The sequence below is a fragment of the Sciurus vulgaris genome (genome assembly GCF_902686455.1).
Source record: "Sciurus vulgaris genome assembly, chromosome: X".
In the NCBI taxonomy this organism is placed as follows: domain Eukaryota; kingdom Metazoa; phylum Chordata; class Mammalia; order Rodentia; family Sciuridae; genus Sciurus; species Sciurus vulgaris.
The window spans coordinates 97,655,928-97,800,106 of record NC_136471.1 but is presented as its reverse complement, the minus strand read 5'-3'; the positions used below and the strand labels follow the sequence as shown (position 1 = coordinate 97,800,106).

The 144,179-nt window shown below is 38.8% G+C and overlaps 1 long non-coding RNA gene and 1 pseudogene across 5 annotated transcripts; one reads left to right on the top strand and one right to left on the bottom strand.

Moving 5' to 3' along the window:
* Positions 1 to 12,759: 12,759 nt before the first annotated feature.
* On the top strand, positions 12,760 to 13,608 carry LOC306651035 (mitochondrial fission factor-like; annotated as a pseudogene). Its single transcript has 2 exons — positions 12,760 to 13,173; positions 13,284 to 13,608. The product of its transcript is annotated as a mitochondrial fission factor-like (transcript).
* A 9,643-nt stretch (positions 13,609 to 23,251) lies between these two features.
* Positions 23,252 to 122,634, bottom strand: LOC306651005. Of its 4 annotated transcripts, XR_013761077.1 has the most exons (7): positions 122,513 to 122,634; positions 122,098 to 122,239; positions 119,898 to 120,003; positions 80,636 to 80,711; positions 74,782 to 74,913; positions 46,382 to 46,536; positions 23,252 to 24,738 (listed from the first exon to the last, which is right to left on the bottom strand). It is a non-coding gene; the product is annotated as an uncharacterized lncRNA (long non-coding RNA). The 4 variants fall into 4 exon arrangements; XR_013761078.1 differs by lacking the exon at positions 122,513 to 122,634 and having other exon boundaries at positions 80,636 to 80,715; positions 122,098 to 122,310; XR_013761079.1 differs by lacking the exon at positions 122,513 to 122,634 and having other exon boundaries at positions 122,098 to 122,310.
* Between the last annotated feature and the right edge of the window lie 21,545 nt (positions 122,635 to 144,179).

The following is a 144,179-nucleotide window of genomic DNA, read 5'->3' as shown; positions in this document are numbered from 1 at the left end:
TTGAGGTTCAATTTCCTGCAAGGACTCTCCACCATAGAAACTCTAGACTTATTGGTACTAAAAACCAATCCAAATTCTATTCAGTACCAGGAATGCCTTTTGTCTCCATCTCAGCTAGTGAAATGACATCCACCAATTTTCTCAAATTGGAAAGCCAAGAGACATTTATCCTCAAGTCTCCCTCTCATTCATTCTTAGCATGCAATTGGTCACTATACAATGCTGTTTCTATTGCAAAAATGTCTCATGGATTAGTTTTCATCCTCCCTGTCTGAGTTTGGGGATTCACATCCTTTCTTGGATGACTTCAACAGTCTCCTGCAAAGCCTCCTTGCCACCTGCCTCCCCTAGGGAGTCCGGAACCCACATCCGATCCTGTCATTTCCATACTCTGAAACCTCAGACTGTTGGAACATTATAATCCAGACTGCCTGACTTGGCACTCACAGTTCTTAGCCTGACCCTAAATATCCTACAACCTAATTTCCTGCCATGTCATTCTCCAATCTTTAAGACCCCAGCCATAGTCAGCTTTTCACGGGTCCAGAAATAGGACTGGCCTTTTTCCCACACTTACCTGGCCTAACTCATTTTCTCTCTCCCTCTCTCTCTCTCCTTCCCATCTCTGCCTAACCAAATGTTACTCATTCTTCAATAGCCAATTCGAAATGTGTCCTCCTGGGAGAAATCTTCCTTGATCTGTTCCCCAGCCCTGCCCCAAGTTGATGACTCTGCCCTCCACAACACCTCAGTATTTTATTCAGACCTTTAAATCAATAAAACTCCCACCCACCATATGTGAGCACTTTCCAGGAAATTTCCTGACTTTTTTAAAAATAGTTTTTTATTTTTAATTGGCACATAGTAATCATACATATTTATATGGCACAGTGTGACATTTCAACACATGTACACAATGTGTAATTATCAGATCAGGGTAATTGATATATCCTCAGACATTTATCACTTATTTGTGTTAGAAACATCTTCACTGCTTTATAATTGATTTTAGCCCTGGAACTTGGTAACACTGATAAATGGATTAGTGAATGGGTAGCTGGCTGGTTGGCTGGCAGGATGGTTGGAGTGGTAAAGTTTAAACTTACAAGAGTGGGCCAACATTGGAGAGCAAACACAATAGCAAAATGGAGAAAAGGGTAAAGAAATTGGAAATCATTCCTCTTCATTTATTTACTTCTAATTTATTTAATTAATTCACTTTCCTTCAAACATAATTATAATGGAAATTGGTCCTATTAATATTCTCATGCCCCTGCATTTAAGAAGGTGGGATTTTAAATCTGTCTTCTAAATCTGCTTACTGAACTTAGAGAAAACATTTTCCTACAGTTTATTTGTGGAAATTTTATTGCCTTTTAAAAATTTTATAGCAAACAAAAGTACTGTGAGCAACTTCCTCTTTCATCCAAGATGGAGTAACAGGAAAAAGATTTATCCTTCCATCTTAAAGAACAAAAGAACTGGACAAACTATACAAAACAAGGGTGTTTAAGACACTGGATAGCAGCCAAATAGATAGTGATTCCTGCAAGGCAGGAAACAAAGGCAAGGCCTAATTGCCTAGTTTACTGCCTAGAGAGGGTGTCCAGGTCACAGTGCAGGGAGTGGGAGCTCAGGGGACCCAGAAGACTCCCTGCATTGAAGAACTGGAGTTAATAATGTGGGGAACTGGGCATGGTGGTGCACGTCTGTAATTTGAGCGACTTGGGAGGCTGAGGCAGGAGGACTATAAGTTCAAGACCAGCCTCAGCAGTTTGGCATGACCCTGTCTCAAAATAAAAAGGGCTGAAGGTGTGACTCAGTGGTTAAGCACCCGTGGGTTCAATTCCCAATACAGAAAAAAAAAAAATTCTGGGGAGACCAAGGCAGCTAGAGTTCACTGAGTAGAAAAAAGACCAAAAAAATTCAGGATCACTATGGATAATTGAATAGAGTACTGATCAGCATGTGCATGTGAGGAAACTATGCAAGGCTAGGGAAAGAACCACCAAAAAAGGTTTATAAGCAATGCGATTCAGTACTCAGAGGGAGCCAAGAATAATAAATAGCATCTGCCCCTGTCAGCCTGGGGATGAGCAGGAAGGAGGGTGGCAGGGTAGGAGGGCTTATAAAAGGGTAGGAAGAGGAACGGGAGTTGTAGCTACTGATAGAGCACCTGCCTAGAATATGTGGGGCACTGGGTTCCATCCTCAGCACCATATAAAAGTAAATAAATAAAATTTTTTGAAAGGGTAAGAAGAACCTTTGGGAGGTGATGAATCTGTTCATTATCTTTTTTTTTTTTCCTGTGGTCCTGGGTATTGAACCCAGGGCCTATGTGCATGTGAGGCAAGCATTCTACCACCTGAGCTACATCCCCAGCCCATGTTCATTATTTTGATTGTGGCTATACATATGTGAAAACTTATCAAATTGTACAGTGAAAAACATGTACAACACATTTTATCAGTTACACCTCAATAAAGCTATTAAAATACAGTGATTGTATGGTAGTAGTTTCTTTTGGAGGGGGTACCAGGGATTGAACCCAGGGGCACTTAATCACTGAGCCACATCCGCAGCCCTTTTTATTTTTTGAGACAGGGTCTTGCTGAGTTGCTTAGGGTCTCACAAGTTGCTGAGGCTGGCTTTCAATTCAAAATCCTTCTGCCTCAGCCTCCCAAGCCACTGGGATTACAGGCGTATGCCACCATGCCTGGTTCATAAACTGAATGACTTATAAAAAGCAGAAATAGACTTCTCAGTTTTCCAGGCTGGGAAGTTCAAGATCAAGGCACTGGCAAATTCAGTGTTTGCTAAGGATACCCTTCTTTATAGATGGTACTTTCTTGCTGTATCCTCATATGGTAAAAGTGGCTAGCTAGCTTTCTGGGGTCTCTTTTGTAAGGGTTCTAATCTCAATAATAACCTAATCACCTCCCAAAGATCCCAACCCCTAATACCATCACCTTGGGAGCTAGGACTTCAATATATGAATCTGGGGGAGACGAAAGCATTCAGTCCATTGCAGGCAATTAGAAAATAATAATCTGGAAGGGGGATGGAAGGTAGGCTATTTCTGACCCAGAGAGAATCTTGTGGTTCTCCACAAACTCCTTTCAGCCTGTGGGAATGAGAGAGGCCTAAAATCTGACCCAAACTGTATTATCTCTGAAAGAAAATCTCAGCATTTTATACCAATTTTCTTTTTTTATGTGAAATGGATAGCTCAATTTTATAGACGAGCAGATTGAGAAGTTTAGCTAATTCCCCAAATCACAAGTAAGGTTGAGAAAAGAGAGAAATTAAGACTACATGAATATCCAATTTGATTGGGTGGGTAATATACTTGAACTCATCTAAAGCTGCCTTGCCTTAGAATGATTGGGTGGTACTCACCAGAGTGAGAAGGGTCAGTGAACATATCTAAGGTACAAAAACTGAATCAGAATTATCAGTGAGTATATAGACATGCATTTTTCAGCTGAAGGGGTCATGAGGCAGCACTGGAATCAAGCAGAGCAGAGCTGAAATGGTGGCAATTTTCCTAATGGCATCAACATATTCTACAGTCATTTCAGACTGAAGGAGGGGGTCAGAGGGATATGTGTGGTTGGGCAATACTATGCAAGTCTTTTTTTCTTTCATTTTCTTGCACAGTGTTTTCTCATTTTATAATGTAGGGTTCCATTCCTTTATATTTTTCAAAGGAATTTGCATTTTCCAGGTATAAAAAGTTTTGACCCTGATTCTTCCTGTTCCTTTATTCAGTACCCACTAAGTATTTGGCCTTCTGTGGGCTCCTCTTAGAAGCCTAACCACAGGTATAGATACCAGATAAAGGATAGTGTTTGCCTGTGAGAAACAGTATGGCAAGAAATGAAGAATAGTTTTCAAGAATTTTCTAGGGGACTTCGATGTTATTTTGTTTGCTTTCTTCTCTTGAATAATAATCAGAATGATAATCATAAATAACTCTCTGTTCGGTCAGATCATAAAGAAAAAGGTCGAACAAAATTGGGAATGGTCAATTTGAATCAACATTTACTGAAACCAGATACATACAAGGCTGTGCTTGGCACCATCAGAGATATACAGGTGGATAAGAAAGACCCAGGCCTTGCTTTGGAGAAGTCAGTAGCCTGTTAGCAAAGAAATGAATTTGTTAGCTAGCAAATAAATGGCTCGGATGCAAAACAGACTAAAGACCTAAGATTGGATCAACAGATTTAAGCTGGAGAATAATTCTGGGTTCTCCCTAACTCTTACAGGCTACAGTCAAATTACCTTATAATGAACACAAGGACCACTATTACAGAAAGCTCCAATCAAAAAACAACTTCAAGCAGTGTATGTGGAAGAACAAAGGTCAGGCTGAGTTTCTGGGATTCTGCTGATAAGAGGCTGTGGTACATTATTTAAAATGTCCTTCTATACCTGGTGTGGTGCTGTGTACCTGTAATCCTAATGACTTGGGAGACTGAGGCAGGAGAATTGCAAGTTCAAGGCCAGCCTCAGCAACTTAATGACACCCTGTCTCAAAACAATAAATAATAAATAAAGGGCTGGGGATGTGGTTCAGTGGTTAAGCACTTTTGTGTTAAATCCCCAGTAACCTCCCCACAAAAATGTTCTTCCATGAATCATGCCTTCCTGTATCCATGCCCCATGATAATGGGGTTTTCCTCCTTCTCCTATCAAGAGGTAATATTTCTTTCCCCTCTTGAATATGGGCTGATTTATGACTTGTATGATCAATGGAATCATCAAATTTACATACCAGGAGCAGGGCTTATTCAACATGAGTACTTTCTGAATCCAGAAAAAAAAAAAAAAAAAAAAAAAAACCTGCTCAAGGGGTGGGAATGTAGTTCAGTGGTCCAGCACTTACTTAATATGTGCAAGGTCCTGGGTTCCTCAGCCCCACAAAAGAAAGTGCTCAGTTCTTCCATCCCTTTAAGGTATTACTTCCTCTGCTACCACTTCACTGTCAAATATTTGCTGTCTCTCTTTCATCTAGGTGGGGCCTTGTAATTAGTCTCATTTCTGGAAATGTGAAGTGATGTTTCACTTTTCGGTTGAGCAATTAAGAGGTGTGGGATTTCTCTGCATTCTCTCCACCCACCCCCTGTCTGTGAGTGGCCGACCCAAGGTGACTATGAAGCCATGTGAATATAGTGGAACCCATAATGAAAGGAGTTTGATCCCTGAATTAATGGCTGAAGCAGAGCTTCCCTCACAGATGATATTGTACTTTGCTATAAGGGAATATTAGAATTTATTGTATCAAGACACTGAGAGGGGCTAGGATTGTGGCTGAGTAGTAGAGTGCTTGCCTAGCATGTGTGAGGTACTGGGTTCAATTCTCATCACCGCATATAAGTAAATAAAATAAAGGTCCATTGACAAATGAAAAATTATTTTAAAAAAGACACTGAGGCACTGGGCTTGGACGAAACAGCATCCCATAGAACCAGTTATGTGCACCTAAATATTGAACACCACATGAAACAAAACACAAAACCCCGATTTACAGTGTTTGTTGATTTCTGTGGTATTTCAAACTACCAAAATGATGTCTCTGAAATTGAAGTTGAGAAAAGATGCTAACTAACCATTGACTTGTGAGCCTGTACAAACCAACTCCAGTACATCAATGTGTATAACTTGCTGTGACTAATTTCCTCTGCCATCTTCATCACTGGCTGGGTTTGGTGAGAATCCAGCTAGTCTGTCACATGGAACCAAAGACTGGATAAAGCCTGGATCACCCACATCCTGCTGACTACACTGGACTGTGACTTAAGTGTTTAGTTTCTGAGATTTGGGGATTGTTTGTTAACGGAAATTCAATACTTCCTTAGCACCTGGCACTGTTTCTTGCATTAATAAATATCTGCAAATTTGAATTCTCAAAGATGGTTCTTAATAAAATTTGGGTAGCATTCAAGACTTATATCCATTTTGTGTTTACTCTTAAGATTATAGACAATGTGCAGAATACAAAGAGTAATAATATCCTCCTCTGAAATGTGAATATATCATCAATCAGTATTTGAGCTGGGGGAGAGAATTATTTCCAGGACCCCTGTGAATACCAAAATCAGTGGATGCTTAAGTCCCTTATATAAAATGGTATATAGACATGAACTTGCATAGGACCTATGCACATCATCCTGTATACTTTACATTTTTTATCTAAATTATAATACCTAATAAAATATAAGTACTGCATAAATAATTGTTATACTCTATTGTCTACAGAATGATGAGACTGTACACGTTCAGTACAGATGCAATATTTTTTGCATATTTTCAACATGTGGTTGGTTGAATCCACAGATGCAGAACCCATGGATTTGGAGGGTCAAGTGCATACACATTTTTTTCTGTTCTTCACATTTATTGTAAGGCAACAAATAATTCAAAATGAGGTATATAGCCTTATTAGTTTGATACATATGTGCTGTTGGTTTGCCAAAAGTAGACATTCATCTTGGCTTACTAGCTACAAATCAGTGTCCTGCCCTGTAAAATGAGGGTGATGATCTCTATCTGTAAATTGCTGTCATTCCTGAACCAATAAGAACTGAAGAAGGAAAAAAATGTTTAAAAATGACTATATATTCTGCTCTAGGCTTAATTTTCTATTTTGCTTCCTCCCAGTTATGAAGTTGTTTTGGAAATGGGACCTTAAAATAAACAGAGAAACTAACAAAACTGGGTCCTTGGAATACTGAAAAGAAGCCCAAAGACATTAAACATATCCTAACATGCACAATGCAGAACAGAACACAAATTGATTGTGAAATTCCTGGAGAAGAATATTTTTTAAGAGATAAATCTTCCAGCAAACAGCATCAGGATTTGGATTTTAAAAAACACTCACTTTTGCCTTTTTATTCAAGTCTTTTTCTAAATGTGTTATACAATTTTAGAAATGCACACCATCAACTGAAATATCTATGTTACAGGTTAAATTTTTTTCTTTAGTTCTGTGTTTAGTCTTGTAAGTAATTAAAATGTGAATACTTATGAATCACAGGTTATGTGTGGATTCAGTCATTAAAGAGGGGGGCATTTCTACAAAAGATCAAGGACAAACCTGGATGGTAACTTTGACAAGAGGCCATGTATGCCACATAACAGGCATAAGAAGTTACAAGAAATCCTACAAAGCAGCAGAAAAATGTAGTTTGTACAGTTTGTTCAAAACTGTCACCTTAAAATTTGAGTCTGGGATTGTTCTCTTTAAAGTGTTTGAAAAAACATGGCCTTGAGAGTTGTTTTTTTTTTTTTTTTTTTTTCACATTTCTGAATCAGACTCCTAAAACATATATTAATAGTTGTTAAAGAAAAAATATTAACTTAGCAACAGCCATCCAGTAGGAAAGAATAACATGGGAATGAACTTTGCTTATTCCTTAATATGAGAGCAGAGAATTACACCAAACTACTTCCATCTGAGCTAAGAGTTCAAATGAGAAAAATCCAATTTGCCAAAAGGACTAAACACCTCAAAAACTCATAATATTGCTGATTATTTAACTTTGATTCAACTTCTAAGCATGCAAGGTACATAAACTTGCTAAAAGGAATTTCAGGGCAAGGGATAAAGTTTGGGGCATGTGAGCTCAGCATTTCTTGGCTCATGGGCAAAATCCTTTCATAATGGCTATGAGACTGTCATGGTGGCACATGCCTATAATCCCAGTGATGTAGGAGGCCGAGGCAGGAGAATCCCAAGTTCAAGGCCAACCTCAGCAACCTAGTGAGACCATGTCTCAAAATAAAAATAAAAATGTTGGGGATGTAGCTCCGTGGTAAGTCACCCCTGGAATCAATCCCCAGTATGGAAAAAAACCCAAACAAACAACAACAACAACAAAAATATAAGGGTATGGCTCACCAAACTCTTTTGGGGCAAAATTTTCTGGGTTTATCATCTGTATACCAAAGGGGCATGAAAGTTTTTATTTAAGTAGCAATTTGAAGTTACAATTTTTTTTAAATGGAGAACATTCAGCTTAATCTTTAGGTCGCATTTATTATGCTTCATTTTCTGAGTGGATATGAATTATTTAGCTATTTATACCTTAATAACACACTCTCACATTGTTTCTAATTTTGAATCTTTTTGAACTCACTTATGTTTTCCATTTGGGTGTTAAAAGCATTCTCTGCACACATCATGATTGTCCTTGAAGCACTGTTCATAAGTTCACATGAAGATCTTGAGCATTTTATAAAATTAGTTGAATTTCTCATAACTGAACAAATCCAGACTAAATAGAGTCCTACCATGCATCATTTCATAAAGCCAAAATATATTCCTTGAAAAAAAACCATTTGGCAGTATGCGAATTCAAAGAACAAACTCTTTAAAATTGCATGTTCCTATATTAGTTACATGGGTCAATAATTGCACAGGACTAAAAAAAGTGTGACAACACTAGCAATATTAATGGCTATAGAACAACAAATGGCTTCTAAAATAAAATTCATTTGAACATCAACATTATCATATTCCACCAATACTAAAGTCACACATTTGGAAAAGAGTTTTAAAATGTAATGTTAGATGATCTTTTGAACAAACAGAATTAGAGCTGTCCCAGCAAAAAGGTATTACATTAAAGCTTATGGACAGACTAACAGGAAGATAAGCTTTCCAGATCATTGAAAAATGGGTACAGAGAATGTTCAAGGTCACCTGTGCCCTTGCTCTGTTTTATCCTTTCCATACACATGAGACCTTGATGATGCTGAGCTCAGCTCATCACTTGTCTATCAAGCTTGTCTGTAATGTTGCAAGATGTCTCTAAATATTTCCTTCTAAGGTGATACATTATTTGTGTAAATGTCTCCCCAGTGGTACTGTGGCATAGTTATCAAATGGATTTCTCAGGCACAGTGGCACATACCTGGAATCCCAGTGACCTGGGAGGCTAAGGCAGAAGAATTGCAAGTTTGAAACCAGCCTGGGCAACTTATAATGAGACCTGTCTCAAAATTCAAAAAATCAAATAAAACATAAAAGGGACCGAAAAATGAACTTCTCAGATCAAAACAAGATAAAACAAAACCCAATCTTGCATTTCATGACATTGGCAGCTTTGAAGAGATGCTGGGGCAATGGGTGGAAAAGTAGTCTTCTTTCTCCGAGAAATTTTTATGTTCTTGCCTAAATAAAGTAGGCGTTCAATCTAGTGTGTGCATGTGTGTGTGTGTGTGTGTGTGTTTGTGCACACTTATGCAGGTACACACCCTCACCCACATATGCATTCTTCCTACAGTTGCACTGAAATTGATAACTGTCATTCAGAACATTATGTGGGCATTATGAATGAAGTTTAACATTTGAACATATGGTTAAATTGAGGTGCAAGAGAGTAGAAGCTATGGGAGGAAATAAATGTATCAAAAACACATAAATATTATAATAAACTTAAGTTAAAGAGAAGGCTCTGTTCTAGATAATGAAGACCCGAACACATACATTTACTTCTTCCAAGGAGTCACAAGAACAAAGGGAAGAGAGAGAAAACAACAATAATAAAATTATGGAAGTAGAAAACAGATGGATAGTTGGTAACTGACTTAAGAGGCTCAACTCTACTGAACCTAAAGCTGGCATCAGAAAAGCTAAGAAACGACCCAGTTTGCACCTCAGAAAGTCCTTAGAGGCTGGGTGTGGTGGTGCACACCTGTAATCCCAGTGACTTGGGAGGCTGAAGCAGGAGGATTGCAAGTTTGAGGCCAGCCTCAGTAACTTAGCAAGGCCTCAAGCAACATAGTGAGACTGTTTCAAAATTTACAAATAAAAAAGGGTGAGCATGTGGCTCAGTTGTTAAGCGCCCCTGAGTTTAGTCCAAGGAAGGAAGGAAGGAAGGAAGGAAGGAAGGAAGGAAGGAAGGAAGGAAGGAAGGAAGGAAGGAAGGAAGGAAGGAAGGAAGGAAGGAAGGAAGGAAGGAAGGAAGGAAGGAAGGAAGGAAGGAAGGAAGGAAGGAAGGAAGGAAGGAAGGAAGGAAGGAAGGAAGGAAGGAAGGAAGGAAGGAAGGAAGGAAGGGAAAAGAAAAGAAAGGGAAGGAAGGAAGGAAGGAAGAAAAATAAAGAAAAGAAAAGAAAAGAAAAGAAAAGAAAAGAAAGGGAAGGAAGGAAGGAAGGAAGGAAGGAAGGAAGGAAGGAAGGAAGGAAGGAAGGAAGGAAGGGAAAAGAAAAGAAAAAGAAATTCCCTGGGGTTGAGGAATTTGTGGCAGCTATAAAAATGATGGTTTAGGTATGGTTAAAAACAGGAGGTTTCATTGAAAATCTTTTTAAAAAGAAGTTGCATTTTGAAATAACTCCTCCACTCTAATCAAGAGGCTGATCCTACCTAGCAAAAATACTGAAGGTTTAATCATTGTGGGGAACAAAAAGGATATGTTTCTTAACTGGGTGGCAACAAGTATAGCTGATGGCAGAGTTACATAATGAACATAAAGAGAATAAAGGAGGGCTGGGGTGTGTGGCTCAGTGATAGAGCACTTACCTAGCACATGTGAGGCCCTGGGTTCGATCCTCAGCACCACATGTAAATAAATAAATAAGGGTATTGTGTCCATCTACAACTAAATTTTTTTTTTAAAAAGAGAATAAGGGAAATTTTACACATTAATTGTTGACACAGTTTTCATGCTCTACTCAGCTTCCCAAAAGCTCACAAGAAAGTGTAAAGGTCTGCTCTTGAGAATCAGATCAGTTCAAGGGAGAAAAAGGAGACTGGATATTTCCTAATAAAATAGATCAAGTCAATTACATTATAGCACCTCCCATGGTTGAAAAACCCGACTCATGCACACGAAGCTGCATAATGTATTCAGATGGACAAGGGTCATCAAACAGGAGTGACATGAAATAAAGTAAACAAAACAACGAAACAAGAAAAAAAAAAAAAAAGCCAGAAATAGACTTTCCAGAGGAAGAAAAAATTTTAAAGTCCTCAGAGAAATAAGATATTGTATCTGTGAATCAAGAACAAGATGGTATAGGAAAAGAACATTCAGAATACACAGAGTTGAAGAGTCAAAGGAAAGAAAATCAAAATTTAATAGACACTGAGAAAATATCTCATAAAACAGAAAAGAAGACAAAAAGAAAAGGGTCAATTCAGAGAACCAAATCTGAATGATGTTAATTTTGTAGAAAGAAGCTGAAGTATGTTAAATCATATGTTGAGATATTCTGATGAAGTCTTAAGTTATACAAATTGTTCCTTTTTAAAAAGTCTTAGTTGTTTTCTTATTTGCAGTTTGGTTTTCTTAAAGTTGTAGGGAAATACAAATAATTTAAGAGATAAATAGGTCATTAAGATTTATGGGAAAGAGCAACTGCTGTCCCACTCTCCCATTCCTATGTTCTCCAAACACAGAGTGGGGGAAACCAGAAGGAAAGACATCATCAACAAAATAATTCCAGAACTTTTCTCAAAATTGAAAAACTGAAATCTCTAGTTTGAAAGTTCTCATCACAAAGGAAGAAAAACGATTCATACCAAGGCAAAATTTTAAATCACTTGGAACAAAGAAAAAAATCTTTTCAGAAAGAGGTGGAAAAAAACAACATCAAGAACCAACAGATTTTTATATAAAGAACTATGGATTATTGTGATATTTTATTTTCCCAGGTAATATTTTCAAAACAATGGAACAATGACATTAAAGGAAAAATAATTTCCAACCTAGAATTCAGCATCCAGGGACACTATGAATTAAGTATCAGGGCAAAATAAAGATACATATAATGTAAAATCTTACCTCCTGTGTGCTCTTGGGAAATGTTTGAATGATATGGTCACCAAAAAAGATAGTGAATCAAGAAAAAAGAAAACATAACAAAATAGGAAAATCAAATCAAGAAGAAGGCAAAATAAAACCTAAGACGGTGATGGAGGGAGTTTCTAGGATGATGGTGTTCAATAGGTCTATGGAGCAAGTTGTCCATATTTAAACAGATCAGAAATCATGGGAGAGATTTCTCTGAAAATAAAAGGAAGATTATCTAATGTATTCAAATGAGATATTCATGAGAGATGGAAAAGAATTGTGGGCGTGAAATATTTGTAGGTACATAGAAAACCAAGCAGAAAAAAGAAGAAGAAAATTATTCCAGGGGAAACAAAAATTTATGCAGTACAGAAAGAGTAGTCATAGTGAGTAAAGTGGGAGAGAAGGATGGCATCCAAATATTCATAGATTCTATGTAATCTCAATCAAAACTTCACTAGGTTGTTTTATAGAAATAAAAAGGCTGGTTCTAAAATTTATATGAAAATGCAAAGGATCTAAAGGAACTGAATGTAATTCTCCTTGTGTCAGATTTAAGAAGATCAAGTCACCTAATATTTCATGATCACCAATGCAAATTAAATTAATTCCTGACATTTCAGCAGTTTATCCAATATGTGTGCAATATATGTGTTCTTGTTTTCACTTAGGTTTTTCAGCAAGCTCCTACCTTGCTGCAGGCCAACTGGGCAGGTACTTTGCCCCAGCACCTTTCTATGCTCAACCAGTAACCTTTGAGAATACCCAGCCCCATCCTAGAAGCCCTCACTAGGGACCCTAGGGGCACAAAATGTCTCCAAATCCAACACATGCAACCTGAAGCAAATTAAAGAATTTAATAGGAAGTACAAGAGCTGATAGTGGCAAATAGCAAACAGTAGCCGGAAGACATTTGGTAAGCAGGGCAGCCTTTTCTTCTTTCACTGCTGCCAAGATGGCTGAAATTAGTCAAATTCAGTACAAAATGGAAAACACCAAGGTTATTAGTCAGCAAATGAGGGTCTTAGAAAAATTAAAGGTAACACTATCAAAGGCTGACCTGGAACAAGAATTCCAAGGAGTTCCAAATACTAGTGTTCCAGAGAACGTTGTCATGGCAGGAAACCATGAGGACATTCCGTTTTCAAGACCAGCAGATCCTGACCTTGTTCAGTCAACTACCTTTAAACCTCTGGCACTACAACTACACCTCATGTTATGTTAAGTGAAAGATCACTAGATTTCTGGATTTAGAAAGACCTCTAACTCCTCAAAATGAAGACGTCCATGCAGTTAGTGAACTAAAAGGAGAGCCCTCTATGACTGAATATGCTGTTCATAGAAATGAACAGTTAGAAATCATTCCACTGTGACACCATCAGCATAACAGGCTCCCATCTGTCCTGTCCAGATGCTACCTGAAGATACAGCTAATCTTGGTTCTGCTCCTGGCATTTTTTCACTTATCCAGTCTTCTAGTCATAGGACTTACAACCATATCTTCGATGTGCTAGATCAAAGTCGCAGACCCATGTTGGGTGGTGGGTCTCCTGCTGCCACTTCTAATCCTCCTTATGTCAACATCAGGAATGACATTTCAAATATAGACACAGCAATTGAAGGAACACCAGATGACATGACTACTGTAGATGCAGTTTCATTAAGACGACAGATAATCAAACTAAATAGACGACTGCAACTTCTAGAAGAGGAGAACAAAGAACGTGCCAAAAGAGAAATGGTCATGTATTCAATTACTGTAGCATTCTGGCTGCTTAACAGCTGGCTTTGGTTTCGTCGTTAGAGGTGACCTCAGCTCTCAAAAATAATGTCTTGACAGCTAGAAATACAGAGTTTGCAAACTTTTTTTGTTTCTGTCTTTGCTTTGTAGCCATTTTATAGTCTATGCCCTAATAATGCATTTCTCCCAGAAAGTCGTGAGAAAGGACCATATATTCTTGTTACTCAGCTGTATCCACTTTTAATCCTTTCTCTAGAAATACATAAAATTTTCGTTTTGTATTTTTTATAATAGGCCTCAGTCTTTTCTTTAAAAAGGAATGAATTTCTTTTCTTTTTCTTTTCATTTTTATCCTCATCAGCTTGCAAAACTAATTCTCTGAACAGGAGAGAGTGTGCAGAGAGAATGAATTTAGAAAAATATCTGTGAAAGAGAAACAATTTTTTGTTCTATTTTTCAAACACTATTAGACTAAATCATTTTGTTAATAGATGTTTTTGGAAACCTATTGCAACATTAACACTTTTGAAGTCCTGATCTGGTGTCGGATTTAAGAAAATCAAGTCACATAATTTTCATGATTACATCACCTCAATTAAGCACCTGTTCAGATTAAATTAAAATAGTTCCTAATATTCTGTAGTTTATCTGTTAACTCTAAGAACAATGTATGTTTTCTTATTTTTACTTTATCTTTGCAAATGGTTTCTATAAAGTACATATTTACTAATTCCACTTAAGAATAACTTAAAAACCCACAGAATATGTTACAAATGTAGCATATTTAATAAACTGTCAACCAAAACAAAATATTAATAAGTTTTGAAAGAGAAGAATAAAGTTAAAAGACTTAAACTACAAATTTCATGTCTTATCATAAAGTTTCAGCAATCAAGACAATGTGGTATTGGTTTGAAGAGAGACCTATCTATCCATAGGACATAATACAAAGCATAGAAGTAGACCATGCACATAGTTAATTGACTTTTTAAAAAGAGAACAAGGTAATTAAGTAGGGGTAGGAAGATAGACTTTTTAGGAGATGGTGTTCAAAAAATTTGACGGTCTACATGGAGCCTTATTTTATATCCCATTAAAAATTAATTAGAGATGGATAATAAATCTTAGAGTTATAAATAGTCTGTAAAGAAACACAAAAAAGATTTATTTAATTGGACATAAAAGATATGATAATCTTAAAAATGGATGAATAATGAAAATGTGGCATAAATGCACAATGGAATAATGTCCATCCCCCCCCCCCCTTTTTTTTGTACTTGGGATTGAATCCAGGAAAAAAAAACCCAGGTTAGCCACTGAGTCACATACCCAGCCCTTTTTAAAATATTTTATTTAGAGACAGTGTCTCACTGAGTTGGTTAGGGCCCCACTAAGTTGCTGAAGCTGGCTTTGAACTCGAGATACTCTGCCCTCAGCCTCTGGAGCTGGTGGGAAGTATTCAGCCCTTAAAGGTGGGAAATCCTATGATTTCCAACAACATAGATGAACGTGGAGGACATTATGCTAAGTGAAATAAGGTAAGCACAGACAAGCAAATACACAAATACTGCTTGATCTCACTCATGTGGAATCTGAAAAAATGAATTCATAGAAGTAGAAAGTAGAATGATAATACTGGAGGCTGGAGGAGGAGTAGATGGGGAAAAGGGAGGTTTTGGTCAAAGGGTACAAAGCTTGTCTGATAAGAGGAATGAGGTTTAGTGATCTATTACACATAATAGTATCTAAATTAAATAATAATGCATAGTATATTTCAAAATCACTAAAAGTAGATTTTAAATGTTTTCACCACCAAAAAGAGTTATGATTTGTTAATGAACCTGATTTAATCACTCCACATTATAAACATAAATCAAAATATCACATTGTACCCTATAAATATATACAATTATTGTTTGTCAGTTAAAAACAAAACTTAGAAATCTAAAGAATAAAAAGAAAACTGGATAAATTGAATATCAAAATTAAAAACTTCTGCTCTTTGAACATTACTGTCAAGAAAAACAAAAGGAATACAAGAAACTGGGAGAAAGTATTAGAAAAACACTTATCTAATAAAGAATCTGTGTCAAGAATGTATGAAAAATTCTTAAAACCCAGTAATGAGAAGATAAACAATCCAGTTAGAAATGGGCAAAAGATATGAAGACATATTTATATACATATGCATGTATAGAAGTATATATAAATGGCAGATGAACACCCCAAAGAAAATATGTTTAGTCATTAGTGAAGTGTAATTTAAAATCACTGTGAGATTCTACTACTCTTATCCATTAGTGCAATTAAAATTAAAAAGGACTGGGCTTGGGGTATAACTCAGTTGGTAGAGTGCTTGCCTCGCAAGCACAAGGCCCTGGGTTGGGTTCAATCCCCAGCACCACCAAAAAAAAAAAAAAAAAAGAAAGAAAGAAAAAAGGACTGCCAGTGAAGAGTCACCAAGAATGTAAAGCAAATGAATTGCTCATAAATTGTAGGTGAGAACATAAAGTAATATAATCATTTTGGAAAAATTTAGCAGTTTCTTCTAAAATTAAAAATATACCTGCCTATGACTCATAGGTATTTTCCCAAAAGAAAAGAAAGTATATGTCCACACAAAGATTGAATGCTCATGAAAGCTTTATTCTTAACAGTCAAAACTTAAAACAAGCTGAATGTCTACTGAAAGAGGATGAATAAACAAACTGTGGTAGACTCATATGATACTAATCAGCAATAAGAAATGGCAAAGTATTGACACACATGATATGGATGAATCTTGAAAGCATTATGCCAAGTGAAAGAAGCCTGACTCAAAAAGCTACATATTGTATAACTGCATTTACATAAAACTCAAGAAAAGGCAACTTAATCTATAGCAACAGAAAGCAGATTAGTGTGTGCTTTGTGTGAGTGGTAGGGAGGAAGGAGTGGGAATTTACCTAAAAGAGGCACAAGGGAGGATTATGGGGTAACAGAATGTTTAATATCTTGATTGTGATGATTGTTTATCAAAATTCCTCAAATTATATATATAAAATGTATGCATTTTAACATGTCAATTATACCTCATTAAAATTGATTTTAAAAAACCATGTAATTCACTGTGCTAACTGAACAAAGACAAAAAACCAAAAGGATCATCTCAATAAATGCAGAAAAACATTAAGCAAAATTCACTATTGATTCATGATAAAAATTCTTGACCTCAGAAAAGAGGTAAACTGCATTTAAAGTTCCATTTTACAAAAAACCTAGAGCAAACATCCTACCTACTGGTAACATGTTGAAAGTCCTCCCTTCCTTTTGAAACTAAGACAAGAATGCCAGAATGCTACTCTCTAGTCACTCTTTTATTTAACTGAATATCCTAGTCAGTATAATCAGTAAGTCAATACAATGAAGTGTAAAGGTTAGAAAGGAAGAAAAACTTATTCATAGACATATTTGTGTTCATAGAAAAGTTCAGAAGAATCTATAGTTAATCTTAGAATTAACACATAAGTTTAGCAAAGTGGCTTGATATGAAGTTTAAAAAAACTGCATTTTCATATACCAGAAAAAATCCATTACAAAGTTAAATATTAAGAAAATGTCATTTATAGTAGCATCACAAAAGATCAGATACCTGAGAATTAATCTAATTTATGATATGCAAGATCTGTACCCAGAAAACCAATATAAACCAATGAAGAGATCTGAACATTCACATATCAGAAGATTCAGTAAAACATACTAATTTGCCCCAAATTGATTATTGCAATTACTATTAAAATCCCAACTTTTATTTGAAACTGACAATGGATTCTAAATTTTATAACACAAATGCAAAGAGCCTAAAATATCCAAAGCAATATCAAAGAACACCACCTCTAGTGGGGTCAAAACTTACCTGGCTATGGTAATAAAGACAATGTGATATTAGCACAAGAATACTCAAATAGACCAACACAATGAAATAGATAGCCCCGAAATAGATACAAACATCTGAAGACATGTGTTTTATTATAAAAGTTGCATTGCAAAATAGAGGGGAGTCTTTTCAACAAATACTACTGGATAAATTGTAAATCCCTATTAAAAGATTAAACTTGAGCCAGACATGGTGGCACACTCCTGTAATACAGCTACTCATGAGGCTGAGGTAGGAGGATCACAAGTTCAAGACCATCCTCAGCAACTTAGCGACCCTGTCTCAAACCCCCAGAATAATCAAAAAAACTAACAAACCAACAAAAACACAGGAAAACCAGGAGCAGGGAGGGAGTACTGGGGTATAGCTCAGTGGTAGAGTACTTGCTAATTAAGTGTGAGTCCTTGGGTTCACTCCCCAGCACTACAAGTGAAAAGCACATTAAATTTGATGTCTAACACACCCCATTTACAAAATTCCATTCTAGGAAAACGGTAGATTTAAATGTGAAAAGCAAAACAATAAAACTTTTGCAATAGGAAAAGACTAGTAGGGCACACAAAAATTTGCACGTATTGTTAAAGAAAAGATCATATTCAAATAAAGAATTTTTGATCACTGAAACTGTTGAGAAATTGAAAGAAATCATAGAGTAAAACACATTTGTGATAAAAAACAAAAGGCTTCCAAGCAAAATACATGAAGACTTCTTACATGACCATAAATAATCCTACCCAATAGAAAATGAGCAACAGTCGAATAAACATATCACAAAAGTGGTTACCTAAATGGCTAATAAGCATATAAAAGGTGCTCAATATTAGTCATCAAATTAAACGCACTATGAGATACCACTGTACATGTATATGTATAGCAGGGTGGTTAAAAGACTTGCAATACTGTTGGAAAGGATGTGGGACAACAGGAATTATCTTACAGAGCTGGTGGTAGTATAACAAGCAACATGTAACACTGCTTGGCATTATCTATTAAAGAAGACTTGTCCGTATGCTATGACCTAAAATGCTCCTATGTATAAACCCAACAGAAGGGGTGCACATGCACCATCAGGTTACAAGTGAAAGAACAGTCATAGTAAGATTTTTTTTTTTTTTTTTTTTTTTTTTTGGCAGTGCTGGGGAATCAAACCCTGGGCCTTGTGCATGCTAGGCAAGCACTCTACCAACTGAGCTATATCCCCAGTAAGATTATTTATAAAACTATACAACTGAAAACACAACTGTGAACTAACATGGGGCTGGGGGTACAGCTCAGCGGTAGAACACTTTTCTAGCATGTGGCAAGGCCCTGGATTTGATCCCCAGCATGGCAAGAAAAGAAAAATTTACTAACATGGATTAAAATGCAGGAATAAAAATGAACAAACTACACCTGTGCACATCAAGGATAAATCTCACATGTATCTTTGAGAAAAAAATAAACCAAATATGAAAAAGATCATGCGACTAACTGCACTCACAGAAACTTCATTAACAAGCAGAACTAAGGTATGATGTTATAATTTAGGATGGCAGTTACCTGTGGGGAGGGAGGAGGGACAGTTAGTGAGAGTGTGCATGGGGGCCAAGTGTGAGATGCTGACAATGTTCCATTTCTTGACCTAGGTAGCAGTTACACAAATGTATTCAGTAAGTTGCTCATTCATTTATCTTATATGCATTTTCTCATGAGTGTGTTGTACTTTTAAAAGCATACTTTAAAATTTAAAGGTGTGGGCCAGCTGTGGTGGTGGTGGTGTAATCCCAGAGGCTCAGGAGGCCGAGATAGGAGGATCAAGAGCTCAAAGCCAGCCTCAGGAAAAGCGAGGCATTAAGCAACTCAGTGAGACTCTGTCTCTAAATAAAATAAAAAATAGGGCTGGGGATGTGGCTCAGTGGTTGAGTGCTCCTGAGTTCAATCCCTGGTGCCCCCCACCCAAAATTTAAAAATGGGTGGGGCAGGAAGCATGAACAGGAAAGTTGCAAACAGAAAAGCTGAAACATGAAAAAAGATGTTCCTATAATTAGTAACCAGAGAAATACAAATTATCACAATATCACATACCTTTTTGACTGGCAGAAACAGCTTCATTAAATTATTAGCAGAGTGGTGCATAGGAAACATTCACAGATGTTGGGAACATGCACTGATCAGGCCATTCTAAGTGTGTGGGGGAAAAAATCTCCTATGAGCCAACAACTTCATTCCTCCCTATATATTCCAAATAATTTCCTACACAGATCCATAAGGAGATGCATATTAAAATGTTCACTACAATATTGTTTATGTAGGTAGGAATTGGATCCCATTTGGGGTCCAACACTAGAAATGGCATAGGTCAAATGTAGTTGTACTCTATGGGGTAAAATGCAGAATTAGAAGCAACATGGACCGCAAGAACAGTGCTTAATTTTTTAAAAAACATGTAAGAAATTGGATGAGTTCTAACGTGGTGTCACTCATGTAAATGAAATGTACCTAGACACCAAATCAATGAACATTTTTCAAGAACAAATAGAAACTAAATCATACATATTAAACAGTTGACTATGTGTTGGGAGTGAAGAAAAATGGAAATAGAGAATGATGGTAAAAGGAAGTTTTTATAAACAAGAAAGTATGCATAGCCAGGATCAGACATCAACTTAAGCAAACCATCAAAGTTAATATCACCAGTAGTGGGACAAATAAACATAATGTGCTTCCTGATATGATGCACTGAGAAGGACACAATGTTACTTCTGTAGTATTCTTGCCAAACATGTGTGACCCAAATTTAAGCAGAAGGAATCATCTGAGAAATCCAAATTGTGGGACATTTTACAAAATAACTGGCCTGTGCTATTCCAAAATGTCAAAGTCAAGAAAGATAAAAGGCTGAGAAACTGCTAGACACATGATAATCCAAAGTGGGAACTTAGGGGCTAGGAATATAGCTCAATTGGTAGAATGCTTGCCTCTCAAGCACAAGGCCCTGAGTTCAGTCTCCAGCACCACAAAAAAAGAAAAAAAAAAGTGGGAACTTAGATTGCATTTTAAACCAGAAGACAATAGTGAGACCAATGGTGAAATCCGAGTTATGTAGGTCATAGTATATTAATGTTAATTTACATTATAAATGCACATTAAACATATAATAAATGTATTACAATGCATTTCATAATGTATATACTAACATCCAGCAATTCATAGTATGTGGGCACTGTCCATATTATCATTTTCCATATATCATGAAATCCAACCGCTTTCAAAGTATAAAACTCAGTGTTCTCCAGTATATCCAAAAAGTTGCACAACCATCACCATAACATCAATTCTGTAAAATTTCCATCACCCCAAAGATAAGTTCTGTACCCATGAGGGGTCGGTCACTCCTCAACCCCAGGTCCTGGCTGACCTACTGTCTCTGAAGAGTTGTCTACTGTAGACATTTCGTATAATGTAGTATGTGGCCTTTTGGGCCTATTTTCAAGTTCATCCACATTATAGCATAAATCAGTGCTTTATACCTTTTATGGCTGTGTAAACATTTCATTGTATAATATTTATCATCCATGAGTTGATGGGCATTAGGGTTCTTTCCACTTTTTGGAATTGTGGATAGGAATTGTGAATAGGAATTGGCATTTCTATGAATATATATGGACATGTATTTGGCTTTGTTTTTAATTATTTGGGGTATATAAATATGAGTGAAATTTCTTGTCCACATGGCAATTTCCTTTGAAGAATTGCTAAACTTTTCAAAAGCAACTACATCATTTCCCATTCGTGGGAATTTTAAGTTCCAACAGTGAGAAAAAAAAATGAGTAAAGGTGAGAAACCAAGTCTCTGGTCATTTGCACCCTCGTCCTGTTTTCACTCACACTTCTGACGCCAAATGTGTAGGGTTTTGATGACACCAGCAGGGAGTCTACAATTAAGAGTCAATTTTACCTGGAGTTACTGTCAGATTACCAGTTATAGGCTCAAGACTGCCCCTATTTCAGATGCCAATTGCAATTTCTGGGCCATTTATACTTCCGATCAGTTATAAAACAGGAGATACCAAGAACATCTTATGTTTAATAATTTGCTAGAACAGCTTACAAAACTTAAGGAAAGTTAATTTTGTGACTGGCTTATTTCAAGTCAGGATCCACCAAACGGAAGAGGTGCACAGGGCAAGGTAAGCGGGAAGGGGTGCTGGGCTTCCAGGCTCTCTCCACGTCATGCCAGTCTCCCAACATGGAGGCTATTTGAACCTCAAAGTTTGTGGTGTTTTACAAAAGTTTCATTACATACACACGACTGATTAAATCATTAGCTGTTTAATGACTGCTGTGATCCGAATGGCCCCCGAAATTTAAATGTTGAAACAACTGCAAATGTTAATAGTTTTAAGAGGCACAGCCTTTAAAGAAGTAATTAGATTTAGATGAGACAACATTTAGAGTTGCTGCAACAAGAACTTGTGGCTATTGGGATAGAATGAACATATTCCATGTGAGGACATGAATTTGGAGGTCAATAATGGAATGCCATATTCTGAAGTTGTCCTTAGTTAAACCTTATCACCAATGTCATCTCCTTTAGGAGATGATTAAGTTATGTGGGTGAGGCCCTCATGGATGGGACCGACCTGCTTGGTATTTTTTTTTTTTTTTTTTTTTTTGGTGGGGATTGACTAATAAAAGGGTTCGAGGAAAGGAGTTTTCTATTACACTCTTCCACTATGTAAGGACACAAGATTCCACTCCTTTTTCCCTTCTACCAAGGGAGTTCACACCAAGATGACCCTCATATGTTTCCAGTCTCCAGAACCGTGGGAAAACTGTTCTTATATAAGTTACCCAGTCTCGGGTACTTTGTTTCAGTAGCATTTATAAATGGACTAAGATAGTGATTAATGGGCAGGGGATATAGCTCAGTGGTACAGCATTTGCCTAGCATATATGAGGCCCTGGTTCCATGCCAGCACTGGAATTTTAAAAACAATAGTAACTACCCAGTCTGTAGAGGTCAGGGAATGGACTGGAAGTTCCAACCCTCTAATCACATCTTGGTCTTTGTTGTGCAACCCCCTTCTGGAAGCTAAATAAGGGCCCCCAGTCATCAGTCACCTCATTAACATACAAAAGATTAGCTCATCACAGGTTCCAGGAGTCTTAGACAATTGTGTATCAGGAACTAGGGAATAAGACTAAATATTAGAATGAGATATTCCCTTAACACTTTGAGGATTTTAGGAGCTTTATACCAGGAACTGGGAAGAAAGCCTGAATATGTATTGTGTCACAATCCTCAACCTTGTGATGGGGGTCAATCCAATACTGGTACATGAGACCCAAGAGGGAAATAAAAACTTGACCATGGATGTAGGAAGCTCTTTTCACCTGGCATCAATGTCAGCATTTTGTTTCATGATAGGCAAAGGGATTTGCAGAACTTCAGGAGGGAAGTGGAGACGGGAGAAAGGAAACACAGACCCTTTGATAATTATGACATTGATATAACCAGGCTGCACCAAGCCATAATCACTCTTCAAAGGTTGTCAGACAACTCAAATTGAATGATCTTCTTTTTCCAGGATATGCAGGCCAGTGACTCCAGTACATGACAGATGAGGGAATGGATTGGTAGGTAGGAACCAAAAGACACACACACACAGAAAAAAGTCCATGTTGTTAGCTTTATTTTTATTGAATTCAACATAGGGTGACAAAAACGAATTTTATCAATACACATGACTTACATGCAAACACTGATGTTTCCATTTCTTTTCTATTTTAATCCATATTAACTTAAAATACATGGTTTCTTACTAATAATCTCCAGATCATAAACCAAGATTTAATAAATTCCAGTAAAGTTCTTTTATTATTGAGAATTTTACAGTCTACATGGACAGTTTCTTAAAACATGTTTTAGAACTAAATTTCTTCACCAAAGGCAGGCAAATAAAACATTGTAACACTTGTATTTTCCAGAAGTTACTTTCATTCTCTTCAGTGTGTTTTTAACTCTAGACATTGTTTCAGAAGACAGTGAAGAGTTTTAAACAGTCCACATTATTTAAACTCCAGAATTCACTCTCAGGGAATAAATGGGTGTCAGGGGAGAGTGAAAGATTCGGATCTGGGTGAGACAGAGGATCATACAAGTTAAAGGGCAAGGGCAAATGAAGAACAAAAGCAAAGGAGGCTCCTGCAGCAGGTCAGTGAGAAGCTAAAGTGGGAGTTACAATGAAGTTGTAGGGGAGTGTGATTAGGACTATGGCTTGTTACACGTTCTGATAGCAATTACAAATAAAAATCAAATAATAATTCATAGTAACATTTAAGTGACCAATCACTGAGAGTTGAAGCAGGATAAAGAAAGTTTGTGATAAGAAACTGGTAAGGCTATTATGGGTAAACCATAATGAAACCATTATGTACTAAGGTGATCAGCTTCCATGGGGCCCTTTCTCTATACTCGGCCAATGATAAACCCCACTGATTTATGCCTCCTAGAAGTTTTTCAGCAATATTAAAGGTGAACACCGATGAGAGAGCCAATGGAGAACATGTTTCCAGGTAGCCTGAAACCCAGCAGACAATGTAGCTGTTGCCGAATAAACACAGAAATCTACATTGTATGCCAGGTTCATGCCACAGACCTGGATATTTAGCTCATGAGTTGTCTGCACAAACTGTTTCAAAACAATTGCCTGCTGCATTCAAGATGTCAAGTTATGTGTCTTCTCTACCACAGAGGAAAAGGCAACCAAAAGTCAGAAGTTTTGGGACTCACCTACTACAAATCAAATTACCTGAAACTATCAGATCAATTTATCCTTATTTAATCTAATCATCCTGTTATTTTGAAAACACCCTTTACAAGTCAAGAGATGAATGTATGGCAGGTGAGTGGGCGGATGGGTAGATGGTATTAACTAATGCAGATTGTTACGATATCCAGATTCTACCCACATGTGATATCAAGAGCCAATGACCTCATCATTCAGAAAGCCTCAACAGTTTCCTAAACCCAACTAATAATGGAGGACTTCTCAAAACTCTGTGTATGCGCACACATGTGCACATGTAACACAATACAAAGTCTTCATTATTAAAGACTGCACAAATGATCTTGCTCATGGCACTGTAACAGGAGCTAGAAGATGCCATCAGAGACCCAGTAGCCAGATGTAGCTGCTGATTACAAATGACAGGATCTACACTGGCTACTGAGCCATCAAGGGCACCTATACCTTCCAGCAATTTGACGATCTGCAGCCATCTCAGGAGGGATGCTGTGGAAGGAAAGAAAATATGTCAATACTGTAAACTAATGAGAAAACAATTTCAAGATTTAATTTGCATATTTTTTCTGGGTTATGAATGGATATTTTGAAAATAACTGCATTTATGCAGTTTCAAACCACCTTTAGATTCAATTACTTATTCAATAAATCCTGATTGAATGATTTTAAGTGTCAGATATTCTCTCAGGTGCTAGAGATTCAGCAGCAAACAAAAAAGATGAACTTCTGAAGCACACATACTTGATTATTGGGATGTTTTTCAGTTAAGATGTAAATATGTATAAAGGAAAAGCAACCCAATCCACAATTTTATTGTGACCTTGGAGCATCTTTGATGCTTTATGTTACTTTAAGATGGGTAATCTAGCTATGATGGACAGATGTAAATTATATTTTTTTAAAAAATGATTTCCTACTATAAATGGAAAATGACAGTTATTTCTACCAATGTCTAAAACATCAAAGAAAACTGCAGAAATGTTATCTGCAAAATATGCAAGCACCAGCTCACTGGTTTAGTTCCAAGCTTTCCTCCCATAATACAATACAGTCATAAAATAAGTTACAGGATTGGTGCCCTTGCCATTGACCCATTTACTCATTTATCCATCCAGAAATACTCACTAAGTCCCTTCTCTGTATTTTATTCCAGGCATTGGGGATGCAACACTTAACAAAGTCCCTCTACTCGTGGAACAGAGAATGTAAGATTTACCATGAAGACAGGAAAATAGTTATAAATAGTCATTTCAAAGGGTAAGCAACAGTAAGGGGGAATGCTGTTTGTGGTTTTTTTTTTTTTTTTTTTTTTTTTTTAAGGTAGTCAAGCAAGTCTCGCTAAAGGCCTGACATTTGATTAGCTAGGAGGAGGAGGAGGAGGAGGAGAATCATACCCACATCTGTGGAGGAAAAGAATAACCCCAGGAAGGAAAGAAAGAAAGAAGGCCCAGCAATCTGTTATTATTTTCTACTTTTAGGATTATTCTTGAATGTAAATGACTAGGCAACTTTGCTCCAAGTACACACATCTTAGAATCTAACATTCTTATGAATTTAATATGTCTTAGTAATCACTTTAAAAAGATTAGGAGTATTATGATCAATTGGAAGAAATTTCTTAAAGTCTTAAAGCTTTAAATTAGCACAAATTTGATTGGCCATGCAGTTGGACCTTAGAATGACAGTCAAATACCTACTGTCAAGAGAAGTGGCTCCCTTCTTTTTTTAATGTTAGCTGTAAGAAAAGATTACCAGCTTTCTGGGAGCTCTAAGTATATACATTATCTAGTGACTGATTTAATTATTTAATCATAGATGCCTAATTTTAAGAGGCAACTCATTTGCCAAGTTATAATAATAGTGCTTTGCTGGCATGGTCAGCTCTTCAGGGGAGGATAAGGGTGGAATTTAAAAGGTGACATGGGTTTTTGTTTGATTGCTGGTTTTTAAAAAAATGATTTAAAATAAATCTCATCTATGAAGTATAGTTGGGCATTACCTACAAACCAAAGCATACATACTGAAATGGGAAAAAGACTACAGTGCAGGTCTGGCTGAATCTCACTTTCAATATAGAATAAAGCATTTATACAACACACAAAATTTTTTCAAAAGCAACTAAAATCATTCATAACTCAACTTTTATAAGAAAGACTAACAATTAAATTGAGGTTTGGGTTTAATTTGGTTAGTTCCAAAGACAAAATCCAAAGGACTGTCTTTTATGTATCTTGGTCTATCTTCAGATTAGAAAAAAATGGAATTTTTGAATTCTAAGTCAGCCTTATCTAGCCTCCTAATCTTATTAAATGGGCTTAAAAGAACGCAGTTAAAATGGCCTTTCCCCCCTCATTTCAAATTTAACTAGGTTACATAATAGGAAAGACTGTAAATAAAATTTTATTGAAGATTTTTCTCCTAGTGTCAACCACTAACCAATACAATAGCATATATTTTTAAAGTTTATTAAAAACAAAGTATACAAAATACAATGAACATGGGATACTCACCAACAAGTCAAAGAAAGAGGATTAAAAATAGAAGTATTGGGCTACATAATCCTATTAACTAATGATTAAGAAGACAATTTATTTCCAGTATGTGAAACAAAATTGGAACCAAGGAACTCTGCCTAAGTCTTAGTCACAGTGCAAACCAACAAAACAAAAATGACAACAAACCAAAAACTCCATCCATTCTGGCTAAAGACCATTTGCCTAAGGTGGGGAAAGAGCTTCAAGGGAGGAAAGCACTGATTAAAAGTTAAGCCTGCCACCTGCTGTTGGAAAGCCGACTCTGAACTGGATAAAGTGCATTACTTGAAGTTATCCTATAATTTGAAGAGCTTACATTCAAGTTAGAGCAGGGGCAACCTATATGCCAAAGTGACAAGTGAAGAACCCCACTGACATTCAAAGTCAAGCTGCCAGATAGAAAATGACATTCATATCAAAGTTTCCCGAAAAATCAAAAAAAAGCCATTTCATGGGTCATTCAACTAAACAGAGTAGAATTCCCCAGTCTTTTAAAAGGAATTACCCAGGCCTTTCTGTTTTGCCTTTTGCCTTCACAAAGCACTCCTAACAATAGAAATTGTAGCTTCTGGAAAGAAATTCCAATCCCAAGGGCTGTATATGGAAGTAAAGGAAGAGGGATGAACAATTTCACAGTACTGCCAGAATGCTAATTTTCCTAAGTCGAACTTGTCAAAATGACTCTTCAAAAGTGAAACAATCTATCTTTTTGTAAATATGAAAACTTCCAAATGCCTTCTAGTTCCACAATTTTCTATAGTCCCATGAAGTTTGGTTTCACATGTTCTCCAACCCCCATTGATGACATTTCACATATTTCAGTGCATGTGCCAGTAACCTTCTGTTAACTAAAGAGGAACACAGTCAACTTCTATTTATGGATTTGGAAGAGCTTGAGCCAGTCCACTATTCTAATAGTTTACTTTAAAAGTGAACAAAAATTGCCTCTCACCAGGCAGGTTTCATGTTAAGTGTTCTTAAAACACACACAACAAAGGGACACAAGGAAATTTTGGGAGAAATGTCTATGATCTTCATTGTTGTGATGATATCACAGATGTTTGCACGGTCTAAACTCAAATTGTCCACATGAAATATATGCAAGTTCTCTGTTCATCAAATTATACTTCAATAAAACTGTCTTTTTTCAACTGCCTCTCACATGGTTAAGAACAAAAAGTCTAATTAATTCTAACTGTAGACCAGGAAAGAAATGCACCGAAGTACACACAGTGTGCCACAGGGTGAAATTATGCTACAGCAGAAACCAGCCTTTTAAATACAGGTGTCTAATTAAAGTACATTCCTGTGAACTTGGATTCCTTCTGTGTTACGTTACAGCACTTGAACCAGGGTATCACCATAACCAGGCACGTGATTGCAGCCCATCCACCTCCTGCATACCTGAGATCCTGTGACTACAATGACCAACAACATTTATACCAGCTGATGGTCACTTGATCCTCACATCTCTCTATTTAGTAAATTACTCTGCAAGTCAAATTCAAGACTGAGGTGAACATTTTCTGGGACGTTCCTGCTTGAGACACTTTATAAGACATTCTCTGCCAAATAATTCTAGTCTAAACAGGCCTGGGAAGGGACTGGGTTGGCACACAATCCTAAAACAAGCTTCTAAGGGCGAAACCACTCATAGCCCATAAAGACAGACTCAGACTAGTTTTTTAAAAATAATATTTAGCAATTAGGAGCACGGTTTTAATCCCTCTGAATGAAAATCAATTTTTAAAAAACGACCATTAGATGAAAACATGAGTCATTTTACTCATCAAAAACACTCAGATAAAAAGGATAGGTTTAACCTAAATAATAGCCTTTTTCTGGACAGATTCCAGAAATTAATTGACCTAAGTCCATGTGCATGTCTCTGTCTCTCTCTTCCATCCATGGAAGAAATCCTTAAAGCATTTCTCTTTATACAATGTCAGTAGTGTGCAAAACAATGAAGAATTCTTGTCATTAGAAAAGTTAAATAATTAACATTCCATCAATAAGTTAAAAAATACTATCAAATAACTATTTTCCAACCTTATAAATTTTAGAAAGTCAGTTGATTCCCAAGAACTCACGAGACTTTCATTTACACTAAATGAACCTAATACTATTCTACACTATTACTGTGGTCTTCCTACATTTATACCCACTTTTAAGCCTTGAGCTATTTTTTAGAGATATCAAGTTTCTGGTACTTCAGGCTTCCTTTACAATCAAATCTCCACCAAGGCTGTTTATGACTTTGTTCGGACTCTTTTGGTCATCTAAATATCTTCTTGTTTTGGTCTTCTGCAACTCTTTCCAGCAAGTTGCACTCAGCTCAGATGGGCTGAAGGAGGAACAAATATTTAGTCTCTACTCAATGCCTGCCCAGCTCCTCCTCTCACTGCTGGGCCTGGTTCAAAGAGACTTAAGATGATAGGGGGTTTTGCTGGACCCTTGCAAAGTTAGCTACATAATACTCAGGGCAGGCTCCCAGATCACTCAGTCTATATCTCCTGCAGAAACACAAGTCACATTTGCTCTCCAATTATTTGTTTAGAAATATATCTCCCCATGAGAATGTGGTCTCTCTGGGGGTTAAAAAAAAAAAAAAAAAAAAAACTGTGTCCCATTCTTTTTCTGAGATTTCCTACATACCAGCAGAGCACCCTAGTACAAAGTAATCTTTTAGTTAAGTATTTGTCGACTAAAGTAATCTGAGTCAATTAGACTATAAAATGTCCTGGCACCTGTACTGATGCACTTCAAAAACAGTGGGAGAATATCTCCATTTCAGGAAAACTCTTTTATTTCTTGAGCCTGAAAGTATTTCTAGCCTTTCATCTTAGCTTTATGGAACCTTACAACAGACTTGTAGAACTGAGTCATCTTTAGGGATCATGAAAGCTATCCTAAACTCCCTTCAAGTCATTGGATAAGGAAACACTACCTACTCCAGTGAGACAACTGAACAGGTACTTGGGGAGAAATGAGGCATCCATATATGAAATTTCTTTTGCTTATGATGGTTAAAAAATTTAATTATAGTAGACTTACACAAGGCCTCTTCCAAAAACCACAGAAGTCTACCAGAAATTGAACCACACTAGGCATCAGTTGTCATGAGTTCTATGGTAGTAAGTCAAGTTATTAAATAGGTGGCTTTATAAAAATGGATCACAGCACAAAGAAAAGACACACTAACAGAGGAAATGTGAAGATATGGAAGGTGTAAGAACCCAGAAACAACTCCAGACACAGGAACTTATATAAGAGGGTTTATTAAGCAAACAGAGTGTCTCCCTGCAGGATAAGAGAGAAAATGAGAGGAAAAGAGAGCGCACAAGATAGAGTGAAAAGCCAAGAGGAGAGAGCATGAAAAAATGGCGGGGGAGCTATTCTTAAGCAATCGTATTCCACAGGCTAAAGGGACCAATAACGAAGAAGGATACTTGCAAGCTGACTGATGAACCAATAGATAGCTAGGATGTTCACAGACTGACAAGCTAGGTTGTAAGTTGGGAGGCAGGGAAATGACTGCAGTGTAAAGGGCAGGGGAGCAGCTTTATATTATATTATATTCCCCCATTTCTGTTTTTATAAGGAGATCTTTTGTTCTCCAGTTCTTTCCCCCCTTATCTCTGCTTCCTGCCTGAGACTAGGCCTGGTTTTGCAGGTGAGATGTAATAAGTCCATTCTCCCAGAGACAGTATCCAACTTCCAGACTTCCAGAGACAGATGGCTTTCATGGACTTCATTTCTTCAATTTGACTGACTTCTACACTAACTGCCTATCCCCAATTCTGGCTTCATCCCCCCCCCCCTGTAGTTTTAGGAACTCCTTACTGCTGTAGGGAAAGGGGGGTGACAACCACTCTGGCTTCTTCGACCTGGAATGGGACAAGGAGTGTGGAGATAAGCCTTGACTAAGATCTGAAAGGAGCTGAGCTAACAGGATCTAGCAGAAACTTGATGCCTAGGGCATTTTAACCCTTTTTCCTGGTTAGTAATCAATTGAGGTTTGGATGCAGAAAATTGTGAATCATTATCTCCAACTACTTGTGAGGAATGGGGCTGCTGTATCATACTCCTTACTGTGATATGCCACCGACTGTTGGGCTGGTTACTCCCTCCACACCAGTCACCTCCCATAGGAGGGGACTAGAACATGTATGCGGGACCTCATGGCAGGAGGAATAGGTGGAATGGGCAGGGGAATGGAATCAGAAACAGAACGGGGCAAAGGAGATGTAGAAGCAGGGGCCGGAGGGGCCTCTGTCACAGTGGACGGGTATCAAGGTGGTTTGTTAGCTGAGTCGAAGTTGGAGGAGGAGGAGGGATTAAGAGGGGGAGAAGAAGCCAAAAGAAGGTGTTCGAGTTTGCAAGAGGAGCAAAGAAGCAAAAGAAAAGAAAAGACTTGAAGATAAGGAATCCCTTTCCTTCTGGCTGTGTGCTCACAGAAGCTGTGTGTCATTACGTGGGCATTTTGGATTGATTATCTAAAGGGTACACAGACGAATAAGCTTTGATGGCTTTAAGTTGGGGGTCAGGCGAAGGGTTCCCAGGGGTGAATCTGCCAGAATGGAGGACCCAGATCCCATGGTGGAGACTGATACAGCCGAGTTAGTGGCCAGGGCGTCCCAAGGTCAGAGTAGTTGGCTGGAGACGAGGAGGCAGCACATCGATGGTGTTGTCACACAATCAGTCTGGGTGCCGGGCAAAAGCCGACAGAGTTGAGGACCTGACGTCAGAGTTTGAGAGCAAGAGTGAGAGTGAAGAGGGGCCTCAAGCCTGAGAGAGAATCTCCACCATAAAATCAGGAAGCCACCTGGCAGACAAGACCGACTAAGGGGGCCAGCTGTAACTATTAGAAGTCGTGACTGGGGGTACCCCCACCCCTCAGCCACCTTGAGGGCCCCGGACACTCAACAGACACTTCTCAGGTCAGTAGAGGCCTAGGGGAACCCGCCTAGGGAACTCACCAATCTGAAGTCCGGTGATGGATGCAGAGCAGAGTGTCCGGGCAAATGGAAGGTGAGACTGTGTCCGGGGGCAGTCACAGCACGATTGTAAGAACCCAGAAACCACTCCAGACACGGGAACTCACATAAGAGTGTTTATTAAGCAAACAGAGTATCTCCCTGCAGGGTAAGAGAGAAAATGAGAGGAAAAGAGAGAGAACGAGAGCAAGAGAGACAGTAAAAAGCGAGGAGAGAGAAAGAGTGAAAGTAAGGAGGAGAGAGAAAATGGTAGGGAGCTATTCTTAAGCAGTTGAATTCCGCGGGCTAACCAGACCAATAAGGGAGAAGGATACTTGCAAGCTGACTGATGAACCAATAGCTAGCTAGGATGTTCACAGATTGACAAGTGGTTGGGAGGCGGGGAAATAGCTGCAGTGGAAAGGGTGGGGGAGCAGCTTTACAGAAGGACTAATACAAATGGTTTGAAAATGATTAGGGATAAATGTATATACCATACCTATAGAGACCACACGATAACCTACGAGCTACAGCACCAACATTCAACAAAGAGGAACAGGAGGAAAGCATGGATTCTACTTGTGTAATAGAAAATGGGAAAGCTAGTGAGGTTAAGGAAAGACTGGTTTGAAATGTGCTAAATGAGGTAAACAGCGGAGGGTTTTTGACAGGGTGTGAGTATAAGCATTTAGAGAAATACTATTGATTCAATTCAATCCAAAAATCAAACGCAGAAATAAGACTCCCAAAAATGACAAAGAAGAAAACACCTGAAGATCACATGCTCAGCTTGCAAAAGGAGATGGTCTACGATGACATAGTCAGAAATATGAAGAGTGATACTGAAGACAAAGGTTGAGAAGGGAAGGAGACAGGGGTACCAAACTCTTCAGAGTAATGTTTTTGTTTTTGTTTTTGTTTTTAAAGTTAGAAAAGGTGAGTCCACCAAGAAAGGGAAGATTATTCATAGGCCTGGGCAAAAGCAAGAGATGAAGGAAGGAAGTCTTTCTTCCTGTGCAGGGAGTGCGGAGCAGCAGTGGTCAACTTTATCACTAGGTTGAAAGGGGAAATAACAGAAACAAAATTATTGTTTATATTGATGGTAAGTAACGGGAAATCTGGTTCCTCTTTCTAGGAGTGGAGAGAGTTCAGGAGAGATATGCTTTGGAAGGACCAACTCGTGTGTGTGTGTGTGTGTGTGTGTGTGTGTGTGAGAGAGAGAGAGAGAGAGAGAGAGAGAGAGAGTGAGTGTGTGTGTGTGTGTGTGTGTAGGGGGAACTTGGGGAGTATAAATGGCAATTCAGTCAAAAAGGAACATCTTGACTTGAAACTTGGCTCATGGTACAGTGCTGCCCTGATGAAAGCCAAGACAGACCAAAGAATTAGGAATGGAATAAATGGAGATACAAGGCCCTGGGTTCCAGCCCTACCTAGTACCACCCTGCACATACCTAAAATAAAAGGAATAGCAAAACCCTCTTGTGTAGAGAAAATGGCAGGGCATAAGGGGCTCATAAATTAAGAATAATCTTCAACTTCTAATTCTTAAATATAATTGGCAGTGCTAAGTGTACCTAGGTCTGCGATTGCCTCATTTCCTCTCTGCCTCCATGTCCCCCATCCCCGGGTTTCTTCTCCTGCTTCCCATTCCTAGCTAGTACAAAGGGGCACCAAGCCTATTCAAATTATTCAAAGAAATGACTACTCACTTTGATGTCATCTCTCGTATGAGTCTTATTCTGATTATTAAATTCTCTTGAGGAACAAACTGGGGGAAAAAACAATTCCTGGGATGATCATTCTTTTCATGCTTAAAGGTAAAACTCACCCTACTACTGGGTTCAACAGTAAATGTAAACCCTTCCCTTGTACATCACCACTTTTCTTCCACAGCTGCCCTGATGAAAGCCAAGATGGACCACAGAAATAGGGATGGAACAAATGGAGATGCTTTAAAGAGCAGAATTGGAGGCTTTGGTCAAAAGAAAAGAAAAACATAGGGTTTCTTCTGACTGAGTTCCATCCTCAGATAAAACCTTACATTCTTTGTGCTTTCATATTATTATATCCCCTAATTTTTAAAGGTTTAAATACACCTGGATGAGTTTTTGAGCCCATGAATTAAAAAAGTCTAGAAACTGAAAATCTCAAGAATGAATCAGAAAAAAAACAAGTAATGTTTTGTTTTAGACATGCCAGTGGGGATGGATAGAAAGACTTTAGGAAAATTGTCATTTTACCAGTACATCAAATAACAAGTTGTAAAACAGGCATTACCAAAGTTTGTTCTCTGGAGGACTCAACCAGGAGATGATCCATGAAAACCAGTTCTTTGAATCTATTAAATCTGAGAAATGTACATGTACCCATGAACCATATGTTCTTCTTAAAAATTTGCTACAAATACAAAAGGTTCTGAGAAATTCTTCAAGAAAGAAACCTAGTTGATGTGGTTCCACTCAAGCTTTTCCTGAACTTACTTGACCACAGAACTTTTTCTGCCTCCTAAAAATGTGTTTTGTGAAATGCCATCTAAAGGTTAAAAAGGTTCTAACTGGTCCCCATGCAGTTTATTGCATTCACTGGAAAGCAGTTTGAGTGGCAAAGCATTTTGTAGCTCTATGACCCAGCCACAATACTAGGAAGCTGGTGGTTGTTACTGATTTACAGATGGGGAAACTGAGAACTGGAGGGGATCACTGACTTGAATACTTTATTATACAAATACAAGGGACTCTGATACCTGTCTGACAAACTGATGAGCCATGATTCTTGGCCAAAAACTCAATGACTGAGTTTGGGGAACAAGCAAGTAGTAGTAGGGAGAATGGTAAGCTTTCTCCCTAGACAAAGGGTGATGGAGGATCTGTGATCAGGTGAGCTTTGCTTCTCTGGGTCTGTTTGTCCCTCAAGCAAATAGGAATTATAAGGACCCTAACTATAAAAGGATCACAGAGAGGATCACATGAAACGAGGTTTATGCAAGTACTTTATAGTTAATAATTCTGTATTGTATGCCTAAAATTTGTCAAGAGTAGATCTTAAACTGACAACTATGTGGGGTGATGCGTGTGCTAATGAGCCTAACTGTAATCACTTCATAATTCAACCACACATGGAGACATCATAAGTACACCATAAGTAGATAAAATTCTTATTATCAATTATATCTCAATCAGGCTCAAAAATATGATAAAGTTTCTACTCTCCAAATATGAGATTATTTCTGTAACAATGGTAGAGTCTAAAGGTGGGCATTTTTGTGACTTGTCTTTGCCATCTGAGGTCAGCTTCATATGTCACAAATTGCACAATGTAACAGTGGTATATAAAGTACAATTTTTTTTTAAATAAATCAGGTAGGTAGCTGGCCCCATTATGCTAGAAAAGATATTTCCTGAACCACTTGTACAAATGTCTTATAAGCAGCAAGAAAAGATACTGCATTGTGCTGTTTAACTTTGACTGCTTATCTGTACTAGGAAAAAGCTATGTATTTCTATCCCCAAACCATTAAAATTCTAATCAAGTTTTTTCCCCCAAGAGATGCTAATTTTTATTCTGTCAAAAAAAGGGCATTTAAAAACCTTCCATCTCCTATAACAATGATTTCTTAGGTACTCTGGTGCCTTTAATTGAGGTATAAATGACATATAATAAACCACATGTATTTTTCAGGGATACTAGAGAGTGAACCCAAGGATGGTTAACCCAGGGGCACTAAACCACTGAGCCACATTCCCAGTCCTTTTCATTTTAATTCAGAGAGCCTCGATAAATTGCTGAGAGTTGCTGGGATTACAGGCATGCACCACCACACCTAGATAAACTGCACATATTTAAAGTGCACAATATGGTTAGGTTTAACAAATTATACACCTGTGAAACCATCACCATAATCAAGACAGTGAAATTATCCTCTAGCCCCAGGGTCTTCTTGTACCCTTGCGAAATCCTCCCTCTTGCCACCTCTACTTCCCCAACACCAGGCAATCACTGATCTGTTGTTGTATACTTCTATGAATTTTTTGAAGTCTTATATAAATGGAATGGGACAGTATAAATTTTCATAGATTAGGGTAATCCAAGTTACTGAAAGTAGCAATACTTTACTTCTTTTTATTATTGAATGGTATCCATCATGTGGATGCACTATAATTTGTTTATCCATTTACCTGTCAATGGACATCACAGCTGTTTCCAGCTCTTATTCATATCTAATTAAATGAGCATTCATGTACACCTGTTTTCTTTCCTGTGAGTGGAAGAGCTCAATTATATGATAAGTGTATATTTAACTTTTTTGAGAAAATGCCGAATTGTCTTCCAAAATGTGCCATTTCACATCTCTGCCTCACTGTATGAGAATTCTAAATCCTGCACATCCTTGCCCACACCTGATATGGTCAGTCTTTTCAACTGAGGCCATTTCAGTAAGTATACAGTCATTTCATTGTTTTGATTTCCATTTCCCTAATGACAGATGATGTCAAACACCTATTTATGGGCTTATCTGTCATTTGGGTATCTTTGGTGATACATGTGTTCAGACTGTCCATTTTTCAGTTTTGTCATTTTTTTTCATACTATTCAAAATGCCGGAAGTAGTGTAAGACTTCTCAGTACAAACTCAATCAAAATTTTACACAATCCATGGTGCCCAAGAGGATAAAAAACTCATAAGAGCTGGATGCAGTGGTACACAGCTGTAGTCCCAGCTACATAGGAGGCTGAAGCGGAAGGATCACAAGCCCCAGGCCAGACTGGGTAACTAAACAAAGCATGTCTCAAAATAAAATTAAAATCAGGGTTGGGGGTGTGACTCAGTGGTAGAACACCCCTAGATTCAATTCCCAGTACTGAAAGAAGGGCAGGAAGTAAGCCCCACAAAATTCACATATCATTTCTAAATCCTATGCTGAACTAAATATTCTCTAAATGTTATGACAAACTTAAAAGGATTTATATTAGTATCACTACTCTATATAGATTCATAACAATTAGTGAACAAAATAATTGTGTCAATGTATTTCAGTAGTACTTGAACCACGTTAGTTACTCCTTGGTATGTTAGTGAAATCACCACAGTTTCTGTCCCTAAGCCACATTTCAAACCTCATACTAATCATACTCTAATCCCACATATTATTTTATGAAAATAATTTCTTACATCAAACTTGGGCCCACATTTAAGTAAGGTGCAGTGGTACATGCCTGTAATTGCAAAGTCTCGGGAGGCTGAGGCAGGAAGGTCCAAAGTTCAAAGCCAGCCTCAGCAACTTAGAGAGGCCCTAAAAAACTTAGCAAGACACTGTCTCAAAGTTTAAAAATTTAAAAAAGGGCTGGGGAAGTGGCTCAGTGGTTAATCTTCTCTGGGTTCGATGCAAAAGAGGTGATACAAAAGAGGTGGGGGTTAACTTTGAGGTCAAAATCTCTATCTCTGAACTTGGAGAGACAAGTATTGCATGTTTTATCTCACGTAGAATCTAGTGAGGAAAAAGATGACATGGAAATTGAAACAGGATCATTGGCAAAGGGGAGTAAGAGGGTAATAGGAAAGATGGATATGCTCAAAAGCATGCAACATTATATATATATATATAAATATATATATATATATCACAAAGAAACACTACTTTGTACAATTAATGCACACCAATAATTATAATGCAACAAGACAAAAAAAACTTCCATCTCATTGTGCAAGCAGTAGCAGATAAAACATGATTTGCAAATATGAGGATCAATTCCCCTGTAAGATCTGTATTGAAGGCTTGGAATAGAGGGCAGCTACAGGCTTTGCTTTGAGGAAAAGCAGGCCTGGTTCTGTTGGATAGAGCCATCTGTTATACACAGCCATTGGTTTGAAGCTCAATTGTTACAGTTGATGTGGGTTTCCTTTTAGATGCCTGGAAAATGACTCTGCTGACCACATCCACATTCTGAAATACTTTTTGAGAACTTGTAACCAAACTGCAGGAACTGACTCATTTTGCTGTGCCCAGCCACCACACAATCGTTTCAAAAGAGATTCAAGTCAAAGGCAGAAATATCAAGGGCTAAGAACACAGACAGCAAGTTGTCTATACTTCCATGGGGGAGTAAAGGGGGAAATCCCGGGGCACAGGGGGACAAAACGGCTCAAGGCCTAGAAGACCAAGACTGTGGTTGGCCTTAGAGAAAGAATCCAGAGTATGCTATTTCATGCACAACACACATGTTGCCCTCAGGCAAAGAAGTCAGAAGTTGGTGGCAAGGAAACCTTAATGTCTCTCTCTTTATATTACACCTTGAAAGTAGATTTGATATAGAGAGGTGTGCACAAAAGGGTTTGCGGAAGATGGTGTCTTCAAAGTCCATTCCTGAATTTCTTGTCCTCCCTCATAACTCAGTGAAGGGATGCTCGGAAAGTCACAAACATGACCTCTGTCTTCCAAGAAGATAAGCAGGAATGGACAATATGTCCTAGACACCTGAGATCAGGACTAGACATTAGCCTTGACTTCCCTGGGGCTCCCTTGTCCATTTTCTACATCTTTCTCTCTCTACTCCCAATGTGACTCGTCCAAGGTGGTTAATTTCCTTGTAATGTCACCACTCTGTTACTCTAAGCAGAGTTCATGCCTTACCGGAGGGTGTAAAGAAGCCAACTCGGTCTTCCTCCACATCACATTCTCTGTTCCTGAAGCCCTCATTTCTCCTCCCCACAAGTGAAACTGATTCAGTCAGTCAGTTTCAGCCAGAGGCTGTGAGGAAATCCGGTCCAGTTGAACTAAACTTATAAACAACAAAACCAGTAACTCTTCTGCAGGTGGGTGCCTTGCTTAAAAAGACTATGAGGGTTAATCCAAATGGACCACTAAGGAGTAAAAACATCAGGACAGATGATAAGTAAGTAGGTCTAAAGGCTCAGGGGGTATTAAGACCTGTATAACACAAATAGGTATAGAGCCCCATATGTGGTCAGGCCAGGTCATGGGGTCCCAGATGTTGATACGATGGTATACTTTATGTCTATTCTTTCCCCATGACAGAAACCACATGTCCCTAACACAAAAATATAGCACTTTTAGTATCAGATTATGAAAATAAGACAGTGAAAAGGAGCTGTAATCACTTTATGACAATCAACTCTACCTTTAAGAAAATGCAAATGTTTTTAACAAGGCTTTAAAAGAAACAGCATATATATAATCCCATGCTTCCCAACTGGCCAAGTGTTTTTATTGTTCCATGGTCCCTTTCTGCCTCCAACTACAAAATACAAGCCGTTCAAAAATTCTAAACAGTTTATGACTGCATGCAAACCGGCAAACTTATGCCCCACGGAAGACAAACTTTTAGCAAATAAAAATCTAATCAAAGCACTCTTACCACTAGCTACTTCAGGTACCTAACATCTGAGCAGATGTGGTAGAAAGAATTACCCACTTTGAGCTCCTTACCTATATTATATGTGTGCTTTGAACAGCTCAACTTTATCTTTCTTCACCAAGGTTTTCTTATCATAATTTAAATCACCAAAGTAAAGTTTTACCAAAAGAAAACCAAACCCAACTCACATGCACTTTGGTTACGAGGTACAAGGGGTCCAACTCTCTAGGACTCTTACACAAATCACCTACACCCTCGGATTACCATACTCCTTCTTTCTAATTCTCATTTCCTACCTTCCAGCAGCTTCTCACTATGTTCAACAGGGTCCCACATCATCTGCCTGCTATGCCTGCAGGTAGGTGTTGAAGGAGTTATATGAAAATATAGATGAATGAAACAAGTGAACAATAAGTGGAATAATGAATGTAGGCAGGATTGGAATATCCTCTTATTGGCAGACTTAGCTCAGGGATTTTTTCCAGAGATTTCCAAGCATTTTGAATCTATGGGCTACTTTCACCTTCCAAGTCAAAATCTCAATCTATACTTAAGATTAGGAGGAAACTGTCAATGGGAAACCGTTTCCCATATTCTGAAAATTAACTACTTAACCACAAAGTTTTATGGGCACAGATATAAGTTTTGCACTTATAGAAAGCACTCAGAAGTAGATGAAGACAAGGAAGAAAAATATCAGTAGATACACATTTTTACTCATTTTTCTTTCTACAAATTAAACCTATACCAGATAGAAAAAGGAATCTCCAAAAAGGTTGATCAAAGTGCATCCCTAGGGCCCAAATGCTCACATATTCTTCCCTTCCACCCCCATTTTCAAGTGAAAACTTCAGAGGAAAAAAACAGGGGAAGTTACATGAGTAAATTTGCTAGTGCATGAGATCAACTGAAAACAAGGAATTCCCCTCCTGGACTTGGGTGACCTAATTAAAACTCATAAAGCACAAATGACTAAGACTGCTCCCATTTATTTGTAAAATAAGAAGCAGAAAAAGTCAATTTTGTATTTCAATATTAAGGGGGCCAGGCCTGGAAGATGTGACACTTTATAAGACTAGAAACCAGAAAGCCATTGCTGAGATGTTTGGGTTCAATAATTTTTACTCTACCTTTCTGCCCAAAGTACTTACTATTTGAACTGTCAATAGCCTGTTTGGATTTAGATACTGTTTCTATAACTTCCCTAAGGAAGTGACATTCCTTTACCTTTATGATCCTCAGTGTCCTCATCTATAAAATGGGCATGATAATTGTTATCAGTAGGCTGCCTTGAGGATTAAATGGGTCAATGCAGATGGAGTATAAACAACAGTGCCTACCGAGAACACAGGAAGGATGCAACATATGGCAGCTACCATCTTTGTTGCTATCATGCTCAATCTGATATGGAAAAGGTTGTGTAATTTACCATGGATCCATAGGCCTTGGGACTAAACTGAAAGGATTTGGGAAAGAAACACAAGTGTATTAAACCCCAGGTTCTGCAACATGTTTTACACAACCATACTATGCACTAGTTCTGAAGCTCCATACTATGGGGCTTAGGAAAACAAATGGACTCACTCATCAGCTACCAAGGGGCAAAGTGAACTTAAGGTACAAGTGTTCTGGTGTGCTAAGCCTGCACCTCTTAAGGAATAGACACTTCCATGGATTCTGTGAACAGGCACCTTTTATGGGGGCTATGGGACCAATGCCACATGCTTGATACTCACTGGAAAATGTCTAGAGGTATTTTTTTTCCCTAGGCAATCGAAACTGTGAAAGCTCCCTGTAAAGTTTTTCTGGGCCTACAAAAGTTCACTCCATCTCTCTCCATTTTAAGAACTCAGTATACGTATATGTCTATGTGTGTCACACATGCAAAAATCATCATCAAGAAAAATCAATGTGTTTTCATTTTTAAAAATCTTTTATCCATCTCTTTTTAGGAAAGGTAGGAGAACTCTGATACCACCACCAGCAATAGCCTTTCAGCACAACAGGCACACCTCAGAAAAATTACTCTCTCATGACACAATGGGGAGAGCCTTTAAAATAAATTTAAAAAACCTCTGCTTGCTCTTCATAATCAGTGACTCTCATCCTCCACCTTAAAATAACTACTTCCACTGCTTATTTTAAAAAGCAAGCTTTTGCTTTATTAACCATTTCAAAGAGTTTATTTTGTTATTTACTACAGCTAAGAAAAACAGTGACTCAATTTTTATACTGACTTATAAAAGCATATTAAATTCAACTTTTATATGTATGTAAACTGCTCCTTTACAAAAGCATTTAAAGAAAGGAAATTAACTACAATGATAATTTACATAACCACATTGTTTACAGTTAATAATGTGTGTTTTATGTTTTAGATTATCCTAAATAGTTTGGAATGTATAAATTAGAATAAATACAGCATTGAAAGATAATAAGTTACAGTTGAGAATTTTAAGAACATGAGCCAAGAAATGTAGAAGATTAAATCACTTACATTCTTTAATATTATATTTTGAACAATTGTTTTATATTGATCTTTTTCCAAAAAAAGGGAAGTATGCCAATTTAAGATGTTTTTCCTGAAATAAATTATATAATCTAGCTTCCTATATCTATCTAAAATGAAGGTCATTCATAAAATCTAAATTTTTACCTTGCCTGTTCTTCAGTAAGTTAAAATCTTCCTTATGTGAATAAAACAATACTAATGAGCTCATTTCTGATTTTTAAAATACCCAAATACATTCAAATTTAACTCTATCCCCTCCTAAATATAGCTATCCAGTCTCGTAATTCTGGCTGTACAATCTAAACACTCAGAAAAATAAGTTTTCAAAGCTATAAACATAAAATATCAGCAAGAAAAATCCACTGGGCAGAAAAATTTTCATTATTTATAGCAGTCTGAAACTGATAGGAGGGAATGAGTTTGAAAATAGAGATCAAAGAAGTACACCGAGGACCTTTCAATTTGTTCAAAGATAACAATGCTACTAGAATTTGACTAAAATGTCAAACAAATAAGTAAAATACACAATGTCAGAAAGACAAAAGAGACAAAAAGAAAAATTAAGCAGGGAAGATGGATAGGGAAATAGGGGGTAAATCTAGGCGGCAGCCATGCATTTGGATTTTATATTTGTGGGGACTACAGAGACACTTTCCTTTTTTCCAAGAAGTAATGTTAAAAGTATCCTTTTGTGGATTCAGAAACTCACGAAGCTAAATTTTCACAGGATGCCTGATTTCCTCCAAGGATCCTTGCTATCTCCCAGTGTAAATCCCCTCCAAGGCAACAATGCCCTCACCAGAGACTAGACCACCTGCTTGAGAAAGGGCCAAGATATTGTCTACAAAGACACTTAACTATGCAAGAAAATTTCATTGGGGTTAGTTAAGGAAAGAGTTACTTCCTAGGTCTTCATTTTTGAAGCTAAAGAAGTCAGGCTGATTCACTAAAGGAGATTAGATCCCTAGAACTCCCACACTCCCGCCCAGCAGGACCTGTTCTAAGCATTCCACATAGGACCCTGGTAATAACCAGTGATGATACCATCAATTTCGGATGACACCAGGCATCGTGTGACCAGGAATAAAGGAAACAGCTGAAAAACACCCCTCTGACTCAGTCAAGGGTTCCAGTGCCACGGCTTCAGAACTCTCTCAACCAGCAGAATGCAGACTGCTTGTTTCAAACCTTGGAGCTCCATTACTTCCTGCCTGTGTTACTTTGAGCAATTTACTTCCCTTCTCTGTTTATTGGTTTCTCCATGTAAAATTGGACTACCAATCATGTTAGGGATATGTGGGGTTTTTTAATTAAATAAATTAGTACATATTGAGCATTTTACACCAAAACATATCTACTAAGTACCTGCTATGTGCCAGGCACCGTTCCAGAAAACAGTGATACATTTAGAACAGAGCATGACACATAATATGAACTGAATGTACATTAGTAGTCAGAGGGGTAACAAACCCTTATCTGGGGATCTGATATAGTATTATGTTCAAACACATCAATATTTCTATGACAAAACAGATGAAGATTCATATTTACTTAACTACGTAAAGACTACAACTAGCTCTGCTAAGATTAGGTCAGCATTTGCTACCCACCCCCCTTTTTTAATTTTCAGAACTTTTTGGAATTCAGAAAAAATGGTGGACTCATATTTATTAAAGGCAAAACCCACTGAAATCTTTTCCTTGCTAACTTCTGGTGCTGGTGATGAAATAAATTGCCAAAACCATTTTAGGAGCAGAAAATGGGAAGTTCTTCAGGCATGAAAATCCACCACTGCATAATTAATCTATGCTGCATATTGGCCTTAACAATCCCTCTCCTCAAATACAGTATTCACATATCTTCAGTCAACCAACTCATTTCCACAAATAAAAGGTCTCATAGAATCTTTCAAGGACTTCTTTACAGAAGTAATTTTTGAAAAGGATAAAACATTTTTAATAGTACAACCTTGTCTTTCCCACAGAAAAAAAGACAAAGGCTATTAGATGACAAATGAGCAACTGGTTTAAAAACATGTGTCTTGCAAGAACACAGTGCCCTCTTGTAGTCATCCTAGGGGAGGTGAATAAATGTTATGCCAAAGTGGCAAACCATCCTGCTGCTACCAAAGGAATTTTCTCCGCATTTTAAGGAAGTATTTTCAGCTCTTGAAGAGCTATACAATAACTGGTTCAAGATGTTCTCACTGCTGGTCAGTACTGGATAAAAGATTTGCACAAACCCATGGAAGCTGACTTCTGTCGCCTCTTTATTGCCCCCATATGTTGTTATTTATCTTCCCCAACTTTTCTGACCCCTTTCCATTGATTTTTGTACTGAAGTATTGCTTTGTTCCAGAACTATGTTTACCACTCCCATGGCGATCTGGTACACAAAGGCAAGTCGGGAAGACATGAAACGAATGGAGATACTTATGTTGCTTCATGGTTTTTCCCCTTCTCATTATCCTCCTACTCAATGAGACTGTAGTGGGAGGTCTCAATGACATTTCCAAACCGAGAACTTAAAGCTACATTTCAACACCCATCTACTCAGTTGTCATAGGAACAACACTGCGAGGCTTATCTGGGTTCCAACAAACAGCCACTTGTTTCACTGGTGATTAAAGCTCCCCCTTTAAATAAAAAAACAAAATCTACATAGAGATATACACACACACCTTAAAAGAAGAATTTAATTGGGCAAAACTATATATCACCTTAACACATTTTTTTAAAAAAAGCCCAAAGGAAAAGGATTTTTATTACTGAATGTGCAAGTATCAGAGACTATTTGAAAGAAATTATTTTGAAGCCTGTCGTTTAACACAATTTCCTTTAGTTTGTTTTACATACCCACAACAACATATGTGGGCCATTAGTGGGGGGGGTGGGGGAATATTAAGGGCAATGCTATGTTGTTCATTTTACATGTACTTTTTAAAATTAAAAAATGAGAACAGAGAATGGCAAATAAAATTCAAAAGATGAAGCTTTCAAATAATTCTTCTGGGATACCTACCCTTTACAACCCAGTGAACTTCCATCACATTTCTTTTAGAACTCAAGACAATTGGCTTCTAAATGGATGAGGAAAACCTACAATTTATATAGTGGCTCCCCGCCCCCCATCAAGCAGAGCAATATTTAGCCAGATTCTTAAATCGCCATGTATGTACATCAAATGCAAAATTGAAAATAATTATGAGTCACTAAACACATGTTAGCAATAGAATATAAATTATCTGGGAAAATTTTCATAGTTTGTCATCATTTTTCTGTCTTAAAGATTCTAAAACCTATAAATCCATGTGTTTTAGGGAAAGCAGGGCCACGCCTTAATCACAAGTATTAATCACTGGTATTCACAAGTTTGCATCACCAATTCCCTGATTCACTGGGGGACCTGCCCTTCACAGGCATGCTTATCTTGTCTTTTTATCTCTGTTGAAAATAAATACATAAATAGAAGGTTTGACAGCTATTAGGCTGAGAAAAATGATCTTCAAATTCCTCAAAGTATGTTAAAGGAAAAAAATGGCAGGGAATAGATTCCACTAGATTCATCTTTCTCTCTTCCACCTTCGTTCCACTTCACTGCCGACAGAAACTGTTGCCCTACTTTATTATGTACTTTTCCCTTTCAATTTAAGAAATAACAGAATGGAAACTAAAAGTCAAAAATGGTGTATCAACTTTGAATTTCGCATGAAGTACTTAAAAATAAATAAATACTATATGTCCTAGATAATCCAAAACATAACTCTGTAATTTTAATTATATGTATTCAAAATAATAAACTACCATAATTGTGTATGTAACTGCTAGTTAAAAGACCAGATATTTTTCCCATTTAAATCTATGTAAGTAGACATCACATGATTACTTCTATTGACCAATAAGAAACTGGTAAAATCAGGTGGCGCCCACCATTTTAACGTTCTTTTCTTATTCACTTCAACCTTTTCGGCACAATCATTCTTAAGAAGACAAATCAAGCAATCAGACATGCCTAACATAAAATCCTGCTACCTTACAGTTCATGAACAAGAACCTATTTTATAAACACATTCAAAGCTTTATTTATTATATTTTTCTGTAAACCTAAAACATAGAAGCAGCTCATATTCAAGATTAGAACATACAGAAAAATAACCATCCTTTGCTATACTAATATAATCAAACAGAACAATCTTAAAATCTATGACATGAATGCAAAAAGAAAAAAGAAAACCACCAACCCTGTTACCATCGTAATCTGCCCTTCACAATCAGATGTTTCTGATGCATTACTTCAACTTTGAATTTGTAAAGTTCTAAGGAAATAAATACTGGATAGCCCCGGAGTAGAAAAGGAGGGCAGTTCTGAAAGCATTCCTTCAAATACCATATGTACTATTCAGAGTAAATGGAAATCTATATCCATGGAAATTAATGCCACAACTCAAACAGCCCATTTTGATTTTATGCTTCTCCCCTAAAAGGGGGCAAATTAAGCAAAATCTAGTTGCATTATATATGCCTGCCCAAACTGGGAACGCTCGGCTTGTTTTTGTTAATTACCTGGCTTTTTCTGAGCCTTTATGCTATATTGCTGGGCTGCTGCTTTTTAAAACTCCTCATTCTGTTTATGTGTGCTCTGCTCTACATAGTTGTTAGGGGTCTGTGAACAATTTTGCAATTCCCCCCCACACACCATATGAGATCTATTAGGGAGCAATGCCACTTTTCACTTACCAATTCTGGATAAAGCAGTGTTTCCTGGTGACAGAATGCTGCAGCTTCCGTTCGTGAAAACTCCCTCTTTGCATCTTGATAAATACGATTATAAAATGTCTTTGTTCCAGATCACACGAGGCACTTTTCTTACAAAAGTTTTCTACATTTCACTCCTGTGACAAAACAAATCAGAACCGGGGTGGGGGGACAGGGAGTAAGTCTACACAAGTTCCTGGCAAAGATTTTCAGCAGCATTTTTCTGAGTTTAATCAGTAAGCTATATTAAAGTGACAGTTACCAGTTCAGGAAGCGAGTTTGATCAAGTTAGTCACGACCAGTTTGAGTGTCTTCCACTGGTGTGTGGACCCCAAGGAAGCAGTCACTTGGTCATCTATCACATGTGGCTGAATCACTGGACAGACCCCACCCCCCACTCCGCCCCTGTTGAGCAGCATCCCAGGCTGGAGAGCAGCCGGTGGCCAGACCCGGGACCTCTTATAGGGACCCGCCAATTAGCTGCTGACCAATCGCAGTCAGCACCTAGTACCTAAGTCACATGACAGGGCAGTCCCTTTGACTGCAGGATTTCTGAATTACTGGGGTTACACAAAGGACACTCATTCAGGAAAAGGAAAAAAAAAAAAAAAAAAAAGGCATAAGCCGAAACAGAAAACGCCCCGGCTGCGACAACTCCGGCTTTAAAACAAGGAACACCCCAGCCTCATACAGACAGAGAAAGAGCCACAACCAACCCAGGATGAAAATCAGAAAAATGTTTGGCATGTACTAAAAAATAAGCCCAAAGCAGAGGATGAGTTTACAAACCCACTTCAGCTACTCCTTGTTCCCCTTCCTCTTTAGTCTCTGGACAATTTTACATTCTGAACTTCATTTTTAAAAGTTCCAGTGAGCCCCCTGCAAAGTTGATGTAGGAAAACGTGTGAACCTTTCTTCCCATCCTCTCAAAAGAAACCTAAAGGAGACTCGAATTTGCCACAAAAAGGTCCCCAAATGAAAGGCATGTATTTTAAAATAGTTGGATAAATTAAGCAAAATTAAACATTGCCAGGACAAATTTAATGATAACTACCAAATTATTCATACATACCTATCTCTCATATAATTGTTTAGACAGTCCACATCGAGATATTCTCGTTAAGTGCATGAGCCCACTTAATGAACTAACTGCCAATTTACTTTTATTTTAATAACCTGAATTTATCTGCTAAATACCTCTTACATCCCAGGAAGAAATTCCACAGTAACCACCCCTACCATTCCTTGAACCTCCAAAAATGGTACTTACAAATGTTCCGTGTTTGGATCTGTCCGTTTCTTCTCCACCCCCACTCCCCTCCACCACCCCACATCTTAAGTCAAAATATGGGCTCAGCTTCTTCCTTCAAACCTAGAGGCCTTATTTTATCATGCCAGACTGCAACAGCTCCTTCTCTGAGGCAAGCCCGGAACACTGTGCTGCTTGCCATTCCCAATTTATGGAAGGAAGCGTATGTCAAACAAACCAGGTGATGACTCAGACTGCCTCCCCCGGCCACGTTCTCCCTAGAATGGGAGGGTAGCGTAAGTGCAGCCCATTTGGATGTGACTCAGTTTTATTAGACTGGTGGTTGTAGTTGATCTGACAAGCTCACATTTTTCTTTTATATCTTGTACATTTAAGGATCAGAATGCACGTTTCTAATTGGTTTCAAAGATCGGGATCACGTAAACAGGAAAGTTGCAAGATTATTTTTTAAGGTTCGGCAAGGCTCTGGTCCCATTCACGAATGTGTAATGTTTCAGAACTCTGCACTGGAAATTTTACAACTGGGGCAACCAAACATTTGATTTTATGCAACCCTGGTAAACAGGTTTAATATAGTTAACTTGGCCTGCCATCTTTACCGGGGGACTCAGACTCAATTCTGAGGAGCCGAGTTAAAGTCTTAATTCTGGGGCCCACGTGGCAGGTTCTTCAGGAAGTGGTCAGGAACATGAAAGCTGTGTTGCAGCTTTCACTTTTGCATTTACTGCAATTCACACTTAACCTGACCTACTCATATTCATGCACAATGCAATACCAACACACTGCAATGAAAATATGTACGACTTTTAATCCCAACCTGCCTAGAAGCTGAGAGATGAAAACGTGAATATTACCAAAAGGTATTTGTGAAGATTCCAATTAAATAATTGACATGACTCAAAATGTCTTCCTCTTCAGTAAAGAGTTTACTACTGAGATGAGCGGACACTACATAGAGTAAATTGTTGCCAGGTATTACGCAGACAAGAAGAATGCAGTAATAAGAAATGCAATTCTCCACATGAAAAATCTGGAAGGCTCAGACTGAGCAGTTTAACTACAGTTATCGTTTTTCTGCATACTTCCTTTAACCTTGAGCAAAGTCAGCAACTGCTCTGACCAAGGCCTGGCATTTACTGTTGATTACGCCTTGATGGACAGCTAGTTATGTTATAATGTACATCATACATTCTATTTTTGTAACATAGAAAAATGTTCAAATGTCTAATTTTCAAAATCACAGATAAGGGCAGAAAAAAGTTACAAACACCGAGACAGTATGAAACAGTTAATTCAGGAGTTGACTATTCACTTTACAAAAAGATTCCCGGTAGGGTTTTACTGGAATAAATGCCACATTAAATTTACATATAGAATTGGTTTTCAGAAATTAAACTCACAAAACAATTTAGAAGTGTTTCCAAATTACACTTTTGAAGTCTTTTTATTTTAACTATGTGCACACATTTCTCACCCAGTTATTAAAACTTATTCATACTTCAACAGGGATGCATTAATCTAAGACACTGACTTTTCCTGAGTAAAGTTTTATTGGCTTAAAGACAGTTACCTTCCTATGATACACAGAGAACATAAAATGTATAATTATATGGCTTTCAATGGAAATAAACACAGGCTACGAAAACAGAATGTTAATAAAAATCAAACAACTAAAACTCTGGCATCTAAAAGGACCTATAATATCTTTTAAAAGTCTGGCTTCTGAAATCAGACTTGCTGGGATTTGAATCCTGTTTCTGCCATCCGCAGCTGTGGCACCTAGATTTAAAAGGTCCTATGTGTAAAAGCTAAGAACAGTGCCTGACGGATTAACTCAGGAGTTATACACTGCTCTGTGAATGTCATTTCTGAATAAAAAAAATACAGCTATCACTTTAAAACGGCATACAAGAATCCCCCTTCCAGTTGGCCCAGATGGGTCAAGACACTGGAACTATAGTCAGGGAAGAAGGCAAATGGATCAAAAACGGGTGGGGGTGTCACTACAGCCCTGATAGAAGCAGAGCATTCCCTCTGATGTCAACAGGGGCCCCAATCAGAGGCACTGAGGAGGGGGAAAAAGCACCATAGGTCCATTGTGTCTTCTCTCCACAGGGTCATGACTTAAACCCCACCACATTTCCCCCAAGAGTTGGGTGGGGAACCTCAGTATACATTCTCTTCTACACTGTCTTTCATTAAAAAATTTCACTTCTTAAAGGGGCAAACAGCCCAGGTTTCCATCTGAAAGCTATATGAAGCAGTTCAGTTCAAGCATCCCACAAACCCTTGGGTAACAAAAGCTAATAGTTTCCAGTCAGCATATAACATATTTGAAGAATGATAAAAAGGACAGCAACCAGACATTTCTGAGGTGCAGGCAAGCTTTATAAATACGCAACTCCTCAAATATGGTGCTCGGCAGTGTTCTGGGGGAGAAGAGTGTTTTGTTTGAGGGCGAGCAACTGCTCCAACTTGTCTTTATCCAGGCAGTGTTTCAGAGACAGATGGTAACATAATGGGGGGAAAGCCAACAAAATGGAGAGAGGGTGGGTGGGATTACAAATGAGTGTTGGGGGAAGGCCCAATGCTCATCCCCTCTGTGTGGGAGCTTGGTTCAAAGACCTGATTCAACAGCTCAGTGAGAGGCTGCTTTGGAGCTCCAGCACAGGCTTCCTCTCCATAGGCAATCGCTAACCCATGATCCCACTGTGTCAGGTTCCCAGAAACCAAAACTACTGGTTAAGGTCAGCCAGCCTGGGTCCCTATTCTAGTTCTAGGACTATTACCTGTGAGTACCTCGGAGACTCACTTCGTAGAGAGTGGGAATCAATGAGAAAATACAAGGAATCCCTGCCTCAATAATGTTTGCTACTGTCAACAGCTCACTAAGGGTGAGAGCAGCCACTCCTAGTGCTAATCTTTCAATTCCCAGGGGAGGGGGACAATCTGAGGCTTCCAAGTCACACTGTTCATTTGAAGGAAAATAAAGAGACTTTATCACTTATGTTTTATATGATCAAAAATCCCTGAAGAGCTGCTATATTCACTTTTTTTTTTTAAATTATACCAAAGTTCCCTACTTTGGGAAACAGATTAGCTTATATATAGTGGATGGAAAATTTCCAGCATTAGAATCTTTTCACAGAAACCCGCTGCCATGGCTCCATGTACACCTTTACAGACACACACACAAACTATGTCTAGGTTTATATAAGACACTGGGAACGTTTCTTTATGAGGACCAGCCTCTATTCCAAGCTTTTCATGTTATATAAGGAGCCGCTCTGCCTTGTCTTCCTGCAATAATTTCAGATCTAAGCTGTATACTTCACTCAGGAGTTTTTATTAGTTGTCTTCTTTCCCCACCCATTTTAAAGAACGAACTGACTCAGTTTTTTTTTTCTTTTTTTTTTTTTTTTGATGGCAACATCACTGGGTGGGAGTGAATATGGGAGTGGGCAGGGTGGGAGAAAGGGAGGAGGAGGAGGAGGAGGAGGAGGAGGAGGAGGAGGAGGAGGAAGAGGAGGAGGAGGAGGAGGAGGAGGAGGAGGAGGAGGTGGGAGCCAAGAGCTGAATCACAGCCATGTGAGTAATCTTGGGCTTTTTTTTTTTTTCTTCCTAAGGGTATGAATCAAATTAAGCTTGTTTTGCTGTGGGTGAAGGAAGGGGAATATAATAATAGCGTGAATCAGAGCAATTATCAAATATGCAGCACTCACTAAAAATTAATTACAACCACTGATTTCTCTCGCCAAGTCTGCCAAAAGATGCCAGAGAGCTTTTGTTAATCACTATAATCCTTGACAAAAATTCTTAAGGGTTTGAACTCGATTATCACCCTCTTCCCTTTAAAAATTTCCTTTTACATGTGAACTTCAGAAACAGGAATAATTTTGGAGCTTCTGTGAGATAATCTTTGGCCCTTGGAGATAAGTGTGAAAACTAGGATAATGCTGGGTAGAGACTAGATTACGTACTATGTAGCCATGAGCACTGCTAGCAAAATACTAAATTTATGAAAACAATTGCTCAAATAAAGTTGTCCTAGGAAAATTTTGAACTGCCTTAGGCTTAAATAAATAAATCCTTATCAATTTAAGAATTTACTAGGAATAACATAAGAAAAAGATGGATCAAGAGATATAAAAATCAGTCTGGGGAAATTTGTATATAGATACAACTAGAGGAAAAATTGACTAAGAAGAAAGGTTAGAACAATCTATTAATGTTTTCTACCCCTGTGCAAGCTATGCATTAGGAAATCAAGAGAGCTTTTAATTTTCTATCATTGAGTCACATCCACAGACTAAAAGGGCATATTTTGAATTCTTCTGAGACTTTGTAACATTTAATTACATCAACAAGCTAAACTGCACTGTCTTATTGGTTACCTGACTATGATTTTCTTGTCTTTTAAACCTAAGTATGCATATTCTATAGGTAGGCAAATGTTCTCTGTGAATTTAATGCCCTTTCAAAATGGTCTGCATACAGGAGCTCAAACAAAACAATGCTTTTATTACATTGTTAGGTTTTCTAAAGTTCATTTATGTTTATAGAAGAATGAATGTCATGGTACCTTCACTTGAGTCTCCAAATAAATTATTTTAAGACTACTCTGAGTAAGTCAAGGTTTTTAAACTTCTTGATTTCTATACATTTCTCAGTTTGGAAATATTAATCTGTAATGATGGGCTCTTTGGGGATGACAATCTGTATGCACAAGTTTGCATATCTCTGAAATCCTGCCCCATGTAACATTAACATTTGGAAATCTTAAGATGTATTTACAAAATCCTCAGATATTAATCAGTATTGGGTTCATATAAGATAGATCAGAACAGTTTTTAGACTGGGTAAATTGGCTATCTCTACCCCACCACACCTTCAAGTTCACTACCACCTCATCTCAGTTAATATATTACAGCATTTAACTACTTTTAAAGGCAGTATTCTCCCAGCTTAGAATCTCTAAGTTCCTAGGCAGTAAAAACAATATTCTCATGCCAAATTTTGTCACATCCTGCTCTGTGTCTCTTATAAAGAGCTAAAAGAAATTTCCAATTCATATTTGTCTTCTCTCTCGCTCTCCCCCTCTTTTTAAAAAAAAAAGTTCTAAATAGTAATCATAAGGGAAGACACTGAAAAATAGCTCTCATCAATTCTCAGGAGTTTGAGTCCTCTGAAGATTAGAGTGCTTGAACAGTCTGTATGGGTTTTTCCTGCTTCCTAGTACACCAAATGTTTGAGGCTGGGGATGGTGGTGGGTGGGAAGGCTGCCATTTTGATGGATTAAATGGGGAGAACCAGGGGAGAACCAGAAGTCTCAAAGGCATCATTAATGCCAAGTGGAAATGAATTTAAGACTGTTTATAATCAGTCACTTAAGTATGCTGATGTTACCTGGTTTTCATCCAACAATGACAGGATTTCAAAAAAAAAAAAACAGCATCAAGGACAACTTCAGGAGCAGTTAGTTACCTGAGCAAAGACAGGGTAGAGATGAACGGAAAGGTGGTAAGTGATCTTGGCTGGGAGGTGATGAAGACAGACAGAAAACAAGTAGTATTCAGACTGGGAAGGTAAGAAGATCAGGGCCCCTCATAATCTAGACTACACTCTAGAAGTTGGGCCTCCAGGACAGATGACAATACAGAGTGTACAAAAGTGCAAGTGAAAGGGAATAAATAACAGAAATGAAAAAGAAAACAAGAAAAGGAAGGTACTATCTCATTTGAAGAATTTGATTTTAATAATGAGCATCGGCTTCCAATCTTATGCCTATCAAGTTCCTGCTTTCATAGTTTTCCCAGAACAAACCTCTCAATTTACTCCCGAATTTATAGGATCCATCATTATCCTCTCTCCCAAGATATGGCCAAGTCATCAAAAACCATGCAGCCTATGGGAAGGTAATAAGCAGAACTGGGGTGGTGGTAACTGAAAATGGTAAAGAAAAAGCACAGAGGTTGCTTGATGTACAGATAAGAAAAAGTCCTATCATGTGGAAACTGGACTGGAGCCCTAGGCTGACGAAGGGCGTGAGAAAGAGCTGGGCCAGGGACCTGGCGGGAAAATGGGGTGGGGGCTACCCAATGAGTCGCTACCCTTACATTCCTTCCAACTACAATTCTAGAAATCTCAGTTGATCTATTTCAAGTTTTTCAAAGAGCATTTTAAATCATGCAAAAATGATTTCTTCAAAAAAAAAAAAAGTAATGCTAAAGCAAAACCAAGTCCATGAAAGAGTTCCTCTGTTGGAGAGTTTGAGGCCACAAATGAATTTTTTTTTTTTTTTTTTTTTTTTGCGGTGCTGGGGATTGAACCCAGGGCCTTGTGCTTGTGAGGCAAGCACTCTACCAACTGAGCTATCTCCCCAGCCCCACAAATGAATTTTTGAAGATGTTTTAACCTAACATGATTTATTTCTTCCATGTCCTGACAATCAACATATAAGTCCCTCTATAGCACCTGTGCCTCTGATCTGGTGTCTTGTGTCCAGGAACCCCAACCCCTCACGTGAGGTGACTGACTTTATATGATAAAACTACCTTTTCTCTCTATTCCTGTAAGATGTATTAAAAACTGCAGAGTCACTATAGTTGTACAAGATGTCATCACAGGAAGAAACTTGGGTGATGGACACCGGAGACCTGTTTACTATTTTAATAACTTCTAAGGAGCCTATAGTCATTTCAAAAATAAACAAATAAAAAGCAAAACCTGCAAACTGTCTGAAAAAGTTATCGTCAAACTGATTACACAAAAATGAGAAGTCAAATTTCAGAACTACATAATTAGTCCCAATCCTGCCAGTTCTCCACTGAACACTGTAGAAAGACATTCCTTAGTGAAACTAAGTCTAACACAAATGTCTAGCCAAGTCTCTTTGTTCCTTGTTTAATTCATAAGGAAGAGTGATATTCATTATCTTAGAAACGAAAATGTAAACTAGTAACTCTAAATGAGAAAATTATTAATTAGTCTTCTAAGATCAAGAAAATAACACCATACTATTCCATCCCAGCTGAAACACTATTGATCTTAAGACTCTCCATTACTTTAGAAACCACTAGGAAAGAAGCAAATTTAGTCAATTAACTGACTCAATGTCTTAAAAACAGTCTTGGGCCATAGTCCAAGTAGATTGGCAAAGTTTGTTCTGGGGTATTTTGGCAATTTCTTCTGCCTTCAGTTGCACTGCTTGTCATGCAAAACGTAACACAGCTTTAGCTACTTCTTTCTAGTTGTTGCTTTGAAGGTAGAATTTCAGTCACTTCCCCAACAACAAACATTTGCTTCACTAATGCCAATTTTACCCCTTTGCTGTTGCCATGCCTTTCTGTATACACAACGACACTGTTACAATGTCAATAAACATGCACTTCAAAGAGTAATTTTATTGAGAGCATAACAAATGGCAGGTACACTCTGTATGTAGAACCAACAATACAAACAACTCAAACCGTTCACCTTGTGAACACCTATGGCCAACTTTGTGGATGTGTGGACAACAGCAACTGTATCATGACTATTGCTGGGCAGATGGCAACTGAGAGACCCAAACCATTCAGATGTGCATCCCAATTTTAGAAATGATCAAATACCAGGGGGATGGGCAAAATGAGTGTCTTAGGATACATGATATATCATAAATACTGTAAGTTCTCTTCCAGCCTGAGCAAATCCTCATTCCCTGTAATCTATTTCTGACCACTCTGCCCAAGAAATTCATTCACTCACTCAAAAACTTCTTATTAAGTATTTACCAACTATGCTAGGTCCAGGAATACTAAAATGAACAAGAGATAAAGTCCCTGCTGTAATGGAGTTTCCAGTTGGGCAGGGAAGGAAATAGAATCAAATAAATGCAATGAGGACTCAAACAGAATAGAGAAGGAGGCAATGCCAGGGTACAAGTGAGGGTAGTGGTGAGGGAGTTTTTTTTTTTTTTTTTTTTTTTTTTTTTTTTTTTTTTTTTTTTAACGTTGATCAGTGAAGGATGATCTCTATCATCAAGTAGACACAGAAGTGGTTCCATAAATGTACAGCAAACAAATGTGGGTGGCAAGGCAGAAGAAAGACCTGTGCAGGCACACTGAGGTGAGAATATGCCTGACTGAATGCAGGGACAGTCAAAAGGCTGGTGTCACCACAGCAGAACAAGCAAGGAAGAAAGAAGAAAGAAATGAGACAGATTAGGCTGGGAAGTAATTGGGGAGCCGATCACATGCATTTTCCCTGTCCATATGAGACTTCTGATCATCTGAGAAATAAAAGACCATGAGGTTTCTGATCAGGGAGTAGAATGATCTAAAGAACTTTGGAGGGCAGGATAGACAGCTGTAACAAAACACCTGACATAATCAACTTAGAGAAAATTTATTTCTGGCTCACAGTTTTGGAGGCTTCAGTTCCTGTTGATTGGTTGATCCCTCTGCTTCAGGCCTATGGTAGCACAACATTGCAGAAACTGTAGTAGAGTAAAATCACTCACCTCAAGGTCAGGAAGTGACAGAGAATGTAAGAAAAAGAAAAGGGGAGTCCACAATCTCCTTCAAGGGATCAGTGACCCCAAGATTCCCACTAGACCCCACTTCGTTAAGTTTCTACTACCCCCTAAAACTGACACAAGCTGGGAACAAAGCCTCTAACACATGGGCTTTGGGAGACATCCAAATTCAAACTACATCAGAGGGTGACTCCAAAAGCTGGATCAAACAGGGCACCCAGTTGATTAATCTGGATGAGGAATGACAGTGGCCTGGACTAGATGGCAGAAGTGGAGATAATACATAACTAGGTCAGGTAGGGTGTGGCAGGGGCATAAAGATGCATAAAGGGGAATGAGGAGACAGGCATGCTAGGTTTGAGATGCCAGTTAGGCAAGCGAAGATGCTGAAAAGGCAGCTGAAATTGAGCAAAGTTTCGGGATGAAATCATCAGCATCAGTGTTCAAGTGGCATTTCCAAGTCGAGACTCCACATTGAAATGACACCAGGAAGATCACCAAGGAGTCTGACAAGGAACACCCTCCCAGTAGGCAGAACACCAAATGTGGCATCAGGAGACCAAGTAAAGAAAATGCTTTAAAGAGGACATGATTGGACTGGATGACTTTGTTCTTTGCTTGTGTTTTTATTTTTCCTATAATGCACACATTAACATTTAAAAAATAAATGCTATTTAAAAAAAAAAAAAAGAGGACATGATTGCCTGGGTCAGATCTTGCTGGCAGGACTGGGGACTTCACACTGAATTTGGAAATGTAGAGCTCCTGGACTCTCTTGCCAGGGCTGTTTTGTGGTGAGAACGGGAACACAAACCTTCAGTGGACTGAAGCCTACAGAGCATGGGAGGAGAGGTATGGAAGGCACTCTACAGAGATAACTCTCTCCAAGAGAAATGGCACAGTAGCTGGAAGGGGGTGTGGGTGGGAGAACAGATGACCTCAGGAAACACAAAGACAACTGCAGAAGCCTTACTGGCAGACAAATGATGGCATCCAGTGCACCATGGAGAGGCTGTCCTCCAGTGGGACAGCATAAGAAAAGAAAAAAAAACTTAACGAGCACTCACAAAGGATACCAGTAGGCCCACAATTAGGACCATGAGGACGTTTTCTTCAAATCGTGCCTAATTTCTACATCATGTGTCTGTTTAAACCTTCCCTTAGGACATGGGTTATTTTGTTCTCTATGACATTTTATTATTGCTGCTACCACACTGTATATACTAAGCCTACAGCCTCAATCCAACTTTGTAAAAGTAACTAAGAAACAGAAACACTTTCTTGTTTATGTTACCCAGAGTGACCTGTGGCTGTAAACTCAAATATCTGGCAAATGGGAAACCACAAGCATCAACAGTTATGAGTGATAAATGGTGCTTGCTTTTTGTTTGCACAGCTAAGAAACAACAATGCACTCTAAGCAAAGTGCATCAATATAGCCAGGCACAGTGGTGTGCCTCGGTAATCCCAGCAACTTGGGAGGCTCAGGCAGGAGGATCAAAAATTCAAGGCCAGCCTGGGCAACTGAACTAGACCATGTCTCACAATAAAAAATTAAAAGTCACTACAACAGTTAGAGTGTCTGTTGTGTATCTTAGTCACATTGTTTGAAAACATCCAACTACATGGCTTCTGCAGATCTATCACCTGGAATTACAAGACAAGTTTCAGACCGAGTATTTCTGTTGGTGATGCCAATAGATCCAATTAGCATACCTCTTAGAAAACAGCAAGTCTATCTGTGACCACAACAATAGAGGCTAACTTAAGTTCTTGGTGACTGAGGACACAAGACCCTATCACAGAGCAACGATAGCCCTCAATAAATTACCTACACAAGAAATTATCATTCATTGCAAAAATGTTGTGTGCCAGGTTATTGCTCATGAAAAGCAGCACCAAGATTCTTAGATTGTTATCAATGTCGAAAAAAAGGGGGAAAAATTAATTAGCGTACTTGAATTAGTTTATCCTATAGGCAGGACAGTAGAGTGGAGTGAATAATATAGACTGCCTGGAGTCAAATTCCAGGTGCACCATTTACAAACTGTGTACTGTTGAGAAAATGATTGACCCTCTGCTGCTTTCTGTCTCTACAATGAACGTGGTCAATAATACCTATTGCATAAGGATGTGATAGATCCTTGAGGCACCAACTGTATTATAAAATTTGAGAATAGATAATTTTCCTGAGTAAATATTTAAATTGTTCTAATATGTAAACACAGCTAGAGTCAAAATAATACAAAATTCACATTTTAGGATAAAGGAGAAACTAGAAATAAATTGTATGTTTGCCTTGAGGTTCTTTCATCTCTAAGGTGGTTTCCTGTTCTCTTATGCAACTTCAGAGGGTCATTGGCATAAAAACATCATCCACTAAGTCACAGAGAAAATTCCAACCTACAGAGTAATTGTGTTGTGAGCAATCTCCTATATGGAATCCCTAAAACTAAAAGAGATCTAGAAACCTTGCCTGTTAATTAAACCTTGCCTTGCCTAAGATGAAGCAGCAAGAAATGGGCCAGCCATCTCTTCACCTCACTCTGAGATTTGAAGTCCCCCAAATGGTATTTTTCTACCCAAAGAGAGATGCCATGTTAAAAGTATTTCTCTTTTCTTTTCTTTTCTCTCTTTGGTGGAACCCAGGGCCTTGCAAATGCCAGGCAAGTACTCTACCACTAAGCTGTATGTACCACTAAGCTACCACTATTAAGTACCATTTCTTAACTGAAGAGTCCGGGTGTTTCTGAAAGGACTGTGTTCTCCACCCTAAACCTTGTCAAAACACCCAGCCCTCCATATGGGGTGACTCAGGAGTTCCTAGGGATGCTCCAGCCAGGTTTGCCCCCATCTATCCTGTACTTTCAGCCTCATACTTAAGAGAGGTGAAAGGAACCCAATAGATGAACAAAACAAAGACAAGATGGTATGGACAGCTCCCATTTTCAGAACTACACATATTTTAGACCATGGGATAGATGTACCCTCAAAAGGGGTATGAAAATTTAAAATGTGTCACCTATAAACTCTGTATTATCTAAAATTAGTAAATGAAACATTAATTTGCTCTTGCAAAATATATTTCCAACTTGTGGTATACAGTGCCATGGCTAATCTAGTAACAGTGGAGATACATGTGATAGAGACTTTGCCCTCCAAGAATTAGTGATGTAATTATAGAGAATAAGTATGAAGATGAAGAAAGATTGGGAGTGTAGTTCAGTGTCCAGCAAGTGCTGGGCCCTGGGTTCTACCTCCACCACCATGAAAAAGAAAAGGGAAGGGAAGGGAAATAAATAAAGCTAGGAAGATAATGAATGATCTAAGGCAACATGTGGCCTCCAAAATCAGTGGTATGAACAATACCTTAAGCTTTGTGATACTTTCTTTCTTCAAATGAAATTTATGACAAAGTCTCACAAGCATTTTGGTAGAAGCTGGAAGAGGCCCCGAAGGCAGCTCTGTTCTCTGCTATCCACCCCTAGCCTCAAAACCCCACAGTGCCCACAGAGCATTCAAGTAGGGGAGGTGGGGTGTGCTCTCCAAACTGAGCAGGAAGGAAAGGGCCCACATGGCAAAAGGGCCCTAGTGGAGGGAGGAATGATGCCCCAGGTATATTCCAGAAACTGAAAAAGGACACAAGAGTCACAGATGAAAAGTCCAAGGATGGAAAAGTGAGAAAAAGCAGGTGCCACAACCTCCCCTTTAGGAGTGGAAGACTGAATCCTAAAGAAAACACAAAAGCAGCTTATATTACAAAAGCAGCTACAGCAAAGTGAGCAGTGCAGCAGTGGCCTGTAAAGGGCTGAATAAAGGGCACTACTCCTAAGTGTCACCCACTGGCAGGGAGAGCAGTAGGGAGCCCCACTTCCCATTCCAACCTGGCTTCTTCCCCTGCTCTCACCCAAGGATTATCTCATCCCACAGAATGATCCCTATAAAGAGAAGCATGTGAAATGGGGGCGAGGGGGGTCCTAAATACTGCCAAGTACCAATACTAAATAGAGGAAGGCCAGGGCAAGTTATAGAACATGGGCACCTGTTTGCCACAGCAAACACTTCTCAGCATCCCTTCTCCCCATCCTGCCTTTCTCGCTGTGATTTGGATGTACTTCCAGGGAGCTGAATCTTCCAGTTTTTTAAGAAGAAGAAACATTACAATGTTTATAACTGTGACACAGATACGTGCTCAATACAGAACTCTTCAGTTAGTATATCAGGACCAGGCATTAGGTTACAGAGTAAATTATAAGCCAACTTCTTTTGTCCCTCCTCCATTACAAAACTGCACTTTAGGAGAGATACAGAGTAGCAGGTTCCAAGTAAAGAGAAACCTGCTTCCAAATTACTCACCAACTCACTATTAACAGTGCTACCCTCCACATGGCAATTTCTCAAGCTCTTTAGTTGTGCTATTATGTCTACATTGACCTCAATCTAATCCTTTCTGTCCTCTTTTCCCTTTCACCTTCTTTAAAAACCTTACTCGGGATTTCATCAAGAAAAAGGAAAATCAAAATCACAAGGTCAGAGGTCCAGATGTAACTCAGTGGTAGAGCACTTGCTTAGCATACTGGGTTCTATCGCCAGCACTGCAAACAACAACTAAACAGCAATATACTTTGACACAGGAATTCCAAAGATACTCTTAGCAACCCCAGAGAGTAAGCAGAGAAATTCTTTCCAGTTCTTTGGCAAGAACCAGTGTTCTGAAAGGCAGAAACCTCAAGTCCAGGTCTTGGTGCCCTATTGAGGCTGGACAGATGTAGCACTCCCTACCACCCCTGCATGGGACTATGCCAACTTTTAGAGAGGGGAAAAATGTTGCTGAAGGGGATGAGCAGGGGACAGGCTGTATAGGAAAAGCTCCTTCACTAGAGCGTTCAGGAAAGCCAGGTCTAGGTGGATCAGGACTCACTACCACTAAGGAACTTCTATGTGTGTCCCTCCTCAAACACTCATATCTGCTCCCTTCATCTTCCACTCAAAGAACACTAACATTTGTTCTAGTACAGAATGTTACGTTTATCTATTTCTGCTACCTCTTTAAAAAATACATTTACGATGAAATTTCTGAAGCATAAACAAAAATAGAAAAGGAATCCCATATGAACCTTTCATTGACTTCAAAAGTCACCTTTACTTTGCTAATCTTGCTTCCTTTATGCCTTCTCACACTGGCTTTACCCCCCTCATTTAAAAGTTAATAAGGGCTGGGGAGACAGATCAGTCGGTAGAGTGCTTGCCTTGCAAGCACAAGGCCCTGGGTTCGATCCCCAGCACCGCAAAAAAATAAATAAATAAATAAAAGTTAATAAAATTGGTATTAAGAGGTAAAGTGCCTCACTCAGGGCCAACCCTTCAGAAAGCAGATAGATTACAATTTCGGCCAGGTCAAAGAAAGTTGTGTAAAACTAGGGGTGTTTATTTTGGGGGAAGGCAGGGTAGATGCTGGGGGTTGAACTCAGGGCTTTATGCATGAGAGGCAAGTGCTTTGCCACAGAGCTGTGTCCAAACTCAAGGTGGGTATGTTATATGGTCAACACAACTGTGCTGCACACTTGAAGTTAAAAATATCAGTAGTTGGAAAATAGATTAGCAATTGATATGTAAATTTTTTACATGCTGATAGACCTTTATTTTATTCTATGTGGTGCTGAGGATCAAACCCTGTGCCTCACAGAGGCTAGGCAAGTGCTCTACCACTGAGCCACAAGCCCAGTCCCTTGATATGTAAATCTTTTCCAAACCAAGAGTTGATTTTTAAAGCTATTTTATTTAATGGATAATTTTCTGTAGAATTTAAACAGTTAATGGGTAGGGTAAAGTTCATTATTTAATAAACCATAACAAAAATCTGTGCCAATGTTCTACCATTTAAAAATACAAATTATGGAGAAAAACTGAATTTTGAAATATTAAACATCAATGCCTATCACTGATAGGCCAGTTAGTGCGATTTTATACCCTTTTATACTTTGGGGGAAGGTAAATGATCAAGAAGGCACAGATAACCTCCCTTGTAGTTAACTGAAACACACATCATGGCTACGACTGAGACATACACCCATATAGTCTTCTCCCAAGACGGGGATAAAATGTTTGATTTTATAAAATGAGCAGCCAAGATTGAAATATTTGTTGTTCCCTCTACATCTCATCCCTTTTCTCATCTGAAATATCACCTGCCTCAAAATTCCTACAAGAATTTTACCCTGCCACAATCACAACTTTATATCCTTCATTCACCTGTCACAATCAGTTATAGTCCTCCCTCAGAATTCCAGGAGGATTGGTTACAGAGACCATATAGATAACAAAATCCTAGGGTGGTCAAGTTCCCTACATAAAATGGCATTATATCTGCATATAAACTATATACACCCTCCTGTATACTTTAAATCATCTCTAAATGACAAGTAATACCCATAATATAAATACGGATTGCACTGTATTTTTACAGAATAACAAGATTTTTAAAATGTGTTCACATTTAGTACAGATGCAATTTTCTTTTTCAAATATTTTTTAATCTTGATTAGTTGAACCTATGGATGTAGAACCCATGGATATGGAGAGCTAACTGTATTCTGTCTGCTGATGCTTCCTCCAGCTTGAATAAGTCCAATATAAGGGCATGATCCTTGCCTATCTTGCTCTGCTGTATCCCCAGTGCCTAAAGCACTCTCACATGATAGGTGCTCAAAAGTATTTCTGGCACACAGAACTAACCACAGTTGGTTTGTTTTAAAATCTTTCCTCCTTGCCATTCTTCATAAACCTCATCTTTCTCTGCTCTCTAGGCTTCTCTCCTACCAGCTCTGCTACCTCTTCATTGGTTTTGGTGTTCTGACATTTAAAATGGTGATAAGTCTTTCAAAATGTCTAAGGAATGATATATTACACCAGATGTCATGGTTAGGTTCCTTTTTACAGATCTGTGGCCACTTGGAATGCTGTAAAAGGGAAACAGTTGGGGTGGCAGATCTAAATTGCTAAGGTCTTGCAACTTAAAAGTGAGTCTTGAGGCACTGGCTTCAATCCTCAGCACTGCATAAAAACAAATGAATAAAATAGGTATTGTGAATATCTACAACTAAAAATCTAAAAAAACAGAACTTTGAATATTCTGTTAGCAAGAACCCCATATTAATGCTATAGCATTAATACAAAGCAATATCATTATGGTACATTATATTTGGTCCCTGCCACTTCATCATCTTTTACACTCAGTAACAATCTAAAAATTGTGAACATAGCACTCCTGAACTTGAAGTTTAAAGCGCAGGGGGAATTTAATATGGGCTTCCATATACCTTGAACAAAGTATACGTTATACAGAATGGCCACCAGCTAACTATTACCTCCATGACAGAGAGCTCTAGTGGACATGGAATAAGATGAAATATCATCATGGGAAATTTGGGAAATATACCCTAAAAATGAAAACTTAAAAAAATGAAAAGACCCCTGAAATCACATATAAATCCACTGTTTGTAAATTATAGTCCCTATTTCTTAAGATGTCTACAAATAATGTATAGGCATAGCTAACTTGTAGGAATGGGAAAAAGCAGGCTAAAATTTTTTCACTTGGGCTGGGGATATATAGCTCAGTTAGTAGAGTGCTTTTCCTCGCATGCACAAGGCCCTGGGTTCAATCCCCAGCACCACGAGAAAAATTTTTCATTCACCTATGTCACAGAGGAAAGGGAAGACCTTGGTTTTAATTTCTTTTCTGTTAATTTTATCATCAGTGCTAGGTGTCACCACTGATTCCATTTGGGACCAGAACATTCATTGTTGGAGAATAGGGAAGTTGTCTTGGGCATTATTATATTTTCAGTAGCATCCCTGTCTTCTACCCACTAGATGGTAGTAGCATCTCCACTCTCTAATCACAATAACCAAAATCATCTTCCCAAATGTATCCCAGAGGACAATGTTGCCCCTCATTGGGACCAGCTGTTTTAAAGTTCCCAAACACTGCCAGGTGCAGGGACACACACCTAATAAACCCAGCAGGCTCACAAGACTGAGACAGGAGGACTGCAAGTTCAAAGCCAGGCTCAACAACTTTGTGAGACCCTAAGCAACTTAGGGAGACCCTGTCTCAAAGTAAAAAATAAAAGTGTTGGGAATGTGGCTCAGTGGTTAAGCACCCCTGGTTCAATCTCTGGCCCCACTCAAAAAAAAAAAAAAAAAAAAAGGACCAAAACATACCCATCTATGCACCCTTTCCTCTTTCTTATCATTCTCCACCAACAAGTAAAGCCTAACTCACCAACTTAAAAATAACCCGTCTTTCAAATCTATAAATCAACATCAATGAAGTTATGAAAATTAAAAGTAACCATGAGCACTTAAGGAAATGTTGGTTCCCACTCTCCATTTCTGTTAAGGAATGTCCCTTCCAGGCACCTTATTTCCAAGGTAAACTCACATATTTCAAACTATGAGATAACATTCAAAATAACAGAATGAAAGATCATGATTCCTTCTAGATTCTCTCTCCATAGGAGGAATGTCATTCTTCATTTTTAGAAAGAACACCTGAACTAAATAACACTTAGCCCATTTAAAGGAAATTCTTTATATACTTCAATGAATCCTTGTTAGGCATAAGTCTTAAAAACACAGTGCTTTCAACAATGACATCTAATAACAACAGCTCCTATACCCCACAGTACTTACAGCCTCCCACCCCAGTTTCTATGGTGATTTCCATCCCATCTCCTCATTCCTTCAAACATTGTTATAATGAGTTGGGGGAGGGAAAATACTAAGAGACTTAATAGTTTTCACAATGAAATTCTCCTTTCTAAATTAAGAACCTAAAAAATTTTTGCCAGAGACCTTCTCAAATCCTAAATGGATTAAGGATGAGAATTCTAGAGCCATTTTCTAAGACTTAGATTTTGACAATCAGGAAATACTAGAAATTGTTCAAGTTGAGGCAGAGTTTAAGCATGCCATGTAGTTGAAAAATCATCAGCAAAATATTAATCACAGCTGAAACCTGACATACCCTCTCCCATGTTCCTTTAGTACAATACATTCCAATTTTACATTCCATTTCCTGTAAGTGCAAATTCAATCTGTCAAACTGGATGACAACACCATAAAGCTGCTGAAATTCTGAAATCCAACCTGCTAAACATCCTGAACAGCCCTTCTTAAAAGAAATGTAATGTATCCTGAAACATCTGAAAATTACATAAGGATTTCAAAATCAACCCCTAATAAGCTGAATATGAACAGCACCACAAATTCCCAATCTAATTTTAACTCTCCATATTTGTTGTAAATGGCACCCAAAGAAAAATCGTCCCTGTGTTCCTAAGAACACTAAAGGGTTTAAGATCTACTGCAAGATCCCTCTAAGCAGACATTGGCATAAACCCTTGAAAATCGTGGGTTGTATCTTTAAAAGGTGTCAAAGGAAAAGCAGATGAAATGCTGTAATCTCCACCCACTGTCACTTAAGACTTACTGCCCACGCACAGCATAGACCCAGCCAGCATCCTGCATCCACCCTTTCTTTCAAGCCCACTACATTAGACCATGGAAACTCAGGATGTGTGGCCAGAGAGGCCCCTGCTCTGGATCCAGCTGGCCCACCACGTGGCGTGGCCCTGACCTTAGTCACACTTCCCCCTGACATCCTGTGAGTGGGCTCAAGCTGGAGCCAGACCTTCCCACCGTGCAGCCCGCCCTGCTCCTGGAAATGACAAACCCCCACTCCCTAAAACATTCCATTCTCTGCTTAGACCAACAGAGCTTCCTGCTCCCCACCCCTCCTGAACAACAGGTCTTTGAATATCATTCACCACCCTGGGAACACCTTTAACCATTTAGCTGATTCCCTAGTTAAGGCAGGCATTTACAACTTCACTTTATAGAGTCTACAGAAGTGTCTTCTCTGGTTTTCCCTAACCTATTTTAACTATTATCACAATAATCAATTTGATGGGAATTACAAGCACATTCGACATTCAAAATCCAAAATGTGGCACTGCAAAATTTGCACAAAAAGGCTCTTTTCATTAAAGAAGTACCTCTTCATTTAGTAAAGAGGGCATCTGCTGGATTCTGGTTTACATAAGCATTATCTCCATGTCATTTTTTAAGTTGGACTAATAGGATTTTAGAAATCTTTGACTTATATGCCTAAGTCTTATCTTTGAAACAGCCCTTTCTTGTTTTAATTTTGATTTTTGAGGAACCGAGGATTTTACACATGCTAGGCAAGTGCTCTACCACTCAGCTGCACCCCCAACCCCCACATTTTAATAGATAGGTTAATGAGAATAAAGAAAAACTTCCTGATTTACTTCTAGCTGTCAAGGAAGAATTGAGTTTTGGTTTCTTCAGCCAGTGGAGTTAGTGCTATTCATTGGCTGTAGTAACCCCATCTTCCTCTAAAATATGTATGTGGGTCCTAAGGATGATTTTCTCAAGGCAAGATGTCAAGATGGGGAGAGGGCCACTAAAGAGACAGTTAATGCACCCATTGTTTAGCCTCAAACTTTTCCACATTCACAATCAGACATAGAGGTTTTAGTTCTGCATAGGATGGAGTCAGCTCAGTCTACCACGTCTTTCCCAGCACCCACAACTATAAAAACCTCGAGCAGCTATGTGAGGAAAAAGAAACCAGTAGCAGACACATGAGGAAAGACAATCAAATTGTGCAGGAGAAGAACTTTCCTCTGGGTTCAGTGGAGCTGAAGTTCCAAGAAACTGGCCCACTATGTTTCAGTGTCTCTGTCATCTATCTGCTTGGTTCTGGGGTCATGGACAAAGTAGTGGAAATATACAACATAGCCAAATACCTAAAGAACAAATTTTCTGGCTAAGTGACCAAAAAGGGAAATCTCATAAACCTCATGGATTTGGAAAGTACTAGATAGATGATGGAAGGGAAGGAGCTTTGAAAGGAGACTGTACCCTCCCCACCAAGTATTTATGAATAGCCAGGCTCACCTCACCCCAGGTTTGCATGTACGGATCTCATTCTAAATAGCCTATCAAATACTTTGAGGACTAATGTGCTCAGGTTCCAGATTGGGCAGTGTGGGGTATGTGCACACACAATTCAAGTGGTATTGGTAATATCTGACATTGGTACCAATACTCACAAGTAAGTTGGCACTTGCTCACTGAACCCAACCAGTCAAATGCCTGCACAAATAAAAAATACAATATTCTCAGTAGGATTTAAAAAAGATCTGGAGTCTCATAACACAATATTCAAAATATTCAGGGCAGAATCCAAAATTCCTCAGCATGGGGAAAAAGACAATCAGCAAATGCCAGTACCTAAATGACATAGAGGTCTGAATTATATGACAAAGACTTCAAAGAAAGCAATCTTGAAATCAATGAAAGAGAAAATCTGAGCAAGGAAAATAAAAAGAAGTACTATTGAAGATTTTAGAGCTGAATAACAAAATAACCAAAATAAAAAAAACCTTTGAAGATAGACTGTTTCTACCTGTTCATAGAAATTAGCCAATCTGAATAACAAAGATTTCAAACAAAACAAAATAGAGCCTCAGAGGCCCTGGGGACAGTAATAGAAGGTCTGTCACTTCTGTAATGGAAGAGAGGACAATAGAATGTTGTGAAGTTCAGGGAAAGTATTTGATGAAATACCAGTTGAAAACTTTTTGTATATTTCACAAGCCATGTAAACTTACAAATTTGAAAAGCAGAGTGAACCTCACCTAGGATAAACCCAAAGAAAACCATGCTTGCATAAAACTAGAGATGAAGCAAATAATCCTGAAAACAGTGAGAGAAAATGACACATTACCTCTAAGGACACAAAAATTCAGACAGCTTTGTGAAGTTTTCACTACAGACCATGGAGGGAAAAAAAATGGCAGAACATTTTTAAAGTATTGAAGGAAAAGAAATGTAATACAGAATTCTATAGTAAGAGTCTTTAGAAATGAAGATAAAATACAGATATCCTCAGATGAAGGAAAAACAAAATAACTCATTGGCAGCTGACTTCCTCTAAAGTTGTAGCCAAACAAAACTTTAGACAAAAGGGAAATGATACAAGAAAACTAAGACCATCGGGAACAAAGAAAGAACAATGGAAATGGTAGATCTCTGCCAGGTACAGTAGTGCACATCTGTAATGCCAATGGCTTGGGAGGCTGAGACAGGAGGATCTCAAGTGCATAGTCAGTCTCAGCAACTTAGTGAGTCCATGTTTCTAAATAAAATAAAATATAAAAAGGGCTGGGGATGTGGCTCAGAGGTTAAGAGCCTCTGGGTTCAGTCCTTGGTGACCAAAAAAACAAAAAGTAGGTATCTGGGTAAATATAAAGCTCCATACCATACATCACTTACAATGAGATCCATTGTGAAAAATGTGTGATTAGTCAATTTCATCATCGTGTAAACATAAGCATATACTTAAAACTGGGATGGCTACATGTCACTGGGCAATATAATCTTATGGAACCATTGTCATGCATGTGGTCTATCATTACTAAAACATTATAAAGATGACAACTGTCCTTCTCTTGAGCTCTTCACTGAAAGCAGAAACTATTATCATCTATGAGGTTCTCAATGTATAAAGAGGTAACACAAAAACTAACTGTAAAAAAGAGGACAACAAAGGGATTTACACGGTGGTAAGGTTGTTACAGCTTGCTTAAACTGTAAATGCTAAGTGAGTCTAAATCAATTATGGAGTTAAGTACATCATTAATTCATGTAGCACACAACAAAACAAAATACAGATACACAAGAGATAAACTAAAATATTATGAAATATTCAAGGAACTCAAAGAAGGGAAAATATGAGAAACACGAACAAAATTCTCTAGAGGTAATAAAAGGCCCTAAAAATGACATTAAACTTAATTTGACTAACAATTAGAGAAGGGTAGAGACTATAGGAATGAATACAAAATATGAGCCAACCATATGCAGTCTAAGAAAAACTAAATTGAAATATAATTATAGGTTGGTGGGTTAAAAGAAAATGGATGGGGGGGCAGAGGTTATAGTGCTTGCCTCGCACATGTGGGGCGCTGGGTTTGATCCTCAGCACCACATGAAAATGAATAAAGCTATTGTGTCCATGTACAACTACAATTTTTTTTTAAAGTAACTAGATGGACGATACCTCAGTTGGTAGAGTGCTTGCCTTGCACTGGCTTTGATCCCCAGCACCACAAAAAAAAAAGAAAAAAGAAGTAGTATGTCATGGAAACACTAGTTTGATTATGTGTGGCCAAGCCCTTCAGAGCACACCTGTAACCCCAAAACCCAGAAGGCTGAGGCAGGAGAGCTGCTAGCTTAAAGCCACTCTTGGCAACTTAGTAAAGTCCTTTCTCAAAATAAAAGATTAAAAAAAGGTGTGGGGATGGAGCTTGGTGGTAAAGTGCCCTGGGTTCACTCCCTATATCTAAGAAAACAAAGGTTGTGTGTTCATTTGTATTACATAAAGATAAAACAAAGACAAATGTCAAAGATATCACATAATAATAAAAAGGTCAATATTCCAGGAAGACACAACAACCTAAAATGCATATGCACCCAAAAACAGAGAAATAGGTAAAAATCATAATATTAGAGGCTTCAACACTCCCCTCAGTAATATACAGGAAAAGAAAACATCAACTCATGGAATCTAACACTTATAAGACATTCTAACCAAAGAAATCAGATTATGCATTCTTTTAAAGTATACATGAAACATAATCAAGATGGAACATACTGTGAGTGCACTAAATGAATTCAGAAGAGTCCAAATAACACAAAGGAAGTTTTCTGGTCATGTTGAAATTAAACCAGAAATCAACAGAAAGAGAAAAGGAAAATGTCCAAATAATTGGAATTATACACTTCTAAATAATCTATGGGTCAAAGAAAAGTCTCAAGTAAGAATATTTTGAATAGAACAAAATAAAAAACATATCAAAATGTGTGTGATACAGCTAAGAATGGTGCCTATGGGAAAATGTATAACACTACATGTTTATATCTGAAACAAAAGATGTCTAACAGATGATCCAACCTCCACCTGAAAAGCTGGAAAACAAAGAGCAAAATACACTCAAAGGAATAAGGAAGGGAATACTAAAGATAAGAACAGAGAATAATGAAATTGAAGATACAGAAGCAATAGGAAAGAAAAAAAATTAATGAAACCAAACACTGAGCCTCTGAAGTATCAATACAACTGTTAAGTCCCCAGAAAAAAATATTTTTTAAAAAGGCAGAAAATACAATTTACTAACAGCAGGAAAGAAAGGTAGAATATCGTTATCTATCCCACAGACATCAATAAAAATAAGGGAAAACTCTTAAATGTTCGTACTTACCGGTAGAACCATCTAGGTCTGGGGTATCCTTTTTCAAGAGGTTTTAACTATGAACTATGAACACAGTTTTATTAAGGGAAACAGCCTATTCCAGTTATCTTTTTCATCTTAGGTGAGTTCGGGTTGGTTGTGGTTTTATCAGGATTTGGAGATATAAGCAGTTTTTATTTGATTCTGTGACTTCATTTCCCTGGCTTCAAGAAGAGACCCTCTGATCTAGGGTCTTTCAGACTGTCACAAAGAGGTTTCCAATCTTCTTAGCAGCAGAATTATGGTGGGTTTAAGGGAGGATACGGAGAAGGTAAATTTCAGACTTCCAGTTTCAAAGACTGGGCACCATTGTGGTAGCGAAAAAAGCAGAAAAAAAAATCTAAAAAAATTGCCTTTAACTGGTCAGGACAGAGGATTTTGAAATTTTCTACGAAGTGAGCTGAAAAATGTGAGGATAAAGGTGGGGCCTAAGCTAGGTGTAGGGGTGGGGTGGAGGAGAGGTCAAATCTAATAGTAAAGATGGCCAGGGAAGGCCAAGTATTTCTCTCTATTCCCTCTACAACCACACCAACTACCTTCTGAACCACCTTCCAAGATTCTACCTTCCATCTTATATGCAGTACTATCCTGGCACAGGCCAAGCACTGACTTGACTTCTGCCCACACATAAATCAGTCTGCTTTAATTCTTTATTCTTTTGAAGGGAATTCTGTTGCTACAGAGTAAGTTTGAAAAACACTGCCCCCAGATGTCCCAAAGGAGGTGACTAGAGATTCTGGCATGGGATCCTCAGGAAAGCAACTGGTCAGTCATTCCCAACCCAAGGCAGGGCACTTCTGGGGTTTGGAAACAAAGTTGTGGCATCTGACTGACTGGCCATAATTCTTCCCCCATTTAGTCAGTCACAAACTGAGACTCATAAAGCTGAAAGCAACCTCATAAATCTCCCTGCCCATGTCCTTATTTCACAGCTGAGGGGACTGTAGTCTATATACAGGAAGTAACTGACCTAAGGTCACATGCTTTGTTGAAGCAAAAATGGGATTGGGTTCAAGTTCCAGGGTCCCAGCACAGTGATCTTTACAGCCCAGATAAAAACATTGATTGGACAGCAACCATATACAAAGCAAAGTGCCATCAGTTCGCCAGTCATGGTGATGCCAATGGGAAAACCACCTTGGGAATTAGGGACCATGTGATCTTTTGGTGATTAAGTAAAATTTCATACTGGTTAAATCTGTAATCTAGAAAGTGATTTTGTCCTATATCTGCAACCAGATAGGCACGCGAAGGAGAATGTTACATTAGCTTACTAAGGACCTAGACAAAAACTGGGCATTGAAAGAAGTAATGATTATAGCCACGGGTACTCTGTAGGACCAAGACAAAGAAGCCACGATGAGAAGACAAGCCAAGCATGACCCAAATAGCCTTGAAAAGAGTCCTGGCAACCAGCATGACATACTCCAAGAAGCAGGAGCTTTCTACTCAGTAAAGCAGGTGGTGCTGCAGAGCAGGGAATGAATGAATGAACCTATGATGCTGTGTTTCAATGCCATACAGCAAACAAAGGACATGAGGATGTATGCATGGAGAATACTTCTGGTTTTATCTGAGAACCTGATTATAAATAACACTCTGATGGGAAATTTCTATACAGGTTTGACAAGTTATTCTTCTAGGAGAGGTTTCCTCCCCCACTGGCATTCTCAAGATGGGAAGCTAAATTTAGAGCATCTCTGATGTTCCCCTATATTTTCAAGGAATAAATACATCATGGAATCTGAAACCCGAGGTATATGTGGCAACTATTTAAGCTTTGGAGGTGGCACATTCCCACATTGGGAAGGCTTAATAAAACTAAATTCCACTCTGTAGTCACCCAACTGATAATTCTGTTAAAAGAGGAGGCCAAACTCTATTAACCATATGGTCAAATGGTGAACAAAAACCCAGTATGCAATTCCCTATGAAGCATAGAACTTTCTGGAAGAAACAACCAAACCAAGTCACCTATAAGGTAACTACAAGAAGAGGTGTTCCCAGAAGCTATAGAACACATTGCAAACTAGGGTCAAATGACCTATCATTGGAACAGAAAAGAAGGGAAATGGTCAGGCATTGTAACCACAGTGGGTAGGATTCAGGCCATACCAGTACCACATAGGTATGTGACCACCTGCCTCAGCTCTTTGCTCCTCATTTCTTAACCTCTTTAGGTTCACATTTTCATTAAAAGCATACAATTAAAGATTTCTAAAATGTTTTTCATGCATTCAGTTTTAAAATCACATGTACTCCAGCCAATTCTAGACACAGAAATAATTTATCATCATCACAACAGGTTATAAGCAGCCAAAGCAAGCAGTGGCTACTGCAAAGGCTTAATGCAATCTCCCCCCTAGCAAATTATCAATAGAAGAATGGTTTGGGTTGGCATTTCCCACAGACCCTCAGGAGCTGGCTAAGTAACCTCAGAAGTACCCTGCTAGTTCAGTAATTCTGTGAATCAATGGAAAAATGACAGCAATCAATCTTGGGTTCTGTTTCAAAGTCTTGCTACTGAAGGAAGGACATGAAATAAGTGCATACGAAGCATAGACTTTTAACTCCAAAGTTTGATAAAAAAAAAATAACCCCAATGCTTATATCTGTTCACTGCTATATACCTAGAATAGGGTTTGGCACACAGTGGGACCTGCAAAATTGTTTTTTTTCCCCCTAATATACATTAGGTCTCATCATTAGACAAAAATTCTGCAAAACTAAAAATATGTACCTAGCTGAACTGAGTGGCACACGTCAGTACCAACAACTCGGGAGGTTGAGTCTGGGAGTGCCGGGCCAGCTTGGGCAACACACTAAGACTGCATCTCTTTTTGAAAATATAGAGGGCTAGCTTCAGCAGCACATATACTAAAACTGAAATAATACAAGGAAGAATAGCATGGCCCCTGTGCAAGGATACAGTGTTCCACATTTTTTGCCATACAGGGCAGTGCACATATACAATCCCAGTGGCTCAGGAGGCTAAAGGAGGAGGATCACAAGTTCAAAGCCAGCCTCAGCAACTTAGGCTCTCAGCAACTTAGTGAAACTCTGTCTCAAATTAAAAAAAAAAAACTTAGTGAAACTCTGAGGGGTGGGGATGTGGCACAGTGGTAAAGCATCCCTGGGTTCAATCATCAATACCAAAAAAAAAAAAAAAAAACCAAAAAAACAAAAAAGAAAAATACACACACACGTATGCCTTCAAAAATCTTTGAAAATATATCTTGATACACAAATTAGAAAAGCAATATCAAATCCAACATTTGTTGAGATATTTTTCCTTGGTATAGGTCAGTGAAATTAAACAAGTGAGAGGAAGGCATGCCTTCCATTGTTTACTAGCTACGTGACCTTGGGCAAATGATTTGAATGCCTCTCTTAAGTATCTATGGCTTCATTTCTAAAATAAGGCCAATCATCTCTTCCTCCCAGCGTTATGGTATGAATGCAATGTGGAATACTGTGGCAGAGTTTGGCACACAACAGATGTTCACCAAATTAAACACCCTTGTGAGGATGTGAAAATCTCTCATAGTCTCCTTTGACCTTCACCCTGGATTCCAAATAGAGATTTGTATCATCCATGGTGCAGAGTTTCTTCTCAAAAAGATAAGTCCTTTGCTTACTATTGCAAGAATTTTCTACCCTGAGATCAGACGCCCCAGAGGCGCTTTCTAGCAAAGTGATGTGCTGACTTGTGACTATCTAGGAGTGAGTGGTTAGAGCTGCTTGGTGGGGTCCTCCACCTGGCTCTGAATACGAACCCTCCAGGAACTCAGGTAGTTGGGGACAGAGAAGCATGAGAAATAAAGCAGTGAAGAGTCAGGCAGCTAAACAACAGACCCACCATGAGGAGTGCCAGGGAAGGATGAAGTTCACAGAACTGGGAGAACTTGAAGTCCACCCTATGGAAGCATCCTTCATTGAACTAGTCATTAACTAGTCAATGAAAAGCAGTTCACAGGTGATTTCTCCAAGCTGTGATTGGACAAAAAGCTCAAATAAACCTATAACTAAACTTTCAAAAAAAAATCTAAAATTGACTGGTTACTTTGGCCCAATGCATAACATGGATAAATCAAAATGCTACTAAAAGCCTCCATCTTAAAAGCCAACATGGGTATTTTCTCAATGCAAGTTTAACATTTTTTCTTTAACAAAAAGTCAGGAATGATGTCATCAGAAGGTCAGCACTCACCAAACTAAGCAGAAGCACTGGTCTTTGAGAGGGTGCCTTCCTCAACTTGGCTTTCTTGAAAAGCCACAGGCTACTTCAGTTCCCTGTGTGACTTCAATGATACCACAACCTTTCCAGACTCAGTTTCCCCATCTGTTTAAAAAGAAAGCAGGGAAGGTTGGATGTAGCTGTCAAACAATTTACATCTCTTCTGAATAAAAATCATTATTAATGCCCTCTATGCCAGGTTTATTACCAATCCCACCTATCTTTGAATATGTGCTCCTGAGAAGGGTTAGAGGGAATGGGGTTTAAAAATAACAGAGAATACAGACTTGAAGAAAAAATTTCTGGACACCATGTTCACTCCAAAACCAAACAGCTGACCACAACAGCATCCCTGCTTTCCTTTTAATCATATTGGCCAAAGCTAATTTTAAGAAAGAATAAATTCTACTACTTACAGCCAGGGAACTCTCCTGCTAAGCATATAAAAACACATAAAGTATGGTGTTGAGTCAACTTGCCTCACACTGCAGATGGTGGTGAATGCCATCTTGGGGCAGGGGCTACTCAGGTCATATCAAAAGCCCTGCTCAGCCCAGAACAAGGAGTGTAAGATGCAAAGAATCTAAGACTTAACACTGTTTTTACTGAGCGTGATGATGTGAATCACATATATTTTAATGATATATGCAAGCTGTAATCAAGTTAACATGCCAGCAAACATCAGAGTCTATAACATTCTCAAGTAATAATGCAGGAAAGGTCATGAAAACCAAGTGCAGCCAAGACCAGTCTACTTCAAAAGCACGGGATATGCAGAACAAAGATATTTATCATTAAAACCAAGAGAAAGCCTTAGTATTTATTAAACACTGTACAAATTCCTCCCATAGGCCTTTAACTGGATATTACATGCTCTGGGAGCCCAACATAGCTAGAGAACATCTAACATTTTCTAACTACAAAGGACTGGAGTATACATGAATAGACCCACTAACTAATGAAACATAATGGCCCAAAAAGTGTATAAAAATGACCAGTACAGGAAGGAGAGAACTTGTTACAACAACCTTGTCACATAACCATGTGAAGCACTTTTGGTTTGCAGTGACAAAAATCCTTTAAAGACTGAAGAACTATTACTGTACCTACAGGCTAACAAACACCTCTATAGAGAGTTGATAAATAAAACTAACTAGAAATCAGAGGATCTGTAGTAACATACCAAGTATCTGTAAAGTCAAGGTCCATCTCTCAATATTTCTAGGGGGAGCATGAACCTTCTTTTCTCACTCCAACTCATTTCTGAGACCCTTAACACTGCATAAAATGTCTGACTGATACCATTTTCAAAAGATTGTCCTAAAAAGCACAAAGCAAGTGCAAGAACTAAAAAAAAAATTTTCCACTTACTGTAAGAGAAGAAATGTACAAAGGGAACCAAACCGTTATTGAAAATGCTTAATGATACACTCTAGTTGTTAAAATAAAATGGAAGTTCTGGAAACATGATTGCAACCCAGGTAAACATTAACACAAAAACTATCTCTTGGGCTGGGGATATAGCTCAGTTCATCAAAAGCTTGCCTGTCAAGTACAAGGCCCTGGGTTCAATCCCCAGCACCACAAAAAAAAAAAAAAAAAAAAAAAAAATCGAGTCTCTGATGAACATAGATATAAAAGTTCTAGAAATATATGGCTAAATAAGCAAATTATTTCTTCCATTTCCTTCAGAATATGTTCACATTACTCTCACAGCTCAGTTCTCAAGATGTAATGTGATCTAGTACATTGTGGGAATGGATTCATTTGGAAAGTCTCCTTTCGTTCATAGGCTTCAAAAAATGCTTGCTTCCTGTGTTCCAGGTGAGGCCATATTTATAATTAGTAGTTTATATAAGATTTACTTGCATGCTTCTCATGTGATTAAACACTGGCAGGGTCAGTTCTGGTGTGAGAAGCAGCAGCAATATGCTCAGTTGTGCAAAAACCTACAATGATCAGCCTTGGTCTTTTGTTATTAGCTCCCCAAGGTTCCAGTTAAGTTCCAAGTATCTTAATAGTAGCTAACAGTCACAAATGTATAACTAATGTCACACATGAATCTTTCTGTCAGCAAAGAGGGCACCAGGTAGGAAGAAACAAAGTCCCCTGTGGCCCTGCTGGGCCACCTGGGGGGCCAGGAAATGGAAGAAGATAGAAGAAGGAGCCTAATAGTAAGTGAGAAACCAGAAAGATTAATTTCTCTACTTTCCAAGGTTGCCTTTAAGATAAATATTTCTATTTTATGTCAGTTTTGACTTTCAAGTAACTTTACCTATGCATATAGGTAAAGACAGAAAGTAAAATGGACTGAGAAGATGGGGACAGCCTAAATGCACTGTACTTGGAAAAGCAACATATTTGTATCTTCCGGTCAAGAAAAGCATTCTGGGAGAGCAGGCATGAGGGAGTCCAGAGGCCCCTGCAGTGTGACCATTTCAATAGCTCCAAGGACTATTGGCATTTTGAAGTCAGGACACATTCATCTTTCCCTCATGCCAACATCAACCTGGTAGCAAGTTTTCTAAAAGAGTGGTCAGTCAATACTGGCCAAGGCCGTTCCCAGGTCATTTTTCTTTTTCATACAGCATCACTGCGTTGATTGAAGTTGATTTGGGAAGGTGGGTGTGGAACAGCGATACAGGAAAACATTATATCCTCTGGAAATTCCAGGCCTTTCCGCCGATTTCAGGTACACCAGAGGTCACAGTAGCCATTACACTCAAGAGGCTTAAATAAGGCAAAAAGGAATATCCTGGGGAACACAGCCACAAAACAGTAAACTCTAACCTGTGCTGCTCTAATTTGTTATTCTAATCGCTCAAATAACATAGATTATTACCTGGGACAACAAACCCTGGAAGTTGTTTGAGGACCAAAATTCATCTATAAACACATTTTATGTACAAGGTAGCAAAAAGTTTAGAACACTTAGAATCAATGGTTCAAACTATTACTAGATTAAATAACCAGGCCCTGGCTGGAGTCGTGGCTCAGTGGCATAGACCTTGCCTAGTATATGTGAGGCACTGGGTCTGGTTCTCAGCACTGCATACAAATAAATAAAAATTAAAAATAGATCCATTGACAACTAAAAAAAATTAAAATAAATAAATAGCCAGGCCCAGTGGCACACACCTATAATCCCAGGGGCTTGGAGGCTGAGGCAGGAGAACTGTGAGTTCAAAGCCAGCCTCAGCAATTTAGTGAGGTGCTAAGCAAATCACTGAGACCCTGTCTCTAAATAAAATACAAAATAAGGCTGGGGATGTGGCTCAGTGGCCCTGAGTTCAATACCTGTTACTAAAACCAAATAAACAAAAAAACTGGATGAGTACACGTGATGGTTAAATTTGGCGAATATTTTTAAATCATTCACTGGTATTGAAGAAATTAATATGGGAAGCAGAGGGATGAAGTTGCTAAGACTGGTCTCAAATTTGCAATCCCCCTGCCTCATCCTCTGGAATCACTAGGATCATAGGAATGCACCACTGTACTGAGCAAAGACATTGACTTTTAAAGAAGAAAATTTCTGGTTTATTAGGCAGTGCCATTCTAAATTTATCATTCATATATTTTAAAGTCATTACTCTTTTATACTTTTATTATACTTATTTTTTATGTGGTGCTGAGGATCAAACCCAGTGCCTCACACATGCTAGGCAAGCTCTCTAACACTAAGCTACAACTACAGCCCCTTATCACTCATTTTTAAATTCAGTTACTAGAAGGGGAGGGAAAAGGGAGATAGTGGGGAATGAAAATGACCAAATTATGTTTTGTGCACGTATGAATGCATAACAACAAATCCCACTAATGCTTAACAATAATGCACCAATATAAAAAATTGAAAAATTAAAATTCAGTTACTATCCTAATAAAAAATGTTGGCAAAATGAGGTTTACTTTTCAATTGCTTTGTAATTTGTTGTCTGTTTTTCCCACGTGCAAGTGTGCATGGGACTACTGTCCAACAGGAAAAACATATAGTTCAATTCGCTTTTAGGTAACAAGAGAAAACAGTCCAAGATTCATTCCTGCCTCTTTTTAGAACAAGTAAAACTGACTTACATACTTATTTATTTATATAGCTATTTGTAAGTATTTATATACTTACTTATTTGTAAGTAAAACTTACAAATATAAAATATCTATGTTAAAAGATGGGATATGTATGCATGCGAAAAACTAGATAAATATTTCAAGATCTAAATCTCATTTCAAGGCAAGCCTAGTGGTGCATACATATAATCCCAGCAAAAGGGGAGGCTAACAAAGGAGGATTAAAAGTTGGAGGCTAGCCTCAGCAATTTCACGAGGACCTAAACAACTAAGTGAGACACTGTTTCCAGAAAAAGGTTGGGGATGTAGCTCAGTGGTAAAGTGCCCCAGGTCCAATCCCTAGTACCAAACAATAAATTTCTTGGTACTGTATTTTGAAATATATTTTACAACAGTCACAATCCCTAGATAATAATTCTTAGTAAACACTCTTTTATCTGAGAAGAACTTTCTCAGATTTAGAGCCAAAGAGAACATGACCAAAAGCACTATGGAATATTGTATAGAATCCTGGACCAGAAAAGGAACCTAAATGGAAAAACTGGTGAAATACAAATAAAATCTGGAGGTTCGTTAACACTTTGGTACCAATGTTAATTTCATGATCTTAATAAATATATACACCACGGTAAGAAATGAAGCTAGGCAAAGGGTATATGGAAAACCTCTACTTTTGTATAACCCTTCTTTTTATTGGAAAATCAATTTCAAATAAAGTTTTAAAAGATTAACATTATTTGAGAAAGAAAATCAATTGTTATATGTAAGGTTGAGAACCTAAATCATTTACTATAGTATTAGTAAAATGATTCCACTAGATGGCACTCTGTTTTCTTTGATGACCAGAGATACCTCTTGACATTTATCATCTACCACCTGATAGGTTTTTTTCTTGAGTTTATTTTATAGCTCCATTGGGAACCATTTCTTTATCTAATAGACTATGATTTCACTTTCACTGTATAAAATAGTATTTGTATTACTTTCTTGAACAAGCTTGTTTTAGGATTCAAGCTTCATTATCATTCCAGAATATTACGATTTATGAATACAGTCATTCAACACATTAACCCCTCACTCTGTGCTACCATTCTGTCTCCAGTCTGAAGAAACTCATTCCCCTTCATGTGAAACCTTTCCATCTTCCTACACACTTGAAAACTGCAAACAATCCAGAAAGAAAGTTTGGGGCAAGAAGATGCTTTCCCTATTGCTTTTACCGCCCTGATGATGCTGGATACCCCGTGATCTCCACTGTTCAAATAAAGGATTGGCTAGTCAACAATAATTTCTAGATTTCTTTTATAATCTGTCAGAAATAAAAACCTAGGTTCTTTTTAAGTTAAAACCAAACAACCAGCCAGACGGGGTAGTAGTAATCCCAGTGACTTGGGAGGTTAAGGCAAGTGGATTCCATGTTCAAGGCCAGCCTCAGCAATTTAGTGAGACCCTGTCTCAAAATAAAAACTAAAAAGGGTTGCGGTGCAGCTCAGGATAGAGCACTTGTTTGGTATGCATGAGGCCCCAGGTTCAATCCCTAGAACCACCAAAAATTTAAAAATTAATTAATAAATTAATAAATGAGAATCTACAAGTTCTTTGGCTTCCACATTCCAACCACATGTATCTATAGCATTTCCTGGCCAATGACCTCCTTATAATACATTCTTATCATTCATGCTCCTCAACTCACCACCAATCCCTGCTAAAAATAAACAAAAACGTCTAATAGATCAGCTGCACAATGGTGCATTGAACATACCTGTAATCCCAGCAACTCAGGAGGCTGAGGCAGGAGGAACACAGTTTGAGGCCAGCCTCAGCAACTTAGCAAGACCCTGTCTCAAAATAAGAAAAAAAATTTTAATAAAGAATTGGGGATATACCTCAGAGGCAGAGTATTACTAGTTTCAATCCCTAGTAGGACTAAATATTAAAACTTAACAACACATTATTCCAAGTTCCATTCAACAGTGAAGTTTCATTAATATACTCGAAACACTGCTAATAACAAACAAACAAAAAAAAATAATGAAAAACAGAGCTTATAGTTGAGTTGTAGAGAAGTTGCCTAGCATGCAGGAGGCCCTGGGATACATCCCCACCACCACAAAAAATAAAATAGCAGCAAAAAAACAAAGAAAACTATTCAAGTGTTTTTATGTCAAAACAAAAATATTCATGCTGTTTACTAAATTATTTCCAAATTTTGAAATTTTGATGAGATTAGAACATATTCAATTTTTAGATTTTCACAGAATAAGCCCTCATAGTACTTCAGAAGGAAGGAGAAATAGTGATTCTGCATATGAGAGACAATGTCTAGAATTATGTGGCCCTAGCCAAAACTGGAATAAAAACAGGAGATACCCTCAATTTAGGAGGGAAGTGGTCAAGTAAGGGCCTGAGGCAATTCTTAAACCAAATGTCTGCAGAAATCACTGATTCATTTTTCATTCTCATATTAGCAACAAAACCTCTTAAGAGTAAAAACAGAATGAATCAAACAACAATGCCCTATGTAAATTTATGATTACACAAATGGTATGCCTTTACGCCATGTACAGAGAAACAACATGTATCCCATTTGTTTACAATTAAAATAAATAAATAAATAAATTGTGCTGCAATAAAAAAAAGAGTAAAAACCAACGGTGAGAAAGGATTTTTAAAAAAATAATTTGCTGTAGTTATGAAAACAAAATTGTCTTTTCCAAAATATAACACCAAACTTCACAGTATGGTTTATATGCAGTTCTAACATTCAGCTAAATTTACCACTGATTTTCAAAGAACTGTATTAAGTGGATTTGCTCTCAGCACCTCTAACTCTGCACAATGTGTCTGTTAAATTTAAGATAAAAGTACTTACATTACCTCCAACTTTAAAAACAAGATATATTTTATCATACTGAAACTGAAATTAAACTGAGGGAAATTCATCATACATGCTTTGATAAGAATTACTTCATTTTTTTCTAAATCATTACATTTCTTTCATTAAATTTAAGTTTTTCTCTAATTTCTCGTGTATGAGAGCACTACAAAGATTATTATATTTGACTAAGTAAAACTACCAAAACCCTATGCTTCAAAAGCATTATAAATAAGCTAATAACCAAATATGTGATTCCCCAGCACTACAAAAGAAAAACAATTAAATATAAATGAAAATTTGGGGAAAGTATCTTTTTAAAACATAATATAAAACAAGTTTAATAACACTGATATACAAAGAACTCTTATCAATAGAAACACAAGATACTTAAAAACAAAAACGGTGAGTTCCATAGAAATATATACCATTAGATTTATTCATAACAAACCCAGATTATTTATCAGCTTTCCTATGGTCTCAATTTTATTTAAATAAGTACTTCATTCAATTGTTTAAGACCTTCAGATAATATCTTCACCCAAAAAACCTAAGGCTTTGTGTTCCTTATTCATGACTTTCGAGCTCATATGCTTTGAGATCATTTTCGTATTTATCACATTAAAATGGGAAAATAACTATCCAGTCTTACTCAAATAAATATATCTTGGGATTGTTTTCTAATTATGGAAATGCATACATCTGTAAAGAAAAACATTTAGCAATGATTCAAGTTCCTGAAAATCTTAAATGAGGGGAAAACAAAACTGAACGGAAACAATGAAAAAGAAACTCAAAGACTTTATCAAAGATTTGAATACCCAGTCATGTCCTAGTACACTAACTTTACTATCTTTATCAAGACCAAAATCATAAATGACATTATAATCCGCAAGACAAAACTAGAAAAATTCATTTTTAATGTATGATTCACTAAGTTATTTTTCTTGGAATCTGCTACGTGCCAGGTCCTGGGTTAGGTGGGTGCCAATTTTACAATCATGTGGTGCTCTTAGGAGTACAAGTCTAATGGGGAGAAGAGATCAGTCAATAATCATTATCAATAAAAATAAGATAGATGCAATGCTAGGAAAAGACAATAAATACCCTTAACTGGACTAGAGTCAGACTGAGCTAGGAAAAAGGGAGTTTTAGAGAAATTTACGTTCAAAAATATTTTCAACAAAGATGAAAGCAAGGAGTCACATTCTTAAGAATTCTAAAGGAGACAGAACTTTCTAGAGGTGACTGGAATTATTTTTGAATCTCCTAAACGGAATCCTTACTTGTGACCCAACAATTCAGCTGCCTTTTGTATTAAACCAACCTTTAAATAGCTCCCCTTCTACTTATATCCCTTCTAAATTCACTATTGTTACTCATTATGAGTTCACTGATATTAGTCAGCACAAGTTGGTTAGTCACAATTTTTTTTAAAAACCAACCCCCTCCCTTTCTGGTTTTCCTTTCCTTTTGGTATTTTGCAACATTTGAGAAGATGAGTAACTATACCCAAGAAATTCTGCTGGGCTTTTCTTGTTTGTTTATGCTCTAAACAGTGACTATTACTCCATTAATAATAAAAGGAGGAGGACTCTTCATGGTAACATTGCTTCCCATGGAAAGGAGACACCTGGGTTTTAGGGAGTTACCTTTGGACTAAAAAGTTGATTACAGGGCTGGGGAAATAGCTCAGTTGGTAAAGTGCTTCCCTTGCAAGCACAAGGCCCTGGGTTCAATGCCCAGCACCAGGGGGAAAAAAAAAAAAAAAGTTGATTATACATGTTTTGTTTGCTCTTTGGTTCTTTTAAACTTATTTAGCTATAGCTTACAAAATCAAATTTTTTATCTCTTTATTCAAATAATGGCTACCTAGGAACTGTCCTACCTTCTGGCCAAAAGGTTGGCTTTCAAAATTAGGTCAGTGAGGCCCTTCAGAATCAGTTCCTTTCTGTCAAGACTTCCCCAAATCACCCACTTGCTGGCCTGAAAAAAAAGCCTCCTTGATGTGAACAATCCACAGGGACCTTTGAAAGTTCCCCTTCCCCTCTGTCCATCCACTTATAGCTACCACAAAACAGATGGTATGGTAGAAACGGAAATGGAAAACTCCACGAACCAGCATAACTGGCAGTCACTCCCTGTTCTCTGGAGTCACACTGAAATCCTCATCCTATCATGCAGCCACATCTCCTCTCTCAAACTGCTCCTCCTGGAGGTAGCATCCTTAAGGTTAGCTGTTATACTGAGTACCTGACATTTGTATGCATGCAAAGCCAAATCTCCCACTTCCCTACTTCCTTAAAGCAGGACATCAGAGACCCAGAACAAATCTTGTCCTCCCATCTTGGGTTCTTTTTCCATCATTCAGCCAGCCTGGCATAGCAGTAGAGCAACACTTATAACAAACCATGCACAAAAGGATTCCTGAGGAACAAGGAATAAGTAAAAATTAACACTTTTCCTAATGCTTCACTATTTTCCTAATGATCAAACATGCTCTTAATATTAAGGCAATTTGGCATTTCATAGAGGCCATTTAATTCCACGTAGACACATGCCACCATGAATTGCCATGGAATGGTCTATCTGGTTTTGTAGAATGGCTATGTTGAATTAAAGGAGGGGTTCTGCTTGGTATTAAATATTGTATAACAATATTTCTGTTTCTCCTTCAATTTTGTAAGAAAAGAGTAGGGGCTGAAGGCCTGGCTCAGTGGCACCTGCCTACCACAATTGAGGTCCTGGGTTCAGTCCCCGGCACCTCCATGGGAAAATAGAGAAAATGGAAGAAACTGGTTGCCAACATGCAAATAGCAAAAGCCAGAAGTCGCCTTTTAGCCAGTCCGTCATGTATGGATCCTGGAATATACCTTCACCAATTAGCTGCTAAATATTTTTTCTCTCCTACGTGGAGAGAAGAGGGAGAAAAGAGCATGCCAAGACAGAGACCAGGAGCATATGAGAATGAACCACGTTAGAACATGATCTTTCCGATATCCCAGTATCAGTCTATCATTCTAACTACCTAACAAACTGTACTTCTGAAATATAGAAATTCTGTAACTAGTATGTGCAAGTCCCAGGATTCAAACCCTAGCACTACAGGAAGAGTAGCTCAGTGGCAGAGTGCTTGCCTAGCACGTGTGAGGATCAGACCCAGTGCCACATAAAAATAAAGGCATTATGTCCACACAACTACAAAAAAAAACCTTTTTAAAAAAAAAGAGAAAAATTTAACTAGATACAAGTTTGATTCTGTTTTTAAAAAATGACAGTTTGGTTTCATAAAATCTGACAGAATGATAAAAATACAGCATTCCAAATACATAAATCTTAATGAAGCTCACTTAAGATTTCTGCATCCATTGTATGTAAATTTTACTTCAAAAGAAAAGCTGTAAAATAACATATTGCAGAAGCATTTAGAGGACAAAAATATTTTATTTTTATGTTTGGTGCTGGGAGTTGATCCTTAAGCATGCTAAACATAAATTCTACCACTGAGCTACACCCCTAGCCTGGTAAAGTGGGTTTTTTATTGCCATCAGAAAATGAGATATGTTAATGGATGGCTAGATGGATAACTACATATTTAGACATTTGCTAAAGCAAATATATTAAAATGCTAGTCATCTAGATGGTAAATATATTTGTCTTCATTCTAAAATTCTTTCAACTTTGCCACAGACTTTTCATTAAATGTTGAGAAAAAACATGATAAACTTAATTTTAAAGTCACTCACATAGGCAAAAACTTGATAAGCATCGCTTTTTTAAGATACTTCTGGAGCCAGGTGGAGGTGCACACCTGAAATCCCAGCCACATGGGAGGCCAATGCAGGAGGATCCCAACTTTTGGATACCAGCCTTAACAGTTTAGCAACACCCTGTGGAAAATAAAATTCAAAGGGCTAAAGATGTGGCTCATTGGTATAGTGCTTGCACAGCATGCTCAAGGGACTACAGAACAAAAATTATTCTGGCCTCCAAAATGGCATCACCAAATAGGGAGTTGCTGGCTTCTACCTGCTTTCTAAAGGGATCCCTCATGTTGGGGGGGTAAGATCCATCATGGCTTTCACCTGACTCCCACCTGAGAATCAGCTGATTATCCTGTCAATTAATTGTCAGGGCTTCAGGGTGTTCCCCAGCACTCATGAGAGGCAGGACCAATTCAGCTGTCACTGCCACAGAATGGTATACCTGGATTGACTGCATACCATTCTCAGCTCCATGACTGAAGTATTCAAGGATCTGGGGTCACCAGGAAGCCACTGTCCACAGTATGCAAATACTTCCCCAGACCCTTTAGGTGTTGTCTGTCAGCTCTGGCACTTCTTAAAGCTTTTCCCTTCCCCTTGTCCACTCAGCAGCACCCTGCCTTGCCTTCCTAGGAAGACATCAAAGAAGAAGCAGAGAAAGGCCAGGCATCTCCTTGCTCTAGCTCTTGAGCCCAGGTGGGAGGGAGGCATTTTCAGTGCTAGAAATGGAAACCACAAGATATGAAATCTCAAACCACAGAGAGGTCCTGGCAACCTGCGAAGCACAATAAGAGGGACTCCTACCATCTGCGGCTATTCATACTTATCCCAGAATCATAAAAGCGACAGAGAGGGTGAAAAATCTTATTCTCACAGCTTGTACCTGCCAAAGACAGGCAACTGCTGACACTGAGGTACCTGTGAGAACAGGGACCCCTTCATTTTGCTCAGAGGAAATAAAGTCAAGAAAAAGTGAAAGTAACACTCAGTGAATCCAATTCTTCCCCACCACGTGTTCTTTCAATTCAAACCTTTCTCTCTAGGTTCTCTGGAAAACACTTCTTAAGACTACAGCCAAACCACAGAGCATACTGATTGTGTGGTTTTGCTGGGCTACTTCAGCTCTGAGTTGGGGCTAGAATCCATATAGAAGATGATCTGTGAAAAAACCCAGAGTCCACTGGGAAAACCCATTACTAAACCCTAATGATCTCATAGGTCATCCATCTTTTTCAAGCTGCAAAAACCCCATTCCCGCCCTGTCCCTATATCCCCTTATCTCACCCCTCCAGACATTCTAGTAAAGCCCAGACAACTTTAGGAGAAAAGGCCACCTTTTATCTTCCTCTGCAGCGACCACTTGAGTACATGCTTTCATCTGTCCCCAAAAGGGACTGGAATTGTAAAAGGGAACCAAATGGGGTATATGAAGACGGGGGGGTGTGTACCTAAACCACTTAACACTAGGATTTCAGTTGAGGAAATTCCATATTTTACATATCACAAATAAAAATTTCATTTCTTAGCATATGTGACCAGTTTTGATGTTTTCTATGGTGTTTTACTTCCCAAGAAAAGCTTTTATGAGAACACTTTACAAAAGGACACATGACCTTCACAGATGAATGAATAAAGAATATGTGATGTATTTATACACAATGGAGTAGTATTCAGCCTTAAAAAGAAATACTGCATGACTCCATTTATATGAGGCATCTAAAGGAGTCTGACTCACGGAAACGGAAAGGAGAATTGTGTTTGACAAGGGCTGAGGGAAGGCGTAAAGGGAAGAGTTGTTCCAAGTATACACTTTCAGTTTTGCAATATGAAAAGGTCGTAGAGATATGCAGCACAATGTGCATATCATTAACATTACTGTACTATACACTTGAAAATGGTTAAGATGGCAAATTGTATGTTATGTGTGTTTTTACCACAACAAACACACATACAGCTGGGGAGATAGCTCAGTTGGTAAAGTGCTTGCCTTACAAGCACAGGCCCTGGGTTCGATACCCAGCACCACAAAAAAAATAAATAAAAATAAAAAATAAATAAACATACACACACACACACACACACACACACACAGCACTTTCATTCTACATTTTGGATACTCTAAACCTCCAATTGGATAGTCTGGTATTTTAAAAACTGAAACAAATGTTGGGTTGATTTTTCTTTTTGAAAATGAAGCCCCCCCATGTCAAATTGCTCTGAAGACTCAAAACAGAATAATTACAAAGTGCTCAAAACCATTCCTTGGGACAAACTTTGTCATTTTAAGCATGCATGACATTTTCATAGCAGGAAGGATCCTGACATTCTTCTCAAATGGTATGCGTGGTATGCCGAATTGGCTTCTAAATCAAATGAGGCTGCTGATATGTAGTCTTTTAGCAAAAGAAGGATATATCACAAGACAGTCTTGCAGGCTGAACACTGTGGCTATTATAACAAAGGCAGCAAAATGAATCATTCATGCGAGAGGGAGTGAGACCACAAGTATTAGCAGCTACCGGCTGGGTTTTTCAATAGTTCCCCCTCCACCAAACCTCTCTTTACTTTCTCATTACTCTAAACATGGTATCCCTCAGAAATGTAAAAGTTACTCTAAGGAGACAACATTTGTAATAATAATAAAGTTAAGCTGACAGAGCAAAAAGGCAGAGCAAACTTATTCACCCAACCCTCCTTTCGGAAAACACTAAACCCAAAGGAAACTGCACATTTTCTCAAGCTCAGGATTTCAACTTTCCCCCATAAAAATTATTATATATAAGGGAATACATTAGAATGCCCAAGACTATTTCTCCTGTAACAGAAATGTGATGAATTTTGTATCAATGTGATACAGTGAACATTTCTGTACCTTGGCCTGAGAGATTAAAAAACAAGTACTATATAACTGAATTTCCAAATAGCTCATGACTCCTTGGCTTTGGGGATCTGTGATTCAGGTAAGTGAAATCATGAACAAGATAGTAAACATATTTGCTTAGTTTCTCTGTGATTTGCATATTCCTCCACAAATTGTAGCCTATTGAAAAATCAAAACAAAAGTAACAGTGCCTAGGAAGACTATGGGCAGTTCCTGGCAGGGGTCTAGGGAATCAAAGAGTAAAGAGACCAAACAGTACAAAAAGACCGAAACAGAAACAGTACAAAACGACCAAAACAGCCCAAGCTGGAATCAGCCAACTCTCCAAAGTCCCCAAATTCACATGCTGTTAAGCAGAGCAGGGGCTTCAGCTGTGAGGTATGCAAAGGCCTAGCTCTCACCTTCTCATCCCTCCTTAACCAAAGGCCCTCTTTTTCTCTTCCCCCGACTGGTTCTGTCTAGTTATACATAACATTAAGATTCATTATGACACAATTATATAAGCATGGAATATAATTTGTTCTAATTCGGTTCCCAGCAGTTCCCTTTCCCTTCCCTCCTCCTTCCCCACGTCCCTTCCCTCTACTCCTTCCAATATTTACTTATAGTTTTTTTTTGTACTTAGTGTCTTGTGGATGTACATGATGTTGAGATTCACTGTAGTGTATTCATATGTACATAGGAAAGTTAGGTCAGATTCATCCCACTGTCTTTCCCTATCCCATCTCCTTCAATGCAGTGATCTTTCTTCAATTCTTTTATCCTCCCCCTTATTTTGAATTAGCTGTGCATATCAGAGAAAACATTCAACCTTTGACTTTGGAGGACTGGCTTATTTCACTTAGCATGATAACTCTTCAGTTCCATCCATTTGCTGGCAAATGCCATGTCGTTCTTCTTTATGGCTCAGTAATACTCCATTGCGTATATATGTGCATACATACACACACACACCACATTTTCTTTATTCACTCATTCATTGAAAATGGCCTTCTTGCTCATGCTTCATGGCCCATCTGCTCTTGGTGTTGCTACTCTTTTAATAGGAAGCAAAGACCTTCCAGGATAGAGCTGCAGTTCAGTGAAAGAGCATATGCTTAGCATGCATAAAGTCCTCAGTTTAGTCCCAAGGAAGAGGATGATGGTGTCAACTGGGCCCCTGGAAAGTCTTAGAGGCCAGACACTACTGCTCCCACTGGCCAGTCTGTCCCTTTCCATCTTATGGGCAGTACCAGGCTCCTGACAGCAGCCATGATGTACCATGTATGCATTGCTTATACCAGATACTGCAGAGTGTGGCCTCAGGGTGGGTTGGAGGTTAATTGGACCAGAGCCATCTAGGGTCTTCAACCCAAAGGTTCAAACTCAGCACCAAAGTAGACACCAGGGTCTGCTTGAACCAGCTCTCTCATATCCTTATCCCAATTTAAATAAAGAAACAGAAGCACATTTAACCACTCTGAGAATGATCTGGTCCCTCTAGCTTTCTAGTGATCTGACACTCATGTAGAGCCTCACTATAAATAGTTCCAGAATTAGAATCAGCATCTGTACCTACAAGCTCCGAAGAGAGAATGGAGGCTTTGAAAGAGTGCCCTGCAGAACATTACTTATATCTAAGAGGTCTGGAAGAGGCACACTGTGCACATAAAAAGGCTTAGGGACAATTCCTACTATTCATAGCCAGCACTCCCTACCTGAGAAAAAAAGTCCTGAGGTTAAAAAAAAAATGGAGAAAGGATTAAGGTAATAACAACTTCCCATTACTGCATAAGTAATGTGCAACCCCAGATTTCCACAATTAAAATTTGGAGAATTCATAGTTTATCTAAGGGATAACTTATGCTTAATTTTTTTAAATTGACGGGGGAAAAAAAATCAATGGACTTATGCATTTATCAAATACAACATGATGTTCTGAAGTACACACACTGCAGAATGGTTTAATATAGCTAAATAACAAATGTGCTATCCCATAGCTATCATTTTTGTGGGGACATCCACTCTTTTTGCATTAAGAATAGTGTCACTCACCACAGTCATAATGCTATATAATAGATTTTTAAATGTATTGCTCACCCAACTGTAATTATGTACCTTTTGATCAATAACTCAACAATCCCCCTTTTCCCAGTAACCTCCAGTCTACTCTCTACTGCAGTGAGGTGAACTTTTTCATGGTGGGTGATTTGAGGCATACAGACCTCACCTCCAAGCCAATTCTGAATATGGTCATTCAACCTACTCATCTTCTCTTCCCTGTTCACCTCCCCGAGACAGCCAAATGCTACCATGAGAAAAAGGAAAGAAACAATAACACAAGAGGGACAAGAGTAGCATGGTTAAGCTTCAGCCAGAGATAATGGGGACAGATATTTTTAAAAGAAGCACATAGAAAAAACAGAGAAGGGGAAGGCGGGTGAGGTCGCTGTAGCAGGGACTATATTATAGAGAGGGGATAAATATGGGTACACGAGAGACCTTGTCCTGAAAAAGAGCTCAAACGTTTTATGGGCAATCCTACTTACAACCTGCCTTTTCTCGCAAAACCATCAACAGCATGTAACACGGTAGAGCTATTTTTTTGGCACTGCTGGGTAATCAAACCCAATGGGGATTTTTCTCTCAGTCCTCAAAATTGGTCACCCTAAGAATACTTTTGAGGTTAACTAAAAATCCTACCAGCACATGCTAAATAATCACTGTTTTGTATTTATCTTCAAATCCCTTTCTATCCCCACTTTTTGTTAGCCGTGCAGGCAAGACCCATTCCCAGCTTAAATCCAGTTCTTCATCACCACTGGGTCTCCACCCACTCCACTGACAGTAATGGAAGAAAAACACCCACAAACCGCTCCTTCTATTTATGGCCACAAACCTGAAGTGGGCCCCCAGTGCAGTCACTGAACCAAAACCCAGATTCTCCCCATTGCCTACTTCATACCCATTGCTCTCCACTCTCATCTCTAATGTCTCTTCCCCATATTTACTATCAATAATATCAGCTTGCTGGTTGAACTTCCTTACCAGTTTCAATCCTAAAAGATTTTCCACCAGGAACCATCACATCTGTCCGCCCAGCCACACATATGCCTGTACCACTCAAGACAGGCCAGTTTATACTGTAACAACAGGTACAACAACCCTCAGTGGCCTAACAAAACCAATGCCACTATATGTTTGCATTAGCTTTCCCCCACTATGACAAAATACCTGAAACAGTCAACTTAAGAAGAGGAAAGTTTTGTTTTGGCTCATGGTTTCACCAGTCAGTTGGCTCCATTGCTTTTGGGTCTGTGGTAAAATAGAACATCATCATGGGACCACATGGCAGAGGAAGCGGTTCACCTCACCACAGGTGGGAAGGAAAGAGACAGAGAGAAATGGCCAGGGTCCCACACAATCCCCCTCAAGGGCACATGCCCAATGACTTAAGTTCCTCCAAATAGGCACTACCTCCTCAGGGTTTCATCACATCCAAATAATTCCAAGCCTTTAACACATGGGCCTTTGGAAGGCACGAATCAAAACCATACCAATGTTCATCATGATCAGCTGAGGTCTGTGCTCTATGTAAACTTTATTCAGGGATGCAAGTTGATAAGCAGTCAATTTCTAGAACATCACCAGTCAACACAGCAGAACGGGAAATAACTTTTTTTTTCCACACTGACCAAGGCTACAGCTCAGAAGTGATGTATGCCACTTTACACAAATCACTGGCCCCAATGGGTGTCCTATCTCCTATCAGGCTGAGCTCTGAATATATTTGACATTAGTGCTAATGACTTCTGATTCTTAACTCTAACTTCTCTCCAATGAATATACCGAACTCCTAGTTAAGGTCAATCCACCATATGCTAGATTCTTCTTACCTCCTCAAAGACATTAGTCTATGTTTTTCTCCTCTATTTCCTGATTCACAAATATTTCTCTTGACTGGATCATTCTTAGCATATAAACATCATTACAATGACTTAATTTCTCCTACCTTAAAAAATGGACATAGAACCTTGCCCTTATGTCCCCTTCACCCTACAGCTCCATTTTTGTTCCAATCTATAGTAAATCTCCTTCAATAGCACTGCTATACTAATTCCCTTCCCCCCACTCTTGAACTCACTCCATAAAGGGTGTCCCTTCCCACCATCCCTTCACCACCACAGTGTGTGTTTCAAGACATCCCATGAGACTGGTGTGATTTCAACCGCCTGTTATTCCAATAACTCAAGGAGAATATATCAGGTTGATTCCAAGTTCGAGGCTAGCCTGAGCAATTTAGCGATGCCCTAAGAAACTTAGTGAGAACTTCTATCAAAATAAAAAATGAAAAAGGGTCTGGGGATGTACCTTAGTGGTTAAGTGCCCCTGGGTTCAACTCCTGGTACCAAAAAGAAAAAAAAATCTCCTACAACCTTCTTAAAATTTCTGGCCTTATCATACCCGAACTGTCAGCCTTATTTTTCCCTTCTTGAAATATTTCTCACATTTGACTCCAAGACAATCCATTCTCTTGGTTCTCCTCCTACTTTCCTGGACACAGCTGTTCAGTCTTATTTATCCCTTCTGTGTTCCTTTACTATCAAGTAGAGTGTTCCCGGGCTCAGGGCTCAGACCACTCCTTTGCTTGGCTGCACTCCCTTGCCTTGTGACTTCATCCAAGCTCATGATTTTGAATGCCATCTATGCACTGATGGCTCCTACAGGCCTACCTTCAGCCTGGAAGGCCACAATGACAAATACTCAGTTATCCAATCGAGTATGCAAAATCACTACTTAGATGTAATACAAATTTTATTAAGGAAAGGATGGCTCAACCTGGAAGTTAGTCCAAGCCCTGGTTTGAGAAGTGAAAAACCCACTACTCTGAGAAATAAACTAATCTTCCAAAGATTAGAAAGAACAGAGAACTCTGACCCACCAGATTCTTTCAACCACCTCTCTAAACTAATTAAAAGTCTAATACTATTAAGCACTCCAAACATAAAAATAAAGGGGAAGAAAGTAAAATAATTAGCAAGTTAAAATAATTAACACACTTACGTGTTAAAGAAGTAATCCATAAAACCCTAAGAGAATAATAGGAGAGGACAACTTTACCTCTTGGTTTATGGAGTTTTCAGGTCACTGTAGTACAGAATCAACTCCATTTTCAAGACCTTCCATCCACAGCCTCAACAGCAGAAATTGATATTCACAGAGTAGTTGGTCTGGGTCTCTGGAGCTGGTCAGTTGGTGAGAAGACTTCAAAGACCTGCAGCTTACCTCAAGAGTGAGGCTTCTCTAGCAGGGCTGCAGAATGATCACCTCATTCCTGAGATATTTCCACTTTTATTTTATCTATTTTATTTCCCAGCAGCATGATAAGGAGAGTTCCACAGCAAGAGACACATCTCCTTGTTTAAATCCAGATGGACAATCTATTAAGAATTTGAAGACTAGCCAGGCTTGGCAGCACCTGCCTGTAATCCCAGCAACTCAGGAGGCTTAGGCACAAGAATCACAAGTTCCAGGCCAGGCTGGGTAATCTATTGAGTATCAAAATAAAAACAAAAGCTGGGCACAGTGGCACATGCCTGTAATCCCAGCAGCTCGGGAGGCTGAAACAGGGGGTTTGCAAGTTCGAAGCCAGCCTCAGCAAAAGCAAGGTACTAAGCAACTCAGTGAAACCCTGTCTCTAAATAAAATACAAAAAAGGTCTAGGGATGTGGCTCAGTGGCCAAGTGTCCCAAGTTCAATCCCTGGTAACGGCACCCCCCCCTCCCCCCAAAAAAAAATGGCTGAGGATGTAGCTTAGTGGTAAAGCACCTCTGGGTTCTAACCCCAGTACTGCCACCAAAAAACAAAAAATTCAAGTCTGATGGGGGCGGGGAAGTAAAGTTCAGTTAATATGCCTAAGCAAAGATCATCCAGGGTTATCACTAGAAAACAACTTGGATCATTTTAAGTTGGGAATCACATTTCTAAATGAGCTACAGTACTATAGCATAGGCATTTATATACTGATTCACGATAAATATAATTCTCAACAAATGAAGTCACAAAAGTGTAAGTGCAATATACTTTAATAATCTTGCCCTATACTTTTTTTTTTTTTTTTTTTGGTGGTGCTGGGGATTGAACCCAGGGCCTTGTGCTTGCTAGGCAGGCACTCTACCTACTGAGCTAGATCCCCAATCCCCTATACTTCTTTGTATGAAAACATGAAGTAACTGGATCAGATCACTTTTAATAGCATCCTCCTCTAATTCATACACAGGAGTAGAAGCAACCTCATTCTGAAAAGCAATGACTTGGATAGGAACTAGGATATTCTAATGGTCTATTAATGTAAAACAATTTAGAGATGAGGCACGACACACAGAAAGTCAACCTGGACCATAATGAATATTAAACTAGAGCTGTGACAAGGTGTTCCTCCAAGATCAGCATTAATATATCTCACCTCTGTGTATAAAGAATGGAATAAATACCTAAGGAATAAATACAATTGTCCCTCAGTTTCTGCAAAGGATTGATTCCAGGATCACTATGGATACCAAAATCCTGGGTGCTCAACTCCCTTATATAAAATAACATAAGTATTTGCATAGAACCAACCTATACCCCCCTGTATACTTTAAATCACCTGTAGATTACTTATGATGCAAGATACAATATAAATACCATATACTTGTTGTATTATATTGTTTAGGAGGAAGAAAAAGAAACAAAACACATGTTCAATACTGGCACAATTTGCTTTCTGAATATCTTCAATCCTCTGTTGGGTGAATTTGCAGACTTGGAGCCCTTGAATACAGAGAACAAACCCTATAAAAACCTAAAGGCAAATTAAAGCTAAAATATTATAGGAACTTCTCATTTCAGTAAAGATGGACAAGATAAATGGAACCACCATTTCTACTAAAAATAATTGAAGAGGCTGAGCAAAGTAGAAGAAAACTCTGCATGCACATGTGTGTGCACATGTGTGTGTTTGTAGTACTGAGTCTGAACCAGGGTATTCATCTGCTAAGCTGCATTGCCAGTCTAAGGTCTCACTAAGTTGCTGAGGCCGTCCTCAAACTTGTGATCCTCCTACCTCAGACTCCTTACAGGTGTGTGACACCACACCCAGGTAAGAAAACATTTAAAATTATCAAAGATCTATTAAGATGGTGAAGAACAACTGAGTACCAAGCCTGAAAGTGAATGGGAGAGTACACATGGGGCTGTTCTGGACAGGGGGATGTTTACTGATGCCCCAGGAAATTAAGAAGGTAAAGGTTATTTCTGATGGTCTCTGGGAGAGGAAAAAAGAAACTGAGGCTAATCCAAAGTAAATCACCTCATTTGCAAATTAAAAAAAAACTTGGTATATACCCAAAGGAGTTAAAATCAGCACGCTAAAGTGATGCAGCCATATCACAATTAACAACAGGTAAGCTCTGGAACCAACTGAGGTGCCCATCAACAAATGACTGGATAAGAAAATTATGGTATATATACACAATGGAGTATTAACTCAGCCATAAAGAAGAAATGACTTTATGACATTTGCCAGTATATGGATGGATCTATAGACTATCGTGCTAAGTGAAATAAGCCAATCCCAAAAGAACAAAGGTTGAATGTTTTCTTTGATATGTGAATGCTAACCCATAACGAGGTGTGGGGAAGGGAAAGAACATAAGTTCAGTGGATTAGAAAAAGGGGAATGAAGGGAAGGGAGGGAAATAGGAAAAGACAGTGAAATGTATCCGACATAACTTTCCAATGTTCATATATGAATACACCATTGTGAATCTCACCATCATGTATATTCACATGACTGGGGTCCTAATTAGAATAAGATATACTACATGTTTGCATAAATGTCAAAAGAGACTTTACAGGGCTAGGGAGATAACTCAGGCGGTAGAGTGCTTGCTTTGTAAGCACAAGGCCCTGGGTTCAATCCCCAGCACCCCCCCCCAAAAAAAAAAGAGACTTTACTGTCATGTGTAACTAAAAGTAACAATTTTTTTAAAAAACCTCTGTGAAACAAAATAAACAACCCTCATATGGTCTTACAGCCAGGATTCAATTCATCTAGGGGACTCTGATGACTTAGATTAAGATGGTTCCACAAAGTTAGTACCTTCAGGCATCTGACCAGAGGAAACAAAGACATTCTCTAGAGCCATAAGGCATCATAATCTTTCAAACACAGTATCAAGACACAAAGATAACCATTTATGAAAAATAAAACAATAAGCAAGAGAAAGCAGAAGACATAATTCTCAAAGTCTCAAAATATTAGAAATGGCAAAACTGGAATATAAGATAATTGTGTTTAATATGTGCAAGGAGCTAAAGCCCAAATTTAAAAACTGAACTAGAAACTATTCTTTTTAAAGACAGACTTTAAAAGGAGAAAATATCAATCCTAGACCTGAAAGCAAAATTTTCAAAAACACAGAAATTCAATGGATAAATAATAAACTAGTGAACTAAAAGATAAGTAACGATAAGAAAAGGTATTCAGGACAAATTAGGGCTGCAGATAAAGCCCAGTGGTAGAACATTTGGCCTAATACGTGTGAGGTCCTGGGTTAGTCCCCAGTACCAAAAATGAAAACATTTTCTTCCTTCCCAGAAAGAATTACAGATAAGTATAAGGTTGTACAAAAGGGAAGAGAACAGAAGTTAGCAAGTTAGTCTCCAATGACAGGCCACAGTAATCCACACTTCCCTGTATTCATGTCTTTGTCCCCTTAACTCTGGGTTAGCACTAACTAAAAGCTTTGGTTAGATTGAACTAAAGGAATGGAGTAGCAGGTGGAGTGGTACACATGACCTGGGGGGCTGAGGTAGGAAGACTGCAAATCTAAGACCAGCCTCAGCAACCTAGCAAGACCTTGTCTCAGAACAAAAATAAAGGAGCTGGGGGTGTACCTCAGTTGGTAGAGTGTTTGCCTCGTAAGCACGAGGCCCTGGGTTCAAACCCCAGCACTGCAAAAAATAAAAATAAAAAGGACTGGGGCTATATAGCTCAGTATGAAAGTGCCCCTGGGTTCAATCTCAGGACCACAAAAAAAAAAAAAACAAAAAACAAAAAACAAATGCCAGGTGTGGTGGTGGTACAGAATTTGAGACTGGCCTGGGCAATACAGAAAAACCTCATCTTGCGGGGCGGGGGGGGGGGGGGGGGGGCGGACTCCAAAAGTCCTCAACAGAATAGTGGCAAACTAAATTCAACAGCACATGTAAAAGTTCACATACCACAATCAAGTGGGACTGTCTCCCCAAGAGCCAAGAGTGGCTCCATATACCTAAATCAATACAACTGATACACCATGTTAACAGAATAAAGGACAAACTTATGATCAGCCAGGTGCAGTGGTATACATCTATAATCCCAGCAACTCAGGAGGCTGAGGCAGAAGGATCCCAAGTTTAAGGACAGCCCAGCAACACAGAAAGACCCTGTTTCAAAATAAAAATTTTAAAAAGGGCTGGGGATGTAGCTCAGTGGTAGGCAACCCCTGGGTTCAATCCCCCGTACAAAAAAAGAAAAAAACCCAAAAAGGAATGGAGCACAAGTGACACTGTGTCATTTATAAGCTCATGTCTTTACAAAAAATAAGAGCTTCCCCTTTTCTGGGAGCCCTTTTGGGAACCCTGAAGGAAAGATCACGTGGGGAAGCCATGATGAGAGGTCATATGGATAAAAGACTTCTGAGGCTGAGATATCCTGCTAACTTTACTGATACCACCCTTCCAGTCATCCCCATCAAGGGCACCAGACACTTAAGTAACAGCATCTTCCACATTTAAATCCCAGATGCCTTCTGATGCAGCTTCATGACAGATCCCAAACAACACAAGAATCATCATCCAGTTGAGCTATAGTCTATCCACAGAAAACAGGAGACATAAAGAAATTCATGTTTTCTGTCACTCACTCTTGAAGTGGTAAGTATATAGTAATAAATGACCACAACAGGAGATGCAGAGGGCACACCAAGACCGTTTAACATGAATTTGAGTCCCAGAGATAGAGGAATGAGAAGATAGGCTAGAAACAGTATGAAAACAAAATGGCTGCCAAGTTCTCAACATTCATTAGACATTTTTACATGCAATGAACCCTACTAACTAACTCCACAAGGGAAAAGTAAAAAGAAATTCATTGTAAAGGTATAACCCTAAAAGGACAGAAAACTAGAGATGCAAATACAACTTTTAAAGTAGCCAGAGAAAAAAGGCAAATTCCATTCAAAGTACCAAAATTGAGACTGATAGCTAACTTACCAAAAGGGAAATTACTGAAGCCAGAAGACAATGATATTCCCAAGTGCTGACAGGATTGGCCAACCTAAACTTCTATACCCAGTGAACAAATCCATCACAAAGGATGAAGGTGAGAAAGAAATTTTTCAGACAAACAAAAATAGTGGTTTAAAATATGAAGATAACTAATTTAGAAAAATCATTTTGAGGAAAATATCTTTGGTTAAAGGTAATTTCCTTTATAGTTAGATAGGAAGAGTTCTAGTGATCTACTTCAAAGTAAGGTGGCTATTGTTAATAATGTATATTTCAAAACAGCTAGAAGAGAAAGATTTGAATATTCTTAAGACAAAGAAACAAATATTTTAAGGTTATGAATAAGTAAATTACCCTGATTTGCTCATTATGAAAAGTACATAAATCAAAACTTTTATACCCTATAAATATGTACAATTCCTATGTGTCAGTCAAAACTAAAATTAAGAAAATGAAAATAAAAGACAACAGAGGACTACTAGAAAGACAGGTAGTCTCTCTCCATGACACTAAAGATACGAATTATAGAGTCAGAAATTTAGATTTCAATTTTAGTTCACCGTTTTATCACACTGCAGTCTTGACAGTGCTTCAGTCTAGTTTTCTCCACTGCAAAATAAGGATTTGACCTAACGCATGCAGCTGAAAAAGGACATAGCCAAAATGTCACATATCAGAAGGTTAGTAAAAGGAAATTGCCTTTATAATTATCACTGTTGTTAAGGGGAAGGTGGGAACCTTCCCATATTAGTAAGTTTACAATCTTGTACTGACATAAAAAATTCTGAGCAAAGGAATTACCAGCCATTCAGTTAATAAAAATTGACCACTAGGAACTATCCCACTTGAAATCATTAAAAGGTGACAAGTTCTACAGAACTCTCAATAAATCACAGTTAGCACATTCAATAAATATGACTTTACCAGGGTGTTCTAACAGTTCTTTTCTGAAAAGAATTATAAGAACCCCTTTACATGCATGTTAGACACCCACAGTATAAATTTCTGTAAAAATAACAAAGATCCTTTGCAGACTGAGGACATTAAGGACATATAGAGGGGCTGGGGGTATAGCTCAATGATAGAAATCTTGCCTAGCATGTGACTCCAAAAGAGAAAAGGGGGGTAAGGATGACACCCATCTACCCATCATGGATGATGCTTCATTCATTCACATTAATTCAAATACCTTCGCCATGGCAGCACAAGCTGCCTACAGCTCTCTCATTGTCCTGGCCCATCTTACTCCTACCTGTTCATAGCACAAATAACCACAGGCCATGGAGGATCCACTGAATATTTGAAAAACTGTGTGGTAAGATGGAAAAAGATGTGTCTATAAATTCAAACAAATCTGATTTCCAACCCTGGCTCCGCCGCTTCCTAATTAGAAGTCCTCTGTAAGTCTCAGTATCTCAAGTTGCCCAACTAGAACAAAGAAACCTCAAGTGATTGTTTTATGGAAATTCTTCAAGACAGGATGGTGGGACCCTCATTCTTCTGAGTGAGGCCACATCTTAACTCAGATATTCCATAACATCAGACTGGGCATACTTCCTTGTAAAGTTGCCCTCTCACTCGGTTTCACACCACACTGCTAGTGCAGTCATTAATGAGACATCTCCTGAAGTACATGTATTAGAACCCCAGAAACAAAGACCTGGAGAATTCTGAGACCGAGACATAAAGGAACCTCTAGTTACAACCTGCTGCAACTACCTGAGCTCATCATTTTACTTCTCAGTACAAGGTGGTTAACTCTTAAGGATTTAGGGGGTACAGTGCTAGGGGGGTGTTGAACCTAGGGACACTAACACTGAGCTATATCCCAAGCCTTTATTTATTTTTGTTTGTTTGTTTGTTTGTTTATTCTGAAACGGTGTCTCACCAAGTTACCCAGTCTGGCCTCAAACTTGCTCTCCTCCTGCCTCAGTTTCTCAAATTACCAGGATTATAGTTGTGTGTGACTGTGCCTCATTAATATTTTTTTTTTTGAGAAAGACTCTCACTAAGTTGCCCAGGCTGGGCCAACTAATTGTTAACGATTGGTTGGCATAAGGGCACATGATTTTAAACTACGATATAAACTTATTATTTCAGGTCAGACATTTCAAGGGGAACATTTCATCACTTATTGGTAACTATGCACAGGTCCCTCATGACTCTGGCTGGAACCAACACTGCTTCCTTACTTAATTGTTCTGACTCACTCATTCTACTTCCGTAAGTATGGCTTTCAAATCTAATGTTGGAAATTTCAGCAATCAAACTGAAAAAATTTTAACGCAATTCAATTTCCAATTTTCCAGTATATTTTTACCCACACTGTCGTAGCTACCCTAGAGCAGGCAACAGCTACTGGCAACTTCTAGAAAGGGTCAGTTGTTAAGCATTTTAGGCCTTGCTGGCCACATATTCACTGTTGGAATTACTAAACTTTGTCCCTGCAGCACAAAAGTGAGAATGGCTATTGTTTCAATAAAACTTCATTTATAAAAACAGGCATTAGATATGGATTAGGGCTAAATTTGGTCCCACTGGAGTACAAAGACTAAATAGCAATAATCTAGAAAGGGGATCCTCAACATTGACTACATTATTACAATCAGTTTAAACTTGCACGCGAGTGCATGCACATACACATGCCAAGGCCTATGTCCTACCTTGAATAAATCAGAAACTCAAAGTGAGGCACAGATATCTGTATTGTTTTTTATTTTTAAAAAAAGACTTCTCCAGGTGATTTTTTTAAAGTTTTAATTGAAGATGGACACAATGCCTTTATTTTGCTGATCTGTTTTTAATATGGTGATGAGAATCAAACCCAGTGCCTCACACATGCTAGGCGAGCACTCTACCGCTGAGCCACAACCCCAGATCTTAATATGCAACCAGGGTTGAGATGGCCACATTAGAAGATGGTAAAAAAATTATAACTGTCAGTATTTCATAATCAAAAGATGACATTAGTAACTGTGACCCTTTTTTTCTATCCTCAGGAAAAAAAACTCAGGTGAAGAGCACCCCAAGAAATTCAAGCTGCTACTTAAAGAATTTCATGATCAAGAATTATTTAAGAAAATTAAAGAAGACACACAATTAATTTCTCTAAAACACTATTTCAACTGAGGAACATATTAGGGAATTGTCATGCTAGGAAAAGAAATGAGATGATATTGCTTTATCTCAAACCTTTACAATTTCTCTGACAATTTTATCCAAATTCAACAGTGCCTTAGAAAGTCACTCAAAATATAACATTTAAAATTACTCCATATCATAAAGTATCCTGAGTAAAAAGCAGCATTGGAAGCATGCCTTTTTTGTTTTTCTATATACTCCATTTTGTGCAAAAATTATTTCTACACAAGTTCCAGGGTGTTCTCGCTTTACTCTCCGAATTTTTCCTATAGGAAGTAAGTTGTTACTGTAGTAATATTTTCCAACCCCGGTATTATTTGCCACTTGCTTATTTTAGAGTTTTCTTTGGTTTTTCTGCCCCCCACCCACTTTTTTTTTTTTTTTTTTTTTTTTTTTACATAGCAACCACACAAATCTGTTACAAGCTGCTCACAGCACTAGGATTCTAGGCAACACCCAGGGATGAATATATCATCAAACTATAGAAACATTTAGCTGAATTCTATAGTTTCAAATGTCTCTAAAGTGCTATTTGTGCTCTATGTATCCCAGATCTGTCAATTCTTATGTCTAATACATCTCTCTTTATCCTCATTCAAGCAGACTAGTGAAGGCTACAGCAGTGGAAAGTGGCTTGTAACTTTGCTCATTATTACTATATTTGGAATCTGAAGACATTAATTCCCTGCATGTATAGCTAAGCAACTGATTATTTAGCACTTCTGTATTTTTATGTCCTGACACTAGTTGTGAATAAATGGTGTAATCCTTTCTTGGATTTTGAGAATGTTCTAGTCTTTAGATTAAGAATTCAGTGGCTCCTACCACAGCTATTTGAATCAATGGACTCTTGGTAGATGGCTGTGCTTTATCAACATTTTATCTAGAAACAAAGTGGAAAATAAGACAACGGATCTACCTCTTTGCAAAAAGGTTTTCCTGGGTGTTGACTAATTCACAAGCGAGTAACAGATTACTACCTGCCCAAAGAAAACTGATCACAGTTAGGGGATTTAGACACAGAAAGGGTCTGTAAAAGAACAATCACAGCCCATTCTCCTAAATTCCTTCAGTAATCAATGAGGCTTATCAGAAATGATAATTATACACATCATGTGCATGCACAAAATATATGAACACACGTAGATATACATATATACATTATTTTAAAATATATACATAATCATATAGAGCTAAGTATTAAGAACAATAAATTAACTATAAATTAAGATTATATGTTCAAGGGGAATAAAAGGTTCAGATTCTGTAGAACATGGAATATTTTTCCAAGAAGTATCCACCAGCAGGTTAGCCCATCATGATCTCTTAGGTATATGATGGGGTTTTCTTACTCTGAGCAGTAGGGTTTGCAAAGACTCACCTCATAGCGGACTCACTTTCCTTGATGACAAGGCTCTGCAATTTGGCCCAGAAGGGCTTATGGCCCACCGCAAGGTGGCACCCCAGAGAAGGAAGAGCCTAAGGCTGGAGAGTTCCCAGGGAAAATATTCCTTGGCTATCTGAGGGAAGTAGTATGCACCCATGAAATATATACAAATACACACAGGAGCTTGGGTATAGCTCAGTGATAAAGCATGTGCTTAGCATGCTTGAGCCCTGGGATCTATCCCCAGCATCCAAAAAAAAGAAAAAAATTTGTTGATGAAATACTGCATTTGTACAGTAATGTCAGTATCTGTTAAGAAAAGGTTGGATGAAAGACTTAAAAATAGGTCCACAAAGTGGCAAAGGTCGTTTAACCTATGGTTAAATATATAATTTGGCAAAAGCAAAATAAAGATCTAAGCTAGGAATAAAGGTACATGCCTGTAATCCCAGGGACTAAGGAGGCTGAGGCAGGAGGATTCCAAGTTCAATGCCAGCCTCAGCACCTTAGCAAGACTCATCTAAAAATTAGAAAAAAAATATATATAAAAGGGCTGGAGGGGCTGGGGGCATAGCTCAGTTGGTAGAGTGCCTGCCTCCCAAGCACAAGGCCCTGGGTTCAATCCCCAGCACCCCAAAAAAAACAAAGGGCTGGGGAGATAGTTCAATAGTAGAGTGCCCCCAGTTCAATCCTCAATACCAAAAAAAGAGAGACCTATTAAATGTTAGGTGGGTGCTTTTTTTCTCTTTCAAGGGAAAAAAAAAAAAAAAATCAAGATTCATCATTCACTTTTCTCAACTACAAACACATACAAAAAGCTATCTATCCTTTATTAATGATACTGGGGGTGCTTTGCTATTATATCATGAAAGCAGCCATGAACAATTAAGAAAATGAATGGACATGACTGTTGTACAATAAAATATGATTTAGAAACACAGGCACAGATTTGGCCCCGTAAGCTACAGTTTTCCCTAAAACCTGACAAACACCTTACACTGGCTGAACATCTGAAACTTTGTAGAGAATTTTCAAATATCACCTTCATTCAGTAACCATAATGGTCCTTCCAGGAATTTGGATGCCTGACACAAAATCTACACAAAAGACAAGTCAAGAACAAGATTATTATCAAAGAACACTGAAAGGGGGCAAAAATGATTCTTCAGTTCAAGAATTATCACTTTGTTTCAAAGACTCCAAAATGTATGTTGCTATTTAGGATACTGTTTGAGTTTGGCCCTGTAAAATGGAAGTATTCAAGTAAGTCAAACAAAATATCATAGACCAAGATTTTGTAATCTAGATTAAATCTTCTAGATAACTCTTAGAATTTAAAAAAAAAAATTCACTTCTAAATTATTACTGCCCTAACTATATCTATTTTTTTAATTTTTTGACACTGGAAATTAAACCCAGGGACATTTAACCAGTGAGCAACATCCCTGGTCCCTATTGTTTTTTGAGACAGGGTTCTGATAAACTGCTGAGGTTGGCCTGGAACTTGGCGATCCTCCTGCCTCAGCCTTCTGAGCCACTGGGATTCCAATCGCGCCACTGTGCCCAGCCCTATTTTAAAATACTACTTTTCCTTGAAGTATTATTGATTTATTCATTAGTCACATTAAAAGGTCAACAATAATTGAAAAGCAAACTTTGGTAGATAGTATACCAGCATGCACAGGCCCTACGTTCAAACTCAGCACCAAAAGCAAAAGGAACTTTTCTTTTTAAAACATCGTTTCTGGGCTGGGGAGATGGCTCAGCTGGTAGAGTGCTTGCCTCGCAAGCACAAGGCCCTGAGTTCGATCCCCAGTACCACAAAAATAAAAATAAATAAATAAAACATCCTTTCCTAAGGACCATCTATCTCAGTGCTGTTCAAACTGTAATGTACATATGGCTCTTCTGGGCATGTTGCTACAATATAGAACGTGACTCAGCAGCTCTGATATGGACCCTAAAATGCTGCATTGCTTAAGAAGCTCCCAGATGATTTAGATGCTGATAGTCCCTAGACCACTCTTCCAGTAGCAAAGAATTTGTAATAATCATCTGAGATATAGTTTTGAATGTTGTGTGTCCCTCCAAAATTAGTGCTGAAACAATCTCCAATACAAGTATTAAGAGGTGAAATCTTTCGAGGTGATCAGGCCATAAGGGGACAAGGCATCATGTATGGAGCAAAGAGCAAGCCCTCACCAGACAAAAAATCTGCTGGCACCTTGAACTTGGACTTCTCAGGCAAAAAGAAATGTAAGCAATAAATTTCTGTTATTTATAAATTATCCAATCTAAGTATTTTCGGATGTGGGGCCAAGAAGTTTAAATTAGCTCCCCAGTAATTCCTATGCACTTTTAAAAAAGGATTTGGGCAAGGTACGTACCTCAGAGATAGAGCACTTACCTACAACGTGTGAGGTCCTGGGTACAACCCTCAACAGTACAAAATAAAATAAAAATGTAAAAGAAAAAGAATTTGGAGTATAACCCATGAATTTAGCCTCTCTTTTCTTTAATGACTAGAAAATCCACAGCATCATGACTTTTGAGTTAAAAACCAAGATAGTCAAGTGCCACCCAAATAGCACATTTGATAGCATGGACCAAAATTATACCTTTTGGGGGAAATAGCATTTTTGGCAGCACCACATGTCATGCAATGCAATTTATGCTTTCCATACACTGTTTCTTTTAATCCTTCCATTTCAAAAGTGGCATCTGAACAAAGAGCCTCTGCCCAAGGTCAGACTGGAGGTTCAAAACCAACTAGTCTTAGCTGGAATCTCTACACCAGCCTGTAATCCCAGCATCTCCTGTAATACCAGAGACTCCGGAGGCTGAAGCAGGAGAATTCCAAGTTCGAGGCCAACCTCAGCAATTATAGTGAGATCCTGTCTCAAAAAATAAAAAGGACTGGAGATGTAGCTTAGCTGTAAAATGCCCTTGAGTTCAATTCCAATACAAAAGGGGAGAAAGAGAGAGCATGTGTGCAAGCAGCCTGAGCCAGACATGGTGGTGCACACCTATAGCCCCGACTATGAGGCTGAGGTAGGCAAGTTCAAGGTCAGTCTAGGCAATATAAGGAAACCCTGTCTGGAAAAAAAAAAGTAAGACCGACTCTTAATAGCTGCTACTTTTTTTATATTTTTATGTTCTACCTCTGATCATCTCATCCCACTCCAGGTAGTAAGTGGGATTACTATTCCCCACTATTCTTCCTTCCCTACAATAGGATTTGACATCCCTGTCCATTGTCAGAGTGAAGTAGATATTCCCAATCTGCTCACTTTTGGGTATGACCCATGACACACTTTTTCAGCATTTCTTTTAGTAATAAAAAACTTAGAAACAAGCTATAGCCTATTAAACATAATAATTACAATGACACATAATAACATGAAGAAATATATATATAAAATGAAAAAGTGTAATATGACTGATGATAGCTATGAAAACTGCAGCATGCAGCATATATATACACACAGAAAAAAGATAACTGAAAGGAAATTTACAACAATGTATGATCAAGACTTTTTTGGAATTACTAGTATTAACTTTTGTCCTCCAAGGATGTGTTAGTGGTATCACAGTGCTTTCTTCAATAATATACACGTTCATCTTCAACTTTCAAAATTCAAGGGCAAGATTTCTTAAAATATAGTTTTGGGGAGTATAAAACACAGCTATGTCTTTTCAAACACGAAAAAGCCACACCTCAGAATTTTGCTCTTTATTCTGCAATAAAACCCCAGGGTCATTAGTTATTAGCAACACAACCTTGTATAAGTTAACCACTCTGTGTATTTCCTCATCCATAAAAGGATTTAATATCTACTTCTTGGGCTATTTAGCACATTAAATAAGGTAATACATATAAAGCATCCAACTCTCATAAGCATTCAATAAAAGTACCTTTCTTTCATTATAGCTAATATCACAGAAAATGGATATAATTATATCTCTTATAGAAAAGACTACCTCAATGAGGCATTAACTAGAGATAATATTCAAGGCAATTTAAGACCCTCAGCAGTCCATGGAATCAGCTAGAAGGAGTTCCTACTTCTTAGAACCACTTCTAAGGACCCTCAGGATTACACTGGGCCTATCCAGATAATCTACTTTAAAATCACCTGAGTAACAAACTGTATTCCATCAACAAACTTAAATTCCCCTTCGCTATGTATATATTCACAGGTTCCAGGGATCAGGACATGGACATCCTTGAAGGGCCATTATTTATATACCATACTGTGGTACTTGATAGAAAATAATTCAATACTTAATAATTCAAACTGCTGACATGCTAGATTCCCCCAACAAAGTCATCCATTGTGAATGTCTATTTTCTGATCTTGGATCCTCCCCATGGCTGATCAACACTCAGTCATTTAAAGAAAAGTGCTTAACTACAGGAAGTATATTTAAATAAATGACTATTCCCCATCATTTATTCAGCACTAACTGAAGGCCAAGTTCCACAGGGGTAAATCTGACGGTCTCAGGCCACCAGGCACTCACTAGAGTCTGGGATGAAGTAGAATCCCAATGGCATTGAAATCAGGGCTACTAGAGGGAGCTTTAAAGTTCTATGGATCTATAACTAAAATTGCTGGAAGGGTTCCCTAAAGAGGGTGTTTGAGTCAATTGTTTATGGAAGAGAAGGCAAGTAAGGGACTGAAAAGACAAGGCTCAGCATGGTTCAAAGGTGTGGGCAAGCCATCCATCATAGCAGTGAGCATAGGCACAGAGAGGCAGAATGGGGAGGGAGGAATCTGTGCATTGAATTCTTCTGGAGAATAATGTCATTTCTCCAGAGCAGAGGGCTGGGGTTGTGGCTCAGTGGTAGAGCACTTGCCTAGCATGCGTGAGGCACTGAGTTCAATCCCCAGGAGCACATAAAAAATAAACAAACAAACAAAATAAAGATATTATGTCCATGAACAACTATAAAAATATTTTTTAAAAAATAGAGTGGGGGTAGAGGTGGAAGACAAGAGGGAAGCATGGAATGAGAAAGGAGCAAGGCAAGATAGGACGCAGGGAACTTCTCTGAGCACAAGTCACTGTGTGTGTACATTACCACATAAGGAATGAAGAAGTTGAAAAAACTGATTGCTCACCAGTTTCTCTTTCCAATAGTAAGTATCAAGAAAAAGCTGTATATAGGGTGAAGTATAAATTCTATGAGCTTCTACACATTTGTAGATCAAGGAAAGAACCAGCAGAAAAGGAAACAATGACACAGTATGACAGAATATGTCCTGACAGAGGCAAAAATGGGTCATAATGAAGAACAGGGCCCAGAGGCTAGGGATGTAGCTCAGAGGAAGAGTGTCTGCCTGGCATGCATGAAGTCCTGGGATTGAACCCGAGCACCACAAATAAATAAAGATATACAATAGTGCTTCCTGCTTTGTATAGATACCTGTGAGTAAAGAAGCAAAAAAATATTTTTAATTAAAAAAAGAACACAGTTGGGGGTATCAGTCATGGGTGAGAACTGGAGGACCCCATTCTCTGAACTAGGGAGAGGTGCCAGAAACAGAATAGGTAAGTAGGAGGGAAGTGGAGAACCCCACTTTTTGAAAACCAAAGAGATTTCCTTCATTTCTTCTGGTCTGATCAAAACCACAGAAGTAATTGTACAAATCAGGTTTTAAACCAAGAGTAAAAATCTTAATTACGGTTTTACCTTGAAGCAGCTGTTACCTTCAGCAAGTCAGTTAAACTTCCTAAGCTGCATCTTTAAAATAGGGAGATTTGATAAGATGATCCAGCTGTCTTTTTCAGCACTACATTTCAATGGCTTCAAGGAGACAGTTCAGACCTTGAACAGTGTCAGATTACCTACCAGAAAAACATGAACCAAAAAAAAAAGTGAGGCATGAACAAAAGTAAAGGTGTATATAATTTAAATACCCTTGAGCCATTTTCACATCTTGCTTTTGACAGTGACAGCCACAACAAACAGATGGCTACTGCTGACAAGGGTTGCATCATTAGTCCTAATGATAATTGATGTTTTTATAACTCTTTACTATTTAGAGCAGAGACTTCACACATGAAGTAGTTTTATTTAATCCCCACAACAGCCCTATGAGACAGGTAAGGTACTATTCAATCATTTTCTAGTTGAGGAACTGAGGCTTATAAAGGTTGGAGGCCCAAGGCCCTAAATGACAAACCTGGGACTTAAATCTGGGAACCCAGGATTAAATATTACTATTTTGTTGTTGTTGTTTTCATGCTGTTTCTTAGACACTGACACATAGCTTCAATTTCCCTATAAGGCATCACAAACAAAACATTTGAAAGACTCAAAAGAAACTTGCATAGTTTTATTCTTTTAATTGATGCTGGCAATACAGTTTATTGAAAGCCAAATACAACCTTAATTTCCAAGTGATGAATGATTCATTGGAATCCAAAGTGCAGAGACAGAAAGGATTAGGATTCAGCTACGGTCATGTGCCACATAAGGATGTTTCTGTCAATAATGGGAGCTGAAAAAATTCCAGCCAGTTTTAAGCATAGCACAATGCATTACTCACATGTTTGTGGTGATGCTGGCATATACAAACCACAGCACTTCCAGTCAAATAAAAGTCCAGCACGTACAATCATGCACAGTACATAATACTTGGCTATACCATCTAGGTGTATGTAAGTACACTCTATGACATTTACAGTGACCAAAAAAATACCTAATGATGCATTTCTCAGAACTTATCCACTTTATTAGGGGACACATGCCTGCATACTGGTGTCCTCATTCTCAGCATGAGGAAACAGAGGCCCCTTGCAGAAAAGATGGCTTATGGGAAGTAGAGCCAACATGAGAACTCAGGGCCTCCACCAGCCCTAGGGCTCTTGGCCCAGCCAAGTCTTACACAGCTTCAAACAGAAGTTAACAAGAGACTTGCTCCTTAACAATGAAATGGTTCAACTTTAAGTAATTTGAGGGGCTCGTTCTCTTGTTTTTACATGTGTGAACCATATGGACACTGCCTATTAGTGGTACTAGAATTCTCTGGAGCAAATTCTCCACCCAAATGGGAGGACTTGTAACGACAGTCATGCATCATTTTACTACCAAAAAAAGAAGTAAATGTGCCCAATAAGGAATCTATTTGAGAGCTTTAAACCAACTGAAACTGCCTCCATTACCATCTTCTACCTACAAAGTATTTTCTAGACAAATTTAAATTGAAAAATGGAAAAAAGTACAATGAAAATATTTTGAAGAGAACCATATTGTCTAAGTATTCCCATTTTCCTCCTTTGGAAATATTGTAATGAGTCAGCAGGTGCTTACCACCAAAACTACTTTTTATCTCAAAGCTGAAAAATGTGTAATGCTTAAACAGAAGACTCCATGAGAATAGATGAGGACATACAAATGATGTATATTAGGAAACTGTAAATTCCATCTGACTTGGTTTATGAAGAAAAACAGTCTGTTATGGCTTCCATTAGACTATAAGGGACTCAAAGACAGGAATGCCTGAAGAAAGGAGCCATATTGAGGTAAACTGACATTCTGATTTTCTTCCCTCTGGGCATCTGGAAACTCTGGGCTCACACTGTTGAGTCTTGCCAAGGGAAAGAATTTTTAGTGAGAAAGAGAGAGCTAGCAAAGCTTTATGGTGAACACACAAAGGCTAAGGTGACAGATGGGAAATCCTCCATTTGCTCAGTTCTGGACCTGGGAGAAGGCTGAAATACTAAGCTGAGGGTTTCTACAAAGCACAGTAGAGTCTCCTCCAGATCTACATTGTTTCAGAAATAACGTTTTACTACAGTGGAAGTATCCATGACCAACTGCAAAAGGGGGCAGCGGGCTAAACTCAAGACCTCCAAAGGAGGTCAACCACAGTTACAGTGAGTCTTCCTAAAAACCACAAACTGGCCTTGACTTAGCTTAATTCTCATCCGAGTGAAGGTGGTCAGTTCCTCAACATATTTATTTACCTTACAGAGGAAAGGAAGCAATCTTCTGTAAAAGAAGATATAATCTAGAGCTAGTAACATTCTTTTAGACATGATGTTCAATACAAATTAACAGAACTGCAAGAAAATGTAACCAATATTCAAGAGAGAAAATGACTTCAGATGAAGACTCAGATGACCCAGACGTTGGATTTAGTAGACAAGATCTTTGTATCTATTTATTTTTTGTACTGGGGATTGAACCCAGGGGCACTTTACCATTGAGCTACATCCCTAACACTTTCACTTTTTTTAAATTTTGAGACAGGGTCTCAACTAAGTTGCTGAGGCTGGTCTGCACTTGGAATCCTCAACTGGGATTATAGGTGTGCATACCCCACACCCATTTAAACAAGACCTTTTAAATAACCATGATTAATAAAAGAACTAAGAAAAAAAACAGGAAATAGAGGAAAAGTTGGGAAATTTCAATAGACAACTAGAATCCATTTGAAAAGGCAATCCAAAGAACTATACTAGAAAAATAAATTAACCAAAATTAAGAAAAATATAGGACCTGGGGATGTGGCTTAAGTGGTAGAGCACTTTCCTGGCATCCTTGAGGCCCTGGGTTCAATCCCCAGTACCAAAAAACAAAAAAGCTAAATACTGCGATGGAAATTACCTCCTGGTTTCCACCTGGCCATCAATACTATTTCATTAACATAATAATACAACTCTACATTTTACACAAGCAGGTTTTGTTAATCCCAGTGATAGTTTTATGGTAGGATTTCACTGAAATTGAAGTGAGGGGACAAACCCACAGTATTAATACTGGAGTGTGTCAGAAGATGGGACTGCAGAGATCAGCATTCCAACCCTCATGTTAAGATGATAACAATGAGGCTCAGAGCAATAAAAATGTACCCAGTTACCACAGCAGCTTAGAAGATGACAACAGCCGCCCCCTGACTTTTTTTTTTTTTTTTTTTTTTTTGCAGTACTGGGGATCGAACTCAGGGCCTTGTGCTTGCAAGGTAAGCACTCTACCAGCTGAGCTATATCCCCAGCCCCGCCCCCTGACTTCTAATCCAGCCTTCTGAGTTCAACGCTGGGCCAGTACAAGGACATATCAAGTCTAAGGTCAAAGCTCTTGATGAAATATTTAGTTTTTTTAAGTAATTTTTTTTCCGCTGAGAGTGATGCAAAATACAGCATACTAGGTATTCATTCTTACCAAAACTGCTATCACTAAAAAGAGCACCCCACACACATACCCAGTGACTACACCTGATGTTCACAGGCACAGCAGGAACATGGTCAAAGGAAAGGTGTGGCCAGACTGTCATTTGAACCCCAATAGTCAGTCAGGTATTTGTGTGTCCCAGAACTCCCCATCATAACATAAGAACATGTAATGTCATCAACATGAGCAATGGAGACTATAGGAAAAGAACCCACATTGCTACCTCTGGGGGTAAGGAAAGGACAACTGCTGGTACTGTCTGTGGACTCTTTGTCACTAAGATACAAGGTGTTACCACAGTACACATGACATTTGACTCTGCACAGCTGTTCCAAGAAAAAACATCATCCTGCATTAATCTGAAGAATTGGGACTAACTGAAACTGCCATACCTTTCTCTTGAGGAAGTTAATGATTAAGACTCCATTGTCCTCCTCCACTATATTTTCCTCATGGAATACCTGCCAGGTTTTGCTTTTCTTTTTATTATCAAAGCACAGTCCAAGACCCTCCTGCACACACAGCTGGGCTGTTGGATAAGCAAAGTAGTTTCTGTAGCCAGGAATGCAGACCTCGGCCTCTGTGCCCAAGCCTGCATACATAAGTTAAACTTATTGAAAATGTCACAACAACAAAAAAAAAAAATTCTAGCCAGGTGTGGTGGCACATACCAGTAATCCCAGTCACTTGGGAGGCTGAGGTAGAAGGATCACAAATTCAAGGCCAGCCTCAGCACCTTAGCAAGACTCATCTCAAAATGAAAGATAAAAAATAAAAAGGAACTGGGAATGTAACTCAATGGTAGAGTGCCCCCTGGGTTCAATCCCTAGTATAGTATTGCAAAAAAAAAAAAAAATTGCTAACATCATTAATGAGGAACAAGACTAGAATATTTACAAATCATTTTAAATATTTTCCAATGTAGAAATTAGTATTCAAAGGATACAAGAGTGACTGATTACCAACTAGTCCATCTTAAATGTGTATGGTTTAAAATCTCCTTGTAAAAGCCAAGCGTATATCCATTAACACCATTCACTGTAGCACCTAAGTAAGGTTCCTTCTACCACCTTGAACTCATTAGCCATTTACCAACCCTCAATGTAAATATACTCAACTAATAATCTACAATAGAATTCAGTTACTCTCCTAGAAGGAAATTCCAACATCAGTTCCACATTTATTTATGATTTGCATATAGCTTGTTAGTTTACTCCATACAAGCAGATGTGTGAATTGTCTACTTACCTATATAGATATATGTATGGTATTAGTACATATAGACATACTCATTTATGCATATATGCATACATACTATGTTTTTAAACATCCATAAGTATACTTAGGAAGACTTCCTATTGTGCAACACACTGAGAATAAACAGCTCTAAGAAAAACAAAGCATGAGTACCAGAATATGCTAGCTCAGTTAGTATCCTATACTCTTAAAATACCTTTATTTGATCATTTATTAAAGTCACATAGAAACATTGATTTGCTAACAATTTGTTGTGGTCTTACAAAAATACCGAAATATGGCCAACTGAGTTTATGTTGCCATTTTAAGTAAAACAAATATTATACAGGAACCCCATAAGTAACTGATCTATAAATGGGTATGGTGAGATAACAAAATCTTTTGTTCTCTGAAAAATGAAACACATGCCATAAGAAAAAAATTTTTGAGAACATATTTTTTAACATAAGTTAAAATTCTATTTTCATCCTCAAAGAGTGCAGCTTGTTATTTTGGTAGAGGATTACTCAGGCTGTGGATTTTTCATGCCTCCAGCTGTGCCAATGGCCAATCTAAGAGTGGCAGAGATAGTGAGAGATAACCGTGCAGTCATGAGGGATCTTCCAGACCCTTAAGTGCCTCTCAGTCCTTTCTGCCTTTTGGTCACGTCATGATTCTACATCTTTAGGATTAATAGAAACGGACACTAATGAGGTAAAATTTGAATCTTTTTTCTTTTCCTGTGCTAGGGATGGAATCCAGGGCCTCACATATGCTAAGCAAGGACTCTGAACTAGCTACACCCCAGCCCTCTTTGCTTTCTTTTTAACTACTTCTAACTAAAATGTGTTCTAAAGCCTAGTCCTGGGCAAAATTATCCAAAGAGATTATGATATCTCTGGAAAACCAGGGTGGTGTCATGTATGTTTTAGCAGATTTCAATTAAATTCCTAGATGTATATAACTAATGTACTCTAGTCCTCAAAAGGATCTCTGAAATCAGAAACATTTAAATTCATGTTTCCACCTGGAATGGTTTTTAACACTCAGGAAGCATGCAGATATTTAAGACTGGGTAAACTACTGACTACTGTTTCTCAGTTGGTCAATAACTTAATTTTCATATGTAGCAAGGGGGGACAAAGATGAATAGCCCCCATCAATCACATCACTTTTCATATCCTGACACTGTCCCAGAAAATGCCCTTAAAATCAAATGAGGTGAATCAATGGCAAATGCTTAAGGGTGCTCCACAATTAGGTCTCTTACACCAGAGCTAGCCACAGAAGCCTCCATAATGAAGAGGCAAGAAAAGTGTTTCTCCTTGCTCCAGTACTGAAGAGCTTCTTCCTCATCTCACAACATCAATGGTTTCCACTTGGCTTACCCAGAACATCAAGGCCAAAAGGAGATTGGAGATGCCTTAAATTTGTTTTGGATAAGAGGATCAGGGTTGAGGATTGGAGGGGAGGGCCAACAGAGAATGCAGGACTCATCTAAGGTAGAATTAGATGCATGAGTCAGGTCAGAACTGCGCACCCTGCTGGTTACTTAGAATCATCCTCCTAGTGAAACATTTCTGCTACCAGATGGCCTGAAGAAACTACTGCAATTCTTCTCTCAGCCCAAGTTTCTTGCAAAGTGACTGTAGCTCCTCCCCATTAAGAGATGGGATCTATTTCCCCATTTCCTCAATCAGGGCAGGCTTTGTGACTTGCTTTGGCTAACAGAATTCAGAGGAATTCTGTTGCAAATCTAAGCCTCCTGGACAAAACTCCTTGTATGCCTCTGCTCTTGTTCTTAGAGCCCTGCCAGTCAAAGTGTGAACAAGCTGGAGACCAAAAAGAACATAACAGAACTGAGGCCATCCTAGAAGAGCCAGTCCCCAACCCACCCAGCAGATTATAGACAGATGAGTGAACTTGGTCCACATCAGAAAACCTACCCAATCCAAAGAACCACCCAACTGAGTCTTGCCAACCCAAAAATAAAGAGCTAAGTAACTTGGTGGTTTAAAATTCCTAACTAAACTGATATGTTGGTAAGCAGCAAGATCTAACTGATATAGTTGAGAATGGACTCATCATTCCAGGAACATTTACTAAATACCTTATAAATTTCATGTATTGCCAGTAGTTAATAGGGATACAAAGATTAACACACAATAATGCCTGCAATTATAGTTACTTCCCTTTAACCACACTAAAAGAGATGAGTAACAAGGTCTACTCAGACTAATAGAGGCCACATCTGAGCTGGTTCTTAAAGGAAAAACAGTAATTTGCCAGGTAGACAGGCCAGCATGTCAGAAGTAGAAGAAACAGCATGTGCAAAAGCATAGACGCAGGAAAGAACTCAAGGAATGTTCTAGGAATGGAAAATAGTTTAGGACAGATGGAGTGTAGGGCGGAGATGGCAGATGAAGGAGCAGGAAAAACAGATGGGAGGCAAATAACGAAGGGTCTCATATTGTAAATCATGCTATGGGATTTGAATGCCTCTTGTAGGCAGTGGAGAGTCACAAATCATCTTTAAGGAGGAAATGGCATGATTAAATCTGTTTTAAGGAAAGAAAGCTGATGACAAGTGGAAGATGGATTTGAGGCAAGAGTACAAACCAGGGAGACCAGTTGGGAGGCTATTACTACATCCTAAAGGAGGATTAAAGAACCTGAACCACATGACAGTGAATAAGGGGGAAGAGATGTCTTTGAAAGATGTTTCAGAGACAGAGGAGAAAAAGGCTCAGAAGCCTTGACGACCAACTAAATATGGGCTGTGAGGGTGATGAAAGTTGTGTGGGAAGATTGGGGCCAGTGCCAAGATTTCTACTTCAGAATCCTAGATTCAGGATAAATATGTTAATTAAGGCAGGAAAGGAGAAGAGCAGACTGCAAAGGCACCATCCATGTTTCTTATGAAGGCACTTGTGGGACATCCAGAGGGAAATGTCCAGGAGGCAGTTAAGGACCCCAAGTTGGGAGAGTTGTAGAAGCAAGAGATAATGACCTGAGGGGATCTAAGAACATGGGACAAGGAAAGGGAGGCAGTTCAAGTGATGAAAGTGAATATGAAGCCCAGCATGGTGGCACATGCCTATAATCCCAGCCACTCATGAGGCACAGGCAGGAGGATCTTGAGTTCAGAGCCAGCCTCGGCAACTTAGAGGCTCTAAGCATCATAGTAAGATGAGACCCTGTCTCGAACTAAAAAAATAAATAAATAAAAAGGGCTGGAGATACAGCAAAGCACCCCTGGGTTAAATCCCCAGTAACCACCTCCCTCCTCCCTGGCCAAAAAAAAAAAAAAGTGGGGGGGGGGGGGGGAGAATGCAAGGTATTCAGGGAAAAGATGCAGAGGAGAAAAAGCTAAAGAATGGCAGAATCCTGAGGGACATTAAAATTTCAGCATCTAAAGAAAAGTAGCTCTAATTGACAGCAATGGTGGTCCTTGGGGATACAGGAAGTGTGAACATCCTCCCATTTTGCCACATTCTTTCCTTTTGCTAAATCTTCACCACGCTTCCCTGTGATTCCTCCCACTCCAGAAGGGCCCTGAGTACATAATCAGCAACAGGTGTAGACAACAATGGGGGTCACTTTAGCAATAACATGTATGTCCATTGATCTTACTGAAAAAATACATTTTTTTCCAAACCCGCTTTATGCACCTGCTGTAATAAAGAATATCACACTTCCATTTGTAGGGCACATATCTGAAATATGCTTACACAAGTTAAGCATCCCTGATCCAAAATCTAAAATGCTCCAACAATCTGAAAAATTATACACCTACCCTCCTGTGATGGGTCAGCGTGAAAATATAGATGCACTAAAAATATTGGATTCTTCTGTTGTTGGGGTTTTGTTTGACAGTGCTTGAGACTGAACGCAGAGTCTCACACATGGTAGGCAGTGCTACACCACTGAACTATACCCCCAGCTTTTTTCATTTTTTTTTTGAGACAGGATCACACTAAGTTGCTAAGGGTCTCCCTAATTTGCTAAGACTGGCCTTGAACTTGTGACCTTCCTGCTTTGCCTCAAACAGCTGGGATTATAAAGCACGTGCCACCATGCCTAGCAAAAACAGTGTTTTAAATTACCTTTGGGCTATGTATATAAGGTGTATATGAAACAAATATATTTACTGTTTAGACTTGGGTCCCATCCCAAAGATAGATGATGTATATCCAAATATTCCAAGACATGAAAACACTTCTGTTCCCAAGTATTTCCAATAAGGCATATTCAACCTGTAGCTGCTAATTTATTCCATCTTCCAAATAAATTGTCTTCATCTTTTTCATAACTAAAAAGGTTTTAAAAAATAACTCTGGGCTGGGGATATAGCTCAGTTGGTAGAGTGCTTGCTTTGCAAGCACAAGGCCCTGGGTTCAAATCCCCAGCACGACCAAAAAAAAAAAAAAAAAAAAAAAAAAAAATCTGAGGACCCCAGGTCCAGTAGTCTTCCCTAGTCCCATGGTACCAGCTAGCATTCCCAGGCTCAGGGGCTGCAGAGATACTAATTGTAAAGGATGTTCTCAGAATGCTCTGCTTCACACCATCCACATGGAGCCAACCTCTGTGTGGTGGGCTGCAAGTTCATCCTGGCAGCTGGAATCAGGCTCCACCTGTCACAGGTGTCTGTGGTCAAAGGGCAGATGGAAAGGAAGGGGAGTGGGGGGGAAAGGGGAATGGGGGGGAGGGGAGTGGGGAGGGGAAGGGAGGGGAGGGGGAGTGAGGAGGGAGAGGGGAGGGAGAGAGGGGAGGGGAGGGGGAGTGGGGAGGGAAGGGAGGGGAGGGGGAGTGGGGAGGGGAGGGGAGGGGAGGGGAGGGGAGGGGAGGGGAGGGGAGGGGAAATCCACCCAAAGGAGGCAAAATATTTCCTAAATACAACAAAAGGCAAGAGCCATAAAAATTGATAACTGGGCTTCATTAAAAACATCAAGACACTCGTAACACAGTGAAAAAAGCAAACCACAGAAAATATTTGTTTTATATATACATATATGACAAAAGACTCATGCAGAATATAATTCTTAAGAAATAAAAAAAAAAAAACAATTCGCAAGTGGGCAAAAGAACAGGCACTTCACAAAAGAATATAGAAATGTTCATTAAGTGTATGAAATGGCATTCAACATCATTACTCACCAGGAAATGTATATTAAAACCAGAAGGACCACCTCATACCTATTAGAATGGCTACTATCAAAAAACAGAAATTAACAAGTGTTCATGAGGATGAGAAGTTAGAATATTTATATAGAATATTTATACACTATTCGAAATGGAAAATGGGGCCAAGAATACTGGCAGCCTGTATTATCAGAGGCAGAGACAGAAGGATCACAAGTTCCAGGCCAGCCTGAGAAACTTAGGAGACTGTCTCAAAATTAAAAAAAAAAAAAAATCCCAGGGGCCAGGGATGCAGCTCAGTGACAAAGAACCCCTGGGTTCAATCCCCAGTAGCAAAAACTAAATAAATAAATGAAAAATAAATTTTAAGAAAAGCCCTCCTTATTTCAGTGAAGTGGGCAAATTAGTGGGATGAAAAGCAGCCAGATAGTAGAAAAATGCCAAGATTAAAAACAGAAGGACTGTGCACAGTGGTGCACAGGACTCCAGAGGCTGAGGCAGAATTAAAAGTTCAAGGACAGCCTCAGGAACTTAAAGAGATCCTGTCTCAAAAAATAAAAAGTGCTGGGGATGTAGCTCAGAGGTAAAGTCCCTTGGATCCATCCCTAAGACCCCCAAAAAATCTTTTTTTTGTAAAAACAGGCTGGTTTAAAAGAAGCTTCCTGATGCATCTATATTCTGATCAGTGTGATATCAAGTCAACAGTGAGAGGCAACTTTATTAAACGAATATATATTTAAATTGGCTCAACAAGGTAACCCCTAACAGTACCCCAAACAAAATTGTTCAGAACCAATGGGCAGTTTTATACAGATCCAGGAAAAGTATTTTTAAAAAGTTATCAAACAACAACTGGTTAAAAGCAAAGCCACGTGGTCGCACTGGGAAAACAATGCTTCTCACTTAGAACAATAGAGGTAATACGATGACATGCAATATTTTTATTTAAATACGTTGTCTGAAATAGATTATACTTGTTTAACTCGAGATTACCTCAAAATACATTTCACTTCATAAAAGCCTATATTAATATCAAAATATTGAGCTTAAGAGCAAATGGCTAGTCCTACTGGAAGGCAATAATTATAAAGCCAAATAGGCGGATTAATTGTCCTACATACCTGTGGTTTTTCAGATTCCTGTGCTTGCTTACTCATGTACATTCACAACTCTTTATTTTTCAGAAACTACTTCTGGAAGCTCCCGTTTTGGCTTCTACACTGCCACCTGTAGACATTAAAGAGAAATAAACCATGCATTATTCATCAAAACAATGCATCTTTTCCAGGCATGTAACAGGAACAATGGGGGGGTAGCAAAATATTTGCTCCAAAAGACGCGTTCTTTCTCCTCTGTGGAAATTTTTAAGGCATCCCTCTCCCTAAATAGTTTGATAAATTATTTGATTAGAAAGAGTAACATACCTAAGTCCAGGGTCATCAACTACACAGCCCTCCGTGATCAGTTCACTAAGAGATGGAGTCACAGAACACAACTTAACAGCCATTTCAAGACCTGTCGTGTAAAATTGGAAGACAACTTGCTCACTTTGTTAATCGAAGAATTAAGAATTCTGTAAATTACCGCAATGAAAAGAAGAGAAGAGAGGGACAAGCTAAGATTACTTTATCACGAGGTCGTAAAATTTCTGTTTAAAAAGATAATACAAGGGGCTGGGGAGATAGCTCAGTCGGTAGAGTGCTTGCCGTGTAAGCACAAGGCCCTGGGTTCAAATCCCCAGCACCTCCCCCCCCAAAAAAAAGATAATACAACCAAGCGGTGGTGCATGCCTGTTAATCTCGGCGACTCAGGAGGCAAGTTCGAGCCTCGGCAATTTAGAGAGACCATATCTCAAAAATTAAAAAAATTAAAATAAATAAGACTGGGGATGTAGCTCAGTGGTAAAGTGCTCCAGGCTCAATCCCCAGTACCTAGATAAATTTTTTAAATGAAACGAAATGGTACTACTTCTGCCTTGAACTAGAGCTTTGTCCAGGCAGAGTTAGTGGGGTGTTTTCGTCATAATGTCCTCCCCACCCCTGATTTGAATGCAAACAAATGCCGAAAGATCTCCCGAACGCCCCATGGGGCTTTAATACAGGTAAAGCTTCTTTCCTTAAAAAAAAAAAAAAAAATGGAAAGAAGCAGAAGAAGAAAAATTCATGAAAAACTATCAGTGAGTTCAAGCGGCCTTGAGATGAAAGAGGGGTTTGTGCGTCGGAGGGAAAAAGACGGACAAACACTGAAATCCTAGAGTTAACTGAGAAAAACCGCACCGCGCAGCGCAGCCTTTACCTTCTTCCGAGTCCCACCGTCTACCCAGGACAAGTGCCCCAGCTCCAGCACCTTAAGCCAAACACACAAGCACCACCCCCCACCTAGGTGAGAGCGCCAGAAGCGCCACCTAGCCAGTCGGGCCGCTACCCCACAAACCCCATGGCTTCTTCACCGCCACCAGAGATCCCCCTTACCCGTAATTCACTTTAACGCCCCGAAAGCCTGTTTTGGCGAATAGAATTGCAGCGAATTCAAGAAAATCAAGTCTCCTTGAAATATTCCCCTCCTCCCTAGGAGGGACGTTCACACACAACACGCTCCCTTCCCTCCCAACACCGAACACGCGCTGGGCCATCCCAAGAGGGTCTTCGGGGACCCGCCAGTGACTAATACTGCTCCCACGTGCCATTAAACCGTCGCCCAAACGTGAACAGGCGCCAAGGGCATGTGCGCAGCCAACCCTTGGAGATAAGTTTAGCATACCCATTCCCCCATTCCCCCACCCCCGCCACCTCCGCCACCTCCGCCCTGGCCCTGAAAGCGTGAGGGAGCCCCTGGGAGAAGGCACAGGCGCCAGCACACAATACTCCAGCAACTCCAACCTTCCCCGCACACGCCCTGGCTGGTCCTGCCACCAGTCTCTCCTCTTAAGGTCCCTACGATTAAGCGGGCCCGGAGCAGGGGAGTCCTGATGGTTGCTGGGTGTGGATGTGAAGGGAGGGTGACCCGCACACACTACCGAGATTGCGGGAAAGGGGGTCGCAGTTCTCCAAAGCCGCACCGGGGTTGAGCTCCTACCGAGGGGACGGGGTGGGGGTGGGGGTGGGGGACGGTGACTCTAGAGTGGATCCTAAGGGAATCGGCTTTCCCACACCTCTTCCCCACCTAGCAGTACGCGCGCACACCACGGGGCCGTGCGTGCACCTTTCTCCTGCCCCTGGACCTGCCCGGCCCTCGCCCACGAGCGCAGCGGCCTGGAAGGGAGGGCATCCGGCCCGCGGTGGCCCCGGGAGCCGGCAAAGCGCCTTGCACGAGGGTGCCCACCTGCGCGCAGGGTCGCATCTGCCGCCGGTGCGCCTGCCGGTGCGCCTTCTCCCGCGGCTGGAGGTAGCAGCAGCGGCCGGACTCCTGGACTCCACGCGCCTCCTCGCTCCTTCAGAACGGCGGCCCTTGTTTCCTTTTCGTCCTAGAGGGCGAGTCGCCCACCTAGCCCGCAGGTTCTGCCACCGTCCCTCTGCCCGCCTGAGCTGAAGCTGTCCTCCCCGCCCCTTTCCCGCCGCCCCGCGCAGCACTGCGCTCCGCCCCCCGCCCGCCCATCCCTGTCGGGGCCCAGCCGGGGGCTGCGGGCCCCGCGCCTCGTGCCGCAGATCCCGGGTGGGGGGAGGGCAGGGGGCGGCCCTGGGATCCGCCCCGACCCCTGCTCTTCGAGCCCGCTGGGACTCTAAGGGCCCGCCCTCACCCCGCGGCAGAGGGTGTAGGCACCGCACGCTCTGTGCTCCTTCTTCCGGCGTCGCTTCACTCCCCGCAGGGCACCTTCCAGGGCCCTGAGGGTGCCTCGTGTCTTGGGGGGAGGGGGTCTCGTGAAGCGGGGTGGAGTGAGCCCAAGAGAGGAGGCGAAGAAATTACCATGTCAACTGCCAGGGGATGCAAGTTGCTGCCTGCGCCTTGTTTCTGTTACATTAACTACCTGGATGTGCTGCTGTCCATGTTAAAACCGCAGTAATAGTCAGACGCATGGATATAAGATTCCCAAGCTAATTAGTGTAAAGCTGTTGGGTTTTTCTTTAATTTAATGATGGCAGAAGACAACAGATTCACTCTTTTTAAAAAAGTTGCTTTGCATATATGTATTATACATATGTATATAAAGCCACATTTCTAATTTAAAAAATAGCAAAATAAATATAACAGAACAGCTGTGTTTTACAGAAACAGATCCAGTGTGTATGTGTTATTTAAGCCCACTGTAATTATATTAATTGGTTCGTTTTAAAGTGTATTTTAGGTATTTCCTAAAACGGGCTCAGAATTTAGGAATTAGGAACTCCTGAGTTTTAATTTGGCTTTTCGCCTTAATTCTAAAATGTCAATTTCTGTAAGTTACTAAATGTAGTTATTTAGAAAATGGATTCTTTTTCTTCTAGATTGGCACATTTTTAGATCAGGCAAAGGAAAGATTTCTTTAAGTCAAGAAACAATAAAATTCTCTTTCAATTAATGGTTATGAGCTATCTGGTGTAGTAGCCTTTAGTGTTTTTTAGACAAACTTCCTGTTTTCTCTTAAATTCTTCTTCAAAATTTTCTCCATGAATATAAGTTATATGTGCCATGATTTTTTAGCCTCTACTGTCTTACAGATAGGAAAATTAATTAATAATTCATTATCAAAATAAACCCCAAGCTCATAATACTAAATTTCACACTGCTTAAGCCTATTTTTCAACTCTGCTTTTAGTAATTTAACCTAATGCTTGAGAACCAAGACTTTTTAAAGTTTCATCCTTCCAAGAATAAAATGTGCACTTTTTAATTAACATTTCAAACCAAATTAAATTCATTAAATTGACTAATGAAAAGTATATCAGTACTGTACGTGTTGCTGGGTAAATGAGGACAATGTAGATGATAAACATTTCTGGAGAAGAGACTCTGAAGCAAAGAAAACAGTCTTTAGAAAAACCGATGATCCCCTTTTCAAGAGAAGGATGACAAATGCCAGTAATTATGCAAAGAATGACTGCTGCCTCTTTTCTCTTTGCTTTGGTTTTGTGGCTAGGCCTGCATTTATCTCTTTTGATCTTCGTAATAAAAGTAAAGTAATTCAGCATTCCGGTGACATTGCTTAGTAAATTAGCAATTTGAAAATGCTTTTATTACCTAATTAATCCAAGTAAATGCCTCTGATAAATCCGGTTTTACTCTTACATTTTGTGTGTGCCTCCAGAGAAACACTTGCAAGAAATAAAAACAGCTAAGGCAAGCTCAACAACAATTGCAAGCCAGATTCCTTGGGTGTATGTGTGTTGCAACAGAGTTAATATTAAGTGGTCTTTGGGTCTTAAATTATATATCAGATATTGGTTACAAATTGCTCATTGGCTGCTCCTTTAATGAGTTCCTATGTGTTTGCTTTGCCCTGTTTATTCCCCAGAAGTGTATTTCGTTTCTTTCTGTCTACCTTACTAAATTTATCTTCACTTAAAACTATTTCATTGAATTTCCAAGAATCAGACCCTAATCCATAGCTCACTTGACAATCATCTTTGTCCTTCAAATGGAGTCTCCCTTGAGGTCTTTGATAAGAATCCGGCATGATTAAACATCCAAAATTGGAAAGAGTACTTCATCAGGCATGGTTCTAACTGAGAGATAACAATCAGATTTCTCAAAACCAGGAGGGTGTGACCCATTTGAATAAAAAGAAGCAAGAAACAAAACAGCAAATCCTTTTTGTTCAGGTCAAAACTAAGGCAACAAAATTTCAATTGAACCCCTTTCAAATCCCGAATTGTGCTACAAGATATGTAAAAAGTATAATTCAAATAATTTTTTCTGTGTTTTCTTTTCACCACTCTTTCACCACTACAAATCCTTTGCTCCACTGACCAAACACCATTAAGTTTCACATTCCCCTTTTAGTTCCTGTGCTATTGAGAATTTTTCACTGATCTTTAAATAAGAAAGTGCACTGAACATTCCCGCTGTCCCCAAGGAATCCTATGTCACCCTCCATTGGTTTCAAAAGTTCTCTTGACATGTCTGTGACATTGATGAGGAGAGATCTGAACATCCCATATAAACCCGTGGATAGGGAACTCTAATGACTAGTCTACATTCAAACGGTAGGATTAAAACAAAACAAGAGTTTTTGTTCTAACAGTTTAATCCTGCTGGCATCTCCCATTCTGATTCTCATCCCAGAAAAAGTTTCATGTGTTAGCTTTCCCCCTTGAGGAATTTTCTCCTGCTAAGTGTTTTAATAATTTCATATCCACTAGCCTGAATATAATGCAGATTTCTTTCTTTTCTATGGTATCTAAGAATGAATTTATGGGGAGATGACCGGATAGCTCTTTTCCCATTTTCCTCTTCTGACTCTAGGAAAAATATGAACTAAATTTTCTTTACTATGGTTGATTAAGATTAGTGAGTAACATCATTGATTCAAATTTGCAGAATGTCAATTACTTTAATTGGTCTCCTCCTTGTGTTAGGGAAATATGTCACCATTTATCTCACAAGACAATGAGGACAGAAACAATACCACCCATATAATGTTCAGATAGAAATGTTGATGCTCTAAGCTAAGTTACTTAAAAATATGTGTGTGTGTTTTTGCATATATGTAGGTGTGTGTATGTACAATTCAAAGCTAAATATAAACCTGAATACTTGTAATAGGTCCTACAGCTACAAAACCTTTGGTAAGCTCTCTTGTGTTTTTGTTCATTTGTTTGTTTTGTTTTGCTTTGGGTATGTGGTAAACTGAAAATTAATACCTCACTATTTACCTTATTCACAGTATAATATCTTATTCTGAGCCCAATCTTTCCAAACATTCCCAGCATCAACTATTTAACTATATCATTCCATGATTTAAAAAAAAAAAAAGAGTAATCCCAACTACTCAGAGGCTTAGGCAGAAGGATCACAAGTGTGAGGCCAGACTGGGTAACTTAGTGAGACCCTGTCTCAAAATAATAAATAAAAAGGGCTGGGGGTGTAGCTCAGTGGTAGAGCACTTGCCTAGCATATGTAATGCCCTAGGTTCAATCCCCAGCACTGAAAAAAAGAGAAGAAAAAGAAGGAAAGAAGCAAGCAAAAACAAGAGAAGACTATGATAAAATGATTATATGTATGACTGGTTAGCACAACAGATAAGCACATCAGGTTAGTAAAATCATAATGTCCTCCCACTGGGGACAATCTTGCTTTGTTCTGTTTCAGGGTTGGCAATCAAAGACAACTTGGTCACCAGGTGTTGTGGTTGAAATTGTGTCCCTCAAAAAGATAGTTTGAAATTCTACCCTGTGAAACCTATGAATGTGACCTAATTTGGAAAAGAAGGTCATTGCAGATATAATTAAGAGGTCATACTGGAATAGAATGGTCCCTTAATCCAATGTGATTTGTATCCTTATAAGAAGTGCAGCTATAGACACAGAGGGAATTTTGCCATGGGAAGGCAGAAAGACGGGTTACATTGCCACAAGCCAAGGAATACCTTATACTACCAGAAGTCAGACAAGAAAGGGTTCTCTCCTAGAGGTTTCAAAGGGGACATGGTCCTTCCAACACCTTGATTTTGGCCTTCTAGCCTTCAGAATTGTGAAACAATGAATTTCTGTTGTTTTTGGCCTATGGTACTTTGCAGTTCTAGGAAATCCATACACCAAGGAATCATCACCAACTCCTGCTGATGGCGGCCCATCACCTTCTGAACCCAGTGCAGAATAAATGTTCAAGTATAGAGTGTATAAGGATGATAGAGCTGATATGGTGGTGCATGTCTATAATCCCAGCGGCTTGGGAAGCTGAGGCAGTAGGATCACAGGTTTGAAGCCAGCCTCAGCAATCTAACCAGGCTGTAAGCAACCTAGTGAGATCCTGTCTCAAAATTAAAAAATAAAAATAAAAAGGACTGGGGATGTGGCTCAGTGGCCAAGTGCCCCTGGGTTCAGTCCCTGGTACCAAAAAGAAAGAATGATAGAGTCATTTTCATAGATGAAGGACAACAGTAGTGTAGAATAATCCAGGAATCAGAAAGAATCTTTAGAATTTACCTAATATAATGGCCTTTCCAAAATGGGACTTTGCTGCAGTTTAGAATCATAGAGTCATAGAATCTTTTTCTTTTCTTTCCCTTTGGTGGTACTAGGAATCGAACCCAGGGCCTTGTGCATGCTAGGCAAGTACTCTACCAACTGACCTGTATCCCCAGCCCTAGAATCTTAATAAGTTCAAATAATCTTGGAGATTTTTCTTCTCTTTTGAGATTATATGATACCTAGGTGGTATGACTTTAAAAAATAAAGGATGGGGTCCACTGCACATATTGTGCCCCCTAAAACTAAAATAAACCCTACTGATTCAATTCTGCCACTAGTTGTTGGGTTGTAATAGCTTCCTCCCTTTAAGTAAGGAATATTTTGGTCTTCAGTAGTCCCAAATTAAAATATAAATGAGTTTGGAAGTTTTCCCAGCTTGAACTTACATCATTCTCAACTTCCTAGTTCATTTTTATAGCCCCCATTGCCTAGTAGCTCATAGAGTATCTTCCATAAATATCTGACAAGTTAACTGAGAAACTGAGATTATCAAGAACCTGATGAAAGATCAGATAGGATACTGTCTTTGTCTGTTCATGTGCTATAAAGAAATACCTGAGACTGAGTAATTTATAGGAGCAGAAATTTATTTTTCATAGTCCTAGAAACTGAAAGGTCCAAGATCATGGCCTTCTAGTTCTCTCCAGCCCTTTTATACAGCAGTACTCTCATCCATGAGGACAGAACCCTCCTGACTTAATCACCTCCTAAAAACCTTATCTCTTAATACTATTGCATTGGGGATGAAGTTTCAACATGAATTTCGGATGGGAAACACAGATTCAAACCATAACAGTTCTCTCCATAAAGGAATGACAAGGAAGTGAAAGAAGAGGAGAGCCCAAAACAAACTTAGTCTTGGAACTTCATATAGGACAAGTCTACATGAAGAACAAGTCCTACCTGATTCTGATGATAATATGGGATATAGGAGCAAAAGTCTCCTGGGAACCTTATTCTCTTTACTCGTCGCAATCCATTTAGCATTTGTGGTCCTAAGGGGTAGTGTAGGAGTCAAGGAGGGAAGTGATCACCCTCTCAACCTCCCCCAACTGTGAGCCCCTCTCCAGCCATCCTCCTAAAATATATAGACTGAATAAATATGTGTTTGATATGCAAATGCAACTTTGAGTAAACCCCAACTACTGTGACTCTCAATGCTGGCCCCATCTCTGAATTCTAATCCTACGTAGCCCCTCTGCCCTTCCTTAAGAGAAATGCTGGAGCTGCCACTGCTAGAGAAAAACTCATTTTGAAATATGTGCCTGGGACAGACCCTAATCTATACCCACAAGCAATATCAAAAATCCATCCCCTTTGTATATTATCCATAAAAGAGAACCAAATGCTTTTGAGAGATGCCTGTACCACTTGAAGATGAATAGAGTAGTTCTTCAGTCAGAAGTGCCAGGAGAAATAGAAAGTGTCAATTCTCTAAAGAAAGGAAAGCTGGAAATAATTCTCTGTTCATTTTGGATCTTGATACCTTGACTCTAAAAACTTTTGAAAATGTTTGAAACAGGAGCTGCTTAGGGCTTCACTGGACTTTTTCCCTCATGGAAATGTACAGAAATAGTCCAGTTAGAGCCTCAAATTTAATCAAAGTGTTACAACAGAATGAAAGCAAATTTTATATTAGATTGTTCTTAAAAATCCGGCCCATGAAGAAATGTTGACAATTAAGTATTTAGTGGTCTACTCATGGTTTTTTTTTTTTTTTTTTTTTTTTTGGTACTGGGGATTGAACTCAGGGGCACTTGACCACTAAACCACATCCGCAGTCCAATTTTCTATTTTATTTAGAGACAGGGTCTCACTGAGTTACTTAGCACCTCACTTTTGCTGAGGCTGGCTTAGAACTTGCGATCCTCCTGCCTCAGCCTCCCAAGTTGCTGGGATTACAGGCATGCTCCACCACACCTGGCTCATGGTATTTTTGTTATGTTATCCTTGGTAAAGAGACCTTTTTTTTTACTTATTTGTTTATTTATTTATTCATTCATTTACTTATTTATTGTGGTGGTAGGGATCAAACCAAGGGCCTTGCACATGCTAGGCAAGCACTCTCTACCACTGAGCTACACCCCCAGGTCAAAGACCGCTGTTCTTTACAATGCATAGAAACGTCACCCCATTAAACCTACTAATGGAATAAATAGCGTAGCTGGCTCCCATCTCCGGAGATGCTGCCCAACAATTGGGTCCCAAGGTGTCAAACCTTCTCTAGCTTTCTAGGGTGGCAGTAGCCAACTGCAACCAAGAGGGAAGACAAAACTTCTCCAAACCCAAGGTTAGAGTGACTATTTAGATATTCCCTGCACTGTGATCCTAAATCCACACTGACATCCAAGCTCCAACAGCTCCATTTGCTGCTTCATATCCCTCTGTAGCATCTATTCCCATCAAACACCCTTTTTATCTTATTTATTTTTATTGTCCACCTCTCCCCACTAAAATACACTCTCATTGAAGGCAGGGATTTGGGGCAGGAATTGTTGTCCATTTTGTTCAGTGTTGTGGCATCAGTACCTGGAATGGTGTCTGGTGCATTGTAGGTGTTTGATAAATTTTTAAATTTTTTTTTTTACATGTTGATGGACCTTTATTTTATTTATTTATTTATATGCAGTGCTGAGAATCGAACCCAGTGCCTCACACATGCCAGGCAAGTGCTCCACCACTGAGCCACAACCCAGCCCATGTTTGATAAATATTTGTTGAAAGAATAAGATACACTCCATGTTTGTATAAATATGTCAAAAATGACTACTGTCATGTATAACTAAAAAGAACAAATACAAATAAAAAAAGAGTGATTGATGTTCAAAGTATTTACCCACTCGTTGATGGGAAAGCCAATTTGTTTTTTGACTAATTTTATTTCATTGAAGCAAAGAATCAGTAATAATGAAGGATAGTGTACAACATAAAAACATTCATGATGAGCACTTTGTGTTCTCTTTGTCTTCGTTGTATCAGTTCTTATCTGTGAATATGTTAACATATATCCATCCACCTGATAATTTCTGAATCATAGGATTTGTCCACCCAGGACCTTCCTTTTACACAATTTGGGCTCATTTCCTGATTTCTGTGCAGTAATCCAAGTATTCTAATGATAGAGACGGGGAAGGGATTCTGATTAAAAGAACACAGGATTCAGGGCTGGGGTTATAGCTTAGTTGGTAGAGTGCTTGCCTTGCAAGCACAAGGCCCTGGATTCAATCCCTAGCACTGAAAAAAAAAAAAAACCCACAGCATTCAGCTGACATCCCCCCAGTAAGTAGGGACACTCAGAACATAGCATTGGGCAACCAGCTGAAAAGAAAACCTAACAGTGGATCCCCCTCCCTCACCTATGTGAGGGACACAAAGTAAACTACCTCCTCAGCTTGTTTATTTGAAAAGCACTGGATCAGGGAAAGGGAAGTTCCCATCTCTATTTCTCTTAACCTGCATCCTAGCACAGGATGTTGCTGATGTGGTGTTGCGAGGGTCCCACTGAGGGAATGGGGGGAGGGCAGGGCTCATGATCTGGGAAGACAGACCCTAGCAGCTCTGGGCAAAAACAAAGTCTAATCTTTTTATAGGCTCCAGATTTCTGAATCCGCAGTGTCTGTGTTTACTAGCAGACTTATCTAAGATTTCCTCACTAATACACTTGATTCAGTAGTTCTTAAGCTGAAATCACCTAGGAAGCTAGACACGGTTTTGCAGGCCTAATGACTCGGGAGGCCAAGGCAAGAGGATCATATGTTGGGGCTGGGGTTGTGACTCAGTGGTAGAGCACCCACCTAGCATGCATGAGGCCCTGGGTTCGATCCTCAACACCACAAAAAAATAAAATAAAAAGGATCACATGGTGCCAGCCCCATCAACTTAGCAAGACCCTGTCTCAAAATTTAAAAATAATAATAATAATAAATAAATAAATAAAAAAGGGCTGATGATGTACCTCAGTGATAAAGTACCCCTGGGTTCAATCCCCAGTACCCCTGCCAAAAAAATAGTTAATGCCCAGACCCAGGACTTGCTCTATATAATTTGCAGGAATCAGTGAAAACCAAAAATGTAAGGGTTACTTGTTCAAAAATTAGTAAGAATTTCAAGATGCCAGAACAGTAAAACCAAATGCAGGGCCCCTTCTAAGTGCAACTGCCCAGGCCGCCCGCCCATGAAGCAGTCCTGCCCGCCCCCAGAAATTCAGATTTTATTGGTCTTGAGTGAGGTCCTGGCATTGGAGTTATTTTAAAGCTCACTAAATATTTTTCATATGTGGTTAGGATTAAAAACCCTGATTCTAGCTCAAGGGAAAATAAAATACAAAAGATTCTTACAATTACAATTGACACCTGCATACAAACTTATCTCTAATGCAATAACTCAAAACCCTCACTCTGAAACATTTTCAGCTTACACAGGGTGAAATCATCATGACAACACTCTTTAGAAAATGTTTCAACCCATACATAAGTTATAAACTGTAGTCATGAATCACCTTTTGATTTCCTTTTTAAAAAACAAAAATGGCATGAAAATGGCATATTTTCTCATATAGAAAATTGATATAATTTGAAGTGTTATTATTCATCATCATTCACATAAAACTTGAAATAATGCTAAACAAGAATATTGCTAAATGGAAATTTATTATCACATCAATAGAATTCACAATGACACTTAAAAAATCAAACTAATGTCAGTTTTCCCTTCTCTCCTCTCTCCTTGGAGAGCAAGTATGCACTATTCTGAGAATTTCATCTGGAAGAAAGGTCCCAGGAAAGGTCCATGGGGCATTTCTGATCCCAGTTCTACTACTGGAACCTCTCTGGAAAATATTCATAGCCTTCTCCTATCCCTTGAATCCAAGATCTTCCTCATAAATGCACCTCGAAAAATATCCTCCACGCTGCCATGGATTATGAAGGTCATAGCTGTCCCTAGAAGACAACCCAAAGTTGAAGCCATCTCTCATCCTCTTCAACAGTTCCTACACCCCTCATGGACACTAAATTTCTTCCCAGATAAAAACTTGTGCTCTGAAAGCAGCTTTAGAAACCACTCGGTGCCACATCTGGGAAGGTTCATGACTTTGCTACACTCACAATTGGTTCTGCTTGACTTAGATCCTCCAAGAGACAACCTAATTGTTCTTTAAGGAATGGCACTTCAGATACAGGAAGGGTGGTGACTAACCTGATTTTAGCACTGAAAATTCAGCATTCTGGGATACTGTTGGTCACTTTAGATACAGGGTGTCATTCACAGTAACTTACAAAGCCTCCAGAAGTTAAAGATGGGCAGATTAAGAAAGTTTTGCTTGTTTGTTTTCCCCCAGGATTTCGTTTAACTGTGTGTTAACCAGTTGCAGATGTGCTTCTGGTAGGGCTTTGCAAGTGACTGCTGCCAGCGCTCCGGCCAGATTCCCCAGACTCTCCTTTATGGGTTCTGTGTACCCATCCCCCAGCTCTGCATGCTTTGCTCCTAACATCTCACACCTGCAGCTTTCTTCAGAGAACTACCCTTGGGCTACTGTATCCACTTCACTGGACCTGCTGAGAGCCTGGCAACTTTATGTCCCTACCTACGCCACCTCCCATCCTGGGCAGCTCATAAGCAGTAACTAGGTGGTACAGAATTATGAAAGCTCTCCCTCCCTTATCACAAGGGAAACAAACTCTGAGGTGCAATTTACATTTCCAAGATGGAGGCCAGGAAATCACACCCTTGGCTTTTTCCCCTTCTGTGTCCTGCTTCCCCCACTACTTTATTGGTTTCTCCAGACAGCCCTTCCTTCATGAATAGCTTATACCTAAATCCTCATCCTGGTTTATGCTTTGGAGAACCTGATCCAAGACCAGCTTGATTCAGGAAAAGCCTATACGATCAAGATGTAACAAACACTAACATGTAAGAAGGGTCTTTGCTTAGATGTTTGCCAAAAAGGAAAGGAGGTCTCTGACTTTACAAAGTCAAGGAATGATGATGGATCATCAGTCTAGCAGTGAGTCCCTCCTCACACTGCTAACACAGAAGATTTCTGAAAAGCCCAAGTGATTTTAGGTCTTTCACTCTTCTGTTGCATTTTCCAGCACTATAGTAATTCTTTCATGGTGTCATAGTATTTTGTATGCTCAGTCTTGTCATCTTGGCAGTATAAGCCATTAAAAGGCAGTAATGAAGCATTTCTTCCCAAATCACAGGTCTTACACATTAGGATAACATTATTATTATTATTATCTACCAGGGATTGAGCCCAGGGGCACTTTACCACTGAGCCACATCCCCAGCCCTTTTTACATTTTATTTAGAGACAGGGTCTCACTGAATTACTTAGGGCCTAAGTTGCTGAGGCTGGCTTTGACCTTTTGATCCTCCTGCCCCAGCCTCCAGTGTTACCGGGATTATAGGTGTGCACCATTGTGCCTGTTCATATTAGGGTGACTTACAGTACAGGATACATGTTTACACAATGAATCACAGCACCCTGCAAAAATGTTTAGAACTTTTCCCACCTCTAGGAAACATTTGTTTCATTAACTATCAGTTGGGGGTTTTAGCAACAGGAATACCCAAATGGAATTCTGAAGAAAATTGGGAATATTTACAAAGGTGAGGGAAAGGAAATAAGAACCAGCAATGGATCATGAAGTACCTTGGAACTAGTAAGTGTGGGAAACTTCTATTATCCTTAGGCCTGAGGGGGCAAGTTGCAGGGGGAAATTGTGGGAAGCAGGGATATTCATATCTATTGGAAAGAGCCGCTAGACAGGAGCAGAGGACTGTGTTCTCCAGTAGAACACAATCACTGCCAATCCGCAACTGACAGGGTGGAAGTCCATACAAATAAATAATCTGATCACTCCCTCTTCCTGCTCTCAGATCTCTTCCTGGTGCCTTCCACTGGCTAAACATAATAGAAGCCAGACAGCAAAGGAATCTGAGTGATGGACTCAAAAAAAGTCTGAATCAGAGTAAAGAAGGCTAGAGAATGAACTGGAAGGGCAAATGGGGAATAACATGAATACTGAACAATGCCCAAAACCCCACACCATGTATAGTATGTGACTGTACATAAAAGCAAACCGGGGGCAATAGCTCCTGTTCTAAGTTTTTGCTCCATAATACTCCATATTTACTATTTCCCATTTATTCATGTTCTTTCCTATCTCTCTGTTTCTTAGGTTCCTGCCTCTGTACTTTTTCCTGCTTCTAGCTCTGATGTTCACAATATCCTTTGGCTTTTTCTTGCTTTCTTTGACTTCAGCTTTCTAGTAAGTTCTTGGCTCTCTATTAATGACTCTTAATTTGCATCTCCTAAAGTTTCCTGAGAGAATCTCTCACTGCATCCCTGTGGAACCCCACTGGCATGGCCAGTTGCCCACTAGTTGGAAACCCAGTGTTCAAGGAAATGTAGCTTTTATAGTCACTAGTAGAACAACCTAAGATGGTGAATTCAAGCCTGGTGTGGTGGCTCACACCTGTAATTCCAGTGACTGGGGAGGATGAGGCAGGAGGATGTCAAGTTCAAGGCCAGCCTCAGCAACTTAGTGAGACTTTGTCTTGAAATGAAAAATAGAAAGGGCTCTGGATGTGGTTCAGTGATAGAGCACCCCACGTTCAATCCCAGTACCAGAAAAAATAAAAAAGAAAGGGGAAAAAAAGGTGACTTTGACAAGTGGCATATGCATGAATTGTGAGGAGCCTTAGCTTTGAAAGGGTCATTTATGAGAAAGAATTCAGCCTAAAAGTCATTTGTGTGCTTCTGCTAGAATCAAGGTTGATCTGTAAAACCATTCTATGCATGCAAGAAATGGGCATAATTTTTCCAAAGGGCAAATTAATGTGGAGCCACACTCCTTAATTTTCCATTTTTGCATGCATCCCACCATTAGCAAGTGGAAATAGATAAGAACCATCAATGGTGTGGACATTGTGCTGTGAATTCTTAACTCTGAGTACTGGTGAATAGCAAATAGATTCTCTGTAATTCACCTATGAGTTCAGATATGAAACAATGAATAATGCAACATGGCTCAGCATGGGTTGAGACAGGAATTGGCCACCATGGTCAATCAGTGTAAAGAACACAAAGACACAGACAAAATCAGAATACAGACATTTATTTTAGCCAGACCTGGTCAAAGGGTTCAGTGAGGTGAAATTGAAGGTAAACATCAGAACTATACATCATGCTTCGCTGAGATATTTATACTTATTTTTCTTTTATAAACACACTATTGGGAAAAGTTCTTTTACATATAGCAAGTTTTATCATTTGTTTTACTGAAATGTAAACAGTTTTCTTCACCAGGAGGTCAGTGTCAGTTTGCTGCCGGTTGTCTATAAATCTCTTTTATTTATTTGCTAGCATTAACAAACAGCATTCACCTACCAAATGGTTGTGCTCAGAAAGCATACACTTCCTCAAGAAAACATGTCATGGATTATTATTTTAGCATATAGATATCACTTGATCAAGAGAGAATTCACACCTGTTCTTTTCATTAGTAATATAGATAATCAGTTCATTCAATACGCACTATTTGAAAATTTACTATGTTATGAGCACTGTGCTAAGGACTGAAGAGAATAATTGTCCTAGAATGTATTTGCTATGAAGAATTAGGAATTCAGATCAGGATTCTTTCTTTCTTTATTTATTTAGTACTGAGGATTGAACCCAAGGGTGCTTTAACACTGAGCTACGTCCCCAGTTCTTTTTATATTTTATTTTGATTTAGGGCCTCACTAAATTGCTGAGGGGTTTGCTACATTGCCCAGGCTTGCCTGGAACTTGCAGTCCTCCTGCCTCAGCCTCCCGAGTTGCTGGGATTACAGTCATGCACCACCAGGCGTGGCTAAGATCAGGAATCTCACAAGCCTTGCAATTAGAATTGGTAGTAAGCTACTAGAAACCCATAATTAAAGTGATGGTCATGGGATGAACAATAACATGCACCTGTTTTTCTTTTTCATTTTTTGGTACCGGAGCTTGAACCCAGGAGTGCTTCACCACTGAACTACATTCCCAGTCCTGAATTGCCGAAGTTCTGGCTAAGTTGCTGAGGCTGACCTCAAACTTGCAATCCTCTTGCCTTAGCCTTCTGAGTCACTGGGATTACAGGCATGTACCAATACCTATCAACATGCAAATTTTAATAAGAATTTCAGAAAGGAAAAGAAGCATATTGTATCTGATTTTTTAAAAAGAGTTGCTTTTAGGCAAACAAATTGCAACACACACATTATAAAGCAGTATACAGTAACCACAGAATTCCAAACCAAGTGATCCATGGTTTCCTGCAACATGACATATTAGGTAGAATAATCACCCCAAAGATGTCCACATTTGCTGAGCACAGTGGTGCATGCCTATAATTCCAGCGGCTCGGGAGGCTGAGGCAGGAGGATGAAGAATTCAAAGCCAGCCTCAGCAAAAGCAAGGCACTAAGCAACTCAGTGAGACCCTGTCTCTAAATAAAATACAAAATAGGGCTGGGGATGTGGCTCAGTGGTTGAGTGCCCCTGAGTTCAATTCCTACTACCAAAAAAAAAAATGTCCACACTTTAATTCCTGAAACCAAAGAACATATTATTTTCATGGCATGACATAACAAAGTGGACTTTGTAGATGCAAAATAAGTTAAGCTAGGGACATTTTTCCTGGATCATCAAGGTTGGCCCAATGTAATCACAAGGTCACAAGGGTTCCTATAAGGCGGCTGGATGGCTGGAGTCAGGAGGAGATGTCATGACAGAAGCAGAGAGAGAGGTGGGTGTGAGTGTGTGTGTGTGTGTGTGTGTGTGTGTGTGTGTGTGTGTGAGAGAGAGAGAGAGAGAGAGAGAGAGAGAGAGAGAGAGAGAGAGAGAGAGAGAGAGAGAGAGAGAATTTGAGAATGAAAGACTTTGAAGATGGAGAGAGCCAGGAACCGAGGAATGCAGATGGCCTCTAGAAATCAGCCAATGTGGGGAAATGGATTCTCCCCTTTGGAAGATGATAGCAGCTTCACACAGTGACTACTTGTAAGGTGCTTCACCATCCATTGCTGGTTCTCATTTCCCTGCTTTTAGCTTTGTAAATATTCCCTTATTAAATTTTCTTCCCTGGGGGGAGCCCCCAAAGGAAAGCACCTCTGTTGATGTCTTAACATTAACCCTGCAAGACCCATTTCAGACTTCAGAACTATAAGATAATGAATTGTTGTTAAACCACTAGGTTTGAAACTAATACAATGACTGACTGAGGATTGTTGTGGGGAAGTGATGATATACTTGTCTTTGTATTCATCTGAATGGGTGGTACCTGCAGCCACAGCAGGCCCACAGGAAGCAGGGAGCCACAGGAATTGATCACACGGTGTGGCAAATTTTAAAATGGCCACAAATTCGTTCATAGACCTTCCTCTGACAGACAGGGTCTGTGTCCTCCTACCCTTAAATCTGTGTTCCCTCTGTACCACTTCAACCCATTGAATGAGGAAATGCTGATATACCACGTTTGAGGCCAGGTCACAGAAAGCCATTCTGTCTCTAGCAAGAAACATGACTGTTCTGTTCTTTTTCACTCTGTACAACTATAATTTGATAAACGATCACATCTTTTAAAGAAAGTACCAGCAAGAATAAACACATTTCATCATAGAGAAAGAAATTAAGCTGCACTGAGTTTAAGATTTCAATTCAAACAAATTATGGGCAATTTTCATCTGATTTTTTTTCTTTTTTAAAAGACATTGTAACAGTCTTTGGGCTCATTTTCTCACCAGGTTTGGGCATTTTCCTTCCTTTCACCCTGTGTTTTGCCATTTTTACATTACAGGAATTATTTTGAGTGCCACTTCCTTCATTTGCCATGCCAAAGGAGGTGGGGGGAATAGTTTCCACTCTCCAATCTGGAATCTAAGATTCAGGATGGCTCCAGCATAGGCAATCTTTTAAATTATTATTTCCATATGTTCTCATCATCCAGCCTTTATTGTGATCTCTTTTTAGATTTTCCTATTCTACCTTAACACCTTCAAAATATTTATAAAATGGGGAATTCATCCTCTAACAGCACTTATTGAAACAAGAATACTCTTCTCTATTCATTCTCCACATTCCTTTCCAGCTTAGGGCAGCAATCATTTTCCCAGGTGCTATTTGGCCATATCCACAAGAAACTCCAAAGTTCATTTCTGATAAAATGTTTGTTCAATTTTGCTTTAATTGAAGAGATGTACTTTGCTTGGAGCTTCAGTGAGAATAATAGATTCTTTGTAAAGACATAATAGATGGTGGCTCTTTATGAGACAAATCACCTGAAACCTCAGATGTAGTGTTCCAGTTCAAGTTTAGAAACCACTAAAATGTGATTGGGTGTGTGTGTGTGTGTGTGTGTGTGTGTGTGTGTGTGTGTGTGTGTGTAGGACTAGGGATTGAACCCAGGGGCACTCTACCACTGAGCTACATCCCCAGTCCTTTTTATTTTTTATTTTGAAATAGGACCTCACTAAGTTTCTGAGGTTGGCCTTGTGATCATCCTGCCTCAGTCTCCTAAGTAGCTAGGATTACAGGTGTGTGACACCCTGCCTGTATAAAATATGGTTTATCATAGGTAACTTACAACAGTAATTGTGAAATATTTATATTTAGATAGACTTTTTGTTGGAAGTTTTAAGTTTTGATATAATTTTAAACTTCAGAATATCTCATATGCCCTTAACTTGGATTCATGAATAGTTTATATTTTTCCCAAATTGCTTTATCATCTCTGTTTCTCTCTCCCTCTCTCACTCTCTCTCTCCCTCCCTCCCTCCCTCTGACTGTGTGTGTATATTTTGTTGTTGTTGTTTTCTGAGCCATTTCAGAGTAAGCTGATGATATTATATCCCTTTACCCCTAAACATCCCTAAATACTTCATGGTGCTTCCAAAACTAAGGATATTCTCTTGCCTACCTGCAATATAATTGTCAGTGATATAAACATACTTCTAATGTCTGGGTTCCTCATAAAATTCTGAGTATCTTTCCCAAAGAGAATCTTGGTTTGAAAACATTGTAATAATCAGGTCAAAGATATAGGTGTTGGGTGTTTTTGATCCTGGGAACCCTTGAGGGTAGAAAAATCCTCCCTCCTTTATTACAGATTACATATTTTGTCCTAAATTTCTTTTGTCCCTGTAAGTGGAGGGGACAGAAAGCAGGGTCTTCTGAATTCAGGACTAAAAGAAAGCAAAGTATGTAACTCCCGAATCCACAATGGGAATGCATCTCCACATACTGGTAGGCTTAGATTTACTAAGTCTTTAGTGATACAAGCTCATTTCAGGCAGATTGCAATAAATTTATTATTTTTCTGAAATTAGGTAAAGTATACTTCTTGCTAACCACGGTTTCTAAGCATGTGAGAAGCAGATCTTTACTATCATCTTTCAGGAAAAACACTGTCTCAATTCCAGTTTCCTACAACTTCTCTACTTTGAGCTCAACTTCCTAATATAGCATTTCTTTTACTTCCCTAGTTTTGGGGATATATGTGATTTATTTTAATATAATTTATTTTTCTTCAGCTTTATTTGAATTGCTTGGTCATAGAAATCTGTAGAGATTATTGTTTATGGTATCTCATGTTTTCCTCCTTGAGAACTTAATAAACTCTTAATTCCCCAGATGCTAAAACACACAATTTAAAAATATTCATTTTAAATAACAAAATGTAGTTTTAAAACATTTAGTGCAGGCATGGTTGTGCACACCTGCAATCCCACTGACTCAGAAGGCTGAGGCAGGAGGATTGGAAGTTTGAGGCCAGCCTCAGCAACTTAGCAAAAATCTGTCTCAAAATAAAATAAAAAAAATGAAAAGAACTTGGGATGTAGCTTAGTGGTAAAGCACCCCTGGGTTCAATCCCCAGTACAACAACAACAACAACAAAACATTTAGTAAAATAACATCTGTTATTACTAAATAAATTTCACTCTATTTTGAACAATAAAGATACAAAGTGGGTGACTAAATGAAGTCATCATTTGAGAGACAACAAAAAGTACAACTGGAAACATGGAGTAGATAGAAACTACTGGGGTTGGAGCAGCTATTTTATTAATGATACTCTTGAAATTCATGCCATTCTAAATCAGGAGGTAACATGAGCATCCATACACTTAGATTAATTCCTAGGAGTATATTAGTATCTGAGGCTATTGTAGTAATGTTTTTTTTTTTATTTCATCTTCCAATTGTCTATTATTAGTATAGAGAAGTACAAATTAGTTTTGGATGTTGACCTTGTACCATATAATGTTGCTAAATTCATTTACTCTACTTGATTTTTTCTTTATTTTGCAGTGCTGAGGATTGAACCTAGGACCTCATGCTTGCCAGATATGTATTCTACCACTGAACTACACCTCTAGCTCTTCTACTAGATTTATTTTGGTAGATCCTTAGTACTTTCTATGTAAGCAGTCATATCATCCGTAAGTTTTACTTTTTTCTTTTGTACTTTTAAATCTTTTCTTTTTCTTGCCTTATTTCACTTGCTAGAAATTCTTAATGTTGAATCAAAGTGATGAGAGCAGCTATCTTTCCCTTGTTCTTCATCTTAGGGGGAAATTTTTCAATATTTCATCATTAATTATGATCTTAGCCATAGATTTTTTTCCTCTTTATTAAGTTGCACAAGAGTTCTTTTATTTCTAGTTTACTTAGAATACCAGCTATCTGACACATAGCTAAATAATTATCCAAAATAATAATAATAAAAAAAAAGACTGCTTTGGGGAAAAAAATTGGTAGCAAGGATTGAATTCAGGGGCACTTTACCATTGAGCTATATCCCCTGCTTTTTAATTTTTATTTTGAGAAAGGGTCTTGCTAAGTTGCTGACGGTCTCACTAAATTGCTGAGGCTGGCCTCGAACTTGCAATCCTCCTTCCTCAGTTTCCCATGTTGCTGGGATTACAGACATGCACCACTGTGCTTGGCTGGAAAATTTTTGAGTAAGATTTGCTCTTTACCTTTTACCTGTGAGTCTTTTGCTTAAAATTTTTTTACACCTTTATTTTTTATTTACTTATTTTTATGTGGTGCTGAGGATTGAACCCAGTGCCTCAAACATGCTAGGCAAGTGCACTACCACTGAGCTACAACTCCAGCCTCTTACCTGTGAGACTTAATCAAACCTAAAACTATGAGAGCTCTCTTCTTTCTGCCCTTTGAACCTCTTCCTGCTACCTCTCAGCCCTTTCAAACTATAGACACTTTCTTAGGCAGAAAGTAACCCCCAGGGATTCTAAATATTCCCACATACAAAAAAGTGCTATATGCTATTAAAACACCACAAAATTTTTATTGAACACCAAAAGTGCTTCTAATTCTTAAAAGTCATTTAATCTTCCTACCAATAGTCCTACCCTTAATCTATTGAAGGAAAAGAAAATGAGGAAAGCAAAAAGAAAAGGATTTTTCAGCCCTTTGGCTCCTAGATGCCACAGCAGCGTGTAGGTTGAAGTGCACTGTGTGGGTCTGCAAATGGGTGGTGAGGATGCTGATGGTGTAGTGAAAAGAACCTGGACTGGCAGTAAGGAGACCTTGGTTCTATTTTACACTCTATTCCTATCTGGCCATTTGACCTAGGAGAAGGTTCCCCAGTGACCTCCCTAGCTTCTGAGTCCTCATTTGTAAAATGCATGGATTTCTCCAATACATGAACTCTGAGGACCTGGTGATATTCTGGACCACTGTGATTCTAAATTGGAACAACTAAATATCCAGAAAGACTGATGATTACAAAATGACAAATCTGCTAGATAGCAAGTGCAAATACTCTGTGCAACTGTTTACTAGATAACTGGAGTCACATTCACCGCAAGGTTATCAACCTAGGTTGTGACACTACTAATCGATTATTCTGCCCCAAGAAATGTCTCCTCATTTATCTCCTCAGTTGGAGAACAGCTTCCTAGTCAGTAAGAAATTCATAGGTAAGGCTAGTTTCTCACACAGGAAACAGGAAATGTTCCCCTTTAGCTTTTCTTTCTTTCTTTTTTTTTTTTTTTGGTGCTGGGAATCGAACCCAGGGCTCTGTACTTGTAAGGCAAGACTTTACCAACTGAGCTATATCCTCAGCCCCCCCTCTTTAGCTTTGACAGGAAAAAAGGGTAGAAAATCTCAAGTTGTGGCACTGCCCAGGAAAGGATGAGCAAACAGCGTAGGGAAAGCTGGCAGCTGAAAGGTCACCTCACTTTAATGGGAAATAAAGAAAAGGCAACTCACTGGCATTAATGGAAGTGTTTAATTCAGGGAATTCCCTGGAGATCCAAGGTGTCCAATAGAACAGAAAAAAATAAGCCAGGTGCTAGAGTATTTCATTTAACAGACCCAAGTCAGCAGTTTCAAGTTCCATCTTTGGTCTACTGAAGCCCACATGGTCCTAGCTTTCTGGAACAGTGCAGATTTTATGTAATTCAGTGAAGGTCATTAGTAAAACAAAACTGGTAGTTTTAAAACAGGGTTGCAACTTTTTGACACTCGAATTGACAGATGAGAGTCTATGTCCCCTCCCTTTCAGTTTTGGCAGGCCAGTGACTAATTTAACCAATAGAGTTCAACAGAAGTGGTGCTTGTGACTTCTAAGACTAGATCAAAAAAGGTGATACAGCTTTTACCTTGTCTGCTGGAATATTGTCTCTTGGAGCCTTGAGCCACCACATGAAATTTCAGACTATTTTGAGTTATCATGCTCTGAGTAAGCCCAAGTCACCCAAAGAGGCCACGTATAGGTGCGTCAGTCACCAGTCTCAACTGATCTCAATCTCTGAGTCATTCCAGACTGGACATATGAGTAAAGAAGCTTGTAGATAATTCTAGTCCTTAGCCAGTCAAATCACTCTCAGTCATTTAAGTCTTTTTTTTTTTTTTCATTTTTTTTCTTTTTTTTCTTTTTCATTTAAGTCTTTACAGCCAAAGTCTTAGACATTGTAGAAGAGAGATTCCCCTGCCTGAATTACTGACTATAGAATTCACTAGCATAATAAACTGGCAATAGATAACCAGAATAAAAAGAACAAAAGTGATTGAATCATTCTATTAGTATCTTTGTAAGACTTTCCATATTCAACAATTTTAGGACTAAGTCTTTGTTGAGAGAGTATCTCCCAGTCTTTTGTTTGAGAAGTAAGACCACTGTCATCTGTTATCCATCATGGGCCCTATCCCCCCAAATGAAAATACATCGGAAGATTCAATGAATATGCTGATATGCTGATATTTACCCAGCACCCACCAAATATACAATCTAGAGTAAGTTTAAAAGCAGTAATATGCAATGCAAGACACATTGTCTTTCAGGCATTTGCATCCAAATTGGATGGATGGACCAAAATACAAAGACAAGCAGCAAATTTGCTACAAAAGGGCATGCTGGCTTAGCTTTAAGCAGCATGGCATTGTATTTACAAGAAGAGGTAATGGTTCTTAACATTCAAATTCAAATTAAGACAGCCCCATCCTTTTAGTTGTATGACCTCAAGCAAGGTACTTAATCCCTTTGTGCTGTAACTTCCTTATCTGTAAAATAAAGGTATCAATAGTATCTTCTCAAAGGGCATTCTTGAGGGTTAAGTGAGATAACAGATACAAAGCATTACAATGGTGCCAGCCACCTAGTAAGGTCTCAATAAATGTTAGGTGTCAAAATTACAATAGTATTTGAGAGGCTGATCAGGAGGTTAGATATACCCCATACAAGCAAATGCAAACTAAAGCAAAGTCTAAAAAGTCACTTAAATAAACTACGGACTAAAAAGCTCAGATATACCCCTGAGCAAAGGTCTTCCTGCTGGAATCTGAATGAAAATCCAGCTTCACACATTTTTTTCCCCAGTCACTGACTACCTCTGGCATCCCCTTCTCACCTGGCTATGGGTGCGATAGAAGTGTTTGGGTTCTGCAAACAGGGTGAGTCCTAATCCTGCCACTTACAACTGTGACCTTGGACAAATTAGCTAGCTTTTAGTTTCCCCATGGATAACACTGGAGAAAACAATGCCTATATTTATGGAGTGTTGTGAGGATGAAAAGAGATAAAGAATCTAGTCTAATACACACTTGATAATAATTTCTTTTAGAATGGGGCAGGAGGAGGGAGAGCTAGGGAAGATGCCTCTGCTACATTTGAATTAATTATTTAATGTGTGTGGTATAGGGGATGGAACCCAGGGGCGCCCTGCCACTGGGCTACATCCCCAGTCATTTTTAAAAAATATTTTTTTAGTTGTTGATAGACCTTTATTTTATTCATTTATTTATATG